This window comes from Panthera pardus, unplaced genomic scaffold (assembly GCF_024362965.1).
Source record: "Panthera pardus isolate Hobbes unplaced genomic scaffold, ASM2436296v1 HiC_scaffold_13, whole genome shotgun sequence".
Classification (NCBI taxonomy): domain Eukaryota; kingdom Metazoa; phylum Chordata; class Mammalia; order Carnivora; family Felidae; genus Panthera; species Panthera pardus.
In genome coordinates, this window is record NW_026526688.1 from 169,662,184 (window position 1) to 169,772,199 (window position 110,016).

At 36.6% G+C, this 110,016-nt stretch overlaps 1 protein-coding gene across 1 annotated transcript; it reads right to left on the minus strand.

The window, feature by feature from the left end:
* Positions 1 to 4,090: 4,090 nt before the first annotated feature.
* On the minus strand, positions 4,091 to 88,848 carry SLC30A9 (solute carrier family 30 member 9). The gene is made up of 18 exons (XM_019413220.2): positions 88,607 to 88,848; positions 67,689 to 67,853; positions 55,356 to 55,418; positions 53,232 to 53,331; positions 50,899 to 50,991; positions 50,431 to 50,513; positions 44,808 to 44,866; positions 38,420 to 38,487; positions 35,629 to 35,731; positions 26,403 to 26,458; positions 24,034 to 24,169; positions 21,419 to 21,458; positions 20,539 to 20,610; positions 19,728 to 19,835; positions 17,182 to 17,347; positions 14,751 to 14,880; positions 12,787 to 12,900; positions 4,091 to 5,515 (listed from the first exon to the last, which is right to left on the minus strand). Exons 1-18 carry the CDS (start codon positions 88,716 to 88,718, stop codon positions 5,471 to 5,473), a joined length of 1,713 nt encoding a protein of 570 aa, XP_019268765.1. The 5' UTR covers positions 88,719 to 88,848; the 3' UTR covers positions 4,091 to 5,470.
* Positions 88,849 to 110,016: the final 21,168 nt, after the last annotated feature.

Genomic DNA, 110,016 nt, shown 5'->3' on the forward strand with positions numbered 1-110,016 from the left:
GGCTCAGTCGGTTAGGCGTCCAACTTTGGCTCCATGATCTTGTGGTTTGTGAGTTCAAGCCCCGTGTCAGCTCTGTGCTGACAGGTCAGAGCCTGGAGCCTGCTTCGGATTCTGTCTCCTCTTTCTGCCCCTCCCATGCTCATGCTCTGTCTCTCAATAATAGATAAACATTAAATAAAAAAATAAGTAAGTAATCTCAGCAGTGACAGCCAATTCTTCAGCTTCTCTAAAATGTCAATGTTCCACCCCAACCCCACCTCACTGATCCCCCTGTTCCAAGCAGTCCAAATTAGATGTGGCTTGTTCTGACTCCTATTACCTCATTGGCTTATTTTATAATAAGATGATTGTTTTGCTTCTGCTTCCTATACAGTGCTACTCCTCTTGGGCTCATCTGCTCACCAGTGACTTGTAAAGAGCCAAATTTTGAGTTCAAATTCGACCTCTGACCTTTACCAGCTGCATACCCTCAGACATTACACATCTAACTGGATCTCAGTTTCCTCATCTGCAGCTCTACTTCACTGGCTCTTTGTAATGATTAGATGGCTTAATACATGTATAATGGTACCTGATATTAAAGAACTCAAAGTATCCTTTGATAGCTATCATAATACCAACAGACATGTTTTAAGTCTATTTTAAAGCCTCTACAAGCCCTTAAAGATACAGATACAATTCTTCATTTTGCTATGCAAATTCTAAATTATTGTGTTTCTATTTTTAATAAATTTTGATTTTGGGGAGGGAAATATGCCCTTCAAAATACATTACTTTCAGTATTACTTTGGTTTAGTTTCTTGTGAAAAAGAAAATAGTCCGAATTCCTACATTAGGATTAGCATAGAATTCAACATGGACCCCAGTGCGGGCTGGCTCTAGGCTGCAGCTTTTGGTGTTTTTGTGTTTTGTATTTTTTCCTCTAAATATGTTATATAGACACTTCTCAAAAGAAAGAACCTAGTTAACATGTTTACATAATCTAGTTTTGTCAAAATGGAATGATACTATGTACCAATAAGGGATAGAACTTTTTGGGTTTGTGCTTTATCAAACACATAATATCCTAACAGTATATTAACAGCAGTTCTCTTCGAGGCACCTGGGGGGTTCCTGTTGGTTAAGCATCTGACTTCAGCTCAGGTTATGATCTCACGGTTTGTGAGTTTGAATCCCGCATCAGTCTCTGCACAAGTGCAGAGCCTGCTTGGGATTCTCTCTCCCCAGCCCCCCTCTTTATCTGCTCTTCCCCCACTTATACACGCTCTCTTTCTAAATAAATAAACTTATAAAACTAAGTTTTCTTTACGCTGAAAAATGATTATAAAATGATTTAAGAGTTGTTACACTTTAGTTTTGTAAAACCAGGAAATTTACAAACTAACAAGCATACTCAATGATTAATAAATTGTTCAAAAATGCAGGCATTTAAAAAATTTATTTTTGAGAGAGAGAGCCACCCAGGCACCAATATGCAGGCATTTTTAAGGTAAAATATATCAGTCTACACTTTACAATTTAGTTCTTACTACATGAGGTAAAAAAGGATTTATGTTGACAAAAACATTTATTTATCAGGAGAAAAAAATCCCAAACTAGTAAGTGAACTGCTCTTACTTGCCATGTGACATTTGTTAAGGAAAAAGCATCCTGAGGGACCAGGACCATCTTAATCTGCCAGCAAAATCAGACAGATGAAATACAATAGAAACAAAAATTTTCTTTTCCATAAAACCAAGTCTAGGAATGCTAGTAAACTTAGTGCAAATATAAAGGCTGCCAGAACCATCTTCCATATAAATGCCTTCCAAATTTCCATTTCAGACACAGGGATGAGGGATTTAGGGGAGACAATCTTTGAATCAACATTTTACCTTCAATTCTTTGCTTCACTGACTTCTGACAGTTTGGCAAATTAGGGGTCATCACATTTAGAAGAGATGCCAAAGCCTGACAAATGCAATCTAAGAAAGACAGTATAAATTCTAAATGCCTGTGTAATTTTCTGTAGTTCCCAGCATTCTACCTCAAAAAGTCATCAGATTTAAAACTTAAGTCATTTCCTTTAGATGGTACAATTTTAGCAAAAAGCTTTTTTCAAATTATGGGATAATTAAGGTAACACTAAAATTCATATACCCAAAATTCAAGTCTTACGCCATTTTGTTATTCTGGGTTACTTGGTGTGTGAGTAGGAAGATGTATGGCAGAGATTAACTTTGTTTTTGAAAAAAATTTGAAAAATTTCCAATCTAATCCTATCTCAGTTTCTTCAGTACATGTTCAGAAATCTCCGTCCTTGGAATTAGGTATTATTATTGGCCACCAAGATGGCCACTTAAAAATAAGTTTCCATCCCTCATGCTCCCACTGCCCTGGTCTAAAAAATGTGCCACCTTACCTAGTTTGGTGCCTGCTATTTACAGGTGATTAGAGATCCACTCTCAGCCGGAGCTGAAAACAAGCAATCTTCACCTTTGAGTTCCTAAATGCAGCTTAATACAAGTAGGAGTCCCAGGTCCATGACTGCCCTCTTCACTGTCCAACGTTACTTTCGCAATTATTCTACCACAGAAGCTATTTCCCTTGCATATACTGAGATTTACATGCTTAAATATTCAAATGGTATGCATCAGGTCAGGACTCAAAAGTATTAATTTGGAAAACACAGAAACAAGAAACCTGAACTTGATATTCTATTTATTTAATTTATTTATGAGAGGAAGAGAAACAGAGCATGAACAGGGGAGGGGCAGAGAGAGTAGGAGACGCAGAAACCGAAGCAGGCTCCAGGCTCTGAGCTGTCAGCACAGAGCCTGACGCAGGGCTCGAACTCAGACCCCGCGAGATCATGACCTGAACTGAAGTCAGATGCTTAACTGACTGAGCCACCCAGGCGCCCCTATTTATAAGTTTGTTTTTATTTATTTTGAGAGGAGATACAGAGCAAGTGGGGGAGGGGCAGGGGGAGAGGGAGACAGAATCTCAAGCAGGCTCTGCACCATCACGCAGAGCCCGAGGGGGTCAAGCTCAGGAACCAGGAGATATGACCTGAGCCGAGGTCAAGAGTCCATGCTTAACCGACTGAGCCACCCAGGTGCCCCTTCTCTTATTTTTAAAGGCCCAGGGGCTCCTAGCTGGCTCAGTTAAGTGTCTGACTTTGGCTTAGGTCATGAGCTCACAGTTTGTGAGTTTGAGCCCCACACTGGGCTCACTGCTGTCAGCACAGAGCCCACTTCAGATCCTCAGTCTCCCTATTTCTCTGCCCTTCCCCACTCTCTCTCATGCACTCTCTTTCAAAAAAAAAGAAAAGAAAAAGAAGAAGGTCCAAATTCCCTGGTTTTAAAATTCAAATTTGACTCTAGTTTAAAAGGAAAAAAAAAAAAAAAAAGGCAGTGATAGCATACATTTCCTGATTCCATAGAAATACTCAAATTCATAGATAATGCTGTACTTCTTTATGTCAAATTTTGTTAAACAAACTTTACAAGATCAGTGCAGAACAGAGCTGGAAAGAAATGACAGAAACAGAAGCCTTCAATTATTATTTAAGAATAGGTATGATCTCAGTCAAAATCAGATTAGAAAACTCAAGGAAATATCCGGCATTGGCTTCTTTTAGGGAATCCTTAAAAAACCTACCATTTGGAATAACTTCTGTATCCCAACTTTGACATTCTTTCCTAAATGAATTCATTATTCCTATTTTTGCTATGTGGAATTTTTCAGAGTAATTTTCCTAGGAGGAAATTGGATATAATCACGTACCTTCCCATATGGCAGTGACATGGGACTAACAAATGGCAAGTGGGAAGGGGAGAGAAGATATAAACAGTATAGAGTGAAGTATAAGGAGTAAAACACAGTTAAAAAAAAAAAAGTGAAGAATTTGCGACCATAAGAACCAGAATCAAATTGTGTGTGTGTGTGTATAACAATTTTATATCTTCAAAAATAAAACTGGAATGTTATTTCACTTAAAATGTACAATACGCAAAATGCTCTGCAAAGGTAAAAAAAATGTACACCAACATAAATTTTCATGATTTTCTAATACATGACACTTTTGGATCAAAAAACTACCATTACAAACCCTTTAATCAAATGTTTATTTTTTGTTTCCAGCATTACAATCTGCTGTGATTCATAAACTTCCATCTAAGTTAAGTTTTTAGCCACTGACCTCATACAAGTAGTTAGGTTCTTACATCAACCACCCACTTATCCAGCAAAGAATCACCCAGCTACAACTCTTGCATGGACAATGCTCACTACCACCCTGAACAACTTAAAGTGCATGAGTTATTTTGATGAATGGAGACACAGCTGTAGTTTTGCACTAAATTTTTCATTACTGAATTGTATGTTTTTTCACCTTGGTACCTTATCACTAGAAAGCTACTTACTTACATAATGTTTTAACCATATATTATGATAAATGCCCATTTATAACTGTAAGAAACTCATGTTACAGACACACTATTGACTATGATATTATACAAAATCATGGCCACAAGTTTCCGCATAAGAGATTTACTTCTCTTTCTCTTAAAGCAAGAAATATCTCACAGTTCAGATTTACATGAGTAGTGCCTTTTAAAATAAATTAAAAATAAAATGCTGTCCCGTCTGTAAAATTATAAATATTTCTAGTCCATTTTACAGAATTTTAAAATGCTTATAAATGCATTACCGCCTAGTAAATACACATTATGGCACTGAAGCCAGTTAAAAAACAAAAAAAACCCCCAGCCATCAAACTGGCCTATGGAAACATCCCGGGTTATTCTGTATCTCCTACACTGGAAAAATTAAACTAAATAAAGAAAAAAGTAAAGGAGAGATAAGAAATTTACAAAATGGCAACTACTACAACCTAAAAGGTGGACTGAAATGTCCTCCTTCGATTCAGTAACTAAGCCGTTTCTGGAATGAACATTTATGGATAACTAGGATAGGAGAGTGTTCCTCTTAATGCTCAGGGCAGAATCATGTAGAAATAATTTCCACATTCTGTAAGGAAAAAACAGAGTGACTATTTAAAAACTAAATTTAACCAGAACGTTCAAGATTGGCAGGTTCTGATGGAGTGACATCTTCAAAGGTAACAAAATTAAAACTCATAATCCTATGGATGATGCTTATTTTTACAAATGTGAAGAAAGGAAACATGATCGCAAGATACAATATACCCTGACAGAGTAAAATGAAAAATTATGAACAATTTAAGTAACTAAAATGTTCTCTATTGAAACATAAAAACATGATTTCCAAATTGATTCAACTTGTAATAGGTCCCTTACAAGGATGAAGTAGTCATTCTGTAGATGCTGAACTGCCCTTCACATTAAATACTTCCTCCATCTTCAAAAAAACAGCTTCTGAATGGCCCTGACGCCTTCAGTACAGGAGAGCAGGCTCGCGGACTTGTTTCCAAGGCTTTCCTCCAAAGAGATTCATTCAATAAAATCTATAATATCTCCAAATCTACATGTCGAACTTCAGGATTTCGTTTCTGGAAGGAAAAATCACCACCACATTATTCATAGCAAAACTGAATTTTGTTTCCTTTTATTCCGTTAGATCACTAAAGCCACTGACAACATTTGGTCAAACGACTTCAGTGTAGCATATTAGCAAGATAAAAATCAATAGATGAATACTACACACTATAAACAATATGGTAAGTAGCCCCATCTCCCTGAGTTTGTCCAAATGTTCGTTAATACATTAATGGATGAAGAACCTAGTATGTGCCAAGCATTGCAAAGCACTGTAAATACACTCGTTTGTGGTGAAAAGAAAATCACTGTAAAACAGTAACAATCCGAAGAAATAAACTGACATTCACTTATTTTATATATTTTAGCAACACCCCATATAGTCTTGTGGCAGACACTGTGCTAAATAGTGGAGCTGGAACTATGATTATTAGTAAGTCTGTTCTTGACCTTGAGGGACTCAGTTTAGCCAGCAAGACCAGTGTATCAGTAACCATCTACAAGTGAAAGCATTGCGGCTAATAAAAATAGCAGTTAACATTTAATAAGCAGTCACCCTTATGTCAAGTACCATGTTAAGTAAGGGGCTTCACGTGCATGTGTGTTTTAAAATCCTCATAACTCAATTATTTCCATTTTATATATGGGAAAATTGAAGTTTGAAGAAATTAACTAACCTACCTACGTTATGAGCTACTAAGTGACGAAGCCAGGATACATTCTGGACCTCAAGCTCCTAACTATTACAATGAATGCACTGAAACGCTAACTCAGGGAACAAAACCGCCAGATCTATTACTTTAACTCACGAGATTAAGACTTCACTGAGAGTATTAAGACTTCACTGAGAGTATCTAAACAAGGCCTGAAAGTAGTGAGTTTTCCAGATAGATGATGACAAGGATCATCATCTAGACAGAGGAAACAATACAAGCAAAGTCAGCCGGAGAAGGGTGTACTGGTCATATGGTATAGTTAGCCACAGGGGTTGCAAAAAGGGCAGGATCAGTAATGAGGCTGGAAAGGCAGGCAGAAACCAGGTTGTGAAAAATTTTAAATGCCGGCTTAAGGAACTTCAGCAACAGAAAGTATCTTTATTACATTCCTATTCTATGCCAGGCACTGAAGTATACAACAATGAACAGGAAACAAAACAGTACTTGTCTTCAACAAACGTCTGTCCAGTGAGGAAATACAGGTTAAGTAAGCAGCACTTAGAGCAGTCTGCTACTTAAAGAGCAAGGTAAAGGTCTTGGGGTTGTATCTTTATGGGTACAAAAAGGAAGGACACCTAAATCTGGGAGTGGGGGGAGGGATTAAAAGTGTAATAAAATGTAATATAATGACATTATGAGAATGGAGGACAGAGAGAACATATAAAACTATATAACTAACTTACATCTATCAAAGAGGAGATAAATAACGTGGAAGCAGTTTAAGATCTTCCTATAGAAATATGGCAGTAAATCTAAAAGAAATACTAAAAATGGTTGCTTCTAAGCATGACTGAGGATGGTGAGGAAGGTGATACTTCTGTTTATAAGCTTTTCAGTTCTGTTTGACTTTATAAACTCTGTATATTATTTTTTTGATATTATTTGATAAAAATCATAAAAATAGGGGCGCCTGACTGGCTCAGTTGGAAGAGCATGCGACTCTTGATCTTGGGGTCATGAGTTCGGGCCGATGCTGGATGTAGAGATTATTAGTAAATATTAAACCAATCAACCAACATGGGGAAAAGCTCTTCTAAGTGATTCTGATAATCAGTCAGGATTAGGAACATTTGCATATTACTCAAAGGAATTCAATTATAAAGGCAAGAATCTGATATAACACTAGAGTTTAGCTCCAACTAGAGCATTTTATTGAGTGTGCACTGGCATTCTTCTTATGACTAGTTTTGTTCCGGTATACCTGGGGGTACTCTCCTCTTGGATACTAATATGAGAGTGGCCAGGGGCCCCCCAAACATGGGGGTACACTTTTGTTCTCAATTTTCTCTTTACCTTAAACTATTTGCTCTTTTCTAGAATTCCTTAAATTCAATACAGAATAAAAAAATATTTCCTCTAACAGAAATGAAACTGAATTTTATTTTCTCTTTCCAATCCACCCTAACCCATCCCAATATGACTTTAAAAAGTTTAGGTATTAATGGAAAATTTGAAATTATTCTGCCTAAAAAAACCACTATATGTAAAATGTGTACCAAAAAAAAAATCTAATCTCAAGAAAAAGAAACTGAGGCACCTGGGTGGCTCAGTCAGTTAAGTGACCGACTTCAGCTCATGATCTCATGGTTTGTGAGTTCGAGCCCTACATCAGCTGTCAGCTCAGAGCCTAGAGACTGTGTCTCCCTTTCTCTCTATGCCTCCCCAGCTTGTGCCCTGTCTTTCAAAAATAAATAAACTTTAAGAAAAAAGAAAAAGAAAGTAAAAATTTGATGTACTCTGTTTTAAAATCAAGTTTTTTGAGAGAAAATTATCAAATTCCTAACATGAAATGTGCCAAATACGAAGACAGGCACAATATGAATAAAAAAAATAGGATTAATATCCTTAGATTTTAATGTTTAGTGCCTAATAAGATATCATGTGTATATAGCAGAAACTGAATAAACAGAGCTGAAAATCAATAATTGGTGCTCAATTTGTAATTTTCATTCATTTGTTCTACAGATACTTATTGATTTATTATGTTCCAGGCACTATTCAACTTGAATTAGAACATTTTACATGGCACAAATTTATTTCAACACTCATACTTTAGAGAGATAAGAAGCAACTAGTGTAATTTTATAATGTTGCAGACTCAAAAAAATGCTACAGGAGGATGCAATTCAAGAAGCAAAAGACAGAGTAAAGGGCACAGCATTTAACCGGAATACTACTTATTAGGAATTTGCAAATACTATGGCATCATCCCACTGAATTAATTTCCCATAGAATTACTGCTTCCCAAACATAAAAAACTTCATAGAAGAAGACTGAAATATAGAGGTAAAGCAAAAAAATTTTAGTTAACAGTTCAAAGAACTTCATATATATTTCACATTTATACTATGCGATTAGCTTCTATAATATACATTAGCTTCTATTATTTTTAATGTTTTTACATAGAACTATGCAAAGTTGTAAGGGCGCCTGGGTGGCTTAATCAGCTGAGAATCTGACTTTTGATTTCGACTCAGGTCATGATCCCAGTGTCATAGGATTGAACCCCGTGTCATTCTCCACACTGAATGTAGAGCCTGCTTAGGATTTTTTTCTCTCTCTTTCCCTCTGCCCCTCTCCCCTGCTGTGCACTCTCTCTCATTAAAATTTGAAGAAAAAAAAAAAGGAACTATGCAGGTTATAGATTTTAGCCAAAAATAGTATCTATTCTAATAATTATCAGATAAATGGCATCACTCAATAGAGATGGCTAGACCGAATTTTATTATTGAGTGTGACTTTCCAAAGTGATTCAATAATTATTCAAATTTAAATTGAGAAGACAACCATGCTTAGATACTAAAAAAGGGAATATGCCAAAGTTTTAGTTTTCAAAAGATGACCAGCTTATTTTCAAAACAAGATAAAAGAATTACATTTATGCCCTCTCCTGGTTTAGTTCCTAAATTATGAAGAACTTTTCTTTAACATTAATTATGCCTTATTACCTTAGAGAGGATTCTAACCTGAAAGTATGGGTTAAACTTTGCTTCCTGGTTTGAAAGTCTTATATAATTCAGAAACACATGAGTTAGTTCAGTGCGTTAAAGATTTAATAGCTTCTAATTAAAGCACAAAGCTAAACAAAACCAATAAATTTATCTGATTGTGATAAGAGTAAATATAGTTAAGAATGACCAATTTGTTAATTATTCTCATATCTGGCTTCTGACTTATTGTTTCTATTACAGAGTAAAGCTAAAATAAAGATTTAGTCTAAAAGCTCATTATTTTATCCTTTCCAGGGAAATTTTTTAAAAAAGATAGAATGGAAAAGCAAAGTTTATTCATTCTTGTGTCACCCTGCACAAAAAGAATCATCTTGCGTTATATTTGGAAAAGTGACTTTCAAAGTGTGGTCCAAAGGTTCTGACACCTTTTCAAGGGAGACTCCAAGGTCAAAGCTATTTTCATAACGCTGATGTTATTTGCCTTTACTATGCTGGTATTTCCTCTGACGACATAAAAGCAATGGTAGATAAAATTGATGGCATCTTTGCACAATTCAAGGCAACTGCCACCCAACTCATATTATATGGAGTCATTGTGTTCCTTTACTGGCAGACACATTAAAAAAAAAAAAGCCAGTTTCACTTTAAAAAGTCCTTCATGAAGTAGTAAAAACATTGGTTTATTAAGCCTCAACGCCTGAGTACACTTTTTAAAATATTCTGTGACGAAATGGGGAGTATTCTTAGACCTTCCTGCTTCACACTGAGGTCTGAGGTCACAAAGAGAAGCACTCTGGGACGAGCTGGAGTTATGAGCTAAATCAGATGCTTGTTTACATAACACCATGTAGGAGCGCCTGGCTGGCTCCGTTGGTAGAGCATGCAAGTCTTGAGCTCAGGGTCGTGGGTCGTGAGTTCAAGCCCTACCTTGAGGGTGGAGCCTTCTTAACAACAACAACAAAAAAAAGTGAGCTTATCTAAGTAAACCCCATTTTTACTTGAAAGAAAAATGAACAAACTATGGTTATTCAAATTGGGTATTTGGCAGGGATCTTCTTAAAAAATGAACAAAATGAATCTGTTACTTCAAGGAAAACAACAGTATTTGTTGCTAATGGTAAAATGCAAGCTTTCAAATGAATATTAGAATGCTGAAAAACTTGTATCTACCACCATGACCCTGACAGCTTCCGAATACTTAGAAATGTGTCACCATTTGAAAGATGTACATAAATTCAGTGAGTTAGTATTTCCCAAATGGCCAAATCATAACATTCTGGAATCATGCATGGGTTAAGAGATCCATCCAGAGTACAAAGACAGACCAACAAATTTTAATAGTGTATAGTAGATAATTAACCATACTCCAAGAGAGGTCTGGCCTTTGCCCTTGGCTACTGGGAGGTGATTGTTAGGCCCTTGGAATGTCCTGGCTGAAAATTTTGCCTTTGTTTATCTTTGGCCACACAATATCCGCTATATATCCAAATGGGACTAGAGACTAAAAGTGTCAGCTATTCCTTGGAGTGGCTAGAGATGAAAGGTTGACCACTTAGCAGTCAACTGCGGAGCCCCAGTAAGATCTCTGGACACCAACGCTCAGTTAAGGTTCCCTGATTAATACTCTGCAAACTGCCACACATCATTGTCAGGAAAGTAACAGTGTCCATGACTCCACAGCGGAGAGGACAACTGAAACTGTGTTTAGAACTCTCTCCTGTGCCCTTCTTCCCTTGGCTAGTTTTAAGCCTTCCTTTCACTGTAATAAACCATAACCAGGAGTATAAAAGCAACCAGTGAGTTCTGTGAGTCCTTTTTGTGAATTATCAAACCTAGGATGATAGGAGGAATCCCTTGAACTTTGTAACTGGTGCCAGAAAGGAGGGTGATCTTGTGAACTGCGTCCCTTAACTTCACAAACAGTTATGTGGAAAGTTCTTTGATATGGTTTCAGATTCCACACTGCAACTAAGCTTTAAGAGGCTACCAGGTGTCAGGTATGGGTTTAACATCACATAAGAATACCACAATTATCTGAAAAGGCTTTAAGAATACTTACAAAGACTACTCCCTTTTCTTTATATCCTTCAACCGAAACAATGTATGTCAACAGAATAAATGCAGAAGCAGATATGGGAATCCAGCGGTCTTAGATTTTTGCAAAAATGTGAAACAATATCACTCTTCTATTTTTTTCATTTTAGAAACTATAGTTATTTTTCATTAAAATATTATTTATATTAACATGAAATGAATAAATATTTTTAAAATTCTCAGTTTTAATTTATGATTTGGTAAATATCAATAAAGTATTATAATTTGAATAAATAAAAGCTGTTTGGGTCCTCAATAATTTTTAAAAATGTAAAGAATCTGAAGACCAAAATAATTGAGAATTGCTCCTCTAAAACTTGAAAATCATGTTGTAAACTATAATATTAACATAAACAAAATTGTATTATTTGATGTCCTATTAATGTGATCAGATATCTAGAGTCTAAAAGAAAAGATAGTAAGTAGTGATAGAAATTCTTCCCTTCAATATTTTTCTTTTTAAGACAGAGAGAGAGAGAGAGAGAGAGAGAGAGAGAGCGAGAGCATGTACATACTTAAGCAGGCCCCATGCCCAGTGAAATGCCACACATGGGGCTCTATCTCATGACCCTAGATCATGACTTGAGCCAAAATCAAGAGTCGGATGCTTAACTGACTGAGCCGCCCAGGCACCCCTATTTCCCTTCAGTTTTTAACAAAAGAACGGTCAACATCAAGAAAGATGTGTTCCCCTCAACAAGCTATGTATGTCAAAGATCTTTTATAAGTTTTATTTATTGCAAAAACTTGAACTCAAGAGCCAATGAAAGACAATCTGAAAACACTGAGACATGTTTAAAGATAGTCTAATCAGGGGGTGCCTCGGTGCCTCAGTCGGTTAAGTGTCTGACTTCGGCTCAGGTCATGATCTCACAGTTCGTGGGTTCAAGCCCCACACCGGGTTCTGTGCTGACAACTCAGAGCCTGGAGCCTGCTTCAGATTCTGTCTCCCTCTCTCTGCCCTCCCTCCCTTGCTCGTGCTGTCTCTCAAAAATAAACATTTAAAAAAAAAAAAAAAGATACTCTTATCAGGTAATACTTCAGTAAAAAACCAATAGATTGTAATGATCTCCAACTGAACAGAAGCAAAAAGGAAATATAAAATGACAGATGGAGTAAAAGGAAGATTGATGTGTATGCTCAAGGACACATTCTATTTTTTCAAACTTTTGAACAAAATCTGAAGTTTCCCTTTTATCTTTCTCTAGAAACTTACAAAATATTTTTATTTCAAAACAAAAAATCTTTGACTATTTCGGAAAACTAAGCAAGCAGTATAGAATAGTGGTTGAAGGTACAGATTTTGGAATTGAACGACAAAGGTTCAAATCCCAATTCCTTACCTTCCTTGAGTAAATTACCCAACTTCTCTAACCCAGTAATTTTTCTGGTTCACAACTACCAGTCATACACCATGGGGTTACTAAGAAGGTAAATGCATACACGGGATGCAATCAGCAGTGTCTGACACAGCATATGTACTCAAAAACAGGTGGCATTATTACTATTACGAAGACATCTTACTTTCAGTTCCTTCTCAAGTCTGTCTACTTCAGCTCCTAAAGTATCAATAATATTTTCTCCATGTTTAAGCATAAAGGTTTCTAGTTCTTCAGGAGTTTTCACTTCTTGAATTTCCTATAAAGAAAATGAAAGCAGAAAAACAAAATAACTTTAAAAAAAATCATAGTAGTACACTGATGATTTCTTTAAAAAATCGTAACACCATTAAGTTTGATGAAAATGAAAAACTTTCACACAATAGGCGATGGATGACCTAGTTCTGAAACAATTTAATTCAACAAAAAATTGAGTATAATACTTCACAGAGGTAGCTTACCAAAATCAGTGGGAACAGAACAGACTATTCAATAAATAGTGCCGGGGCAATTATTTTTCTATAGGAAAAAAGTATTAAATCCCGACCACAAATCATTAAAAAAAACAAACAATTCTAAGTGAATTAAAAACCTATGAGTAGAAAACAAACCACAATATTTTTAGAGAAAAAGGAGAATATTTTTATGATACTGGGAAAAGGAAGGATTTCTTGAACAAGATAATAAAAAGCCTAGAGAAAAAGATTACAAATTTAACATAAAGTTTAAAAATGCATTAAGCCTTCTGTACAACAAAGTGAAACAGTAAATCACAAACTAGTATACACAACTGAGGAAGGATTCGTGTCGAGCATATTACAAATAAAATGTTTATAAATCTGTCAGAAGAACAGAAATTAACTAAATAAACAAGCAAGTAGAGGAAATCCCAATGGTTAATAAATTTCAGTGCTTAGTAACCTCGTTACTACTACCAGGGGGAATATAAATTATAATTAAATATAAATGGTAATTCTCATATTTATCATAATGACAACAATTTAAAAACTGTCAATATAATACCACCTAGTAAGAATGTAAAATAATAGAAACTCTGATATACTAATGATGGAAGTTAAACTGACACACTTTACACAATTTGCCAAGACCTAGGGAAGCTGAGGGTAAGTTTACTCAATAGCCCATCTATTTTAAATCTAGCTGTGCACTACTCTAAAGAAATTCTCGCATAGGTGAACAAGGAAATGTATGAGAATGACACTGTGGACAGAAATGCCCAAGTGGAGACTGGATAAATTAATTACAACAGATTCATTAGAGAATACTAGATAGCAATTAAAATAAATTAACTAGAGGTATATGTATATATTAATATGGGAGAATCTCACAACCATGCTGTTAAACAAACTGTAGAGGAAATCAGACAGTATACCATTTATATCAATTTTTAAATATCCAACATGCTGCTATATACTACTATGTTAAGAAAAATATGCTGAAAAGTATAAAAACTGAATGGAAATGACAGTACTAAATTCAAAACAATTTTTAGTTCTAGGGATGGAGGAAGGAGAATGGGATCTAAAAGGAGAAAACCAAAGCTTCACCCGTTTTTATAACAATTCCTTGTTTTTAATTCTAAGTAAATACAGTACAATAAAATGTTAGGATTTGACAAAGGCAAGTGGTAACCTGTGCACTGTTCATTATATTATCCTCTGTAAATTCTCTTTTAAATTTAATTCTAATTTTAAAAAGCATGGGTTTTGGAGTCAGAGATCTAAATTCATATCTGTCTCCTACTGTGGCTCTGCAATTTTAGGCAAGTTAATTAATCTTTCTGTGTCTCAATGTGCCTATGTATAAAATTGAAAATATTATTTCTTTACATCACAGCGCTGTTGAGAGTAAATCAGACAACATACATAAAATGCCTGGCATGTAACAAGCACTGGAATAGTAGGTTTGCTCTTCTGCTGTCTCTGACCCAATGTACAGTAAATAAAAGGGTTTTGTCTGATTTTGGAACCCTAAGAAGTTGAAGGCTGAAGTGATTTTAAGACCTGTAACAGTTTTATTTTATTTACTTAAAAATTTAATTTTTGTAACCCTTGGCTATATAAGAAAACAATAAATACATAAACTTACCTGCATCATTTGGTCAAAATCTTGTTTTTCTAAATATGATCTTGTAACAACTCGTCCATCAAAATCTACTTCTGCCTTAAATCTTACTTTCCCTAATCCCAGATCTGTGGCTTTAACATCATGAATTGCCCTGTAATCAATAACAACGGATACAAATTTATATACACGCACATATATATTTTAATAGCACAAAGTGCAGATTTCTTGTTTTTTCCCATCAGTGATAAAAATGGACCAAGATGGCTTTCAGAGTGTTCACCATCAAGTGCCATATATCAATATCCAAAAAAATGCGCATTTAGCTATTTTTTCATAATGCATACAAAGATGCAAACTTTATAAATATTATAGTTTTATAAATGTTGTGAATTATATAGTTGGTGGATTAAAAACAATCAACTCTAAATTGCTTTTCTACCATGTTATTTCATCTCATAATCCTTTTTTCTTTTTCCCAAAAGCTTCTTTACAAGTCTTGATACCACTGTAAAAATACTATCAGAATGAGGTTAATAATAACTACCTCATGGGATTGATATGGGGAGTAATGAACCAACACATACATAAAATTTTAATACTGTAGCAACTACATGTAAGGCATTTAATGAATGAAATTTACTTTACAGATTATACAACACTCCCAGAGGGACCTAAGTGACTTGCCTAAGGTAATTCAGCTAGTCAACAGCAGAGGCAGGATTTCCCCTCCAGATCTTCAGAAAGAGAAGCAGATGTTCAAGTGTCATAACTGCTTTTCATCCCTTCTGCCTGCCCTAACCCTAATCAATCTTCCTTAGGAAACTAATGAGAAAGTCTTTTCTTTCTATGGTAACCACTATTAACATCTTTTCTTTACAGGATATATAAAACAATAGAAAACAGTTAATCCTGGGGATAGACAGAGCTACTGGGAAAACAAATTTAAATGAGACTCCAAATACTCTTAAAACATTTGACTCTAATTTCTGAGTGATCCTGAGCAAGTTACTAAATATTGAGTCTAAAATTCTTTAGCCATAGAAATAAAGAAGTATATTTATCAACTAGGATGAAAATAACATTTAATATTTATAAAATTATATATGCCCAAAATGAAACAAAACTTGTCCAGAAAGGCAAGAAACTATATAATTTACTCTTTTTAAAAAAGTATACCTACCTCAGTCTTAACAACACATTTAAAAATTTCATTATTTGACTAATACTAAATTGCAGCTAATGAAAATATGCAGCTATACCTTTTCCTTATGTACTTATACAGAACTAACTGGATAGAAAAGTGTTTGTGATCAGCAGTGTGTCTACTATGGCTCCCGATAAGCCCCACCTCCTGTACTCAAGTCCTTGTGCAATCCTCTCTCCTTCAATGTGGGCTAGACTTGTCCTAAACAAGGGAACATGGCAAAGTGAGGAGCTATCATTTCCAAGATTAGATGACGATCTGTGACTTCATCTTGTCCACACTCAGTATCTATTGCCTTCTCATCTTGCATACTATGATGAAGCAAGAGGCCAGGTGGGAGACACCCATGTAGTAAGGAACTAAATTCTCTCAACAATTACATGAGCGGGCTTAGAAGAAGATCCTTCCCCAGGAGATGACTCCAGTCCCAGCCAACACCTTTTGACTGCATTGTTTTTTTTGTTTTTTTTTTTAAATATGAAATTTACTGTCAAATTGGTTTCCATACAACACCCAGTCCTCATCCCAACAGGTGCCCTCCTCAATACTCATCACCCACCCTCCCCTCCCTCCCACCCCTCATCAACCCTCAGATTGTTCTCAGTTTTTAAGAGTTTCCTATGGTTTGGCTCCCTCAATTTTTTTTTCCTTCCCCTCCCCCATGGTCTTCTGTTAAGTTTCTCAGGATTCACATAAGAGTTAAAACATATGGTTATCTGTCTTTCTCTGTGTGACTTATTTCACTTAGCATCACATTCTCCAGTTCCATCCACGTTGCTATGAAAGGCCATATTTCATTCTTTCTCATTGCCATGTAGTATTCCATTGTGTATATAAACCACAATTTTGACTGCAGTTTATAAGAAACCTAAGTTCAGGACCCAGGTAAACCATACCTGACCCACACCAACTGTGAGGTAACAAATGTTGTTTTAAATCACTAAGTTTTGAAGTAATTTGCACACAGTGATAGATAACTGAAAAAACTGTATGAACTTTCTGGATTACTAACATTTATTTTTTCTACCAATTTAATCTACAGATTTCACTCTTCCAGAAAATTTCAAATCTGCCACAGTGCATCTTTTTTACTTATAGCTCTTTTTTAGATTTTATAAACAACATATGCAAAATTATAAATACACATGTACCTAACAACAGGACACTGAAATATGTGAAGCAAAAACTGACAAATTTCATAACGCGTTTTTGTAAACCTTATTAGCAGCATCACTGGAATAAGCTGACCTTACTGATGGGTCGTTCTCCAGGAGTTCAGTCAGCCGCTGTACTTGCTCTGGCTGGATGGATCGCCCTAAGAGTGCTTCTGTGTTAGTGTAGATGAGGAACGCAGAGACTATGCCTAGTAACGTGCCCACACCCAAAGAACCTAGGCTGTCATACAGGGGATTACCTAAATAAAGTACATAAGAAGTCAGTAAACTAACATTTTCTTTTTTTCTTTTTATTTTTTTCAACATATGAAATTTATTGTCAAATTGGTTTCCATACAACACCCAGTGCTCATCCCAAAAGGTGCCCTCCTCAATACCCATCACCCACCCTCCCCTCCCTCCCACCCCCCATCAACCCTCAAGTAAATTAACATTTTCTATTATTTCAATCAGCTTTAGTGAGTAAAGAACCAGAATTAGTAAATCAAGGGACCCAAAATTCATTCTGAATTCCTTTAATGACTGTCCCAACAGGTTTACTATACTACAAAATGGGGATGCTACAATGTGCTTCACACTACATAGGAGTATCAGGCTGTTTAATTATTTAAGATCTGTTTTCTTGCATCTGGTCATTACATGAGTGAGGGTCCAGAGCATTTTAGAGATATCATATACATATTAATAATATAATAGAGCCCATTTCTTTTTGATATATTAATAGCACTTTTCCTGTCCCATGTTGACAAAATAATTGGGAGATCAAAAGCTGAAAAACAAAACAAAACATTTTTTGTCTCTTTTTCTTATCAAGGTTCTGTGAGAAAATTAAGCCATACAAAAAATGATATGGATCACTCTTCTCATTCACTCAAGGATGATGCATAGCTAGTATCATTCTAGATACAAAGGAGAAAAGTTAACTCACTGCATGCTATAGGTACCTTAGAGCAGTGGTTCTCAAAGTACGGTTCCTTAATCAGCAGCATCAGCATCACTTGAGAACTTGGTAAAAATGCAAGTCCTTAGGCCTCACCTAAGACTCTGAATTGGAAACTCTGGAGTTGGGACTGGCATTCATTGTCTTCTCAAGCCCTCCAGGTGATTCTGATTCTAAAGTTTGCCTTAGTTTGTTAGGACTTAATTCTCTCCCAGAACCAATGAGAAGAGCTGATTATCAGACATCAATAAATATATTTAAAATTTTCCTAATAAACTTAACATACAAGACTTTTATGATTAAACGTTTTTTATTCCAAAGATCAAATATCAATATTAAATTTAGTATTAAATTAATATGCTTGGTAAACATTCATTTTACTAAAAAAAATGTCAATTTACACACTAGCTTTACTAACATTTAGTCAAAATATAACACTAAAAAGTAAAATGACTAATCTGTACTACAGTGCTGGAAATGACCCACTTGTAAAACATAATCCACTAGGAAGCTTGTAATTACAGAGTTCAAAATCAAATACTGCTCTTTAAAAATACAAATTTACATCATTATTTTTATTTAAAAATATACCTATATAAATAATCCTTCAGAAAACACAGAAATATTAGTTGGAAAATGTTTTATTGATTTCTTGGCATGTTATTTAATTTAAATGAATTAACCTAGCTAATTAAAACAACGTGAAACTCTAAAAACTAAAATTTGTATAAGTTTGATCCGACTGGTTTTTATTATTTGTAAAAGAAAATCTATTAACAGTTGACTTATTCATCAAGTCTCACTTTCCTTAAGCCTAAAATTTTGCTAAGTAATAATTTGTCTAAGAAATGTCTAAAATGGGAAGGTCAATTGGAAGAACAATGCAAATATTCTGGATCACAGTGAACATTAGAGAATGCTGGTCTAGTCTTAAAATGTACATTCAAAGTAAGAAAGATCCATTCATATTTCCAACTATTTTAAGAAACACTGCAGAAGCATGGAAGCTTACCACCTACAATTATTTCAAGTATGCAAGGGCAAATGGGTAAAAATGGAAGCAGTTCCATTCTGAGAGAACTGTAAGCTCAGAAATTTAGTTTTTTTATACTAAATGGTTGTTTTAGAAGTTAAAAATGATTTTTCTGTCTTCTTATTTATCTGTACTGGTCTTCCAAACACTTAACTAGTTACCAAAATGAGGATAAATGCAACTAGAGAGTCCAGGAAACAGGAAAGCAACAGCAGTTGTTATTGGCACTAACAATGGAAGACAAATGAACAAGAGCCACGATACATATTTATTTGAACTTTAGGGTTTATTAAAGTTCTCTCCCATATATCATCTTAATAAACCTACAAGGTCACTAGGCCAAATATCAATAGGAAGCTCAGAGTACTTGCATAATTTATTAAGGCACATCTAGGAAGGTTAAGCACATTATAGAAATGCTCTATTAACAGCCTTTCTGTATTTCAAACAAAGAAAATTTCTAAGAGAGACATCTGAAGACTTTTGCTATCTTAATTGTCTTATACAAATAAATGGTTAGTATGGAATTAGTATTTAACAATCTCTATTGGTTTAAATTATTCAGTGATATAAAAGAAAATACCCACATATTAGACAATTACTTAAGTACTACAAATAAATCACCTGTAATTTATGAAATACTTACCTGTTATAGAAGTAAGGCCCATACACGTGGCTGCTATTATTACTCCCAAGACTGCTGCAGTATCCTCCAGTAATATAACATTTGTACTAGGATCACGACTTTCCATTACTTAATCGGTTGGGGTACAGACAAGAAAATAAATTTTCTGAAATCCTAATTTGATACTATCAGGTAACATTTTAATAAGTATCCATTCAAAATTAAGATATAAATTAAGACAAAAATGTATGAGATCCTGATTTTAAACATCCTGTTCAATGTAAACATGACTTCATGGTTTAAATGTTGACAGTAACAAATTTAAAGTCAAATTACTTTTTTTTTTACTTTCTCTAATAATATAAGTACATACAGAAATATCATAGTTCACTTAAGTTAAAATACAAAGTATTCACGTTCATATCACACTACATTTCTCTTTTTAAAAGAGACCGTATATATTGTAAGAGTCACACAGGAAGACATTGAGATATATCTTGTACACATCTATAAGGAAAAAAGAAACAGCACTAGGCAATTTTAAAAAATAAAGGAGGTGAATGAAATAGGACAACTAAGGGGCGCCTGGGTGGCTCAGTCGGTTAAGCGTCCGACTTCGGCTCAGGTCACGATCTCGCGGTATGTGAGTTCGAGCCCCGCGTCGGGCTCTGTGCTGACAGCTCAGAGCCTGGAGCCTGTTTCGGATTCTGTGTCTCCCTCTCTCTCTGCCCCTCCCCCGTTCATGCTCTGTCTCTCTCTGTCTCAAAAATAAATAACCGTTAAAAAAAAATTAAAAAAAAAAAAAAAAGAATAGGACAACTAAAATACATACCATATTTATAAAATGGCATTCCTTTGGCCCGAGCACTCCTACGAAGTTCATTTACAGCAACGAGAAGTGTTGCTGAAAGAAAAGCATTCATATCAGCAAGGAAAAAACTTCATGCCTCCCAGCTTTAAAGATGGCTTCTCAAACTAAAGAGGCACAACACTTTTAATGCCAGGGTTGTCAATAAAGAAAAGTCCTCTATTAACTAGTCATTATCAAGACTCCGAAAATCATCACATTACAATGAATTTCTAGTATTCCCCATATTTCTAAACCGTAATAATTTTAATTTCTTGACTACAACCTAATGACCTTAATTTATTGGACAGCAACTGGTTGGCAGGCAGCATGCTAAGCACATTTACGTTTGACCCTCCCAACCTTTTGAGGCAGGTAGTGTTATCACCATTTTACAGACTGTTGAAGGGAACACTATGCATAGCAAATGACAACGTTTTGGAAGTAAGCACACTATGAATTCAGCAATGAGTCAGGCAGTTTCCCACATGATGTCAGTACTTCTCTGTCATAGAACTGCTACAGATGAAATTTGCAGAAACTTTGAAATATTTTATTGCAAAGAGTGACCTTTCTGTGACTAACACTACTAAAACCCGACTTTTAAAAACTCAATATATAGTTATGTTTTTATACTTCGCTCCAAATGTTCTGAGTATTACGATAAAATACTCAAAAACAAAAAGGTTTTCCCTTGCCCCCACCCATTATAGGAATAACCATATTATACAAAGAATTTACTTCCTCAAAGTAGATTCCTATTTCTAGTTTTTCTTTAATCAATGGAATTTAGCAATTTATAAGAGTGGACTGCTGAATATATATTACTAAATTAAGAATAAAGAGATACTGTGACAGTACATACCTCCTTCAGATACTAATGATCCTGCTAAAATACAATATGCCTAGAAAATAAGTATTAAAGCATAAGTTAATATTTCATTAAAGAATCACAATGATTCATGCATAAAATTTATAATGTTTAAAACGGAAACATAAATTGAAATCCTAGCCAGATCAGGATCTTGATGGGAAACAGCTCAAACGAGGACAATGAGATAGATGGTGTATCTTCATAAAAGGAAAAAAAAGTTAAAAATCTGATGGCCATCTCATTTTTTAAACTTATCTTCTCTGTAGAATGTGATACCGTGACCTAAGTTAAATTCTTGATATAAAATATGAAAAAATTACTTAATTGGTATGAAAATTTTTCTGAAGTTGAAAATGAACACAAACATTTGAAATCTGGGGTGTGGATATCAGGATACAGTAAGATCCACATCCATACCCATGTAACTTCTGGATTTTGTTTGGATGCCTAGTACCAATCCTGATTCAGAAAGATAACCAGTTATAAACAGTAATCAATTTGGGGGAGGCGGGTAACACCATCTACCTCGCAGTTCCAGGATACTCTTGGATTAATGAAAGATTTCAAAAAACTTTAATCCAAGGTGTATATAAACAGTTAACCTAGCAACACAAATTTAAACAATTTTAAATGTACTCCAAACCAAACACATGTAGAATTTTCAACATTTCCTTCTTGGAACCCTAGGCTTCCCTGAAACAGAAGTTTGGAAAATTCTGATTCCAGTCCAACACTCTCATAATTCTACTAAGGAAACTGAGATGTCCCAAGGCTATGTGATTTGCCTGAGTACACAAAAATGATACCAGGGTAAAAACTTAAATATGGGTTTTCCAGTTTTAATTCTAGGCTATTCCCACTGAATCCTACTGCCAACCTAAAACATAATTAAAAGAGTAGCTAAACGTCTAAGTAATTTTTTTAATCCTTCTATCTCTTTCCTGAAAGGATTTAAGATACACTTGTCACCCAAAAAAGGGAAACAGTATGTATCAGCCAGTGATTCCAAAATCTAATAAACATAAACTGGTTTATGGTATGTTAACCATTATATATTAACCAAGAGTCATAGTATGAAGGAACCTCATTTAGTTACAGTAAGACAGAAAGAAGAGCTTCTAGAAACTTTAAAACTTATACACAATCAAAAATTTAACTAATTTTCACTGACCACTTAGCCTCTATGAAGTAATACCGTACAAATCAGACAAACGAGGTTATCTATAAAGTGGCCAAACTTTTCAGAATGGAGAAAATATACCTGCTCATTTCAATTATATGCTAAGAAATCAGTCAATAAAAATGGTAGGAAAAGCCTAGTTTAATAGGCTTGTTATTGTGTCGGTACATAGGTGTAATAAGATGTTAAATGAAACTCACTGCAGTTGAGAACAAATTAGGTTATAAGTTCTCCCACATTCCAAAATGAGGTGCTGTTCCGTCTCTTCAGGCCAGGACAGAGGATGCCCTAGGCTGGTTCTGCAACTCCTAGCTCCACACCCACTAGCCCATGAAGAAAAGCTAAGGTTAAGAGCAAAAGTGAAGATTTCTTTGGAGAAAGCTGTTAACTGTTAAGATTGCTCAGAAAGCTGGACGTGCACCCTTACTGTTTAGAGTTTACAGTGAACTATGTCTAATGCACATATAAAAATAAATTTATTGGCAAGTCTACTAACTGATATTGTGTCGAGTAAATAATTATGTTTGAAAAAAAATACACCCTCACTGAGAGGGTATTAAAGATGTCTGTTTTAACACACAGAGTCCAAACACAGAATTCTAAGTACGAGTCTTTTGAAAAGAGATCAGCTGCCCAAAGAGCCTTCTTGAAAATGCAAGGCAACCTCAGCAGAAACAATCTGGAACTACACAAAATGCAGAAGCTGACAGCGGCTGGCACGTGACCAATCTGTTTATCAAGAGAGCTAGAGTCAGAGTGGCCATGCAGGGTAATCTCCAAGAAGTTTCCATGAGAGAAAAAGGCAGCTTTAAGAATCTACAAAGACCAGAGGAAACCACTGCAAAATGATGCTGCTGTCAGTAAAGTCTTACTTTTCTGTCCCCTATCCCTACCTTTGATGCTGCCAGAGCAATCTAGGGAGTAGAAGAGAAGGGTAGAAGTCCTAAGTAGGATTATACAGAAGGTGACCATGCTCCCATCCTACCATTAACCCAGTATAGGCTTCCTATCTGCACGTGTGAAAGAAAAAGATCTTTAAATAAAATTCCAACTTACGACTGTGTGGGACTGTCTATTTTAATTACTGATAGATTATTCTTGGGACTAAAAATGAATAGAGATGTTCTTGTTCTTTAACAGTAACTGGAGAAATGAATGGAACTGCCCAAGATTTTAACCAAGGAGTCAGTGCTTAATGATTGTACCTACAGAGATACTCTTGGTTCAACATCACTGAATCATATGGACTTAGAGGTCATGTCTAGTCATGTTTGAAAAAATACAACTACAGATACATAACCAAGTATTATAGTCAAAAAGGTATGTGTTAGTCCCTTTCTTTAACATCAATGTGACAAAGCATTCTACTGTACTTAATCACTATTTCATATTACTTGAAAACTGAGGGGGGAAAAAAAAAGATTACCCATAGAAGGGATTCCATTGGCTGTGGATTAAGCAATCCCATGATTCCATGATACCAAGATAATCCTGCACCCATCATGAAAATACCAACCCCACTAATGAGTGAAGCAATATAGCGCATATTCGAAAATCCATACCTGAAAAATAAAAAAGATAATACGGTTTACAAGAAATACAAATTGTTTTAAAACATGTTTCATGAGTCAGTGAAAAAGAAAACCAAAACTCACAATATCGAGATGTCATGGCTTTATGTTTAAGTAAAATGTAAGTGCCAAACTTAAGTCAGAAAATCAATATATGAAACGAAAAAAACTGGAAGATCTTTGAAAAAATATAAAAACAGAGTTAATATGGTTAAATTCAGGTATTTTCTAATCCCTTTTCCATATAGTCTGTTTTGATCAAGTAGAGGCACTTTTACTATTATGCATCCCAAATACTGATTAAACTAATCTATTTAAAAATGCATTCAGATATTTAATTAAAAGGGTAACATTTAAATTTCCTGGTAATGCAGCCTCTAACTAAATATTACGGTCTTCTGGCACAGCCAATCACTGATTTATACTACCTATAATTTGATGCTGGACACTTGTTGCTGGTTCTGAAGTTCAGTACACAGCAACTAACTACTATTAGTAGGACTATGAGCTTCAGTTTCTGGGTGTGTTCATGATGTTTAAAAATTTTTTTTTTCATTTGTTTTCTAAGAATCTTTGGTCTGTATGTGCATTATTTTGTATTACTGTATGTGTTAATAAAATACGGAGTATTAAAAAGTTCAAAAACATATGAGGTAAAGAACCACTCATTAACAAAAATATTTCCTGGGAAATTTACTCCCAAAGTCAAACTCTATGGCACCCTTCTGGCAGATGCAAATTTAAACAATAGGTCTCAATTAAAATTGCTTTTTAATTATTTTTGCAAATATGTAGTAATCTTGCCATAGGGAATTCTCAGTTTATAGATGTGACAATGTTCTACCAGCATGATTTAGAAAAACTTACTTTCTCTGAAATTTACCCCCCAAATTAGGGATACACATATTTATTTAAGTTAATTAAGATCTAAATTAAATGCTATTATTTTCATTTTATGTGTTTTCAAAAATCTTGTAGTTTCTTACTGAAATTTTTAACTATGTAGATCTGCACTGTCCAATATTAGTCATCAGCCACATAGAGCTATTTAAATTTAAATTAATTAAAACTAAATAAAAATTTAAATGTAGTTCTTCAGTTGCACTAGCCACATTTCAAATGCTCAACAGCCACATGTAGCTACAGCTAGGGACTATCATACCGGACAGATACAAAATATTTCTACTACTTAGAATACTCAATACTCTATTGGGCAGTAGATTGTTGAAAAATACCTTAAGAAGAAATCTTCATAACCCCAAATTTTAAAATTTTATCCTGTTTTAAAATTTTTGGTACATAAAACTGGTCAGGAAAATAATTTTTTGACATAGTAAAATATTGTAATAATGTGTAATTAGCAGATTAGAAAGCTAGTTGTTCTTTGTAATAGCTTTATTGACAGTTTTAGGATATTCAAAATATGTCATTATTTATAAGAAAACAGTAGCATCTTGCTTTTGAGTAAAAAAAGGCACTTATATAAAGCATATATGTAGACTCCTTTACAGAAATACAATAGCTTTTTTTTTTTTGCCTTTAAGATAGATCAAATTCTATTACTGAAGCTTGTTAAATGATACATGTGGAATTCAAAGTATTATGTTAGTTGTGTTAGTAAAAAGAATATCAAATAACTGATGTGACTCAAAATAATATATTCTAAAAAGAATACTCATTTTACAAATAAATTTTGAAATGTTAGCAGAAATACAATTTCAAAATCAAAATGTAAGGATTAAAATACATTAAATAGAGATTTAATAAAAGTTATTGGGGTCCCTGGGTGTCTCAGTCAGTTAAGTGTCTGACTTGATTTTAGCCCAGGTCATGATCTCACGGTTCATGAGACTGGGTCCCATGTTGGGCTTTCTACCCCTCCCCTCACACCCAAGAACATACATGTGGCTCTCTCTCTCAAAATAAATAAACTTAAAAAAAATTACCACCAAAATTTTAGATTGAGTGCCTATTAGTCTAAATGTGGAATGTTTCCTTTAACCAAATAAAATAGAACTCTAAGATCAAAATATGTGCTTTGTTATTATCAACTACAAAGAGAACAAGATCTCTATGCTGTTACAAAGCATAAAGGTAATTTAAACTTCATTTTCAAATTAGATCTTGAATTTATTTTGACACAGCAGTGAGTCATGCATTCAGTTGCTTTTATTTCAATGACTTGCTGCCCCCCAAAAAACCAAAATAAAGACAGTGTCCTTACGGATGAGTAGGATCTGGTGTTTGAACAGACTTACTGATGCCCACTGCTAGCAAACCCTACGGAGAAGTAAAAAGGGTAAATAATTGTTAGCAAGATGGAGAGAATAGTGTGGAAAAACCAATCTGGAGTGTGCAATCTGACAGTGGCAAAGAAACACTTAACATGGACATACACAACAGCCTATCAATTCTGGTTCCCAGTACTTACCTTACAGAAATAAAGATGAACCCAATGGGGTTCAAAACACCATTGCTTATAAGGACGAAAAATGTGAAAGCCAACCTAAAAATCCATCAATAAGGAATGGCAAAATAAATGATGGTATTGCCAAACTGTAAATTACTTCTACAACAGTTTAAAAAATGGAGTGGAGAGACAGCTTTCTGTACTGACATACCATTAGACATACCATTAAAGTGGAAGAAAAAAAAACAAGTTTAGGAATAGCGTATTAAGTACAAAAAAACCTGTGTAATTTTTCTAGACTATATATAATGTAAAGCACGGGAAAAGGTCTAGAAGAACACACATTTAACTGTTGACACCTCGGAGATAGAAGAAGGATTAGGGTAGTCTGTCACATCTGATTTTTCACAGGAAAAGTAACTTGTATAGCCGTACAAGTATAGTAAACATTTTAAACAGTACGCATTGCATATTGACACATACATTTCTTTTAAAACTTCAAAACCATGTACCAGGAGTTACGTATCAATATACACAGAGCAGTGATTTCTGGGGTGTGGAAGAAGGGAATAAAGATGGAGGACTAGTTACAACTAAGATTTAATTTCTTTAAAAAAACAAAAATGTAGAACACATATGGCAAAAATATGACATGTCTTTAATCCTGGTTATCACCTTTCTCTTTTCCTTCCTTTCTCCCCTGACCTTATCTTTTCTTGCTTTCATTTCTATTTATTTGGTTTTTTTTCTTACATCTTTTGTTAAAAAGAATTATCCACTGGAAACTCCTGATATTAGTATGTTTGCCCTCAGTAAGTCCTTTCTATTCTAATTGGATGTGAATTTAGAAATCTAAAAAAGATTACCTCATTAAAATTATTTACTTAATAACAATACAAAGCCTCTGAGTGAATACCCTATGTGGTATTATTTGCTTAATCTGGGGTTTTTCCTTTTTTTTTTTTTCAGCACAGTATCCAATATCAGATAGATAAAGCTTCAAGATAGCCAAATTCTTCATGGATGAGGTTTCCCTGTCAGTTACAAGATACCTAATAGAAACATTCTCTCTAGTAAAATATATAGAGATTACACCACCTTGAAAATGGCTAAAACAAATATATACTGAACTTTTAAGTTTTAATACTGGAAATCCTACCCTAAATACACAGAATATTACCAATTTTTTTTCTACTGGATTCCAAAGAAAAAGAGGGTTAAAACTACCTAACACATAGAAGATGACTTTTCAGTGAACCAAACCAAGAAAATGAGAGTAAATTAAGATAGAACATATACTTCTTTAAAACCTATACATTAAAATTAAAATATGAATTCATGTTGTGTGTGTGTGTGTGTGTATACACACACATGATTTATAATGTTTACAAAACAGCCATTGGGTATTCAATTATTTTTAAAATCCTTACTATTCAGGTTGGCCATGCAATGAAATGTGGAATATCAAGTTTTTTATAAATTGAATATAGATTATTACTTACCATTATTTATTAGTTTTTTCTACAAAAATAAGATATCATAGATCATCCCTAATCCTGTCCATCCCCACTCCCAGAAGCAGGGAAGTATGAGTTAGGTTTGATATGTGTCCTTTCAGACCTTTTTCTGCACAATTGTATGCGTGTATAACACACAAATAAATATATACAAATATATCAGTTTTGTAAATATGACCTACATCTGTTTGGTTTGCAACATAATGAAGTATTAACAGCTAGTGGCTAAGAAGCAATGCTTCCCCTTCCATGATCATCCTTCCCTTTTTGGTTTTCCTTCAGCATCATACTATCATTCAAGTGCTTAAATGTCATCTTGGAATATCTTTCTAGTTGTTTGAAGTGTATGACCTCCTTACAAAAGACAGAGCAAGGACTGTCTTCTTCTAAACACTACATTGTAAACTAGGTGCTCAATAAATTCATACAAATTAATATTAATGATGCATTATATATTATTTAGGAGAAAACTTTTAAAAAATGAACTGTCAGAGAAATTGTAAACCTAGATACCACCAGAGGTACAGATCTAATTTAAAAGTTAAGGTGTTTTAGTCTCTCAAGGGGTAAAGAAAAAAATATTATAGTTATAAAAATACTATAAAAATTTACTCTTTAATAACTGGAATTTTTATCTTTTGACCACCTTCATCCATTTTTGCCCACTGCCGCCCCCCCCCCACCCCCTGCCACTCCCCTTACTCCATCTTGGCAACCACCAATTTTTTGGTATCTAGGAGTTTGGGATATTTTTGTTTTACTCCATGTATAAGTGAGATTACACAGTATCTACCTCCAACTTTATTTCCCTTAGCATAATGACCTCAAGGTCCATCCATGTTGTCATAAATGGCAGGATTTTTCTTTTTTTTTTTTTTTTATGGCTGAATATTTGTGTGCATGCATGTGTGGGTGCATGCACAACACATTCACACACACCCACACATTTTCTTTATCTTTTCATCTAGTGACGGTGTGGACCCAGGTTGTTTCCATGTCTTGGTTATCGTAAATAATGCTGCACTGAACACCAGGGTGCAGATATCTTTTCCATAGTATTTTGTTTCCTTGAGATAAGAATTCCAGAAGTGTGAGGTGATAGCTCACTGTGATCTTGACAGCATTTCCTTGATTAGTAACGTTGAGTACTTGAGTACCTTTCATGTACTTGTTGGCCATTTGTATGTCTTCTTTGGAAAAATATCTATTCAGATTCTTCCCCATTTTTTGATTGGATAGGTTTTTTTTTTTTCCATTGAGTTGTAGGAGTTCCTTAGAATTTTTAAAAATATTATTATGTCTATGGGGCACCTGGGTGGCTCAGTCGGTTGAGCGCCGACTTCGGCTCAGGTCACGATCTCGTGGTCCGTGAGTTCGAGCCCCGCATCGGGTCCCTGTGCTGACAGCTCAGAGCCCGGAGCCTGTTTCAATTCTGTGTCTCCCTCTCTCTGACCCTCCCCCATTCATGCTCTGTCTCTCTCTGTCTTAAAAACAAATAAACGTTAAAAAAAAAAAATTAAAAAAAAATATTATTATGTCTAAAAAGCTTTCAAAAGAGATACATTGAGTTGTATCAGTTCTTTATATATTTTGGATACTAATCCTTTATCAAATATGTCATTTGCAAATATCTTCTCCCATTTAGCTGGTTGCCTTTTAGTTGACTGTTTCCTTCACTGTGCAGAAGCTATTTATTTTGATATAGTCCCAGTACTTAATTTTTGCTTTTATTTCCCTTGCCTTAGGAGATATACCTAGAAAAATGTTGGTACGGTTGATGTCAAAGAAATTGCCTATACTCTCTTCTTGATTTTTATGATTTCAGGTCTCACATTTAGGTCTTTAATGCATTTTGAGTTTATTTTTCCATACAGTGTAAAAAAGTACTCCAGTTTCATTCTTTTACATGTAGCTGTCCAGTTTTCCCAGCACCATTTATTGAAGAGACTATCTTTTTCTCTTTGGACATTCTTTCCTACTTTGTCAAAGACTGACTGACTATATATAATTGTGGGTTTATTGCCAGGTTTTCTATTCTATTCCATTGATCAATGCATCTAGTTTTCTGCCAGTTCCATACTGTTTTGATTACTACAGGTTTGTAACACAACTTGAAGTCCAGAATTGCGATACTTCCAGCTTTGCTTTTCTTTTTTAAGACTGCTTTGGCTATTTTTGCAGGGGTCTTTTGTGGGTCCATAAAAATTTTAGGTTTGTTCTAATTCTGTGAAAAATATTGTTGGCACTTTGATACGGATTGTGTTAAATCTGTAGATTGCTTTGGGTAATATAGACATTTTAACAATATTTGTTCTTCCAATCCATGAGCATGGAATGTCTTTCCATTTCTCTGTGCTATTTTCAATTTCCTTCATCAACATTTTATAGTTTTCAGAATACAGGTCTTTTACGTCTTTGGTTGTTTATTCCTAGGTACTTTATTATTTTTAGTACAACTGTAAATGGGATTATTAATTTCTCTTTCTGTTGCTTATTAGTATATAACAGTGTAACAGATTCCTGTATACTGATTTTGTGTCCTGAGACTTTACTGAATTCACTTATCAGCTTTACTAGTTTTTTTGGTGTAATCTTCAGGGTTCTTTATAGTATCATGTCATCTGCAAAGAGTGGAACTTTTACTTCTTCCTTATTGTTGTCTGACTGCTCTGGATACAACTTCCAATACTATGTTGAATAAAAGTAGTAAGAGTGGACATGCTTATCTTGTTCCTGACCTTAGGGTCAAAGTTTTCAGTTTTTCCCCATTGAGTGTGATGTCCACTGTGGGTTTTTCATATAACACCTTTATTATGTTGAAGTATGTTTCCTCTAAACCTACTTTGTTGAGGATTTTTATTATGAATGGATGTTGTACTTTGTCAAATGCTTTTTCTGCATCTATTAAAATGATCATATGTTTTTATCCTTTCTCTTATTGATAGACCACATTGATTGATTTCGGAATATTGAACCACCCTGGCAACCCAGGAATAAACCCTACTTAATTGTGGTGAATGATTTTTTTAATGTATTGTTGGACTCAGTATGCTAGTATTCTGTCAACGATTTTTGCATCTATGTTCATCAGAGATTTGGCCCAGAGTTCTCTTTTTTGGTGGTGTCCTTACCTGGTTTTGGTATCAGGGTAATGCTGGCCTCATCAATTGGATTTGGAACTTTTCCCTCCTTTTCCATTTTTTGGAGAAATATTTAAGAAGAATAAATGTTTGGTAGAATTCACCTGTGAAGCCATCTGGTCCTGCACTTTTGTTTGCTGGAAGTTTGTTTCTTTGTTTTACTGACTCAATTTCCTTGCTAGGAATAAGTCTGTTCATATTTTCTATTTATTCCTGCTTGTTTTAGTAGGTTAATTTATACATGTCTTCTAGGTTGTCCATTTTGTTGGCATATAGTTTTTGAAAATATTCTTATAATTTTTTGTATTTCTGTGGTGTTGTTTATCCTCTCTCATTTGTATTGAGTCCTCTTTTTTTCTTGATAAGTCTAAACTAGAGGTTTATCAATTTTGATTTTTTCAAGTAATTAAATCCTGGTTTCATTGATCTGTTTTTTTCAGTTTCTATATCATTTATTTCTACTCTAATCTTTAATACTTCCTTCCTTCTCTGTTGATTTGGGGTTTTGTTTTGTTTTTTTTTCTAGCTCCTTCGGTATAAGTTAGGCTGTTCATCTGAGGTTTTTCTTGCTTTTTAAGGTAGGCTTATATTACTACAAACTTCCTTTCACAACAGCTTTTGCGGCATCCCAAAGATTTTGTTTTCTATTTTTTTTAAATGTTTATTTATTTTTGAGACAGACAAGTACAAGCAGGGAGGGGCAGAGAGATGGGGAGACACAGAATCTGAAGCAGGTTCCAGACTCTGAGCTGTCAGCACAGAGCCCAACACGGGGCTCAAACTCATGAACTACGAAATCATGACCTGAGCTGAAGTTGGACATTTAACCGACTGAGCCACCCAGGCGCCCCTGTTGTGTTTTCATTTTCATTTGTTTCCATGTAATTTTTAATTTCATCTTTGATTTCTTGGTTGACTCATTCATTGTCTAGTAGCCTGTTATTTAACCTCCATGTATAAGTGAACGTGTTTGCAGATTTTTTCTTGTGGCTGATTTCTAATTTCATAGCATCGTGGTCAAAAAAGATACATATGACTTTCATCTTTCTGACTTCGTTGAAACTTGTCCTGTGGCCTAATATGTGATCTATTCTAGAGAATGTTCCATGTGTACATGAAAAGAATATGTATTCTGCTGTTTGAGGATGGAATGTTCTGAATATACCTGTTAAATCCACCCAGCCCAGTGTGTCATTCAAAGCCATGATTTCCTTATTGATTTTCTGTTTGGATGATCTGTCCATTGATGTGAGTGGGGTGTTAAAGCCCCTTACTATTAATATATTAATACCAATTAATTCTTTCAAGTTTGTTATTAACCTTTTTAGGTGTTTGAGTCCTCTCATATGGATGCATAAATATTTATAATTGTTGTATCTTCTTGTTGGATTGTCCCCTTTATTATTATACAGTGTCCTTATCTCTTGTTACATACACTCTTTAAAAAAAATTTTTTTTTTTAATGTTTATTTATTTTTGAGAGAGAGAGAGAGAGAGAGATTGAGAGAGAGGGAGAACATTAGCAGGGGAAGGCAGAGAGAGGGAGAGAAAGAATCCAAAGCAGGCTCCGGGCTCTGAGCTGTCAGCACACAGCCCCGACGCGGGGCTCGAACCTACAAACTGCGAGATCATGTCCTGAGCTGAAATCGGATGCTTAACGACTGAGCCATCTAGGTGCTCTTCTTGTTATACTGTTTAAGTCTATTTTGTCCAATAGAAGTATTGCTATGCTGGATTTCTTTTGACATTCATATGCATGACACATCTTTCTTCACCCCCTCACTTTCAATCTGCAAGTGTCTTTCAGTCTGAAATGATTTTCTTGTAGGCAGCAGATAGACTGGTCTTGATTTTTAATCCCCTTGTCACCCTCTGTCTTTTGATTGGAGTGTTTAGTCCATTTATATTCAAAGTAATTATTGATAGATATGCATTTATTTGTCATTTTGTTACTGGTTTTGTACTTGTTTCTATAATTTTTCTCTGGTCCTCTCCTCTCTTGCTGTCTTTCACAGTTTGCAGCAGTTAGACTGGGTCTGAGTCAAATTTCTGATTCTTGGTTGTCTGATAATTTTATTAGATGGAACATTATGAATGTTAGATTAAGTGTCTGGATTTTGTTGTCTTCTTACAGAGTGTGGGGCTTTGTTGTAGCATGTCATTAAGTTACCTGCAAATCAGCTTGAGCCTTCAGAACTTTTTTAGGGAGGTTCTAAAATAGCTTTTATACCAAAGATCATTTAGCCTTACTAGTAAGATATGACCCTTCTATTTGCCTGGGTAATCAATGAGGACTGTATCTCAGATGGTCAGAACTTGAATGTATCTGATCGCTGTGTAAGCTCTACTCTAGGAATTAGCCTAATGTTCCCTGGTGTTTCTTTGCCCAGACTCATGTAAAGATTTACCCTACACCCTTTGCTTAAAATTCAGCAAAGACACAACTCAAGAAAGAAAGAAAGAAAGAAAGAAAGAAAGAAAGAAAGAAAGAAAGAAAGAAAGAGGAAAGAAAGAAGGAAAGAAAGAAGGAAGGAAGGAAGAAAGGAAAGCAAGCAAGCAAGCAAGCAAGCAAGCAAGCCCGTATGTAGACTTCTGCTACTTTTTATCTGCAGTTCCCTCCTCTGTGGAACTCTGCCTTGTAATTTCTAGCTACCTCAGCCTCAGTGAACTCTAGTTTCTGCCTTCTCAACCCAATGAGACTATTATCTCCCACCTTCCTCCCACTATTCCAAATGTGTCTTCAAGCAAAAAAATGAGAGAGATCATACAGCTCAACTCATTTGCTTCCCTTCTCTCAGGGATCATCCTATTGCAGTCCTTTGTCCAAAGTTTGAAAACACTGTTTCATAAATTTGGTCCAGAGTTTTAGTTGTTTACAGCAAAAGACTAAGTCCAGTCCCCATTAGTCCCTCATGACTGGAACCTGAAGTTCCTTATGAAATGTTTTACAACTGGAATTTTTTACTCAAATTATACTAGCTATTATTCCAGGTCTGTCCACAGATAATCTACCAGTCTTTTAAACCCCTGAATATACTGCAGACTAGGGACACTTCAGGGGCGGCCGGGTGACTCAGCTGGTTAAGCATCCGAGTTTGGCTCAGGTCATCATCTCACACAGTTCATGGGTTTGAGCCCCGCGTCGGGCTCTGTGCTGACAGCTTGGAGCCTGGAGCCTGCTTCAGATTGTGTCTCCCTCTCTCTCTGCCCCTCCCCTGTTTGTACTGTCTCTCTCTCAAAAAAATAAATAACAATTTAAAAATAAAAAAAAATATTTTTTGAATCCTAGATAAAAAAAAAATGATCTTCAATTTTTTAAATAACAACTAATACTGAAACTAATACTCTGTACATACCCTCTTGCCCTATGTACCAATATTTTTATATTTCAGTATTTTTATGTTCAGATAGGCGTTCAACATTAGATACTGTGTTATGTATCTCTCCCCATTCTCTCCCCCAACTCCATACCACAACTGAGTGGAAAAATATTTTAAAGATAGTAGCTATTAAGGGTCTCATGAGTCTGAAATTTAATTCAAGGGAAAGATTGCTAGTACTAATAGTAAATGTCTTCTTTCCTTGCTTTTACAAAGGGTGTTAATTCACTTGACAGTGATGAATTCTCAGGTTCAATTTTTAACTCAGATCGCTCTCCCTGCTCTCTACCATTTTATTATTACTTTTAACTTTGTCTAAAATATTGTTATTATACCTGTGTCTCTTACCATAAATTCTCCCAAATCTGTTCCTACAAAACAGGAGTATAAACAAATAAATGCTAACAAGGTATTCTCTTAATACACCACATTCTTTAAAATGTGAAAAGCAACATAAGTAGAAATGTTTACGATGTTCTTAAAAAAGACTTAGGTTTGTAGTAGTCAAAATCCTGAAAGTCGAAGGGGATTTAAAAAGGTATTCTAATTTTATAAAAATCTTTCTTCATTTACAAATTCAAAGAAAGGAATTTAAAATACCAGTCTAATGTAAAATGGTTTTAATTCATCAATCACATGTGAATCTTTTATATCTTTATTCAAAAAACTTAAATTGGCTCTTATCGTCATAAGAACTCATATTCAGAGACCAAATTTCTACCTAATGGTAAGAAGCTCTTGTACAAAATCCTCTGCTCAAACACTTAGTGACCGATAATCTTATACGTCATATTCCATTGTTGTAAGTTCTTAAAGCAGAACAACCTGCTTTAAAATACCGTGACCATTTTTCTATGTATTTCATCATTCAAAAGTAAAAAAATTTTCATTTTATTCCTCATGCCAACTATAGGAATCATTCTATTTTTAAATGAGTCAGCTTTTAGACAAAAGGCTTAAAAATTACTTTAAAACTAGTAAGGAAAAAGCTTTTACCCCTCACCTGATTACAAGTATCAGATAAAGAATGTATAGCTTCAGAGAACATACTTGCGGAACCCGTATAAATCCAGGCAAGAAATTTAAAGAAGCAATTTAATCCATTGCTAGAAGAGAAAGACAAAACAATTTAGCATAGGTTTTGATACAAATTTCCACCAAAAATTTATGTAATTGACTATACATACCTCTATACTAGATTCTGTTCAAAGTAAATTAAAAAGAATCTCTAGTCTTCAAAGAACTTCTTATATTTTAGGTAACAAGAGTGCCAATTTGAAAAACACAGGTTACGGTATCATTACTCAAATGAAGAAACATGATACGTGTAAAACAAATTACTTAAGTGTATTTTGAGAACTGATGAGAGTGTTTTATATTTTGACAAAATAAAGTTACAAAGGAAATTAAGTGTCTTCGGCGGGTTAAAGAAGATATGCACTTGATATTGTCTGGCAGACCAGTGTCAAAACCAAGACTTTGATGAAAGTCTGTTTTATCAAGCAGGCAGATGCCAGAGACGAAGACGAATCTAAACCAAGCAGTCTCAAGGTCATACCAGAAGATAACAGATGCTAAAAACAATCATGGTTAGCTCTGAGGAAGCTGGCTGGTCAGATTCCAACAATAATGACTGGGACGGCTTATCTCGGGCACTATACTAGTCACTATGTTTCATTATAACGCTATTATTATATAAATATTAACATCTTCATTCTATAAATAACAAACTATAGGTCCCCTTCCAGCTACCCTTTCCCCTCTTCCACTTCAGATAATTTCTTAAAAGAGTTATATGTGCTATTGCTGTCTCAGTTTTCTATACTTTGCATTAAATCTTCAAGCCATTTAAAGATGGCTTATGTCTCGGATACCTCATTAGATTATTCTTATCAACACCACAACTGTTTCTTATTATTAAATCTCTGAAAACATTTTAGTATTTTCCTTAATCTCACAGAAGCGTATGGCACTACTTTCTTAAAATGCTGTCTTCCCTTGGCTTCCATGGTATGCTGGTTTCTTCCTAGTTCCTGGTTTGCTTTCCTTTCTCTTCCTCAGTCTCCTCTGCAGGCTCTTTTCCTCCACCCATTTCACAGATGTTAGCATTCTTCAAGGTTTCCTCCTAAGAGGTTTTTCTTCCACATTCTCCAAGTGATCTTAACTACTCCTATGGCATTAATTATTATTTCTATATTACTAACTCTCTAAATCCCTAATCCAGCTCTCCTCTGTGACCTTCAGGCCAATATATATTAACAATAATTATTAAATACCTATTAGGTACCAGGTATTATGCTAAGCAGTTTATATACATTACATACATTCTTCCGAGGAAGAAAGACTTCATTGCTAACCCTGCTTTACTAATGAAAAGAATTAATGCTACTGCACTTAGTGCATCACCATCTCTTCTCTATATGATTGTAAATGACTTCCTCCAGTCCAGCTCCTCTCCAATCCTTAAAGATGAGAATTATGTATTGTATCTTTGAATTTCAAGACCCTACCACAATTCCTGAGATGCCATATATATATATATATATATATACATATATATATATATATATATATATGTGTGTGTGTGTGTGTATATATATGTATATATATTAGAAATAAAATAACAAATGAAGTATGGAATTAAACTTTTTAAACATCCTAAGATAGATTAATCAGCAAAAGAAAAAAAAATAACAATAGGAATCAATTAGACAGAAAGAAAAAGAAGAGGCACAAATATCAATTATGTTCTTCTGAGGTAAGTGAAAAAACAAGAGTGCAGATATTCTTCTGTAGTTACAACCCATGCTGGTTTAGTTATTCAAAAAATGATCTTGGCCAATTCACCATTTTTTCTTCCAGACACACAGAGAGTGAGCGAGCGAGCACGAGAAGGGGAGAGGGGCAGGAGAAAGAGAATCTCAAGCAGGCTCCAAGCTCAGTACAGAGCTGACTCAGGGTTGATCTCACAACCCTGAGATCATGACCTGAGCTGAAATCAAAAGTCCCATGTTCAACTAACTGAGCCACCCCAGGTGCACATAATTCACCTTAAAAAAAAAAAAAAAAAATTCTATCAACCCCAATGAAAATAAGAGAATTTTCAATGTTTTTATTTATTTTTGAGAGACAGAGAAAACACATGCAGAAGCAGAAAAGGGGCAGAGAGAGAGGGAGACAAAGGATCCAAAGTGGGCTCTGCTCTGACATTAGACAGCCCGATGCAGAGCTCAAACTCATAAACCGTGAGATCATGACCCGAGCTAAAGTTGGAGGATTAACCGACTGAGCCACCCAGGAGCCCCCAAAATAAGAGGATTTTCAGAGAGCAACTGTTCTTAGATCTTAATCACACCAAAAATAGACACAGTACAAGCACAGGTATCTATGTGGACTCTTCCTTCATCACGTTACTGACAATAATTAACAAAGACTCATTCAACTTCCTTCTAGAACAATATAAACTTTTGGGATGCTTGGGTGGCTCAGTCGGTTAAGCATCGGACTCTTGGTTTTGGCTCAGGTCATGATCTCACGGTTTGTGAATTCGAGCCCCACATCGGGCTCTGAGCTGATAGCACGGAGCCTGCTTGGGATTCTGTCTCCCTCTCTCTCGGCCCCTCTCCAGCTCTCTCTCTGTCTCTCTCAAAATAAATAAACTTAAAAAACAAAAGTATTAAAATGATATAAACTTCTAACTACCTAGATATTAAGTAATAAATGTTTATATTCATGGATATACACATTAAAAATAACATGTTTCTATTTCAAATGGCTTATTTTTCAGTACTTACATGCAAATGGCAACCATCACCACTTTTCCTGGCCCTTTAAAAAAAACTGATGTCGTTCTGGACCGTGGCTATAAAAAAGAACCAAACAAATAAATCTCTAAAATTTCCCAGGGAAGCAGTTTAATGCTTATAAGTGACTCTGACACACCAGAAAAACATCTGTTCTTTCAAAACCTCTAAACAACTAGATTGATTGATTGATTGATTGATCTCCAGAATTTCCTCTTCGAAAAGTGAGAAGATGGAAATTGAGAATGCCTATGGTCTTTTTCCAAAACCATAAATGTTTATTTTGCTTCCTTGTAAGTAATTTCCTATCGCCAGAAAAGATCTGAGTTGGTTACACAGAAACTAGGGATAAAGTGATAAAAATGTACTGAACTAAAACTGATACACTCTAAAATTTTCCCATTTCCCAATTTCCCATTTTCCCATTTCTTAACTTTTAAACAAGGAACAGCCAAAGCCAAGTTTCCTTCTCTAATTTAACTCCTTACTGCTCTCTAAACACCAAAGACCTCGAGTGATAATAAGTTTAATTCCTAAACAGACCAAAACAAAAGAAATAAACCAAGTAAAGAAAAATATTTTTCTTGAGTTAAATGTAGTTTTACTCTTCCTTCAATGTATACTTTCTGTGTTTTTTCTCTTGCTCTTTCCTCTCCATGGAATGTTATCATCATCTTCCAACACAATCTGTCCAGGTTTTACTCATCCTCTTCCATGTTACGCCAGGTGGCACTTTTCTACGTAAAGCCTTCCTTGGTCAGTCACAGAGAATAAATATTCATTCTGCTGCACATTTATTATTAAAATTCAATTCAATTTAATTTCTATTAAAGTACTGCATATATTCCGCCTTATGGCATTTATTCAAGAAATTTTTATCGTGCAACTACTACATGCCTGGCACAATTCTGATGCTGGGACCTGACAGTAAACAAAACAAGAGTCCCTGCTTTCACTGATCTCCCAGTCTAGTCCAGAAAGATAGAGAATAAATCCATAAACAAATATATACCAGAAAATAATGAATAAAATAAGGAAGATAAAACAGAATGGAGAGGAACACGTATGAGAGAGGGAGGGTATATGTGGGAAGATTTATTTTAACTAGAGTAGGAAAGAGGTTCAAGGATGATAAGGAAGCAACCATGAAAAAATCTGGAAGAACAGTTCCAGACAGAGTATACAGCATATTTAAAGGCTGGAAGAGAAGCACAAAATAAGGTTGGTGTGGCTAAGAACATAGAGAGCAAGGAAAATGGTAGGGGTTGAGGACAGAGAAGGAAGCAGGGGCCATATCCCATCGGATTTTGGAGAATATGGTAAGGAGTATAAATTTTATTCTAATGGCAAAAAGAAGGCACTGTATGATTTTATACAGATACTTGACATAGTCTCATTTATGTTTTACAAAGATAGAGTTTATAATGTAGAGACTAAATTATGGAGACAAAAGCATAGTGGAGAGAACAATTAGGAGGATACTCCAGGTAAAAGATAGTGATAGTTTAGACTAAGGTTTCAATAAGAGACATGGGGAGAAGCAGTTATACTAGGTGTCTATTTTGAAGAAAATGCCAGTCAGATCTGCTGATGGGATTTAAGTATAAAAGGGTCTATAATAAATGTCTAACATTTGGAGATTGAGTAAAAAAGCAGTTTTGTTGCAGAAGAGATAAAGAGGAGGTATTCATGAAATTAGAAGGAAAACCAGGTGAAAGACTGTCTTGGGCTCCTAGAAAACAAGGTGTTCCAAGGAAACAGAATACTGCTGGTGGTGGTAGGCACTTGAATACTTCTCCTCTGATTTCCATGAGGACAGATACTCACACCCCCGCTGATACTGTGGCCTCTTGCATTTAGCCAGTCCGTCCCCGCTCCCCAGTGGCCCTCTGGAGGTTGACTAAGTTTAGCGAGGTAAGTTTGGGAGAGAATGCTGGGCATGCTTATTAACTCCCTCCTTTATTTTGGGATGTGGTACACATTCTCTTCTGTTCTTTCATGGCTACGTATCTGGGTAAGATGGGTAGAACTGTCTACAATTTACTGGGTAAGTCTAAATAAGAAGAGTCTCTAAGATCTCATACACTGGCTCAGAACTCTGAGAAACAGCTGAGGAAAACAAATGAGTAAAATTTTAGGTTGTTACTGGGATCATGCCATGTGAGAGTCAGTTCTTGGTAAGTCACCACAGCTTATGGCAGTTTTGTCCCCTAGCAGCAGACTACAATGGTTTTGCAATTAGAAACAGCCTTCACTGAAGGTGCAGGTCCTGTAAGACAGGGTGCTGCAGCTTAAATGTGACTTCTATAGAGGCATCTTGGCTTGGTATTGCCATTTCAGGCATGAGGGGAGAAAAATGCCTTTTTTAACTTGTTCATACTCTTACAGTGTTTTGCAGTCAGGTCTGCAGACCAGGATTTTACACAGCACCTCCTAAGTTTCCTATGGACCACAGAACACAAGAGGGAGCTTCTAGATTTAAAGTGTTAGGGTCAGGTCTTGACAATGTGCAATTAGATGCCCCAAATTTTGTTTTGAACTGCCTGCAGGACTAAGATAAGGAACTAGGCAGGGAGAAACCCTATTCACATGACTTCAAATTGAACTTAGATATGCAAACTATAAATTCTGACCATGGCTCTAGATTTCCGAGTTCTATCACTTACTGATAAATAGAAACCACAGTATGTCTGTCTTATTACAATGAGAATGTGCCGCACGCATCCTTTGGCTGAAGAGAGAGAGAAAAAAAAAACCTCCATGAAATTATTTTAGGAATAGTAAAAATGTATAGAAATAAATGCAAAGATGCTGCTTAAGATGGTGGAAGATGAGAAATATTTCTTTGGAAGAAAGGTTTAAGGACTTTGGGGATAAATAAGATAAAGAAAGAAAATGATATCTTTAAAATCAGAATAGAATATTAAAGAATAACAGATTCACTGAGCTCAAACTGTTCTGATAAAAAAGACTGTAGAAAAGATGATTATGTGTTAGTTGTCACTAGATCAGAAATAGTGACGAAGTCCAAGGAAAAGCAAGAGATCCACAAGGAGCCAAGATTCACAAGCCACTTGGGAAGTATCCTGTTAAAGTTACCAATAAATTCCATAATGAAAGCAATGGGAGAACCATCCCTAGAAATCAGAATGGCCACCATGCTGGGAACTACTGAAACTGGAAGATGGGTACATCAAATATCTATTTTTTTCCACTTTTGCATATATTTGAAAATTTTCATTACAAACAATTGTTTTTAAAAATATTGGAACAGAACCAAAATTTGGCAATATTTCAAAAAAAGACTACCAACAAAATCAGCAAAAAATACTCAAAGCACTACTGATGTATTTCAAGGTTATAACGGCAAGAGGAGATAAAGGTACTTCTGATGGTCTAAAGGACTATAAGAAGAAATTCACAGAATTAGAATTCTAAGGGAAGGCACAAGAAAGTAGAAACATATTAAAGGAGAAATATATTAAAGTAACAATGAGAGGGGCACCTGGGTAGCTCAGATGGTTAAGCGTCTGACTCTTGGTTTTGGTTCAGTCATCATCTCACAGATTTGTCAGTTCAAGCCCCACGTCGAGCTCCATGCTGACAGCACAGAACCCACCAGGGATTCTCTCTTTCCCTTCTCTCCACCTCTCCTCAGCTTGTGCTCTCTCTCTCTCGAAATAAATAAAAAATTTTTTTTAATGTTTATTTTTGAGAGAGACAGAGACAGAGCACGAGCAGGTGAGGGGCAGAGACATAGACACAGAATCTGACGCAGGCTCCAGGCTCTGAGCGGTCAGCACAGAGCCCAATACGGGGCTCAAACTCACGAGCCTTGCGATCATGACCTTAACCAACTGAGCTACCAAGGCGTCCCTAAATAAGACTTTTAGATAGATAGATAGATAGATAGATAGATAGATAGATAGATAGATAGATAAAAACTTTTTAAAAAATAAAGGGGTAACGACAAATTAGATATCAGATAGATAGTGTTCTGAGGAGAGAATGCTTTTGGCAGACTCAGAAGATAGTAAGTTCATATCTATCAATCACTACTGGAATTTCCTAAGACAAAGAAAAATACCATAGAAAAACAAGTGTCTCGATCTGGGGAGAAAAAAAAACAAGTACAAGTAAAGAAGGTATTTAATTCCAGCAAATACGACTAGCCCCATATATTTCGGAGAAGGAAAGCAGCCATCTTCAGTAGAAGAGTGAATGTTCCTTACAGGAATATGGAACAGTAAAGGGAAATTAAATACTAAGGTGTTATCCTATTACTACAAAAAGGGGTGTAACAGAAAGAAATTCTATTCAAATCCTGGAACATTTCAGGGTTGACGACTATTAATCTTCAAAGGCCTCTAGTGACACAGATTTCAGAAGTCAATAGCTACTATTCAAAAATCTGGTGACAATGACCCTCCATGTGAAACAGATACAACAGTAGGAACAGACCTTCCCAGGGAGCAGGTCTCACCAGCCTCACAGGAATGGGCAGTGGCAGCAGCTACCAAGCACGGAAGTGAAAAGACTGGCTCATAAGGCATACCAAGGCTCTATCTATCACTGGGATGCCAGAAGCACAAAACTCAAAGGGGAAATGGAAATTAAAGAGTTTTGGATATAATGAATGGAAAAGAAAAGAATATCAAGTAAAATACGACTAGAGTCCTCATCACTGCCAACTTAAATTTTGCCAAAAGGGAGCAATGTCTCAAATGTAACTCAGAAGAAAGGAGACAATTTACATGGCGGGTCTTTTCTCCAGATAGGACACTGACTTCTTCACGGGAGATACCTCCCATTTAGGTTTAAATGAAAAGCTGACTCTGGACATGACTACCTGGTATTTCGGAGGTTGTGGGGACTTTGCTAAGAGCCATTTCAGTGGAGTGGTGGGAATCAAAGCCCAAATGAAGAGAATTCAGAAGAGAATAAGAGGTAGGATAATAAAGGTAAACTTTCTATACTGGTCCCAATAGTAATCCTTCTAGTAGGAAGTATTCTGGCACACAAGTAGGTAAGTCAGTAAATCTGGTGATGGAAAGTGAGGTACTTTTATCCGATTACATCCTTTTCTTTTTTTTTTTTTTTTTTTTAATTTTTTAAAATGTTTTTATTTATTTTTGAGACAGAGAGAGACAGAGCATGAGCAGGGGAGGGGCAGAGAGAGAGGGAGACAGAATCGGAAGCAGGCTCCAGGCTCTGAGCTGTCAGCACAGAGCCAGACGCGGGGCTCGAACTCACAGAGTGTGAGATCATGACCTGAGCTGAAGTCGGACGCTCAACCGACTGAGCCACCCAGGCGCCCCACATCTATTTTTTTCAATGAAATATGAAGCAAGGACATCAGCTGAAGAGTAAGGCTATAGGAAGTTTGGGAAGAGAGGAAAAGTATGGAATAGCTATCTCACAGAGTAAAGACAATGAATGTCCTCTGCAAGTTTAGTAAAACTGTCAATATATCCACTGATTTTATTTTTATTAATTTTTTTAATTTTTTTTTTTTTAACATTTATTTATTTTTGAGACAGAGAGAGCATGCAACAGGGGAGGGTCAGAGAAAGAGGGAGACACAGAATCTGAAACAGGCTCCAGGCTCTGAGCTGTCAGCACAGAGCCCAACACGGGGCTCGAACCCACGGACCGCGAGATCATGACCTGAGCCGAAGTCGGACGCTTAACCGACTGAGCCACCCAGGTGCCCCCACTGATTTTATATATACATATAATAAGAAAGAACAATCAGTGGCTGTGAAATGTTCTCCTCCAAGGGCTGAACATTTTGGGTACAAGCAGAGAAGTGGCAGTTTGAATATTTAATCAGGGTTAGGAGTAAGAGAGAGGATAAAGAAAATTAAAGGTGTACGTGAGAGTTAAACTTTGCTAAAAACCTAAGAAAACAGTCTTCTCCGTCACCTACAATCTATACACTTATGGTTTATAACACTATTATGAATTTAAAAAGAACATATGTCCCAAGTTTTTAAATTTTTTTTAATGTTTATTTTTGATAGAGAGCACGTGAGAGAGGGGGAGGGGCAGAGAGACAGAGGGAGACACAGAATCTGAGGCAGGCTCCAGGCTTTGAGCTGTCAGCACAGAACCCGCAGCAGGACTTGAACTCATAAACCCGAAATAATGACTGGAGCCGATGTCAGACACTTAACTGACTGAGCCACCTAGGCGCCCCCCTCCCAGTTTTTTTAATTTTAAAAAAACCACACAGAAGCAAACAGACTATTTCAGTAAGTTACAATGTGCTCAGGAAAATCTTGAATTATGATCAGATATGCTAGATTTTCACAAAAGACTGACACTAACACTTCACCGTGCAAAATATATACACATAATAGCAGAAAGATAACCTTACCTTAGTGTTTCCCAGGAAGTCTCTATATTCTCTTAATATTTTTTGGTTTCTAAATAGCCCTTTAAAAGAAAAGAATCACAAAATACATTTAGCTCATACATATTCTTATCAGTCATATTTTAGGTTAGCACAATTATTCTCTTTAAGACTATGTTAAATATATTCCACAGGCTAACGGCCAAATATAAAATGAGCAGAGGACTCTTCTTTCTCCAAAGAAGATATACAAATGGCCAACAAGCACATTAAATGGCCAACATATCACACTAATTATCAGAAAAATGCAAATTAAGACCACAATGAGGTATCACCTCACAGCCATCAGAATGGCCATTATCCAAAAGCAAAATGAAACAAAACCCAAAAACAAGTGTTGGCGAGGATATGGAGAAACTGAAAATCTTGTGCATGCTGGTAGGACTGTAATATGGTGTAACCACCATGGAAAACAATATGGAGGGTTCCTCAAAAAAATTAAAAACTACCATATGATCTAGCAATCCCACTTCTGGGTATACACCCAAAAAATAAATAAAAAAGCAGGTCTCAAAGAGATATTTACATACCCATATTCAGAGCATCACTACTCAGAATAGCCAAGAAGTGAAAGCAACCAAAATGTCAATGGACAGATGAATGGATAAACAAAAGGTGGCATATACATACAATGAAATATTATTGACGCTTAAAAAGGAAGGACATCCTGTCACATGGACGAACACTGAGACAGTATGCTAAGTGAAATAATTCAGTCAAAAATACAAATATTGTATGATTCTATTTACCTGAAATATCTACAGTAGTCAAATTCATAGAACCACAAAGTAGAATAGTGGTTACCAAGGGCTACAGGTACGAAGAAAGGGCCATTGCTTAACAGGTATAGTTCTAGTTTTACATGATGAAAAAGCTCTGGGAAATAATTTCTAGAGATTTGTTTCAGAACAATGCAAAGATACTTAACACTCTGTTAAAATGATAAATTTTGTTGTGTTTTTTGTGGGAAGAAATCTGGCTTTACAATGAGAGAAAGGCACTTTGATATTAAGATTCTGTTCTCGGGGCGCCTGGGTGGCTCGGTCGGTTAAGCGTCCGACTTCAGCTCAGGTCACGATCTCGCGGTCCGTGAGTTCGAGCCCCGCGTCAGGCTCTGTGCTGACAGCTCAGAGCCTGGAGTCTGTTTCAGATTCTGTGTCTCCCTCTCTCTCTGCCCCTCCCCTGTTCATGCTCTGTCTCTCTCTGTCTCAAAAATAAACATAAAAAAAAAAAAAATTAAAAAAAAAAAAAGATTCTGTTCTCAATATTACCTGAAAATATGAGTTACTTAAGCTTGATAGAAGAACCAATTCCTCATTTCTTAGCCCAATGTTTAAAAATACAAGAACAAATTTCTATTACTATCTTTTCTCAAATTGTGAACTTTATATATTTCCTTTAATGTATGTACAAGCTACTTATGGTATCATTATTTTAAAAGCAAAAGACTAAAAATGACCTATGGGGAAATAACTGAATAAACTATGGTATACCCCCCAAAATGGGAGTATTATAAAAGGAATGAAAAAAATGTCTCTATTTACTACTATAGAATGGTCCTTAGGACATAGTGTCAAAAAAGCCAAGAACAGAAAATATACCTTATTTAGCAAAAGGGGTCTGAGGGGGTAATACCAGTGTATATGCTATTTCTATTTCTCTTTTAATAGTATTGTACTATTTGTGTTTTAGAACTTTTTTTTATTTAAGTTCATCTATTTATTTTGAGGGAGACAGTGTATATGAGGGACAGAGAGAGAGAGAGAGAGAGAGAGAGAGGGAGGGAGGGAGGGAGAGGGGGAGGGAGAGAGAGAGAGAGAGAGAGAGAGAGAGAGAGAGAGAGAGAGAGAATTCCAAGCAGGCTCCACGGGGCTCAATCTCATAAACCATGAGATCACGCATGGCCTGAACCAAAATCAAGAGTTGGACACTTGGGGTGCCTGGATGACTCAGTTGGTTGAGCATCCGACATCAGCTCAGGTCACGATCTCATAGTTCGTGAGTTTGAGCCCTGTGTCGGGCTCTGTGCTGACAGCTCAGGGCCTGGAGCCTGCTTCAGATTCTGTGTCTCCTTCTCTTTCTGCTCCTCCCCTGCTCACTACACTCTGTCTCTCTCTCAAAAATAAATAAAGATTAAAAAAAAATTAAAAAAAAGAGTTGGGCACTTAACCGACTGAGGCACTCAGGCGCCCCTATATGCTATTTCATAATATATTTTTTTAATGGAATAAATAACCTCAAAACTAATTTTTTAAATGGTTACTGATACAAGAGGGAGAACAGGGTGGAGAGGATAGGAGTAGAAGCTAAGTTTCTCTGAAGTATTTTTATCTGGTAGATGTGATTCTAGATAATCATGTAAATGTTTTACAAAATTATAAAATAAAAATAAATCAAAATTATTTCTAAAAATCATAAGCAAAATGAAACAAATGAACCAAATTTTACATCTATTTTGTGGTTTATCCATACAGACAGAAATTTCAAGTGAATTTAAAACACAGAAATATAACTATATATCCCTAGTGGGATATATACTAAAGACCAAAAAAAAAAAAAAAAGTAAAACTTAAATCATCCTGATGGCAATAATATTGGTATTATTATTAGAAACTACACTATATTCTTTCTATATGTGTAAATAAAAAATGTAATTAATTATATCAATGGACTAAAAGATAAAATTTTCAGTGTAAAAGAGATACAAAACACAACAAAGAAAAAGAAACATTCAGTTTTTCAAAACAGCCTACATATCTTCTCTCTTAAGGAAAAAAAAGCATTTCCTACCTCTGTCCATGGCAAGACCTTAAACATATGATAACCTACTACAAATGAATATCCCTGATGCCCAAAGTAGACTCTCTCAATTTTATTTCCTACTAGAAAGAAATGTAGTTCCTTCCAGAGATGCGTAATGCCCAGTCCGGGGCAGGAAATATAGAAGATAAACCTGAAACATCTTACTGTACCTAAAAGCAAGGAGGCTACAACATTAGGGTTATGACAAAAAGACTTTGGAACCAACTTGAGGTGCTTCCACTGGCCAAAAATGGGACAATTTGAGTACCACTACTTTGCCCTACTTGGTTTTTCCTTCCTTGCATATCTTCCTTCAGCTGGTTTCACTTCTCCTTGATCTCCTTCCTATCTCACTGCTCCCCCTCTTTATACCGAACTCCCACACTCTCAAGAAGCTCTCTCTATCCCTTTTCTATCTATATTACTGACCATATTTCCATTTAGAAATTTCACCAACTCATCAGGGGAAGGTAATATTGTCACCTTTAAGCTTTGGTCCTGTACAGAATTTAGAAATACAGTTGAAGAATTCAGATTCTCCTAAATAAAGCCTGTCAAAGAAAAGTTAAGTGTATATTTTTCTCAGATACTAGCACCTCTATCTATATTTTAATCCTGCCACATTCTATCAGTTCCCCAAAGTAATAGAACAGATCTGTAACTGCAGTGCCAGCATCTAATTCCCCAATGCAATCTGCCCTACTGGAACGACATTTGATCATATCCAGTATTAGCATCTGTATTACTGAAAAGATACCCAATGTAAGTCTTTGAATAGTGATACCAAAATTCTGAGGTTCCCTGATCCCAGTATATATTTGTTTTACTGAAATATTTCACCCCTGTGGATTTAGGTGCAGCTCTCTTTAGCATACCTGTGAATATACAGTCAACAAATGTTTGCTTCTTCTAAGAGGCAAAAACTGCACAGATCCTAGGATTCACTGATTCTCCTTATTACTTTTCAAAATGCTGAACTATGATTTAAAGGTCTTGGATTGTGCAAAACAATCTACACTTGCTCAACATACAGATATCTGAATGTCATATATTCCAGGCCTACGAGAACCTCAAATACAGTCCTTATTCCTCCTGACTAGATTAGCTGGAAAGAGACAAAATGTTTTTTCAACTTTGTCAAGAAAAGAAATAATCAGCAGGTCACTCATTTTCTTTGCCAAAATTAAAACTATACAAAAACATCCTAGATCTTCAACTAAAGGGCAACTGAGAGGATATTAAGACCTACTGACAGATTACTGAGGGCAGTGGTTAGTGAGCTTTTCTAAAGCAGTTTAACCATCACCATCATATGAACTAACTAAAACAAATACCTGTTTTTTAGAGACATATACTGAAATATTTATAGATGGAATAATAGAATAGCTGGGACTGGTTTCAAAATAACTCAGCAGAGTGAATTACTAACCCTCAGTAGAGTGAGGGTTAGTAAAGGAAATACAGATAAAACAAGGTTGGCCACATGTTGATAACTGTAAAGCTGAGTGATGGGATTCTCGAGGAGTTGTTACACCTTTCTCTGTACTCCTATGTCTGAAATCTCCCACTAACGGGGGGTGGATAAAACAAAATATGAAGAAGGAGCAAAAGAAAATATTCAGAACATACAAAATTAAGGGTTAAAAATACACCAAAAACTCATGAAAATCTATTTTAAACGATACACAATCTAGCAGAAGAGTAAAGGATATAAAAATTATCACAGAAAACTAAGAAAAACAAATATATTAAAAGATAACCAACCTCAGTGGTAATCAGAAAAACTCAAAATTAAAGGTACCATCTGTTGTCCACCAAATACATAAGAAAGTTAAAACAATGGTAACATCCAGCACTGTCAAGGATATGAGGAAATAGTCACCCTCATACACTGTATAAGTATAAATTGACACAATATGCCTTTGGAGAATAATTATTCAGAACTAATCATTCTATCAAATCTTAAAATGCCCATGTCCTTCAACCCTAAAATTCTACTAACATTTTATACCATGTATTTTTAATAACAGTATATATTACATATTTTAAAATATGACATTCACTAATGGTTCTTTGTAATGGTAAAAAATTGGAGAACATAAAGCTTGTTATGTCCATATAATGGAATACTCTGTAGCTGTTAAAAAAGAATGGGAGTGAGGTAGAGTTCTATAGACATGGAAAGATGTTTACAGTCACACTAGTAAACATAAAGGACAAGACGCCAAACAATATGCATAGTGTCACCCAATTATGTTTAAGTGAAAAAATGTGTACAGAAATTTGAAAATTCATCAGAAATATTCTGGATAGATATACACCAAATTGCCAACAACAGTTATCTATAGTCAGGAAAATGAAATAGTAACTACAGGAAATGAAAGGAGGCTTTTTATTCTTTACATATATATAAATATATATATATATATGAGGTTTTATATATATATCTATATATATACCTATATATAGACATATGTATATCTATATATAGATACATATACATACACAAATATAATCTTCAAATCAGACAATAAATTATAATATTGACATATCTTATAGAAACAACCATCTAGCTTTGTTACCTCTCATCATCTTTAAAGAGCCATACAGGAGGGGAAAAAAAAAAAAGGTACTGTTTTATAAAGTGGAAACTGGTATTTGCTAGAACCAACAGAGCCAAAGTCAAGAGACCTGCAACTGCTAGGAAGTAGTTATTCATTAAAGGCCCCAGTTTCACCTACATGTTATGTTTTAATTAACTCCACTTTAAATTGAATATACTTACTTTCTCTGTATTCTATTTCTGCTTCCTTACGCAGTTTTTTCTCTCTGGCAAGAGCTTCAGGGCTTCCCCAAACTTCCAAAGATCTGCACATACACACATGGGCCATTGACAATGGACAATTTTAACGACTTTATTGTAATCATATTTAAATCTAGACGAATTATAACTATATGAGAATCTTACAACAAAGCATAAGGTCCTTTAGAAAAAATATAAAACACTGAAGAAGCTTTTCTAAATTAAATCTAAACAGTAAGAGTAACTTCAACAGCAAATTTTCTTATAAATTTTGATATACTTCTAATTAACTAGTATATACTAGTAACTCACAGATAGACAAGTTTGCAAATATGAAAATACTCTGCTTTTTAAATATATCCTTTAAAAACTTCTGGGTCTATTTAAGATGGGTTTTTATTAATCCCAAATTTGGCTTGTACATTTGTTCTAAAAGAACCATATTCTTACTTTGCCTCCACATCCGATCTCAAGTATACGGTAAAGGACTCGGTATCTTCATGAGGACTTCGTCGTCTGATTTTTCGAAGTTGTTCCAGATCACTGGAGAAAGAAACATGCTGAATTTATTCAGACAAGGTTCATATAGTTGAGGTACTCAGAAGGATTATTAGGGGCAGATAAAAGCCACTACCTTGATCCTGATCTTTAAAGGCTATACAGATCAGTTAAAGGCTTTAAAGATCAGTTTAAAGAAGGCATTTTTGCATACAAAAACTGCTCTAGAGACAGAGAAAAAAAAATTATTCTTGATGCTCACTATAGATAACATAACATAGTATGTAGAGATTCAACTAATTCATCAGTGTTTGTTTTTTATCTGTTATGGACACTCCACTGCAATGTCTGATGTATGAGGAAAAAGTGAAAAGTAGAAAAAACATGGATTAGGATATCATTCTCTGTTTAAGAATTTAAATTTAAAACTTATAGTCATACTTGTTTATATCCAGATTAATACTAATTGATGATACTAAGTGGTAATACTACTTATAGGTATCAAGTCATAAAGTGTATATGTCAATTCTGTGTTATTTATTTTCCATTCTCTTAAATTCTGAAGGGTTTATGTATTCATCAAGTCACGGCTAAATAGTCATTCTAAATTTGATTATTGGTCTTTCTAAGGAAATTCTATAAGAGCAATGGAAAGACCTATAAGTAAAAATCTGGTTACTATGGAATATATTAAATCCCAAGAAATTATTTTGGAGTTTAACATAAGTCAACAACCCGGGCACCTGGCTGGCTCAGTCAGTGGAGTGTGCGACTCTTGACCTTGGGGTTGTGGGTTCGAGCCCCAACTTGAGTGTGGAGATTATTTAACATAAAATCTTTAAAAAGAAATAAATAAATACATAAATAAAACAAGTCAACATAACCAACCATCACATATTAGTAAAAAAATGTTTACCCAGCAAAGATATGTATCCTAGTTCCCTGATGCTGACTCGCTAAGTGAGCCAGGTTGCCACTGACCTCTTTACTATGTTTCTTGGCCTACAATGCGGAGACAGCAACACCTAATCCACTTAATTGACAAAATTTTTGTGAGAACTAAATGAAGTACTCAGTGTGAAACAGAACATTCTTTTACATCACTGTTACAACTGTTTTTACAATGTTGTTTTTAATAGTTAAGTAAGTTACAAAACTGATGACAGGAATTCTTATTTCTTGATACTATAATACAGAGGATGTGACCAGGAGGGAGAGGGGAAAAAAAGCTAAATCTGATGTCTAAATTGCCAAGAAATCTTCAATGTAATATGGCTTCCTTAGGTAAACACACAAAAGGGGGGGGGGGGGAGGGTTCTAAATTTGTGACAAATATCTCAATAAATATCTAAGATTACAACAAAATTAGTAACAAAAAGATACCAGAAAAATAATTTATGCTCAACAGAAACCATAGCTGGAGTATAAACATAAATGTAACTAAATTACTCAACTCTGCTAGCCAAATAAACCCAAAACTTTAAAAAGTTAAACAAATACACAAATATCTTATTAATAATAAGTTACATATTAACACAATAATAAAACTCCTAAGGTTCTTGTGGGATACAGAGGTTTTGAAGAACCTTTTTTTTTTTTTTAAAGTTTATTTATTTTGAGAGAGAAAGTATGAGTGGGAGAGTAGCAGAGAGAGAATGGGAGAGAGAATCCCAAGCAGGCTCCATGCTGTCAGTGCTGGAGCCCTACACAGGGCTCAATCCCGTGAACTGTGAGATCATAACATGAGCCAAGATCAAGAGCCAGATACCCCACCAACTGAGCCACCCAGACACCCTAAGAACCTACCTTTTTGAACTTTTTTAAGATATCACAAAAGACTGGAGTTGCTCATGTTGAAGCAGAATTCAGTTTAGTAAGCTAACAATCTTAACATTTTTTAACTGAACAAAATAGATCTTCAATTTAGGAAGCTGTCATGGGAAAATTTCCACATGGATGGTAGAGAGTAACATATTCTAAATAAATGGCTATTTATTTTTATTTATTTTTATTTTTTTAACATTTATTTTTGAGACAGAGAGAGACAGAGCATGAACGGGGGAGGGGCAGAGAGAGGGAGACACAGAATCGGAAACAGGCTCCAGGCTCTGAGCCATCAGCCCAGAGCCTGACGCAGGGCTTGAACTCACGGACCGCGAGATCATGACCTGAGCTGAAGTCGGACGCTTAACCGACTGAGCCACCCAGGCGCCCCTAAATGGCTATTTAGATTAGATAGAACTATCACATTAAAAAAGAAAAAGAAAAAGAAAAACCTACTATACCTGGATTTCAGACAGAACTCATTTATTGCTCTGACTCCAGTGATGAAATTATTCTGAGTGTACTTTGGTCCATATTCCCTCTTCTTAAGGACTGCTTTGACTAAAACCAAAAATAATAATTAAAAAAATAATAATAAATATGCAAATTGGAAACGATATTAGAAGATAAACATTTGCTGATGTTTAAGTGCGTTCACTAATGAATTTCATAGAAAATTGATGTTTTTCCTGATGCACTGAATGGCATCAGAAAAGGAAATTCTCCAAGTGCAGAATAGGACAGAATCCCATTTGTTGCCTAAATGTAGATTTTATCTCCATAGCTCAGCTATAACTGATGCCAAAATGCTAATCCTTTGTCTAATGGACATCTTGTATAGGTATTACTGGTCTGTTTAAATTGTACTAATACAATTTAAATTGTCTAGGGTCTAAATGAAAATGAAGTTTCAATAAAAAAACTCCATACTGGTTCAATGTTTTTCAAACATTTTTTATAAAAAATGAAAACAGAAAGTAATCAAAGAGTACTACATACAATGAATAAGTACTCTTTGTGAAAACTTTTGTTTTCATTCATATTTCTTACGTGAGGTGTAGTCAAAAAAGGCCTGAAAGCCACTGGACTATTTCAAATAATGTAAGAAAGCTAAAGTAAACGTAAGGAATATTTTTATCAGTTAAAAATTATAGGAAGTTTAACAAAATTATAGAAGGTTTATTATGGGTAATAGGTAAAATACTGTGTTCTACTAAATTATTTCCCCATTACCAAGCATCAAATTGTTCATTAAAAAACCAGAGATCAATAACAAAATACCAATTTGGCATCAATTATAGTCTGTGAATTAAAAATTACACTCAACATAGGTCTATGTTTATAAATCATTGCAAAATGAGACTTCTGGTCACATAACGTAGGTAAATAACATGAGCAAATATCTGAAGAGCAGGACAAAACAACACAAGTCACATGTTCCGTTTCAAACTGTCACCCAGTTACTTCATATTCTATTCTCAGATCTATTAATGAGTTTTCCATTGTACTTTGAAGTGGAAAGAGTATATTAAGACTAAAATTACCTGTCACTACAGTAGCTAGAAAGGACTCTTAAAATAACACATTAACTATTAAAATCAAATGCACAAATAATATTTAATAACACTTCCAACAAAGTGCAGTATAAAAAATCAAAACTTTATTTGAAAAAAATACATATAAGGTAGTTCAGGTTTCTTCTTGCATGAGTTTCACGTCTCTAAACTGCCTTGCTCTAATAATCCTAAAATTCTAAATCCAGATAAGCTACTCTGGAGCAAAGAGAAGAATTACTTCTTTCTTTTAAAAGATCAGTGTTTTTTTAAAGATTTCTTTAAAGTATACAGAAATCCCTCTTGGCCTGCCCTGGCCCAGACTGTGGATGATGCTGCTGCAATCATATTAATTATTCCTAACTGTAACTGTATACTATGGACCATCTTCCCCGTTACCCTAGAAAAAAGAAATTGCATTTAGCAAAATCTCATAGGGGTGAAAAATACGGCTCAAGGAAAATGCCCAAGGCTATACAGCTAGTACATGCTGGAGCCACAAACTGAGTCGACTTTTGCCTGATGCCAAAGCCGTGGTGCTTCTAATCACAGTTACTGCCCTGTAAAACACGCTGCTTTGGAAATGAGAGCCACAGCTCGTGCAAAGAGCAGAGCTGCAAACAAGAATTCCCTCGTCACTCAGTTATTCCCAGAAAACAAAGTCAAAAAAGAATGTCCAAACTCTATCTGGATTTGAACGTGGTGTAACTGAAAGGTTTTGGGTCTCCTGCTTTTTAATCACATTACTTTTCTAAAAATGATAAAGCAATTGATCACTTTTATTTGCCATTACTCCTTTCTTTGGGCTTTGAAAAAACAATTACCACAAAATTTGTGACCAAAATGCAAAGTGAATTTCGGTAGAAAATTAGTTTATAAAGAGGAGAATAAATCCTTATGGTCAGTATGTTTAAAGAAAAAAAGGGACTGTACGCTCAGAATAATGTAATTATAAAGAGCTCTATATAAACTAATTTCGTATATTTAATTCAAAACACCATTACAATAAAAAAAAGAATAAAATATATTTACCTCTTACTTGGAGAGGTTCTTGCTTAATGAGTGGAGCTTTGAGTTCAGCACCTATATTTTCTGCTAGAAAGTTAATTTTAAAAAGTTACATTAAGTAGTTGCTTTCAAACAAAATTAAAAACTTAATGTTAGCTAACAATCTGGCAATATATAAAAAATATAATATATGATAGGCCAATATCCTAGGAATACAAGAATAGTTGAACATTAGAAAAACTATTAATTCCCCTCATTAACTGACTGAAGAAAAAAAGCTATAGAATCATTTCAAGAGCTAAAGAAAAAGCATTTACTAAAATTCAACACCAACGCAAGTTTCAAACCTTTTTTAAAAATTAGGACAAAAACGAATTTCCTTAGAAAATAAAACAAACCTATAACAAACATATTCAATGACAAAAAATTAGGTGCATTTCTTTATAAGGTACAAAACAAGGACACACACTATAAATTCTTCCACTCAAAATTATTCTAGAGATATTAATGAGGAAAGGATGACTATTGAGTGGTACTGGGAAGAATGTACAACACCCCCCAAAATTCACTAAAAATTAAAAATTAAATATACTTCATCCCATAAACAGCCAATTCCAGGTAAATTAAGAACTTAAGTGTGAAGGCATTTACACGCCTAAGAGACAACAGAGAATATTTTTATGGTAGAGACAGATTTCTTAAACAAGAAAAAATGGACATATTCTACTAAACTAAAATTCAAAACCTCTGTCCATCAAAAGATCCCATTTAAAACAAAACAAAACAAAACAAAAGATGGGTGCCTGGTTGGCTCAGTCAGGAAAGCATTTGACTCTTGATCTTGGGGTTGTGAGTTTGAGTCCCATGTTGGGTGTGGAGATTACTTAAAAATAAAACCCAGAAAGAAAAGAAAAGAAAAGAAAAGAAAAGAAAAGGAAAGGAAAGGAAAGGAAAGAAAAGAAAAGAAAAGAAAAGAAAAGAAAAGAAAAGAAAAGAAAAGAAAAGAAAGCCTCAAACTGGGAGAAGATATTTCTAACAAATAGCATCAACAAAGGATAAGTACCAATATTTAGGAATTTCTCCAAATTAACAAGAAAAAGACAGATCATTAGAAAAACAGAGAAGACAAGAACAAGAAGGAAAGGAAATACAAATCACCAATAAACATACAAAGAGATGGCTGCCTCATTATGGACAGAACCCAAAAGAAACCACAAGAATCCATTTTACAACAATCAGATCAGGAAAAATGAAAAAATGTATCAACATCTAATGTTGGCAAGGGCTATGGAGCAATGGGAACTCATACACTGCTGGTGGAAATATAAATGGCACAATTACCTGGCTAAACAAGTTGGCATTACCTGATATAGCTGCACATAAGCATAACTTATGACCTAGCAAATTCTTCTAGGCCAATATATTTGCCCTAATAGAAACTTGCACAAGGGTACAAGGAAAAAGGTATATGAATGTTCAGAGCAGCACCGTGTTCTGTTGCTTCAAATTGGAAAGAACCCAAATGCCCATAAGAATTGGAATAGCTAAACATACCATGTTACATTCATACCACATTTCATACAGTAGTGAACAATAATAAACATAATAGTGGCTATCTTTCTTTGAGCCTTTACTATGTGCCAAGCACTATTTTAAGTACTTTACATGTATCATTTAATTCACACAACCATCACACAAACCATGTGCTCTAATTATCTCCATGAAAATTAATGAACTAGATACATATAATTTATAAGCTAGACACATATACTGTTAAGATAAATCTTAGCAAAATCTAATGAAAACAGTAAATCACAAGCATACACACAATAAGTTATCACACAATAAAGTGTAAAAACAGCTAAACAATTAAAGATATATACATATAAATGTCTAATTCTATTCCTTTTTTTAAACTGACAGAACTTAATTTTTTTAAGTTTATTTATTTTTGAGAGAGAGAGAGCATGAGCAAGGGAGGGGCAGAGAGAGAGAAAAAAAAATCTCACCCTTAAAAAAATGCCCCTTATAAATTTATATCCTCACTCAATAAAATATTTACTAATGACAGAGCTAACATTTACTAAGCATTTAATATGTGCCACATACTGTAGTATGTGTTTTATGTGCATTATTTCATTTGATCTTAACAAAACTGCTGAGGTAAGTACTATTATTATCTTCATCGTAAAGATGAGGAAACTGAGGCACAAAGAAGTTTGCAACTTCCCCCAAAACCACACAGCTGGTATTTTAAACATGAAGGCACAGTCAGGATTGAAACACACATCATTTTGATTAGTCTATGCTCTGAACCAACTTCCTACATTATCTCTACGTGTAAAACAATATTTGATGTATGAGTAGGTATTCGTGTACTTTTCATGGCAGGGAGGAAAAGGACAGATGTAAAAACTGGATTAGCAACATGGAGGTTACTGGTAGCCTGTTGACAATAGCAGTTTCAGCAGGAAGAATGGGGACAGAAGCAACAGCTTGAAGTGAGAATGGGAAATGAAACAGTAAAAGCAGTATCTGGACTTTCAGCAGGAGCTAGAAAGGAGAATGGAATCAAGGAAAGACTGACTCTGTTTTATATAGAGATGAGAATGATGAGGAAGAAACTGTTGGTTTCATACATTAAGAGGACAGTCTCAAGAGCAAAGAACTTGAGCAGCTGATAGCAGAGGACCCAGAACACATGTCTCTCTAAACATATTAAAAAAATAGAAACTGTTTCCACATATTTATAGAATGTCAGTTACTGAAATGATACGCAGCACCATGAAATCTGGCTCACTACCTGAGTAGTGGTACATCTGGACTTCTGCCCCCTTACTGTCTGTTTTCATTTTACCATCCTTTTGCTTTGCTCTTATTTTTGTTTTGCCTTTCTTGCCATCTGTTAGATTGATAGAGTTTTCTGTATTTTCTTCCCGCCCCATCCCTTAAGATGGTTTGAAATTTGTAAGGTTACATTTCTTTGTTTAAATGATTCCACTTAAAAATTTAACATACATAGTTTTCTGTGAATCTTTCTAATCATCTGCAAAGTTATTCAGCATCTCAACTTTCCTCTAAACAGGAAAGAAACCTTTAATTACTGAAAACTTCTTTGATCTTATTATGCATTTTTTTTAAGTGTATCGATTTATTTTGAGAGAGAGAGAGAGAGAGAGAGAGAGAGAGAGAGAGTGAGAGTGCAGGGGAGGGTCAGAGAGGGAGAGAATCCCGAGGAGGCTCCACACTGTCAGCGCAGAGCCAGACACAGGACTCAAATTCAGGAAATCCTGCGGTCATAACCTTAACCGGAAATCAAGAGCCTGGGTTCAACAGACTAAGCCACCACAATCTTACTACTCTTGACTATGACTTTAGCATTTAAGGGGAATCCCCTTCTGAGGATATTCTCTCAAAATTAATAAACTTAGAAAATAATAAAACAAAATAAAAAAATTAAATTAAATTAAATTTTAGCATTTAGTATTTCAAAAGGTTATTGTTTGTATTATCAATACTTAATTTTCCCAACATGTTTTATCCATTTCTTGCTCTTCACAGTCTCGTCTATATCCCAATGCTTTTTTCCCTCTGAGTCTACTCTTATACAAATATCTTATACAAATATATAATTTAATTAAGTTTCCTTCTTTAATGTGGGTGAGTTAATGGTACATGACATTCATCTTTCTATACGTGAAGTATTTTTATTTTGCTTTCACTCTAGACTGTTTACTTAGACCAGTGTGAAATTCTAGAGTAATATTCATTCACCTTTCCTTTTCCCCTTGCACAGCTATTACTATGAATCACTCACCCCTGTGTCTTCTGCATACTGTGAGAGATAAAAAGTCCACCTCAAAAGAGCAACAACTGGGCTGATACAGCATTTTCACTTTTCTCTTTGGATGCTTTTAAGTTGGGCTATTTCTTGTTTTTGTTTTTAAACCTGTGGATTTCTTTTTACTTATCCTGCTTAGTATTCAAAGGGTACTTTTGATCTGAAGACTCTTGTTTCATCAAAATCTGAAAGATTCTTATCATCTCTTTGCATATTTCACCATTTCTGTCTTCGCTCTGAAATGGCCTATTAAATGTAGGCTACAGCTTCATGCCTCTTAAATGCCTTCTCACTTTTCTTGAAAATCCTTTTGCTTTCCTATGTGCATTGAGGGTGAATTTCAATTTACTAATCCTCTACTTGATGAGGACTATTTAATCTATTAAATTTTTATTTTAGTAACTAACTTTCATTTCTAAGATTTCTAGTTGGCTCTTTTCCAGATTTATTTGTTCTGGTTTTATTCTGACAGTTTGTATTTCAAAATATGTGAATACTTCATTTATTCTTTTGAAGATATTAAACTTCTTTTAAAGCAATTCAGGCCGTTATTTTAATATCATCTAGAGTTAATACACATTTGAGTTTGTTGGCTTTCTTACAATTAGGATTTTTCACGTATTTTTATTCTTCATTGATGTAAGAGACATAACGTTTCCTAAGTTTAAGGGGTACAATGTGATCTGAAATTTATATATTGCAATATGATCATTCATGTACTTTTAAATTTCAGAATTTACAATCTTATTATAAGTAGGATATATCCCTTCACTCTCCTCATGTTCTAGTGCTCAAACTCAATCTGATCCATCTGTCCTGAACCAGATCTCCTACTGCCAGTTTGAAATTCCTACCACTCAATCCAGTCTCTAAGTCAGCAAACAGTAGGTTCTAGTTTCTGTTCTTCTTGCCTCCCTACCCTACAGCCTCCTACAAGGTATAGCCTCACATAACAAATGGAAGAGCCTAGTTCCGCCTACTTTGGAGAGTGGGTGGGTGAGTTCAAACAGTGAGTCTGACTCCAACACCAGGCTATGCATGTAGCACCTACCGATCCCTTACCACAACCAAACCAAACCAAACTCCTGGTTGCCAGTGCTTGCTCACACACCCAGAGTAAGTCCACTCCTTGGACATAGCGAATCTTCTTTGAGGGCTGTTGTTTCTTCAGTTTTCTTTTTCCATGTTTTATCTATCACTCCAAGGAGAAGTAAAACAGATACTTCAAAGCATCTATTCACAATGCCGTCTTGGTCAGAATTTCTGCCTAGCTACTAATTTACGTTGTTCAAGGCTTTTAAGGACAGATTAAATGCCAACAGACTAGGTACTCACAAAGGCAGAACCCTCTCTGAAAGAAAGGCAAACATCTTACACATAATTTTTAGTATATTCGTAGGGGTTTTTTTGTTTTTGTTTTTAGTGAAAGCCACTGGGCAAATGACTTAACATGGTATATTATGGTTTGATAACTAAACATGTACAAAAAATCCAAAAGGCTTTAGTTTTAACTATTCATCAAATCCTAAGTAGGTTATTAAACATATTGGTAAATTAAAGGTAGGCTTAAAAACCCTCCTATTTAGAGGCGCCTGGCTGGTTCAGTCTGTAGAGCATGTAACAGTTGATCTTGGGGCTGTGAATTCAAGCCCCACATTGGGTGTAAAGATTACTTAAACTTAAAAAAAAAAAAAAACTCCTGTATAATTAATAACTATAGGTTGTAACAATTGACACTGGACAGTTAAATAACATGATTTTATTTTTGTCTAAACTATACAGCAAGCAAATTCTGAAGCATCTTTACCCATAAAATCTATTTCTCAATTTCTTAAAATTTTGTTTTGGGGAACAGAGAGTAGGGCAGACAAAAGTGAAAGAAAAGCTTTCAACATTCACCTAGCATCTGAACAACTAAAATCTTTTACTGTCAAAAGTTTCAGAGACAACCCTCTTTTCCACAATGATCAAAGTTGTTCAACAAAATCACTAAGATGAATTGCTCTAAGGGTGATATTTCTGGATATTTTTCTCACTACAAACTATCTATAGTTACTAATCATATAGTGCTAAGAATCATAAGCAAGAAATGCTAGTAAATGCCTCAAAGACATGTATGAATACTTACGTTGCACACCAACACCTTAATAAGCTTGTACTGTATCACTGGAGTAGAATCTTTATGATTTCAATAAATAACTAGACATTCTATCCATGAATATTTCTAGATGCCTGTTTAAAGCTCAACCCCTGGCTGTTTGCCACACATCTGCTGCCATCAGCAAAATTAAAACTAATTTTACTAAAATTTAAAACATCTGAATGCTCCTTAAAAACTTAAGGATTCCTTAGCAAGTCTCTGCCTCTTAATGAGCTGTTTCTGACTTTACCACGTGATTTGAATTATTCAAAAGTCAATCTTAAATCCTTAAATATACAAATTATCTTTCAATCAAGCAATTACTTGCTGTCTATCTGATGGCTAACAACGTCTAATTTGGCCTAAGCAAATTCTGAAAAATTGAGCCCAAAATAAAACTATCAATAAACAAATGTATTTCTAATATAAGAAAATAAACTTTTTATTTGTCAGCAGACGAAAAAGGAAACCTTGTCGTGGATTTCAGTTTCAAACCTTTTGTAGAGCAGAAACATTAAATATCTTTGCCTGAGTCTATGTTCACCTCAGAAGAGTATTATAACATATTTTACTTTTATATTATTTCATCACTTATTTCTTCTCCCATTTCTTTTCTTTTTTTAATGTTTATTTATTTTGAAAGAAAGAACGCACGTGCACACACACGAGCAGGAGAGGGGCAGAGAGAGAGAGGGAGAGAGTGAGAATCCCAAGCAGGCTCTGTGCTGAGTGTGGAGCCCTACACGGGGTTCGATCTCACAACCGCCAAGATCAGGACCTGAGCCAACATCAAGAGTAGGCCACTTAACCGAGTGAGCCATGCAGGCATCATTCTTCTTCCATTTCTACGTTCCAATAAATATTCTGGAACTCAGGGACTCATCATAATCTCCATCCCTTCATCTTCTAATATCAAACTCTCAATATTTCTCCCTGCAGTTCTCCATCATCACAAGAAAAAGAAGAAATTGGCTAAAACTGCACAGTAAGCCCAAAAGGAGGATGGGGCTTAGGGAAAAGCATGAAGAACAGGCACTGCAAACATAAATACAGGTTTCTCAAGGAATCTATAAAATATTCCCATGTGAAAGACACCCAACTAAAGAAAAGATAGTTAAACTCCCTTCCTGTACTGTCTCAAACATAGTCATGACTTCAGTAATCTCTTAGGTAGAGCTAATAACTACTCCTAAGTCTCTCCCCAAGTAGGAACTTGGCATTCATTCATTTACAAATATTTACTAAACAACTACTATGTGCAAACCACTGCTCTAGGCACTGAGTCCTGCTATCATGGGACCTGGAAACAAGTGGGAGAAATAAATATTGTAAATATCAATCAGTATTAAGTGCTGCCCACACAGAGTTAAAATTAGGTTGATATGGCTACTTTAGATGAAGTGATTAAAGAGTGACTTTGTGCAGAGTTGACATTTCAACTAAGATGTAAATGACCAGAAGGGGTCAGCCATGTGTAGAAGGGCACCTTGGAAAGAGAAAACAACTAGAGCAAAGGCCCTAATCAAGAACAAGGTTTGTATTTCCTAAGAGCCAAAAGGAGACTAGTTGGGCTGAAATATAATGAGCAAGAAAGAGAATGTAAGCACAGAGCCCAGGAAGACTGCTGCAGTAATCCAGTCAAGAGATGATGATGTCTCACAACAGAAAAGTAGTATACCCGGGATGCGTGAGCAGCTCAGTTGGGTAAGTGTACAACTCTTGATTTCAGCTCAGGTCATGATCTCACGGTTGGGTGAGGTTAAGCCCTGAGTTGTGCCCCATGCTGACAGTGCAGAGACTGCTTGGGATTCTCTCTCTCCCTCTCTCTGCCCCTCGCCCACTTGTGCAAGCTCGCGTGCTCTCTCTCAAATAAACTTTTTTGTTTTTAAAAGGCTAGCATAATTCTAAAAAAGAAAAGAAAAACAGTACTACCCAACTGCCCATTAGTCCATCTGTTAAAATGTCATAGAGGCACCTACAATTCAGATGTCCAAAACTAAATCACCACCTTCTTATGAAAATATACTCTAGCTTTGGCATTCCCAATTTTAGAAGTCAATGAAATCATCTACACAATCACCTAATCCAAAATAGGCACTGTGCTTTACTTGACCCTCTCCTCTCTTCCCCAAATTCAACCACCCAATCTTAATTACTTAGCTCCTAAATCTTGAGTTCATCTACTCCTTTAAAAAAAAAGCATTGCCATTAACCTAATCTGGGCCTTAATTTGTATTACTGCTCTCAGTCACCTTCTTTTGCAATAGGTTTTCCAGTCTTCAGCTAATTATCTTTCTAAAATTTTAAATCTGATCAAGTACTTCCTCTACTTAAAATGCTCTAATAGATTCCCACTGCCTACAAAACCAAGTACAAACTCCTCAACAAAACCTTGATCTCCTGATATTCATCCCTTGTGCTCTCAAAACTACCAACCCCACCATCAGGTCCTCTACTAACTAATCACACTAAGGTAGTTGTAGGTTTATCTTCTTTCTCTACCATTCAGTACACCAATACCTAACTTTCTTTTAGGTCCCTAATTAGATAACATTTCCCCTCATGGAAAACTTTCTCAACCACTCAACACTCAGTTAGGTACCCCTCCCAAGTGCTCCTGCAGTATACACTATTTCCTCTATCATGGTACTTACTCTACAGTATTACATTTGTTTACTTAACTTTGTTTCAGCAATTTTCTGTTTTAGTAATAAACTCAGTCATTCTCATCTGCTGCCGTATAAAAAGTGTTCAATAAATACTTCTTGAATAAATTAATGGACAAATAAAGGACTTCATTTTTATGCTGCACAGCAAACTAGGTATCCTGAACAAATTGTTTTCAAACACATTACTAAGCTCACAAAAAAATTATCTGAAGAGGGCAAAAACGAAAGAAAAGCAGGACCTCTACAGAATAAGTGAGAACACCAAAGCCAACTTTTCCCCTGAGATTTCTGTTAAAGCTTATAGTCCTTGAGCTTCTACTTCCATATCTGCTAGGGAAGTAAGAAACCAGAGAATAAGAACTACATTCTGTTTAGGATGAGGAGTCTAACAGGAGACACCCAGAAAAAAAGCAACACAACGTGTAACTCTGAACTGAAAAAAAAAAAATACACACAGAAGGGAACAGCAAGAAAGCATGTCAGCCTTTACTTCGCTGTTAAATAGTGAGGATGAAAAAAAAAACCCCTGAAAATCCTAAGGATAAGTCAGCTCTCACTCAAGTCTGCAGTCTAAATTCATGCTACCAAAGTGGTCTAAATAATCTAGGGCAAAGAATTTAATTTAATTTGGTCCCAAGCTATATTCCCAGCCGCTAACAGAGGCAGAAGCAAACTCTATGCAGGAATGCATCTTCAATCCAGAAAGATTTCAGAGTTCCAAAATATAAAACTGCATGGAAAATGAACAACTCTCAGTTAAAAAACAGATATGGCATCATGAATAAGTGCATGAACAGAGGAAAAAAGATAGTTAGAACCAAAAATTTCAGACAGAAGAATTTTCAGTCACAGAATATAAGACATGTTTAATACGGTACTAAAAGAGAATAAAAGAGAAGTTTGGACTAATGAAAACATAAGGAACAAGAGACCAAACAAGCAAGATGAAAAATAAACAATTTCTAGAAATGAAAAATATAATCATTGAAATTAAAAACCCAACATACATATCAACCAGCAGATGAGAGGCAACAAACAAGGGAATTAGTAGACCAAGTAGACTTATGAAAATAATCCAGAATTCAGGCCAGAAAAATGAAGAAATACAATATGACAAAGAGGCTTAGAGGCATGGAAAATAAAGAAAGAAAGTCTAACATAATTCTAGTTAGAGTTCCAAAAGGAGTAATAGAGAACTGAAAGCGAGGTGGCTGGCTGGCTCAGTTGGTGGAGCATGTGACTCGTGATCTCAGGGTTGACAGTTGGGAGTCCCACGTTGGGTAAAGAGATTACTTAAAAATAAATAAGTAAATAAACTTTAAACAAAAAGAGAGACAGAGAATTGAGAAAAGGTAATACTTGAAGGGAGAGTGACAAAACTATAGAGTAAAACCAATTCTCAGATCCTGGAAGCCCAACAAATCTCACACAAAGTAATACATACCTAGTATGCAGTAATATACACAGTAAAACTGCAGTATACATAGTAATACATACCTAGTACGCAGAAATATACACAGTAAAACTGCAGTTTACACCAAAGTAAAGACTTTCAAAACAAAGGTAATCAAATGTAAAAAGCAATAAAATAGAAAAGACATGAGAACAAAAGCATGATATGTGACTTCTCAACAACAGTGGAAGCCAAAAGGCACTGTAATAACATCTTAAATGTGCCTTTACCATAGATAGATCCTCACCTCAAGAAACTTCTATAGGATCCACATCAGACAGGAAGATCAGAGAAATAAGAAAAGGTAGTTAACAAAGATTCTAGAAAAATTCAAACAAATAACAATGTATATTGTATAGAAGGGAAAGAGCAGAACAAACACAAAATACAGCCAATAAATAGCATGTAAGTTGGGAGAAAGTGACCAGAATTAAAGCATTCTAAGTTCTTCATATTCTTCAGAAAAAATGTAAACTTTTCAATTACCTTTAGATGCTGAAGTACATAGAGTATATAACTCCCAAATGAGTACATGTATGTGTGTGTGTCTGGGAGAGAGGGGACAATGCAATGAGAAAAAAAGAAAAAATTTAAAAGGCGAAAAAGAAATAGAAGATAAAAAACACAAGGAAGCTCATGATACATTGGCAGAAATATATCCTGTAAACATATCAGTAATAACAGTAAATGTAAACAGACTAAATTTCCAATTAAAAGACAAAGATGATCAAACCAGGACAAAAAAAGGTTATAGTCAAAGGATGGGAAAATTTATACTGAGCAAATACTAATAAAATCTGGTGGAGATGTCACTAAAAAAAAAAGTTGTTACATTAAAATAATGAATGTAATTCATTAGTGTTATATGCTAAATGTCTATGTATCTAGTAACATAGCCTTGAAATATATAAAGCAAAATTTTAGGGAGAACTATTAAAGAAAAAACTGTCAAATCTACCATCAGAGCCATCATGGCTTAAATGCCTACTTTATTTTTATTTATTTATTTTTTTTTAACGTTTATTTATTTTTGAGACAGGGAGAGACAGAGCATGAACGGGGGAGGATCAGAGAGAGAGGGAGACACAGAATCTGAAACAGGCTCCAGGCTCTGAGCTGTCAGCACAGGGCCCGACGCGGGGCTCGAACTCACAGAGTGCGAGATCGTGACCTGGGCCGAAGTCGGCCGCTTAACTGACTGAGCCACCCAGGCGCCCCTTAAATGCCTACTTTAAAAAAGAAGGAAAGTTCAGAATTAATAATCAAAATAGCTACCTGATAATTTATTTTTATTTTATTTTTTTTAATTTAAAATCTTTTTTATTGTTTATTTATTTTTGAGAGAAAGAGAGTACAAGTGGGGGAGGGACACAGCCGGGGCGGATAGAGGATCCGATGCGGGCCCTGCGCTGACAGCAGCGAGCCAGATACAGGCTCGAACCCATGAACAGTGAGATCATGACCTGAGATGAAGTTGGACATTCACCCAACTGAGCCACCCAGGCACCCCACTACAAGATAATTTAAAAATGAATGACAGAATAAATACAAACAAAGCAGGAAGATTTAATTAAGGTAAAAGTAAAAATTAATAAAATAGGAAATAAACATACAATATAAGGATTCAAAGAAAAAAATTATTACTTGGGAACATAATAAAATGGACAGAGTTCTGGCAAGAATAATCAAGAAAATGACAAACACCATTAGGAATGAAAAAAAGGGATATAACTATAAATGCTGCTCAGAATATACAGAGTATATTGAACTTGATCCAATAAATTAAAATTTTAGTTTAATTCAATAAGCTCCCAGAAAAAAATAGAACTTACCAAAACTGTATCAAAAAGAAACAGAAAAACTAAATGAAAGTAAATCAGCAGTCTAATAGCTTTCCACAAAGTAAACACTAATTCAGAAAGTTTTGTACAAAAGTTCTATGGAACATGCAAGGGACAAATAATCTTATTCAAGCTATTTTGGTCTAGACAAAATGATTTTTTTTTTTTTTTTTAACATTTATTCATTTCAGAGAGACAGAGAAAGAGCATGAGTGGGGGAGGAGCAGAGAGAAAGAGAGGGGGAGACACAGAATCTGAAGCAGGCTCCCGGCTCTGAGCTGTCAGCACAGAGCCTGACGTGGGGCTCGAACTCATGGACCACAAGATCGTGACCTGAGCTGAAGTCAGATGCTTAACCGATTGAGCCACTCAGGCGTCCTGAAAAAAAATGATTTTAAAAGATTTATACATACCTGTTTCATCAAATGATGGCACTTTTTCCACGCTGAGACTTTGTGATCCCTGTCCTTTCTGAACATTTGTAGAGTACAACTTCACTTGATTCAGTGTACAAATGAATGGGTGACTACAGGGAACCACGTTTGAAAAGCTTCCCAATGTCACTAAATTCTGCCATTCTACAAGAAAAAAAAATTAATTTCAAACTCACAAGGATTTTATACCCAATAAAACATACTTACTAGTATTAGAAGGGTAATTTTACAGAATAACAATAAAACTTTCATTCTGCAAAATATCCAAATGCACAATGCCAACCCACCCTCTCCACAGAGGTGTTTCATTGACCCCTAGGTGTATGGGGACCACATTTTGTAAAGAAAAAATCACAACAATATTCCAATTTTCTCTAATTTGTAAATTTATTCATATGTAAACTTTTAAAATATATAAAATTAGATAAGACATTCTGATTATTGATTATTCACCTGTTCTGAAAGGTCTCTGGAATACTTTTATTTTATATGCTGGTTGCATGCTAAAAAATGTTGGCATAACATACTTTTCACAATAGAGAACTCTAAGGGGGAGGGGGTGGGGGGAGGTCAAGATGGCTTCCTATTCAAAATTACCCTGTGTCCTCCTTTTGCTAGCTAGAGATTTATTCCTCTTTCACTTCACAATCAATAAGTGAATTACACTAATCAGTCATTCAGAGTGTCACTGATTTTTTTTTTTAATCAGATAATTAGATCAACATTTGGTAAGATTCCTCAGTATACAGGAATTCTAATTGAGGGAAGAATAGAAGACTAATTACAAAGCACTTCAGCTGCTGCATCTGGATGACTGTGGGCTTTAGAGGGCTGAAATACAGAAGAAAAATATATTCCACACTTGCACTGAAGTGGTAGAAAACTAAATATGTCTGTCTCTACTCTCATGTGACCCTCTTTCTCTTTTTTACTATGAGTACTCAGACCTTGAAAATCTTGTGAATAATTAACATCTCTTCTAAAGTATCAGATGAAATAATAAAGTTATACCATTAGAGATAGTCAAGTTTCTCTAGTGGAGAGTTAAACTTTTAAGGGTTGAAACTTTCCTCTTTTTTTTTTTTTTTTTTAAAGTAATCTCTATACCCAATGTGGGGCTTGAACTCATAACCATGAAATCAAGAGTCACACGTTCTACCAACTGAGCCAGCCAGACATTCCAAGTACTGAAACTTTTCTAATTGTTTAATAATGTTTTCCAAAAATGGTAATTCATGTATGTGCATGTACAGATGTATACCTTCTGAAATCAGGAAGAATAAACCTTTTCTTTATGGCTCAGAAAATTCATCAGGAACATAAATTTTGTGAATGTTCAAGATAATCTGAAAAGCATGAGAAACATAAAGCAGCATAAGTATCCACCCAAGTATCAGGCTTGGAATTTTTTTTTTTTTTTGAAAAATTTCTTGATGTCAACTTAATTGTTCATTTATTTGGTAAAGAATTGTTGAAGGCCCAGTATGATTTTGGTCATTTGGTATTTCTTAAAGGCTGAGTAAAGCAAATATAACGATGTATCTTCTTGCACATTAAAATATGTAGCCTACTAGCAGGGAGCTTGGATGGCTCAGTTGGTTCTGACTCTTGATTTCAGCTCAGGTCATGATCCCCAGGTCGTGGCATTGAGCCCCACATCAGACTCCACGCATGGAGCCTGCTTAAGATTCTCTGCCCCTCTCCCCTGTCTTGTGCTCTCACTCTCTAAAATAAAAATCAGGGGCACCTGGATGGTTCAGTCGGTTAAGGTCAGTCTCTTTTGGCCCCAGTCATGATCTCACAGTTTGTGGCATCGAACCCTGCATCAGGCTCTGCGCTGGCAGTATGGAGCCTGCTTGGGATTCTCTCTCTCCCCCTCTCTTTGCCCCTCCCCCTCACACACTCTCAAAATAAATAAACTTAAAATATTTTTTTAGGGGCGCCTGGGTGGCTCAGTCGGTTAAGCGTCCGACTTCAGCTCAGGTCACGATCTCACGGTCCATGAGTTCGAGCCCCACGTCGGGCTCTGGGCTGATGGCTCAGAGCCTGGAGCCTGCTTCCGATTCTGTGTCTCCCTCTCTCTCTGCCCCTCCCCCATTCATGCCCTGTCTCTCTCTGTCTCAAAAATAAGTAAACGTTAAAAAAAAAAATTTTTTTTTAATTTTTTTAAAGAATACATTTAAAAAAATAAAATTTTTTTAAAGAAATAAAATTTAAAAATAATTTAAAAATAAAATATGTAGCCTATTAGCAAAATTAGTGAAGCAAGGGCTAAAGCAAATGCACCTAAGAAACTCACCCTCCAGGAAAGCACTGGTCACTGGTATTCTGACTTCACGGTCTGATTCAAATTATCTTTTGTGATTATTACCTAACAAAGACAATATGCCACAAATACTTTTTTTTTTTTCACCCAGTGATCAAATGCTTTTGTAGAGACTGTACTAAAATGTTTAAAAAGGGAATATGCCACAGTCTAAAAATCCTTCCTCAGAAGCTGACAATGTTTCCATGACTGATCCTAGATGTTTTTCAAGGTTCTCCTTAGTTTTTCAAACATTAAAGAAAATTTCAAACACATGCAAAGGTAGAAAAAAAAAAGTACAATAAATGTCCACATATTCATTGCCCACCGTCAGCAATTATCAACTCAGTCAACCTTGTCTTATCTCTACCTGCACCAATATCTCTTCACCTCCATGTTAATTTGATGAAAATCTCAGACAAAATAATTTCATTCATAAGTACTTCTGTATGTATTCTAAGAGACAAGAGCTTTTTAAAAACACAGATAAACCACCATTACAAAAAAATAATAAACAATTGAGGATATCATCAAATATCCTCAATTTCCAACTGTTGAAAGTTTTACAACTTTTGTGTGTGTGAACAGATCCTAATAAGATCCACATACTATGGTTGATGCAGATGTCTTTTAAGCCTCTTTTAAGCTACAAGATGTCTTTTTTTTTTTTTTAACTTTATGTGTTTCTTGAAGTTTATTTATTTTGAGAGACAGAGAACGTGAACCCAAGCGGCAAAGGGGCAGAGAGAGAGGGAGGGAGGGAGAGAATCCCAAGCAGGCTCTGCACCATCATCATGAAGCCCTACTCAGGGTTCCATCTCACGAACTGTGAGATCATAACCTGAGCCAAAATCAAGAGGCGGCCACACACCTGACTGAGCCACCCAGGCACCCCTAAGAGCAATTTTTAAGGTGAAGAAACCAAGTTTTGTCCTAAATTTCTGTCCTGGTAGTTTTCCAGTCTGAATTTTGCAGACTTAATTCTCATGGTGTTCTTTAACCTGTTCTTCTATATGTTCTACGAATCAAAGGATGTAAAGGCTTTATCTAAATTCTGATTCTTTTTGTTAGGATGCTACCACTTATTATGCAGTGATGAGTTCTTTCATCAGGAGCCACATAAAATTTGGTCGACTATTTGTGTAGTGTCTGCTGTTGTTCAATGCCCATAACCCTTTATCCATTAGGTGGTTACAAATGGAGATATTCAAATGTATCAATTCTTCAATTGTTAGAACACTTCTACAAAAAGAAAATCCTGTTCATTTATTTGGTTATTCACCAATGTACTTCACATAGGAAAATCAGGCTGAATACTTAATTCTCTCCTTATTTACCAGTTCTCATAATAAAGAGTTCACTACCTACCATCCTGAAGTAGTGACACATTAATTTGCGTATATATTATTATTTCATAGATTAAGAGTTATTTGATATATTTCAATCCATTTCAGTCACTCTGATTAATAGTTAAACTGTCCCATTTCTGACAAGTAGGGGTCTCTTCAAATTGATTCCTGCATCCTTCTGAAACTATTCTAGTAATAATCTTTAATAGCTTCCTTGCTAGCTGTTCTTGAAAAATCCTTAATTTTTAACTTTAGAAGAATTTCAGGTATCAGCAACGTTAAAAGTACACATTTGGCATTAACACAAGATCAAAAGCTGCACAAAATTTGCAGAATACATTACCACCTTTAACATTTTATACTCTAAAAAATATACAGGACCACATTTGATTCAGGAAAAAAAATATTATCTAACACACAGCAATAGCAACACAGCCATTTAAAAATACACAGGGGCACCTGGGTGGCTCAGTCAGTTAAGTGTCCGACTTCAGCTCAGGTCATGATATCACGGTTTGTGAGTTCAAGCCCCACGTCGGGCTCTATGCTGACAACTCAGAGCCTTGAAAGCTGCTTCGGATTCTATGTGTCCCTCTCTCTCTGCCCCTCTCCCACTAACCTCTGTCTGTCTTTCTCAAAAATAAATAAACATAAAAAATAAAAATAAACACACCCACTTTTTAATAAATTATTGAATTCATTAATTAATTCTAAGAGGCAGAAAGATAGTAAAAAATATTACCCACCATTAGTACCCTTTCTTAAAGGTGACATCTAAAAAAAGCTGCATACAGAAGATTAATCTTTGAGAGCCTGGTGCTCACTGTTCTATGGATTGGACAAGGACCTTCTCATTGCTGTCTAGATAAGAGCTATTTCTTCACCAAAACTGCAAAGCTACCACTATCTTGTCAGTCTAGTCCAACATTCAGTCTTCTCGGCTTTTATTTTACTGTTATTGTCTCTGTAGCTTTTAACAACCACTGCTGATAACCACTAGTCCTCTCTCTCCAATGTGATTTGTCACCCACCACTCACTCTGGCTTTCAGAGGAAATCTGGCTACCTTTTTCAGACTACAACACACAACACAAGAAACTCTATCTCATGCAAACTGACATTTCTGCCTATTGTGTATGTTGCTTCTGCAACAACCATAACTAAACACAAACAAAAAGATTTCTTGCAGTTTGTAATGTTTTCTTACTGGCTAATTTAAGGACTAAGATTTCCAGAGGTCAGTCTCTTAAGAGACTATTTCAGTAGTTTCTCCCCCAAATTCCTAAAGGACTGATGTATCCAAAACTAAGTAATTGTTACACTTTATTCTAAAGAGGTTAGTGTGAACTTAAAATACACAACAGCAGAAGCTTTCTGGGCCCATAAAATACACAATAATACAGACTGTGAAAATGTTCTTCATGGTAATATTTATCATGGCAAAAACTGGAAACTTAAATGTTGTTTCCTAATAGAAAAATAAAAATTATGATATCCCTATATTTTCATTGTGTATACATTAAAAACTATTAATGTGGAAAAATATTGAGAATATTACATAAAAAAGCAAAAGACAAAATAACATAGGATTTCAACTATTAAAAAATGTGACTGGGGTACCGGGGTGGCTCAGTCAGTTAAGCGTCCCACTCTTGATTTCGGCTCAGGTCAGGATCTCACAGTTCTCAAGTTCAAGCCCCATGTCAGGCTCCAAGCTGACAGTGCAAAGCCTGCTTGGAATTCTCTCTCTCCCTCTCTCTCTGCCCTTATCCTGCTCTCGCTCACTCTCTCAAAATAAATAAACTTTAAAAAAAAAATGTGACTAGTAGCGGGCACCTGGGTGTCTCAGTCAGTTAAGTGTCTGACTCTTAATAGCAACTCAGGTTTTGATCTCAGGGTTTTGAGTCCAAGCCCTGTATTGGGATCCACACTGGGCATGAAGCCTACTTTAAAAAAAATAATAAACAAAAATAAAAATGTGATTAGTTGGGGAAGAGTTAAGATGGCAGAGTAGTATAGTAGTAGGACCTTATGTTTGCCTTGTCCCTCAAATACCAATAGATAAATACTAAGTCATTGTGAACATCCAGGAAATCTGAGAACTAAGAACAAACTGCAACTAGAGGGAGAAAAGAAGCCAAACTGTAGAAGGTAGGAGAGGAAGGGATGGGATTTGGGGGAGAAAAGAATCAGCTGTGCTGAGGAGGGGAGGGAGCCCTGATTAGGGAGAGGGAAGAAAGGAGAGAAAGAGATGGGGGGGATAGAGAGGGAGGGAGGGAGGGAGGGAGAGAGAGAGAGAGAGGGAGAGAGAGAGAGGTAGCAAGCGCATGTACATGCAAGGGACAGCAAGCAGGGTGCAAAGCATTGCACAAGAACAACACTTCCCCAAAACCACTGACAGGGAAAATGACAGGGGCTGATAATCCCAAGTTTTTACAAGCAGCGGAGCTCAAAGTCTAAAGGTTTAGAAGTCCACGCTGTTGCTGGGGTGGGGCCTGGGAGTCACAGAGGTGCTCCTGTGCAGAAGGAGAACAGACGTGGGTGCAGATAGCGTGCTCTGAGGATCCCTTGGGTTGCACTGAGAGAGACCGCACCCCTTCTTACAGTGCATTTGGGAGAGGTGGCACTGGCTCTCCAGGGACAAAAAAGCCAACAGATGCCCTGAGCTGCCCTGTTCATTAGCCTAGGAGCAGAGGCAGCTGCTCAGGGCAGCTACGCTGGACACTGGCTTTCTGCTGCACTTTACCATAAACTCCAAGCCTCTGAGCATTCATGCAACTGCCCTGCTGGGACAAACTGGCACCAGCCACAGCACAGTGAGACCCTTCCCCAGAGGATCAGTGTAGGTCCATGCCCGGCTGGGTCCTTAAAATTTGGAGTTTTGAAACCCAGTCAGCGCACCTGATATAAAAAATAGGAGCACTGCACTGGGTGGGCAGAGAGCCCAGACACAGGGTGAAGGCAGAGATCTGAGGGAAGCCTGGGACACATGAGGGGAGAACGTTCGCTCTTCTGTGAGGGTTTCCTGAACAGCGGAGGGCATGAACTCCCCTCTCTGGGGACTAGAGAGCCAGCTGATGCCATGTTTTCCTGGCCCATCAGCACAGAAGGACTTCAGTGAGCAGCAAAGCACCCAGAGTGGAAGCTTGAGCCACTTTCACTAAGCCCTTCCCTCTGTGCTCTGCAGGTGCTTCTGAACAAGGGCAAGTGTGCCTGAGAGAGCAGCAGTGGGCCACTCCCCCAGAAGACCAGCACAACCTCTCACCACCCACACGCAACAAATCTACTGATCATAGAGTGCTACAAAGCTTCAGTTCTAGGAAAAATAGGATCCAGCCTCTTTTAACGATTAGCCGACCAAAACATACTGAGTTAAAACTTGCCACACAGTGGACAAGGTCAAAACACTCCCCACTGCAGCACAGAGAAACTCTGCAGAGGACTGACCTAAGGGAAGAAACAGCCAAAACACAACAGTCGAGTACACAAAGCATATACCAGAAACAACTCCTGAAGCGGCAGGCCCTAGACAGTATGACTTCTTAATATAGCCAATACTCTCAAGAGCAGGAAACATAACAGGCTTTTATAACACACAGAAGACAGAGCCCTACAGAAAATGCCAAGACAGAGGAATTCATCCTGAAAGAAAGAACAAGAGATCACAGACAGGGATTTAATCAAAACACACATAAGTAATATGACTGAACCAGAATTTAAAACAACAATCATATGGACACTAGCTGGGCATGAGAAAAGCATAGAAGACACCAGGAAGTCCCTTACCACAGAGATAAAAAACCTTAAAGCTAGTCAGGCTGAAATTCAAAAATGCTATAACTGAGATGCAAAAACTGGATGTAATGACAAAGATGAAAGAAGCAAAGGAATAAGTAATATAGAAGATAAAATGATGGAGAATAATGAAGCTGAAAAGAAGAGGGAAAGAAAAATATTGGATCACAAATGTAGATGTAGGGAACACAGCGGCTCCATAAAGCATAGCATTCATATCATAGGAGTTCCAGAATAAGAAGGAAAAAGGGGCAGGTTTATTTCAGCAAATAATAGCTAAAAACTTCCCTAATCTGGGAAAGGAAACAGACATCCAAATCCAAGAGGCACAGAGAACTCCCATCAAAATCAACAAATGCAGGCCAACACCAAGATATTATCATAATAAAATTTACAAAATACAAAGATAAGGAAAGAATCCTGAAAGCAGCAAGGGAAAAGATATCCCTGACCTATAAGACAAATAAGGTTAGTAGCAGATCTCCCCACAGAAACTTGGCAGACCAGAAAGGAGTGGCATGGTATGTTCAATATGCAGCCAAGAATACCTTATCCAGCAAGGGTATCATTCAGAATAGGAGAGATAAAGAGTTTCTGAACGAAAACTAAAGGAGTTCGTGACCACTAAACCAGTCCTGCAGGAACTAGTAAGGGGACTCTCTGAGTGGGAAGGACAGATCAAAAGCAACAAAGACTAGAAAGGAGCAGAGAAAATCTCCAGAAAATCTCCTGATGTTACAGGTAATACAATTCATATTGTATTTACAGGCACTAAATTCATATCAATAATCACTCTGAATGTAAATGGGCTAACTGCTCCAATCAAAAGACACAGGGTATCAGAATGGATTAAAAACAAAAAAAACAAAAAAAACAAAAAAAAAGACCTATCTATATGCTGCCTACAAGAGACTTATTTTAGACCTAAAGACACCTCCAGCTGGAAAGTGAAGGAATGGAGAACCATTTATTATGCTAATGGATGTCAAAAGAAAGCTGGAGTAGCCATACTTTTATATCAGACAAACTAGATTTTAAACCAAAGACTGTAACAAGAGATGAAAAAAGGCACTCTATGATAATAAAGAGATCCATCCAACAAGAAATTCTAACAACTGTAAATATTTATGCCCCCAATAATATGTATTTGGGAGTAACCAAATACATAAATCAATTAATGACAAACATAAAGAAACTCATTGATAACAACACAATAATAGTAGGGACTTAAACACACTACTTACAACAATGGACAGATCATCTAAGCAGAAACTCAACAAGAAAACAAAGGCTCTGAATGACACACTGGACCAGATGGACTTAACAGATATATTCAGACCACTGCATCCTAAAGCAGCAGAATACACATTCTTTTCCAGTGCGCATGAGACATTCTCCAGAGTAGATCACATACTGGGTCGCAAATCAGGCTTCAACAAGTATAAAAACTGAGATCATACCAGGCATGTTTTCAGACCACAATGCTATGAAACTTGAAGTCAACCACAATAAAAAAAATAAAAAAATAAATAAAAAAAAAAATTGGAAAAGACCACAAATATATGGAGGTTAAGATCATCCTACTAAAAAATGAATGGGTTAACCAGGAAATTAAAGAAATTAAAATATATCTGGAAGCAAATGAAAATGAGAACACAGCAGTCCAAAACATTTGGGATGCAGAAAAATCAGTCCTAAGAAGGAAGCATTCAGTAATACAGGTCTACTTCAAGAAGCAAGAAAAGTCTCAAATATACAACCTAACCTTCACCTGTCAGAGCTAGAAAAGGAACAACAAATAAAGCCTAAAGCCAGCAGAAGAGAAATAATAAAGATTAGTGCAGAAATAAATGATACAGACACAAACAAAAAACCCAGTAGAGCAGATCAATGAAACTAGAAGCTGGTTCTTTGAAAGAATGAGTAAAACTGGTATACCCTGAGCCAGATTTACCAAAAGAAAAGAGGAAGGACCCAAATAAAATCACGAATGAAAGAGGAGAGATTACAACCATATCACAGAAATACAATTAAAAGAGAATATTATGTTATTTTCAATTTTTTGAGGAATCTTGATACTGTTTTCCAGAGTCACTGCACCAGTATGCATTCCCACCAACAGTGCAAAAGTGTTCCCCTTTCTCCACATCTTCACCAACATCTGTTGTTTCCTGTGTTGTTAATTTTAACCATTCTGACAGGTGTGAGGTGGTAACTCACTGTGGTTTTGATTTGTATTTCTCTAATGATGAATGATGTTGAGCATCTTTTCGTGTGTCTATTAGTCATCTGGATGTCTTCTTTGAAAGAATGTCTATTCATGTCTTCTGCTCATTCCTTCACTGGATTATTTGTTTTTTGGGTGTTGAGTTTCATAAGTTCTTTATAGATTTTGGATACTAACCCTTTATCCAATATGCCATTTGAAAATATCTTCTCCCATTCCATAGTTTGCCTTTTAGTTTTGTTGATTGTTTCCTTCACTATGCAGAAGACTTTTATCTTGATGAGGTCCCAAAAGTTCATTTTTGCTTTGGGTTCCCTTGCTTTCAGAGACATGTCTAGTAAGAAGGTACTGTGGCCAAAATCAACGAAGTTGCTGCCTGTTTCTCCTGTGGGATTTTAATGTACTCCTCTCTCACATTTAGGTGTTTCATCCATTTTGAATTTATTTTGGTGTATGGTGTAAGAAAGTGGTCCAGTTTTGGGGTGTCCGGGTGGCTCAGTTAGTTGTCTGACTTCAGCTCAGGTCATGATCTCACAGTTCATGATTTCGAGCCCCACATTGGACTCTGTGCTGACAGCTCAGGGCCTGAAGCCTGCTTCAGATTCTGTGTCTCCCTCTCTCTCTTTCTGCCCCTCCTCCCTCCCCCCAAAATAAATAAACATTAAAAATAATTTTTAAAAAAAGTGGTCCAGTTTCATTCTTCTGCATGTCACTGTCCAGTTTTCCCAGTACCATTTCCTGAAGAGACAGTCCTTTTTCAATTGGATACTCTTTCTTGCTTTGTCAAAGATTAGTTGGCCGTACATCTGAGAGTCCATTTCTGGGTTCTCTATTCTGTTCCACTGATCTATGGTGTCTGTTCTTGTGCCAGTACCATACTGTCTTGATGATTACAGCTTTGTAATACAGCTTGAAGTCTGGAATTGTGATGCTTTCAGCTTCGCTTTTCTTTTTCAGGATTGTTTTGGCTATTTGGGGTATTTTGTGGTTTCGTACAAATTTTAGGGTTGCTTGTTCTAGCTCTGTGAAGAATGCTGGTGTTATTTTGATACGGATTGCACTGAATGTGTAGACTGCTTTAGGTAGTATAGACACTTTAACAACATTTTTTCTCCCAACCCACGAACATGGAATGTTTTTCCACTTCTTTGTGTCTTCTTCAATTTCTTACATAAACTTTCTATAGTTTTCAGCATACAGATCATTTATCTCTTTTGTTAGGTTGATTCCTAGGTATCTTATGGTTTTTGGTATAAACCATAAGATAAATGGTTTATATATCATTTATATACCATAAATGGTAACTGTAAATGGGAACAATTCCCTGATTTCTCCTTCTACTGCTTCATTATTGGTGTATAGAAATTCAACTGAGGGGTGCCTGGGTGGCTCAGTTGGTTGAGCGTCTGACTTTGGCTCGGGTCATGATCTCACAGTCCATTGGTTCAGGCACCATGTCAGGCCCTGTGCTGACAGCCCAGAGCCTGGAGCCTGCTTCAGATTCTGTGTCTCCCTTTCTCTCTGCCCCTGTCCCACTCACACTCTGTCTCTATCAAAAATGATTATACGTTAAAAATTTTTAATTAAAAGCTTTAAAAAAATGCAACTGATTTCTGTATGCTGATTTTATATCCTGTGACTCTGCTAAATTCACAGATCAGTTCTAGCAGTTTTTTGGTGGATCATTTGGGTTTTCCATGTAGAGTATCATGTCATCTATGCAAAGTGAAAGCCTGACTTCTTCCTTGCCAAATTTGTATGCCTTTTATTTTTGTCTGAAAAAATTAAAAATAGAACTACCCTGAAAAAATTAAAAATAGACCTACCCTATGACCCAGCAATTGCACTACTAGGTATTTATCCAAAGGATATAAAAATGTTGATTTGAAGGGCACACACACCCCAATGTTAATAGCAGCATAGCAACAACAGCCAAATCATGGAAAGAGTCCAAATGTCCATCAACTGATGAATGGGGAAAAAAGATGAATGGAATATTACTTGGTGATCAAAAAGAATGAAATCTTGCCATTTGCAACAACATGGATGGAACTAGGGAGCATTGCTAAGCAAAATAAGTCAGAGAAAAAAATGTCATGATTTCATTCATATGTGGAATTTAAGGAACAAAATGATAAACACAGGAGATGGGAAGGATAAAAAGAGAGGGAGGCAAACCATAAGAGACTTTTCAATACAGAAACAAACTGAGGGTCACTGAAGGGGGGGAGGTGGATGGGGGAATGGGCTGAATGGATGATGGTCATTAAAGGAGGGCACTTACTGGGATGAGCATACGGTGTTATATGGAAGTGATGAATCACTGGGTTCCAATCTTGAAACCAATATACTACACTATGTGGAATACTTTAAATTTAAATGAAAATTAATTTTTAAAAAGAGAATATTATGGGGCGCCTGGGTGGCTCAGTCGGTTAAGCGGCCGACTTCAGCTCAGGTCATGATCTCGCGGTCCATGAGTTCAAGTCCCGCGTCAGGCTCTGTGCTGACAGCTCAGAGCCTGGAGCCTGTTTCAGATTCTGTGTCTCCCTCTCTCTGACCCTCCCCCGTTCATGCTCTGTCTCTCTCTGTCTCAAAAATAAATAAACGTTAAAAAAAAAAAATTCTTTAAAAAAAAAGAGAATATTATGAAAAATTATATGCCAACAAATTGGGCAATGGGGAAGAAATGGATAAATTCCTAGAAACATATAAACGGCCAAAACTGAAAGTCTGAACAGACTCATAACCAACAAAGAAACTGAATCAGTAATTAAAAATCTTTCAACAAACAAAAGTCAAGGGTCAGATGGCATCCTTGGGGAATCCTAGCAAACATTTTTTTTTAATGTTTATTTATTTTTGAGAGAGAGAAAGAGAGAGAGAGAGAGAGAGAGAGAGAGAGAGAGAGAGCATGAGCAGGGGAGGGGTAGAGAGAGTGAGGGAGACATAGAATCTGGAACAAGCTCCAGGCTCTTAAGGTGCCAGCACAGAGCCCAATGCGTGGCCTGAACTCACGAACCATGAGATCATGACCTGAGTCGAAACTGGACACTTAACCAACTGAACCACCCAGGTGCCCCAGGAATCCTACCTAATATTTAAAGAAGAGTTAATACCTATTCTTCTCAAACTGGTCCAAAAATAGCAGTAGCAGCAAAACTTCCAAACTCATTCTATGAAGCCAGCAATACCTTGATTCCAAAATCAAACTACTATAAAGGAGAATTACAGGCCAATGTCCCTGATGAACATGGATCCAAAATTCTAAAAAAGCTACTAGCAAATCAAATCCAACAGCCCATTAAAAGAATTATTCTCCACAATCATCACAATCAAATGGGATACATTCCTGGCCTGCAAGCGTGGTTCAATATTCACAAATCGATGTGATACAGCACATTAATAAAAAAAAGGATAAGAACCATATGAGACTCTCCACAGATGCAGAAAAGGCATTTGACAAAATGCAGCATCAATTTTTGGTAAAAACCCTTAACAAAGTAGTGATAGAGAGACCATACCTGAAAATCACAAAGGCGATATCTGAAAGACCCACAGCTAATATCATCCTCAATGGAGAAAACCTGAGAGTTTTTCCTCTACAGTCAGGAACAAGACAGGGATGTCCACTCTCACCGTTATTTAACATAATACAGTACTAGAAGTCCTAGCCTCAGCAATCAGACAAGAAAAAGAAATAAAAGGCATCCAAATCAGCAAGGAAGAAGTCAAATGTTCACAATTCACAGATGATATGATATTCTATGTAGAAAACCCAAGACTCCACCAAAAAATTGCTAGAACTGATACTCAAATTCAGCAAAGTCACAGGATACAAAATCAATGTACGGAAATCCGTTGCATTTCTTTACACCAATAATGAAGCAGCAGAAAAAGAACTCAAGGAATCAATCCCATTTACAGTTACACCAAAAACCGTAAGATAACCTAGGAATCACCCTAACCAAAGAGGTAAAAGATCTATACTCTGAAAACTACAGAACACTTATGAAAGAAATTGGAGAGGACACAAAGATATGGAAAAACATTCCATGTTCATGGATTGGAAGAACAAATATTGTTAAAATGTCTATATTACCCAAAGCAATCTACACATCTAATGCTATTCCTATCAAAATGCCACCAGTATTTTTCAAAGAGCTAGAACAAAAAACCCAAAAATTTATATGGAACCAAAAAAGACCCCAAATAAGCCAAAGCAATACTGAAAAAGAAAAGCAAGGCAGGAAGTATCACCATTCCAGACTTCAAGCTATATCACAAAGTTGTAGTCATCAAGACACTATGGCACTGGCACAAAAGCAGACACGTACATCAATGAAATGGAATAGAAAACCCAGATATGGACCCATAACTGTATGATCAACTCATCTTCGACAATGCAGAAAAGAATGAATTTCCAATGGAAAAAAGTCTTTTCAAATGGTGTTGGGAAAACTGGACAGCGACAGACAGAAGAATGAAACTGGACCACTTTCTTACACCACACACAAAAATAAATTCAAAGTGGATGACAGGAAAACATCAAAATGCCATGGGAGAAAACAGGCAACCTCTCTAACACTGGTCGGAGCAACTTTTTACTAGACACGTGTCTGGAGGCAGGGGAAATAAAAGCAAAAATGAACTTTTGGAACTTCATCAAGATAAAAAGCTTCTGCACACTGAAGGACACAATCAATAAAACTAAAAGGCAAACTATGGAATGGGAGAAGATATTTGCAAATGACATATTGGATAAAGGGTTAGTATCCAAAATCTATAAAGAACTTACCAAACTTAACACCCAAAAAACAAATAATCCAGTGAAGAAATGAGCAGAAGACATGAATAGAAATTCTTCCAAAGACATACAGATGGTTAATAGACACATGAAAAGATGCTCAACATTACTCATCATCAGGGAAATACAAATCAAAACTATAATGAGATATCACCTTACACCTGCCGGAATAGCTATGATTAACAACACAGGAAACAACAGATGTTGGCAAGGATGTGGAAAAAGGGGACCCTCTTATACTGTTGATGGGAATGCAAACTCATGCAGTGACTCTGGAAAGCAGTGTGGAGACTCCTCAAAAAGTTAAAATAGAACTATCCTACAACCCAGCAATTGCACTATTAGGAATTTACCCAAAGGATACAAAAATACTCATTTGAAGGGACATGTGCACCACAGGGTTTATAGCAGCATTATCAGCAATAGCCAAATTATGCAAAGAGCCCAAATGTCCACTAACTGATGAGTGGATAAGGAAGATGTGGTATATACATGTACAATGGAATATTACTAAGCCATCAAAAAGAATGAAATCTTACCATTTGCAACGATGTGGATGGAGCTATGGTATATTATGCTAAGGAAAACAAGTTAATCAGAGAAAGACAAATACCACATGATTTCACTCACATGTGGAATTTAAGAAACAAAACAGATGAACATAGGGGAAGGAGAAAAAAAAGAAAGGCAAATGACACGAGACTCTTAACGATAGAGAACGAAGTGAAGGTTGCTGGAGGGAAAGTGGGTGAGGGGATGGGCTACATGGGTGACGGATATTAAAGAGGGCACTTGTTGTCATGAGCACTGGATGTCATATGTAAGTGATGGATCACTAAATTCTACTCCTAAAACCAGTATTACACTACATGTTAACTAACTACAATATAAATAAAAACTTGAACAACAACAACAACAAAAGTGACTTGTGGGGGCACCTGACTGGCTCAGTCAGTAAAGCATGTGACCCTTGATCTTGTGGTTTTGAGTTCAAGCCCCACACTGAGTGTAGAGCCTACTTAAGAAAAAAAAAAAATGTGGTGAAATATCTAGATTATGTATAGTTTTTACTTCATAAGTTATAATTTTCTGTATTTTCCCAAAAAATGCCAAAAATTTAAAAAACTAAGAAATACATTCGTTGCCAAATTACTTCTAATATTATTACTACTAATACTGACACTATCTAGTTTGCTCTTACGCTTTCAGCTAGCCAGAAACACAGGAAAACCTTTTGTGACTAATCATCTGGCAAGCAAAAGTGTGACCCAGATCAGGTAGCTCAGCCTAGAGAATGATAACGGATGTGATTTCTCTCCAGAACACAGTAAGCAACAGGGAAGAATATTGTTTTTTTAAGTAAATATGAGATGCTGGCAACTTCCTACACTGCCTATTGGTATACATCTCTACTGCCCTTAATTCTTGTTAATATATGCTTAGAAAAGTAAAAACAACAGTATCTAATATATTTAGGGTTTACCAAGCGCCATTGTCTTAAATGCTTTCCCTGCATCATCATATTTTCTAATTTATATTCCAAAACATACCTCAAAGTCATCTATTTCTCTCCATCTCCACTGCTAACCACCATGGCCTAGCCACAGCCTTGCCTGCCTAGATAACTATCATAGTTCCCAAATGATGTCCTTATTCACTCTCCCCTTTTCAATCCATTCTCCACACAGTAGTCTGACTGATATTTTGTAAATATTGCCCTTTTTTAAAACCTAAAAGCCTAAAAGGCACTGATGCTTCTGAAACTTCATTTCATACTCTATCCCCACTTCCCCGAGCCACAGCAGTTTTCTTCTCTGCTCCTGAATGCTACTATATGGTCTTTAGGGTTCCTATTTGCTCTACCTGGACTGCTCTTCACCCTAGATCTTCATGTGGCTAGTTCATTTTCATTTTTCATGCCATGACTCAGTCACCACCTCCTTAGCAGATCTAAATGAAATGGCCTCTGCTAGCTACTTTTTAGCCCATCATCTTTTGCAGCACTTAGACATGTTTTCTCATTCTTAGTGTCTGCCCAATGAAGGTCTGTCTTGTTCAGCACTAACTACAATGCCTGGCACCCTTTGCTGAACTGAACCTCAACTCACAAAAACCTATGAGGCACACAGTATGATTAGCATCATCTTTCAGTTAACACATCCTATCATAAATTTGAACTATATAGAACTATGCTGTCAGCCTGCCAAAATGGTCTTTTATAGCTGGCAATGTTCCTATAACTTATTCAAAGTGGGGTGGGGGGAGGAGGCACAACAAAAGTGAAAACTTCCACTCTATTTTCCTTAGGGTAATAAATACTACCAGATTAGAGACAGGAATAAAATACAAAAATTTAATTTTTTATTTAAAACTACACTTCTGTTAAACCTCAGATTTAAGCAAAAGCACATTATCTGTTAATTTGATATGCAGTACTTAAAGGAGCATCCTCCCATCTCAAATTTTTGTCAAATGAGATGAGGCATAAATATATGAAAAAATAAAATAAGTGCCCCATGCAAAGTCAGAGGAACTTTTTTAAAAAAGGAAATATTAACTACAGAAACTAAGTCACATTTTTATTCTTTAAAAGGATTATGTTCGGGGTGCCCAGGTGGTTCAGCTGGTTGAGCGTTCAACTCTTGATTTCAGCTCAGGCCACGATCTCATGGTTCGTGAGATGAAGCCCCATATGGAGCCCAGTGAAGAGCACAGGGCCTGCTTGAGATTCTATTTGTCTCTGCCATTCTCCTGTCCCCACTTACAGGAGTGGCATATATTCTTACTGTACATTTTTTCTAGTTTTCCCTAATAGTACAATAGCATTTTCTCATGTCACTAAATATTGTTCTAAATTGATTTTTTTAATGTTGTATACATCACCAGTGCATAATAAAGGCACCATAATATATTTCAGTTTCCAACTCTCCATAACTAAAAATGTCATCAATTTATTATAATGAATAATGAACCTGAGCACACATTGTAATACCTCTCTGCTTATTTCTTTAAAGTAAATCATTTTAAATAGAATCATTGGGTCAGAAAGTATAAACTTTTAAAGTTTTTTTTTTTTTTTTTTTTAATGTTTATTTTGAGAGACAGCACAAGCAGAGGAGGGGCAGAGAGAGGGAGAGAGAGAATCCCAAGACATGGGGCTGGATCTCACGAAGCCTAAGATCATGACCTCAACCAACTGAGCCACCCAAGCACCTCTAAAATTCTTTTTGTCCTTTAATGTTCATTTATTTTTGAGAGAGACAGAGCATGAGCAGGGGAGGGGCAGAGAGGGAGACACAGAATCTGAAGCAGGCTCCAGGCTCCAAACTGTCAGCACAGAGCCCAACGAGGGGCTCGAACTCAGGAAGTGCGAGATCATGACCTAGGCTGAAGTTGGACACTTACTGGACTGAGCCACACAGGTGCCCCTAGTTCTTTTTTTTTTCTTTCTTTTTTAGTGTTTATTTTTGAGAGAGAGCATGAGCAGGGGAAAGGCAGAGAGAGAGGGAGACAGAGGATCTGAAGTGGACTCTGTGCTGACACTAGAGAGCCTGATGTGGAGCTAGAACTCACGAACCATGAGATCATGACCTAAGACCTTTCGGATGCTTAAACAACTGAGCCACCCAGGTGACCCCTTTGTATTCTTTTTATATAAAGAATAACTGACCTCCAAAACACTGTTCAACTGTATGTCCCAATGAATAGTAAGAAAGTTCCTGTTTTCCTGTACCCTCCGTATGAGGCATCATTATGGAAAACTTAGCCAATATGCTAAGGCAATGAGTAGCAAATCCTTAAACTAATATTTCCATGCCTACTGGCACGTATGGTAGATTTTTATTGGCCACTTGAACTCCTTTAATGAACTCTTCATTTATTTATTTTGCCCATTTTTTTACTGCAAAATACACTGGTTTGTAAAAATTCTTTATAAATTAGGGATACTAACTTTATAATTGCACTGTTCAATACAGTAGTCACTGTCCATTGAGCACCTGAAATGTGGCTATTCTGAATTAAGATGTGCTAAACATAAAATGGACACTGGACTTCAAAGATTTAGTACAAAAAATAATGTACAATATCTCAATTTTTATCTTGATTGCATATTGAAATATTTTGAAAATACTGGATAAAATATATTAAAATTGGGGCACCTGAGTAGCTCAGCTGGCTAAGCGTCCGACTTCAGCTCAAGTCATGATCTCGTAGTTTGTGGTTTGAGCCCCGCATCGGGTTCTCTATTATCAGAGGCCACTTCAGATCCTCTGTTCCCCTCTCTGCCCTTCCCCCACTAGCGCATGTTCTCTCTCAAAAATCAATATTAAAAAAAACCCCAAGAACTAAAATATATTAAAATTAACACTATCTGTTTTTTACTGTTTCACATTTGGCCATCAGACAACTCAAGATTACATACATGGCTCAATTATCTTTCTTTTGGACAGTGCTGCTCTACAATGTTATTTTCCTTATCCCCTTGAAACTGAGCTTTCAGTGTACAGGCATTTCTCATTTCTAAGTATGCAAATAAGGCAAATGTTTCCCTTAAGGCTTCCTTCTCTCCTTATTCTTGGTAAGTTTTTCCTCCACCACACAGGAATTTAGAAGCATAAACTTTTTCTTGACAAAGAAAAATATGTTTTTGGAATTTTTCCCCAAAAGTTCTTCAAATATCCTTTTCTTCTTACATGCATCCAACTTAAATAGTACCCTTTTTCTAAATGCTTTTTAAAATTTTACCATAACTGTTGTCCTTTTAAAAATTGTTTCGGTATTTCTGGAACTAAATTTTCACGAAGGCGGCTATTTTTAAAACCTACTACATGTTTTTTTAAGTGTGAAAACACATTTCAATTTCCTGGTGATAAACATTCCAAAGAACTTTGCAAAGTCATTCTGACTGATGAAATAGGTATTATTATCTGTGGTTCACAGATGGATGAGACAAAGAGTACATAATTTTAGACACGATGACAGTTACAGAGACTAGGGAGTACAAATTACACTATTTCAAATCCTTTCAACTAACACTTAAAGGGCAGTTTAGACTAAATTCAACAGCCAATATACCTAATTTAAGTGTAAAATGCCAAAATTGCTTGGCAATAAGAATCAAGTCTGCTAGAAGGTTTACTTGGGGATTTTGGAGTATGGTATAATCAGATGATTCATTTTGTTCATTAGGGAACAATGAACAATTGTTCATTGGGAACAATTTTCTATATTGCCAATATATAGAAAAACTCAACTTTTCTATCACCACCAAAAAGCCCCAAGAACAGTGGCGTTAAAATTAACTCCTCTGAAATGTTAAGAGCCAGTTTATACATTCATTGCAAATAAAAGACACTGATGTATTCCAATTTTATCTGCACAGCTTAGGCATTACTTTAATTTATATTACTTATCAACTTGAATGACGTGACTACAAGTTCTAACTTCTACTCTGAGGTCACAAACATGCTGCAAAGTTTTTCAAACATGAACTTTTGGGAAATGTTTCTGTAAATACTCTGCATACTCAAGAATCTGAGGAGTTAGACTAGGGGTGGATACGGTTCTGTTTTTCCCTCTTCGCTCCTATCAGTTCTGGAGAATCAAGCTACAGCATGTCAAGCCATGGCAAAAACAGACACAAGCCTTACTAAAACTGAAAAGTTCCTTGCTATCTTGGAAACTGTGGGACAACTTAAATTTGAGTCAGAAAAGAATGCTGAAGGAGAGGGATAAAAATTCGCGTCAACCACATTTTTCTGAGTGACAGTTCCAGTACACACGTTTTCGCCAATAAGATTGTTCAACGGAACCGAAGAGTTCTCTTGCTTTTCAGTCCCAAACTGGGTACATTCAATGACTGTGGCACGGTCATACGCTCATACTCAAGAATGATTCGTAAATAATAAGTACTCCCCCCCCACAATCCTCCCTACTTTCGGGAAATTTAAGACAAAAGTTGGAGATATGGGAAAAGGGGCAGGGCAAGAAAACCTGCTCGGCCAAAAGCGCTCAAAGAAAGGGAACTGGTGAGCTTGAAACACCCAGGCACTCTGGGGAGTCAGCAATTTCTCACTGTCCGAAAGGAAAGAGATTGTCACCGGGGACACTGCGATGCAAACGTGGCGTTTCATTTGGTACAAAGTGGTTGGCTTCATGCATGCGACCAGGCCCGAGAGCTACCCGCAAGTCTCCGCGGGGGTCGTTTTAGGGCCAGAGGCGAAACCAGAGTCTGGGAGACCTCTGCAGAAACCCCGCGGGCTGGGCGGGCCGAACTGCAAAGGCGGAGACCCGGAAGGAAGGTTAGGGGGTTGGGGAAGGGCAAGCGGGCGAACTCCCCGAGGCGAAGCGCCGAGACCGGCCTGGTCCTCCAGGTCACCTGCCGCGGAGTCAGCGGCCGGGCCGGTACACTCACCCTGGCGCTCGCTGGAGCCGTGGGCCGCCGCCCTGCAGCGCAGACGGAGCCGGCACAGGGAGGACCAGCTACATCTGTGGGCCGCAGCGGCGGCGGCCAAGCCCGGTAACATCCTGGCGGGGCAAAGGCCCCTATTCGGACACCACCTCCTGCCTCCGCGACGCCGCCGGCAACAACTGACTCCATAGACCGGACACCTGCTAATACTCACGCCTGCGCCGCCACAGGCGGCCTGGATGACCCGGAAATAGTAACAACATTTAGCGCCGCAGAGCGCGCAGGCAGCGGAAGTGACGTAGTCTCGGAGCACGAATCGAGAGGCCTTGCCTCCGCAGACCGTGACGCCACGGCGTGCGCAGGGCGGGGATGCTGCTGGGTTTTGGTGTCCTCTTCACTTTTTCTGCGTCTGTACCTTTTCGCGTTAGTTGGAAGTCATCGCCTGAGTGGTTTGCATCCTAACAGCTAGGAAAACCGTGGGAGAAGTGACAGGGCCTTTTCGGGCGTCTGCCTGCTTCTATTTCTGAGCTCGAAACGTGGGCCATGCTGTTGGAAATGGGAAGAGAGGTGGGAAGGAAGGATGGTGGCCTACTTAACCTCTCTCTCCGGAGCCTTCTTGGATGAGCCCATGCAGCGGCTAACGTGCCGAACTCAGTACTCTCCAAACCCTGCCCCAGTACGTCGTTCTCCTCTAACACACCAGTGTGTAGCCAGAGTACGTGAAGGCAGGTACTTGCCTTATTTACCTCTGAACCTCGGATTCCCGTGTGTAATGTAATAAAGACTTTAATGTGTTCGAGGTGGGTTAAGCGGAGATGTGCAGACATCGGAACAGGAGTCAGTCTGGTTCTAGAAAGATCGGAACAATACTCACCACGGTGTTGACCTCTGACATGCTCATTCAGATCTTAGCTCAAACTCAAGAGACGCTTTCCTTGACTACGCTGGCTGGACAAGGGCTGTTTAGTCTCTACCCGGTTGCCTTGTATACTTTTCTTCAAAACGCTTATCACTATTTGAAAGTATCTATGTAGTTTTGTTGTTGTTTGTTTTTTTTTTTTTTTTTTTGCTCAGAATAGAAAATAAGCATCACGGAATCTTGGGTTTTGTACATTGCTGTTTCCGAGGGGATAAAACAACCGCCAGCACAGCAAATAGAGTGGAATGCATTGTCGTTTGATTTCTTGAAATCAATCTGAGTAGCTTAACTATGTACCTACAGAATAGCTCTTTCAAAGGGAAGTAAATTAGTTTGTTGTTCCTAATTTTGAGAGAATCTACAGCCTTTTATGTAAGATAAGTATAACCAGCTTAGTGGGGTCACAGTGAATAAATTATCACAAGAATGGTAAGCAAATTTAACTTCTATGACAAACATAGTTTAATACATTAAGGTTAAATATTCATAACCTCAAGATTATAAAACAATATTACCAGAAAGTTCTTGTCTCTTTTTTGTGGATAGATTTTAACAGAAATTCAACTCCATGATATAAAATACAGAAAGGCTTAACTCTAACTTTATAGTCATTGTATGTAAATATCCATTAATCTTTGCCATAATTCTAACCTGCTTTGGATTTCTTAAAGTAGCCCCTAGTTTCTTATAGTGGATACTGTATTAATTTTGATAAACCTCCAGAAGCCTTGACTTGCTAAATAAGTTTGAAGAATAAAGCAGATCTTGCTGTGTTACCTTGTTTAAACCCTCACAATGCTGGATCACATAATAAGGTCTTCATGGACTTAGATTAAAATACTTACCCAGGGGTCCCTGAGGGGCTCAGTCAGTTGGGCGTCCAGTTCTTGATTTCCACTCGGTTCATGAGATTGAGCACTCAGTTCATGAGATCAAGGGGGACACTTTGCTGACAGCTTGGGCTGCCCCTCCCTGCTCAAGCATGTCCGCGTACCCTCTCACTCGCTCTCTCGCTCTCTCAAAGTAAATAAACTTAACAAATAAAATACTTCTGCAGCTGTCTTGGTGTTTACACCTTGATGTTAGATATAATGATGTGTTTTCATAGCATACTTGTCCTGCTGGGCAGTCTTCAAAATTTCCCCAAGTGCTGAAAATTAAGGAAATGTCAGTTTTAGAGTTCCTTAGTAGAATTTCCCTTGGCCCTAAATTCTTTGAGAAATCCCATCCTTTGCAGACTTTGCAGCAGTAAAGCAAAGTACCAAGGTCTACCAAGAGACTTTGCCTTACTGCTGCACCTCAGACACATTCAGCAGCTGCCTATATGTACTAAACAGATAAGAATCCAACATCATGGAGTTTATTTTTCTATGTGAGGAGACAAACTTTTTAAATAGACATATAATTTCAAATAGTGGTATTAGAGATGCCTGACTGGCTGAGTTGGTACAGCATGCGACTCATGATCTTGGGGTTGAGTTCAAACCTCACGTTGGGTTTATTTTTTAAAAATTAGTAGCGGTAAAATATCAATCATATGGTAATTGCCACACCCTCTGTGTGCATTATCTTATTCATAACACCTAAGTAAGTTATAGATGAGGAAACTAAGGCAGAGATCTTGCTGTTAACCACCACACTTTACTTTCTAAGTCAAACGGTTTTATCCTTTGGAAGAAAATGGTCTTTCAAGATTTGAATGACACAGGGGCGCCTGGGTGGCTCGGTCAGTTAAGCGTCTGACTTTGGCCTAGGTCATGATCTCACAGTTTGTGAGTTCAAGCCCAGCGTCAGGCTCTGTGCTGGCAGCCTGGAGCCTGCTTCGCATTCTGTCTCCCTCTCTCTCTCTGCACCTCCCCAGCTCATGCTCGCACTCTGTCTCTGTCAAAAATAAATAAACTTAGGGGTGCCTGCGTGGCTCAGTCGGTTAAGCGTCTGACTTTGGCTCAGGAGGTCATGATCTCATGGCTTGTGAGTTCGAGCCCCGCATCGGGATCTGGGCTGTTTCGGATTCTGTGTCTCCCTCTATGTGCCCCTCCCCTGTTCACACTCTGTCTCTGTCTCTCTCAAAAATAAATAAACATTAAAAAAAATTTTTTTTTTAACTTAAAAAAAGATTTGAATGATATCTTGTTTTCTGAAATATAGGTCAAGAGAGCATTTCCCCATATTTTTTTATGTATGATCAACATGATATTAAGTTTCAAAAAAATAAACTGAATTTTGGGGCGCCTGGGTAGGTAGCTCAGTCGGTTGAGTGTCCAACTTCAGCTCAGGTCACGATCTCATGGCTTGTGAGTTTGAGCCCTGCATCAGGCTTTCTGCTGTCAGCACAGATCCCACTTCAGATCCTCTGTCTCCCTCTCTCTGTGCCCCTCCCTCACTCACACTCTCTCAAAAATAAACATTTTTTTTAAAAAAATTGGTTTCATGAGGATCTGAGTATAAATAGATGCCTAAATTTGGTAACTATTAAGTCAGATGGATGGAAATAGATGTAGGAAAGAAGTGTCATTTGATTATTACCATACACAACACCTGCAAAGTTTTCCATTAATTCTGAAGGAGTTCCCACATCTTTCAGAAATTGGCTGTAATTAAGCTGACTGTTCCTTGGTTTCATCTTGTCTATAGCTTTGGGAAAACAGTGATTTGAAACAAACTTGACCGTTTATGTGGAAAATTGACTTAGATAATCCATTAGAAGATAAAGTGAGTGGTTCTATCATGAGGCATACTAAGAACACAAATTTAATTTTGAATATATATATGTGTTGGCATCGTGTTGCTTTTGGCCTGCAGGATTGAAGGAGGAGGGAGCTTGCCCACCTAAACACTTGAAAAAGAAAATGTTTTACATGTGGATAAAAGGAAGACTGGCCACACCCAAAGGTATCATTCCCTGCTGTACAAGCATGGTCAGAAGCAATGTGGGTCTGCACATATTTTGCATGTATAGCAAACGTCTGCATAAGTAGAGAAAGTGAAATGTGAAGTTGATATGTTTCTGACCAGGCTGCTAATCCCCCTCTCCATTTTTCAGAGGTGTTGAGTGATTTTCCCAAGATCACTCAGCAAGGATGAGCTAGAACATGGAATCAGACTCCAGTCCTCTAACTACAAATCCGTACGTGTGTGACCTAGGGTGCAGTGGGGAGAGGCAGAGGTTGGTTGTTCTGATAGGTTTTCTCCCCTACGTTATTCTGTGAATTAACTTGTTTTTTAATCACAATTATTATGTGAAATAACCATATAGTACTCCACTTGCACTCAGTAGGTTCACCCTTTACCACTTCCATCCAGGAATAAGAAGAATTTCTCCAATGTTGACCATATTCCTGGGTCCTAACTCTTACCTTCTTAGCTCTTATCTTTCTCCATACACTCCTGGCTCCTTTCCTCAGACGTTAGTGATCAGGGGATTACAGGTATTCTAGCTGGGAAAATCAAATTACTAAATACTCCTGGGGACAGAGGAGACTGAAATGTTTGATAATCTTTATCCTTGAGAAAAATAAGCTGGGGACTGAGAGCATGTAGATTTGGTACTTTGGGGGAGGGCAGCATTGATGGAGAGAGTTAAACTTCTTCCCCAAAGCCACAGGTGGGGGCACCAAAAGAAATTCTCGTTAGGCTCTTAAAATTTTAACTTTTTATTTAAGTATAATACACGGAAGAAAGCACAAATCCTATGGGCACGGCTCTAAGGATTTTAACTAGGGAACAAAACTGTGTTATCAGCACACAGCATTACCCGCTTCCCAGAAGCTTCTCTTCTAGTCACTACCCTCCCACCCCTGAAGGTAGTACGAATCCTAACAACAGAGATTAATTTCCCGTTTGAGACTTTCTATGTTGTACACTATGTGTTCTTTCATACTACATATGAAAGAGTCTAGTTTCTTTACCTCAAACATTATGTTTGTGGGATTCATATTGTTATGTTCATTCTCACCGCTATATAGGATTGTATTGTGTGAATATCCCACAATGTACCCATTTTACTGCAGATTAGCATTTGGGTAGTTTTAGTTCAAGACTATTACAAATTATCAATGACCTGTGTATGCATTTCTGATGGACATATTCCTGGGACTAAAATTACTGGGCAGTATGGTATGGTATGCAGACTTCCAGCTTTAGCAGTTGCTAACAGTTTGCAAAAGTAGTTGTACCGATTACCAATAGACACCCCCAATAACAGTATGGGGAAGTTCTGTTTGCTTATGACTGTACCACCATTTGTTACTATCCTTTTTTTTTTTTTTTTTCTTTTTTAACCTCATGGGAGGTATGGAGTGATATAACATTGTAGTTTTAATTTGCATTTCCTTGATGATAAATGAAGCTGGATACAATTTCAAATGTATATTGGCTGGTTAGATATCCTTTTCATATCCTAGTCAAGATGATTATTGCCCACCTTTATTTTAGGTTGTCTGTGTTTTTCTTATTGATTTGTATGAGCTCTTGATATTTATATTCTTGAAACAAGTCCCTTGTTGGATATGTGTATTACAGATACCATCTTCCACTCTGTGAGTTGTCTTATCATTTTTTAGTGGTGTCTCTGGAGAAAGGAAGGTCTTCATGTTAAATTATCAATTTTTATCAATTTATTTCACTAATAGTTAATATCTTTTGTGTTCTATTTTAGAAATTTTTACTTATACTGTGGTACTTGTAGTAAAGTTTTGTAGTGTCTTCAAGACAAAGAAAGGGATATCTCCATCCCCATTTGGATGTTTGCTTAAACACCAAGCTTGGTGATCTATCCCAGTGCTATAAATTTGGAGGTAATTTTGAGCACAGGGTGGGGGTGGGGGCAGATGGTATATGGAGCAGAGAGAATTCCAATATATAGACTTGGATCCCATCTGATCCTATAGACCTCAAGTTGGGATCACAGACAGTAAATGAGATTGACACCTATGACCCCTTGTCATAGAACACGGGGCAACAGATAGGTGTACATCAGATGAATGTACTTCACCACTGCTGGCCACGAGTCAGCTGATGGATACAGCAAGTCTTATAAAGAGCTATCAAAACATAGGGAGCTGTTTGGGATTGAATTTCTCCTCAATGGGGCCTGTTGGGAATCCCCATGTGCACTCACTGACAAGGAACTAGATAAGCCACAGGGACCTACAGAAAGGGGACAGCAACCTTACCACACTCATGCACTTAAGACATTACCTGTTTTCCTTGTTGAGCTCCTGACCACACCACCAGAGGAGGAAGCACAGGAAGAGGTGTGTGTAAAGAGAGCTGGAACGACAGGTCTAGTCTACCCTGGAGGGGCGTGAGTATTTTTAAATTATGAGATTGATGTTTTAAATGAGTAGGACTAAATCTCAGTACCTGGAATTAAGAGTCTAATAAACAGGGAGGCTGCTATCCCAAAACAATGAAGTTCAGCAAAGTACCAAGAATAGAAAATATGAAACTTTCAGGGACATGCCTCTTGAGTTGAGATTCTCAAACTGGTTATACAGTTTTGTCTCCCCCTAGTATCTTTAGACAGGGATTGTTTCTTACTCACCTTTCAAGCTTTGGTGTCTAGTGTACAATATAGTGCATGGGACATATAATGTCTGTGGGTAAGTGAGTGAATGCATCCAAACTGTAAGAACTACGTAACTTCATTCTCCTTTAGCCCACAGGCTCCTTCAGAGAGATTAGGAATTAAGGTTATTTCTGTAAAATCTCTACAATTTCCACCCCAAAGAGAGAACTTTCAGTCCACTTTTACTTCTTTTTCTAATCAGCTCTCCTTCTCTCTCAATAAACATATACATAATTCCTCTAGGAAAAGTACGTTTTTCCCCTTAAATGTTATGTGACTTTGATCTACATTACCGAAAGGCTCTCACAGGCTCTAGAGACCCTTCCCTTTCTTTTAGGAATCTACACGTTCTGTCCCCAGCACTCCACTCCATTTCCTCTGCCACCATCCCCTCCCGTTTCTCCATAAATGCCCTCCTAACTCTGGCCTTACCATGTACCAGCTCTGTCCATGTCTGAAGCCACCTTCCCACTTCAGCATCACTTTGGGGAATCAGGGAGAGAGGAATGGGAGACAATATTTCCTATCTCTTGCCTCAAATATCTATACAAGTGGGGACAGAAAGGTGAAAAGATAAACAGGGCCAGAATCTTGTTCTTTTTTATTCTTAGCCTCTTGTGAAACCATCTTCCACCAAACATCTCCATAGCATAGACATGCTTCATTACAGCTTCTTTGTTCTCCCCAGCAATCCTACACTTTCTCCTGATACCTCCAACATTTCTTTTCTTGTCTTTGGATAGCTTGCCAAAAGTACTTTTGTCTGACATCAATCTGTGTGTGTGTGTGTGTGTGTGTATCAGATTTGTATGAAATTTTATATTATTTGTCCTTTCTAAAAATCCAGATCTTTACCTTTTTTTAGCCCTAAAAAAAGGAGTCAAATTGAGTCAATTCTGGTATTTTGGCTATGCCATATCAGGGCATAAGCAGCTACAGAGAAACTGAAAAAGGAAGAAAAGAATCTGGTCCCTGCCCTGTTTTCTGGTTAGGGAGGAGCAGACTTTGGAGAAGGGCAGCCAAAGCATGCTTTGTAACAAGCCAAAAATATGCCCTTGAAAGCTGAGGCCTAAACTGTGCCCGTAAGATGGTAAACAAGCTTGACTGTGGCTTTGGCTTCTTCATAGTAAGGAATAATTCTTCCACATTCTTCTACATACTTAAACAGAAATAGATCATAAAGAGCCAGAAGACATTCTAAAGAATTGAAGCAAATGGAAGAATTTAATAAATAGAAAAGAACTAAACAAATGAAGTAAAAATAAGCAGCAAAAATATTTTTTTTTAAAGCTAAAAACATTTTAGAAAGTGTCAAAGAAATAATTACCAAGCCCCAGGTGGCTGGGACAAATGACTTGCAATCAGAGGCCAGAATACAAAACATAATACAAAACATAATTATTCATTAACTCGCAGGGTAGCCTCTGCTACATGTTACTTCACCAACTGAAGTGTGTGCTAAGGACAGTGAATTCTACACTTAAATATCTAATAATTCGAGAGAGTCATTCCTTTCCCATATTGCAAAAAAAAAAAAAAAAAAAAAAAAGTGGTATGAGGAAAAGTGGTTAAATGGAATCAAGACGAGTCCTAGAATCTAATATATTTGAGCTGGGCTGGGCAGCAGGCCACTCACTGACCTCGTGGCTGAGTACAGTAGTTCTGGTGACAGAGGAAAAGCTCTGAGGCAGCCCGGGATTTTATGCCCTCACTGCTTTTTCTGATGATGGGCTCACACCATTCCTTTTCCATAAGTAAAGCATCACATTGTTTACTCACTCCACCCTCTGGCCAAGAAGTACAAGTTCATGATGGGAACCATACTCCAGGCAAGGGGTTTTGGCTGTTACTTATCAGGATGTGAAATGAGAAAGAAAATATGCAACTGATAAAGCTTAGAGACAGAATCAGGAAGGAAGAAAAATAAATTTGAAAACAGATCGTTTAGCAGTTGCTGTTAGAAACCAATTCCAGCCACCCCAAAGCCATTGGCTGAGTACCCCCACCCCCAGGATTCCTCATGCCCACTGGCCTGCTCTGCCCACAGGACCCTGGGCTGGCTGTGGAGGGGCTGCCAACAGTGGCCCTGACCTTCCTTGCTAGAGCACACCTCTTTGCGGGGTTGCTCCTTCCAAGCATATGCGTGTGTTTGTATGGAACAGTTACTTGCCATGTTGGGGCAGTTTTAGGAATTGCTTCTAATTAAAAAAAAAAAAAAGAAAGAAAAAAAATTCTACATTAAAAATAAAGTTTCTATCTAAATTCAGTTCTCTTGACATGGAATTTTTTTTATTAAATTCTTTTGCAATTTTTTTAAGGTTTTTTGTTTGTTTGTTTGTTTTTAAGTAATCTCTACACCCACTGTGAGGCTCAAACCCATGACCCCAAGATCAAGAGTCATAAACTCTCTTCAGACAGCCAGGTGCCCCTGGAACTTTTTAATGGTAGGTAGAGTTCAGTACCAGTAAAGGACATTTATTGTGCTGTCTACCCAGCATATCTTTGATGTAATTCCAGTATATGGGGGAATTTCCCACCTTGTGGGTCCACCTCCCCAGGATAGAAAGCTGGAACTTGCTTTTCCAGGCCCCCTTGCAGCTAGGGCCCACAGATGTGACAGAGACATCCATTTGAAAAAAGTGATGGGAAAAGCAAGGCATCTCATGGAATACATTTTGTGCAAGGGAAGAGGTGTGAGGCCAAGATATATGCAGCTTTCACAGGTAGTGGGGACAGAAGTTCTGGCGCGTAACCCCACAATAGTGATGACTGTCTCCAATGGAAACTACATCATTCCTGGTTCTATAGCTTCCAAGCTTGATTCTCTACTTCCAGATTTTTTCCTTTGAAAAAGGATCCTTTTCTGTTCAACTAGGGTGGATTTTGTTTCAAACATTCACCGTGTATTTATTGAGTGCAATCTATGTTCTAGGAACTGGCTTTTAGCAATGCAATAAAACAGGAACAGATTCTTATCCTAATAAAACTCACACTCTGGTAGGGGAGACAGATGATAAAATAAATATATGATAATGCTATATACCATATGATAAGCATCACAAGACAAGAAGTGCCATAGAGAAAAGTAAAGCAGGTAAGGAGGAGAAATGCCAGGGGTGAGGTGTAGCACATTTAAATAGGGCAGTCAGGAAAGCTCTGACCAAGATGACATTTGAATAAAGATCTGAAGGATATAAGGGAAGGAATCAAATGGGTATCTAGGTCCGCATTCTAAGTAGAAGGGACACAAAGAGTACTTGTGCCCGTGAGCAGGAGTGTACTTGGCACGTTCCAGGAAGAGCAAGGAAACCAGTGTGGCTGGAACACTGAACACGGGGAAAAGTAGTAGCAGCTGAGGACCAAGAGGAGAGTGATCCAATAGGTGCTGGCAGGTTACTGCAGGGGCTTTTGAGAGTGGGAACGTTGAAGGTTTTCAGCAGAGGAGACACATAAGATTGTCTGCTGCATTGAAAACAGACATATGAGAAGGAAACAGGTAAAAGCAGAAAACAAGAGAAAAATGAGGAACCTACTGTCACAAACGAGGTGACAGATGAAGATGGTTTGGTCCATGGTGGTAACGGAGGCGGGTGAAGAGAAACAGTCCGATTCTGGATATATTTTGAAGGTATAACTGACACCATTTATTGACAGGTTGGTTTGCGGACATTCTGATGACTTAATGCTTCTGACATATAGAATTAGCATATGTAACATAATGTGTTTTCTAAGAATCAAAAGGCAGAAATATATGTATTCTCAACAGTGGTGGTAGTAGAAACCCTCTTGCATTAATACAGAGCTTTAGCATTAACACTATCTGACAGATGTAATGATGTATGTCATCATTACTGTGTTGAAGTCATTTAAACCATGTTTTCAGTGGGGGCGCCTGGCTGACTCAGTCGGGTAGAGAAAGCGATTCTTGATCTCAGGGTTGCAAGTTCGAGGCCCACGTTGGGTGTAGAGATTACTTAAAAACGTTAAAAAATTTTTTTTCAGTACTTACTATGTGTAGGACATGGTAATTTGATAACATCACCAAAAATTCACATAGCACTAGAGTTTACAAAGCACTCTAACCACCATTATTTAAACTCACAACCACTTCAAGAGAACGGTAATTCCCTGTTTTACAGATATGGAAACTGAAATCTAGAAACATAAGTGACTTGCCTCGGGTCAGCTCCTGGAGAGCCAGCCTTGAACATGGCCCCAGATCCTTTAACTCACAGATGAAAGTGCTGTACCACAGCTACACTACAAGGTGGCATTCTACCATCTCCCAGGTTTCACTTTTTCTTAGTCGTGAAATATTATCTACATCTGTATCTTAAACGCTAAGTCCACATGCTGTGGACAGAATTGTTTCCCCCGCCCCCTCACTCCACAAATTCTTATGTTGCAGTCCTAACCCCCAATGTGACTGTATTAGGAGGTAATTAAGGTTAAATCATAAAGGCAAGCCCTAAGCCCATAGGACCGGTGGGCTTATAAGAGGAAGACAAAGATATTTCATTTTCTACACGTACACACACCTGAACATACAGTGAGATGGTGGCTATCTACAAGCCAAGAGAAAAGGCCTCAGAATGAAATCTACCTTGCTGGCACCTTGACCTTGGCCTTCCCAGCCTGAGAAATCTGAGAAATTTTGTTGTTTAAGCCATCCAGTCAATGGTATTTTGTTTTGGCAGTCTGAGTAGATTAATACACCCTATTATGGAAAAGAAGGGTGGTTTAATCTAGAACAGTCTTAATGTTGGCCAATTTAACATACACACAAAACCCCAAAGAACGTTCAATCCCAACTTCACTTTCAGGCCATGTAATCTAAACCACACAAAGTCCACAAGCCAGCAGAGATTAGTCGTTTTATACCCTATTCAGGCCCCTCAACTCCATTCACAGCCATGGAGTCATACTCCTAGACTCTGGGGGAGCAACATGTGCCAATGCCACGTTCACCAGTGAATCTCTTACAATCTCCTTCATACCTTCAATACCTGCATTGTCCAATCAAGTAGCCACTAGTCATATACAGAGAGTAAGTATTTGATATATGGCTACTCTGAATTGAGATGTGCTATAAGAATAAAAAATACACTGGATTTCAAAGACTTAATATGAAAAAAGAATGTAAAATATATTAATAATTATTAACAGCTGAATATTATTTTGGATATAGGGGGTTAAATAAAACATTACAAAAATTAATTTCACGTTTCTTTTTACTGTTTTTAATGTGCTGCTAGATAATTTAAAATTACATACATGGCTTGCATTTGTACTTTGCATTGTCTTTCTATTGCTTCTCCATACAGTCCCTTAGTCCTTTTTTTTTTTTTTTTTTTTTTAAAGAAGGCACCACACCCAGCATGGAGCCCAATACAGGGCTTGAACTCATTACCCTGAGATTAAGACCTGAGCTGAGATCAAGAGCCGCTTAACTGGATGGACCACCCAGGCGTCCCTCCTAATTTTTTTGATATACTCACTCTTTCCTTAGAATCTCAGCTCGTTTTTCTTGGGTCTTGCCTCCAAAGGATGCTGTCTTTTTCTGCTCCAACTACTTCTATTATTGTTGTGGGCAGATTCCAGAACTTGAGTATGCATGAAGAAGGGGCAAGACCTTATGGGAGTTTAACTCCCAGATAAAATATTGAATGCAATTAGATCTTTCCTCAATACATTGTTACTTTTTCTCCTTCACTATGTTAGGTAACATTATTTTTAAAACACCCTTCTAATAATGTAGCCTTAAAATACAACATTCTAGGGGCGACTGGGTGGATCAGTCAGTTAGGCGTCCAACTTTGGCTCAGGTCATGATCTCTCAGTTCATGGGTTCCAGCCCCGCATCGGGCTCTGTGCTGACAGCTCAGAGCCTGGAACCTGTGTCTCCTTCTCTCTGTGCCTCTCATGGGTCACACTGTCTCTCTCTCAAAAACAAATATTTAAAAAATTAAACATTCTAGAAAATGGGAGGGAGTGGCAGAGAAGAAAACTCTGTCCCATCATACATAATGATTTTGATCCTGTATTACTACCTACTTTTCAAAAGAGAAAAGATGTGAAGCGTGGTTAAATACATTACCCAAGGTCACAGATCTGTATGAAGCAGTTACTACTGAAATCTGATTCTGTGCTCTTACTATTATGTCACAATTCATGTAACCTCTTGACAACTGAAAATTTTATAGAACCTGGGTAGGGGAGAAAATGGGAGGTGGCCACTGATACAAACATCAATGATTACTAAACACTACCTGGAAAGTAATAATAGCTATTTTCTGCTTGGGATATAGTTAAATGGGAATTATGTTAACTACTCAAGTTATTCAATAAAGCACTCCACAGAACTCTTCTAAATTCTAGATGATGATGATCACAACGGCAAAAATGTTTTAAGCCCTTGTGTGTGAAGCACTGTGCTAAACACTGCTGGAGCTCATTTTATCGTCTCACAATGCATGGGGTCTTAGTAACCCCATTAAAAAAAAAATTTTTTTAACGTTTACTTTTAAGAGAGAGAGAGAGTGTATGAGGGGAGAAGGGGCAGAGAGAGAGAGGGAAACACAGAATCAGAAGCAAGCTCCAGATTCTGAGCTGTCAGCACAGGGCCCAACGTGGGGCTCAAACCCATGGACTGTGAGATCAATACCTGAGCCAAAGTCAGACACTCAACCGACTGAGCCACCCAGGCGCCCCAGTAACCCCATTTTATAGGAGAAACCAATCACAGGGCTGAGAATTGACTGCAACCCGGTCTGTCAGGCTTCCAGAGGCCCAGAGCTTGGCCATGCTCTACTGCCTTTTCCAATGATAATGGTCTCATCTCCACAACTTTGAGGTGTCACCCTTGGGATAAATGAAGTCACTCCCAATTTCTGGCAGATTCCCTAAAGAAGAAAGAATTGTAATTCTGGGCCTCATTCTCCACATGTCACAGATAAACTTAGTTTTGAGCATTTCTTAGGCTATTTTTGCATCCTTCTCATGCATTCATTTGGGATAGTTTACAAGGAGCATGTTTTAGAGAGAACTTTTAATCATTTACTGATTTTGAAGATGTACTTGTGGAGAGAGCTCTCACAATTCCAGAAGCTGATTTGCTATGGTCATAGCATTTTTACTTTCTGTCCCTTGCATGAATCTTTATATCCCTGAAATTGTGAGAGTAAAAAAAAAAAAAAAAAATCTAAATGTCAACATAAGACTTTGTATTTTAATGGGGTGGAGGATTCTCTTAACAAGTCCACTTTCTTTTTTGCCCAGAAAGGTGTTGACTTAAAAAAAAACAGGATAAGGCAAGATTTAACTGAACACTAACTGGAAGGAAGTTTTTTAAATTCCAAGAGTCCCAGAATCTCCTAAAGTAAAATGAGAAGCATATACAACGTAGCTATTTGCCCAAACTGCTACAGTGTACAAATATGCTCGCTTCAATCCTTAAAATAATTCTCTATTGGCCACATTCTACAAATGGGGAAATTGAGGCCCCGGGAAACTAAGAGAATATCTCAAGACTGTAACTACCATTTGTGGACTTTCTGACCTTATGCCTGATGTATATATTTGCACATGCTTGATCATGCTTTAACACTGTGCTGGTAAGTTGGTTGAATCCATCAACCAAAAAGAAAACTGGAGAGGTTTTGAAAAGAGCTAAGAGGATATGGCACAGCATTTATTTATTTTTCCCATGGCATCTCTTATCAGATCGTTATCACAGAGTCCACCTTGGATAGACAGCAGTCCCATTTCTAAGGCTCCTCACCTCTCCACCATCTCCTTCTCTCTAACCATCCCTTCTCCCCGATCATTTCCTGCCCCCTGCATCCCATTAGTTTCCCATCCCCCCCCCCTTTTTTTTTAAATTTATTTGAGAGAAGGGAATAAGTTTAAAAGATGTAACAGTAGGGGCGCCTGGGTGGCGCAGTCGGTTAAGCGTCCGACTTCAGCCAGGTCACGATCTCGTGGTCCGTGAGTTCGAGCCCCGCGTCAGGCTCTGGGCTGATGGCTCGGAGCCTGGAGCCTGTTTCCGATTCTGTGTCTCCCTCTCTCTCTGCCCCTCCCCCGTTCATGCTCTGTCTCTCTCTGTCCCAAAAATAAATAAAAAATGTTGAAAAAAAAAAAATTAAAAAAAAAAAAAAGATGTAACAGTATACGTGGAAAGGCAAAATAGAGAACGCTATGAGAGAGAAGTGGGGGAGGGGTTATTTTTGGAGGTTGAGGTTTTGCAGGGTAAATGTAATGGAACAATGGAGCAAGTACTAAGGACACTACCAAAAGAAAGGTTCATGAGATGTCCCAAGGTACTTAGAGAAAAAGGGAAATAAAGACTAAGTTCAGAATAAAGGAAAATATAGAGGCATCTGTGGAATGATGGTTTATCCATATGCCTTCCAAAGGTGCTGGGGGATTTTCACGTAAGCTGAGCTCTAGGCCTCAGAGAGAAGTTCCTTCTCCTGGTTTGTCTTTCTGTACCTCAGACAAATGGGGAAAGGAACTAAGCCTTAGGCCACAGGGGCCTGAGGTTCTCCCCCTACTTGAAAGATGCCCAGTCTCCTTTCCCTTCCTATCTCTGGTCAAAATTGAAAATTGTTGGCAAGGGAGTATGAATAAGATTGAAGACTTGCATGGCTCAAACTTCAGTATTTTCTCTACCAAAAGGGATGTGGGTCAGGGACAAGGTCTATAACAAGGATGGAGCACAGGGAAAGAGATGGGAAAGGATCTCAGCAAAAGAAATGAGTTCTTGGCATTAATGTAATCTGGCCCTATTTCCCAAGGCAGGAAGTCAAAGAAGGTTTGGGACAGAGTCTTTCACTATTAAAGTATGTACTGGCCAGGAAGACCACAGGCTGAACTGTGCCCACAGTGTGAGACTGGGAGTGTTAAATTTTTAAAATTTGAACGCCTTGAGAGGCGTTCATGTGCCTTCCTGCTCAGTTTAGTCTTCCCATTGCTCCCAGCAGTCCTTCATCGACTTCATCTACTCTTGTCAGAACTCCTATGTATGTTGGCACGCGTCGCATTATCCTTTCAGTTTATTTTCTGTGGGTAATAGTAAACACTTCGATGAAAACCTGGGATCCTGAACATTTGTTTCTTTTTAAGAGCCTTGTTCAACATTCAGGAAAAAAAATCTTCAAAACATTCTATGTGACTTTGCACCATAATTTATAATCAGATTTACTAAGTGGTTAATTACAACCCAAACTTGCTTTTGTATTTTCAAAGGGCTTTTTGTAAATTCCACATAATGGTGAGTGATAACAGAATGTGACAATACAGGGGATGGGCTAAACAATCTTATCAATAAGATTATACAAAAAATGACAGTAAAATACTTAACCAGTGCTAAGTTCTACTGATGTCTGGGAGTGATGACATTTCAAGGAAAAAAACCAAAACGAGTATCTGGTGTAGATGGTCATGTCATGTAATGCTTTCTTTTTTCTTGGCATGGGAGGAGATCCATTTGTAAGAGCATCATTACTGATAAACAAAAAAAATGTTCATTCACTAGGAGTATATCTCCTGTTATCCTTGCTCAAAACTTTGAAGACATGTGACAAGTGTCTACAATGACCTTCTGAGGTGGGGCAAATAGCAAATGCATGGAAGTATCTCCTAAGAATTGAATGGTTTATTCCACAAACTTTGAAAAACAGAACTATATGAATACCCCAATTATAATGGTATCACAAAGAACAGCCACAGGCTGTGTTTCCTTAGACTATACACTTAGACTATAAAAATGTACATTCAGAGAGCGTGGTCTCAAATGAGGTTGTATTCTAATGATTTCCTTCACAAATTACCAGTGAGGAATAAACTACCAGTTTAGTTTCTCAGTCTTAAAACAGAGACAAACAGTAGTGTCTCTACTGTCTCATAAATACAGTGAAAAAATTCATTAGCTCACTTAGACATCTTGAAACAGTAATTATTAACCAATGATACTGGTCCACAAACTCTTATAGGATTGAAAGGTTAAAATCATGAGTAAGAATCTCTTCATAACCTTAAATAGTGTTTAATGTAAAAACCAACTGGAAATAAAATCAGGAGTCAAGCTATGCCTCCCCCCACCATGATTTTTATTACATGCAAAATGAGAGCCATTACAGTTTTTCAGAAAATTTGCCACTAGGGGGCAGTTTGCGTGTAATCAAAATAAAATTCTAATGTTTTAAAATTTGAGAATCTGGTAACTCCCAGTATATAGATGACAGAATAAAAATGATTTTATTAACCTGCTTCAAAGTTACTTGAGCATTTTAATGTCAAAGGGTTAAAAAATACTGATGTTATTGAAAGTATATTAGTGCTATATAAATATATCTGTATCTAAGTTTAGCCACAAAACCATTTTAGAGCAACCACAATGAACCTAAAAACCCAAATAGTAATAAGGCTTACAGATCCTTTGACTTTACAATATTAAAGGGCATAAACAAACAAACCCTCCGGTAGGTTCTAATTATTACAGTAAATGTTTAATTACTCCCCAAAAATATTTTATTCCCAGCAATATACCCATATAAGATTAAAATATTTTTCTAAAAGCTGTCCCCAATTTTTCTAAAAACTTTACTTTTTAAAAAAATAATCTCTGTACCCAATGTGGGGCTCAAACATGCAACCCCAAGATCAAGAGTCACACTCTCTACCAAATGAGCCAGCCAGGCACCCTGTTCCAATATTGATTAAGAAATGTTCTTTTGCTTTTTTAAATTGAGGACTGTCCTTGGGAAAGAGGAATATGAAATTCACATACGAAATATTAATTCAAAATAAGCCCAAAGTACTATAAGCCCCAAAAGGAAAGTTAGCTTTTTAGATAAGGGAATAAAAAAGAATAATTTCTACACACTTCAGAAGATGAACTATATGCTTTTGGATATTACTAAAGTGAACTGTAAAACATGAATCTGGTAGTTCACAGCATCAAGGACTATTTTTTCAGATCAGAGAAATCTGCATATACAACTGTATCTTCTATGAGTTAATGATGAAAAAATACATCTATTTTATTCCAGTTCACTGCAAGTTTCAATTCTTTGTCTTGAGGGTTTTTGGTTTGGTATTTAAATGAAATGGCCTATTACTCTTGAAACTCTTGGTTGTAATGGTTGTAGAGAACCAAATTTGAAGACTTCAACCAAAAAAATACCATAAACTACTGACTTGTACAGTGTTTTGCTTAGTACAAGTAGTTTAAATTGCCACAAAAAATACCTGCCAATTCTACACACCTTTAGAAGGAAAATACATTCTTCTATATTATCATGTGTTGATTTAGAACTTTGGCTATGTTGTATATTGTACATAATGTTAGGGTTATATAAATAATTTACCCACTAGGCTATAAATTTCACTACACAAAAAAGTACAGAAACAAGCAAACAGTTGAGAGATCCACTAAAATTTTTCTTTTTTTTTTCCAGTTTTACCTTAGACCACAAAATTACAGCATTTCTATTATTTGTGATGAGCTGAGGACAAAAGAAATGTTCAAATTCACCTTACTCTAACAATAAGGCAATGAAGCGCAATGGAAAGCTGAATTCTAACTGTAAATGTTTTTTTGCAACATAACATTTTCAAATCTGCTTAAATCCAGAGAGATTTTTATTACACAATTTGATTTTTTACATCAATAAAATCTTAGATATATAACAATACAGATGAAGGAACAAGAATTTAATTTGTATTGAAATAAATATTAGATATACAAAGCACATAGAGTGAAAAAGGGTCACAATAAATTAAAGTGGAGACATCGTTTTGCTCAATCACCAAAGAAAGCCCTTGACACTTCCAATTTCACACCATCAAATTTATCATTCTTGCTGATTTAAGCAGAACACAAAACAAATATGGATCCCAGGGCTTACTTTCACAGGTACCAGCATAGATAATTTACTACAGTGATCCAATTTGGAAATCAGTAGGGACCAGTAAATCGCTGCATAAAAGAAAGAGCGAATGAGGTCCTTTTTCCTTAGTGTCAGCAGGCTATGATTATTATGTTTATTAGATTTTCTTGAAAGGACTTCACATTTTCTCAAATATTCAGGAGAAATATATTTCCCCTCTGAGCCCTACATTAGCATTTATGTGCGCTGGTCTTGAATATAGGAGAATGATGAATTTTTCAATTTATTTTATAAATTTACACAGTCTGGATAGTATTGGCCTGAAGAGTAGAACTCCCCAACCTGTACAGTATCAGATATTAAAAATGGATTCAAGAGAAGTAACTAAGAAATGCTGACATACTATATATACAAATGTTTTAGTTCAATATATCCCATTATATGAAGCACCAGAACTACTGCATTTATAAATCAAGCAGTTCTTTATGACTCTTTCTAATCTTTGTGACCCTTTTACATTTGTTCCAATATAAACACATTACAAATGTTACCTGCCCAACACTTTGCCCATTTGGTCTCAACTTACAAACTTATATGTAAGCAAAAATTCCTGTCAAAAGCAATTGTTCTATTTTAAAGGTACAAAAGAAAATTTGGAATCCAACTGTCATGAACCAAGAAAAACAAAGAGTTTAAAAGGACTGAGCCTATCAAAAAGTTGGCTTTAAGAAGTCTATAAAGGAAAATGTGAACCAACTCTTGAGCCTTTTCTTCTCCTCTAATAGGAGTTAATTTTTAGATTCCAGCAGAAGTATCTTTCAATTTTCTTATCACTTTTCTAAGAAACAATCTCCTTCAGATTTTAAAAATACTGTACTTTATCTCCTGTCACATCAGCTCAAACTCAATGCAGTCAGTTGTCCTATTTGCACTGCACCAGAGAAAGAGCACTCCAGAGCTGATCCCTCACACAGGAAAAACGGGGTTCCTTCTAAGAATCCACCTGAATACCACCTTAGAAGATACACATGTCCTAGAATAATTACTACCAAGAATCCTTCCAAACTTTTAGCAGCTCCTTTCTTATCCTTAATACCAGATCCAATAACAACTTTCCTCTCTGAATATTAGAAGAGGACTGCTCATTAAAACAAACCCTGGAAAGGACCTCCTGGATTTATAAACACATGCCTTTGGTATACTATCTACTGAACTACACTGTCATTTAGCCTGTGCAGATTTCTCCTAATCCTAGAGAAATTCCAATAAGGTTTACAGAGAAACCAGTTGTCTCTGCAACTCAATTTACAAATCTAGGTACCACTGTTGATACGATAACCCAAATTCTCAATATGCTTTTATATTACTGTGAAAACTCTAAATTTTAAGAAGCTGAACTGGATATACCTTGTATACCTACAAAATGACCACGGAAAAATTTTAAGTACCATTCTTCTACACACCTGACAATGAAGGTGAACGAACAAAAAGAACAATTTTATAACTGGTGTATTTAGGTTGATTTAGGCACTCTTTGTAAAGAAAAAAACAAAACAGAGCCCATGACCTGAATAAGGCCACTCCCAATTGTGGCCTATATTATCATTTGGCCAGAAAGCAAACATTAACAGGGTACTACTTCCAGCTTTTCAACATCTCAATTATTTTTTAAATGTACTCATATTTGGAAAATATTTGTTGAGTTCTGAGTAATTACGTATTAAAAAGGGCCATGGAATTCGGGTCCTTAGTTTTACAGGCCACTTAGTTTTACAGGCCACCAGGGGCTGTGAAACAACTGTGGGGGCGGGGCTACTTGAAGAAAGAGTGCCACCTACTGATCATATATATACATAACTGTCGGTGGTTACTTTCTCCTTTGAGGTTTTCATTACAGAATTAAGAATCAAAATTAGTCTAAATTTGGGTGGCTTTGAGGCTAGCAGATCCTAGGGGGATTTGGGTGGGCATGAGTGGGAGAAGTGTTTCAGAATCACTATATTAATCAAAATAAATTCCTCAGGATTAAATAGGAGTCTTTAACCACAATCCCTCAAAACTAATTTCATTCACTCTGATCTCAAACTTAAAAAAAAAACTAAGTCTCCCGGTCCCACTTATCTTAACCACATATACACTCATTTTCCTTTCCAAAATAATTAATATTCATATACTAAACATACAAGCCTACTCAGAATTTTTCATCGTGATTTTTAGAAAGAGTATTCAGATAGCTTTACAATTCAGAGTATAAAATAGACCTCCTAAGTCTTTCCTAACTTCTGGTATAGTATCAGCATGCCTTGATTTTCCCTGTAAGGGAAGTTTCTAAATATCTAAATTTAATTACTTCCTTCCTTCCAGGAGCATCTACTTTGGTGAATTGTATTGCAAGAAAATTTAAATACAAACTATGATTTAAGAAATTTCTCTTTGGACTGATTACGAAACAGAGTTTAAATTCATGAGGAATTAAATATACAAAAGGAACACAGAATTCTTGTTCTAACAAAAGTAGGTTTTGTGTTAGGTTTCCACCTGTCCAAGAGGGTTCAATTCAAAAAGTGCTAGAAGGACAACAGCACCACACCACTTCCTAAAGAATTAGATATTCTGGATGTTAATGCAACTTTTTCAAACCTGGAAGTAAAAATAGGTTCACCTATGCTACAGTTTCTCCTACTTCATTCATTCCATATACTGCTACTTTATTTCCTTAATTTTAATTTGATAGGTGTACATATTATGCTGTAATTTCAGATGCCAAATCAGTTGGTTCTACATATTCATATTGCAGAATTCCTAGCTACAAGCTCATGCAAACTAAACATCTAGTAATGCTCAAATTGTAAAATTTACTTTTTCATGAGTTTTTTATTTAAAAATCAAGCCTTCCTTTAAAGAACAGTCCAATAGGAGCATATCAGAAATAGAATCCTGTTATGTGATTAAAAGGCTCACCTTTTAAAGCACAGAATATTCTAAATTATAAGTTTTACTGTTAAAATTCTTTTTGTTAAGACCAACATGAAAT

What these genes read in the sequence shown, in the direction of transcription:
- SLC30A9 (XM_019413220.2), bottom strand. Translation starts at nt 88,718, where the DNA reads ATGTTACCGGGCTTGGCCGCCGCCGCTGCGGCCCACAGATGTAGCTGG. An exon ending in GTGATGGTTGCCATTTGCAT is followed by an intron (nt 35,732 to 38,419) that starts GTAAGTACTGAA and finishes TTTCTCTTCTAG; the next exon opens with CAATGGATTAAATTGCTTCT. An exon ending in GACTTGAGAAGGAACTGAAA is followed by an intron (nt 5,516 to 12,786) that starts GTAAGATGTCTT and finishes TTTTCCTTCCAG; the next exon opens with AAACGAAATCCTGAAGTTCG.